The 144,179-nt window shown below is 39.7% G+C and overlaps 1 protein-coding gene and 1 non-coding gene across 7 annotated transcripts; both read left to right on the top strand.

The window, feature by feature from the left end:
- Nucleotides 1-42,343: 42,343 nt before the first annotated feature.
- HIPK3 (homeodomain interacting protein kinase 3) lies at nucleotides 42,344-136,354 on the top strand. 6 transcript variants are annotated; one of them, XM_075545922.1, is made up of 17 exons: nucleotides 42,344-42,474; nucleotides 78,912-80,007; nucleotides 117,688-117,811; nucleotides 120,844-120,963; nucleotides 121,961-122,047; nucleotides 122,512-122,696; nucleotides 123,725-123,884; nucleotides 124,314-124,437; nucleotides 128,664-128,785; nucleotides 129,073-129,200; nucleotides 129,306-129,467; nucleotides 129,623-129,685; nucleotides 129,989-130,285; nucleotides 130,575-130,715; nucleotides 132,191-132,426; nucleotides 132,701-132,828; nucleotides 133,663-136,354. In XM_075545922.1, the coding sequence occupies exons 2-17, from the start codon at nucleotides 78,914-78,916 to the stop codon at nucleotides 134,134-134,136; spliced, it is 3,645 nt and encodes a 1,214-aa protein (XP_075402037.1). In that variant the 5' UTR covers nucleotides 42,344-42,474; nucleotides 78,912-78,913; the 3' UTR covers nucleotides 134,137-136,354. The 6 variants fall into 6 exon arrangements, with proteins under 6 accessions (XP_075402037.1, XP_075402038.1, XP_075402034.1 ...); XM_075545923.1 differs by lacking the exon at nucleotides 42,344-42,474 and adding an exon at nucleotides 43,370-43,932 and having other exon boundaries at nucleotides 129,076-129,200; XM_075545919.1 differs by lacking the exon at nucleotides 42,344-42,474 and adding an exon at nucleotides 43,370-43,932.
- Nucleotides 107,930-108,063, top strand: LOC142447735 (U11 spliceosomal RNA). The gene has a single exon (XR_012784393.1). It is a non-coding gene; the product is annotated as a U11 spliceosomal RNA (small nuclear RNA).
- Nucleotides 136,355-144,179: the final 7,825 nt, after the last annotated feature.

Raw genomic sequence — 144,179 nt, 5'->3', positions numbered from 1 at the left:
CAGCAAAGATGTTAATGTGGTGGTGGAATGATGGAGAAATTAGTAGATGAGGTCAGAAGAGTGAGGGGGGAGGCACAGATGACATAGAACATTTCTTAGCCATTGTCAGGCCCTCAATGTTTCTTCGGAGTGTGGTGATGAGCCACTAAAAGTTTTCAGCAGTGGAGAGACATGATCTGACTTAGTTTTAAAAAGATCTCTTTAGATTCCGTATCAGAATAGACTTGAAGAGAGGCAGAGGTAGAAATAGAGTGATCAGTTAGGTGGCATTTGTAGTCTTGACAGATGACAAGACAAGATGGTCTGCACCAAATTGTTAGCATTGGAGAGGCTGAGAGGTACTCAACATTTATACATATTTTGAAAGTAAGATCGACAGAGTATTCTGATAGATTGAATAAAACCAAGCCCATCTCACTGTCATCGACTCTATTCTGACTCACAGTGACCCCATGGGATAGAGTAGAATGGCTCTTTGAGGTTTCTGAGACTGTAAATGTTTACAGAAGCAGAGTCTCATCTTTCATCTACAGAGTAGCTGGTGGGTTTGAACTGCCAACCTTGAGGTTAGCTGCCCAATGCTTAACCCACTGCATCAGGAAGTTTCCTTTTGATAGACTGAATGTTTGGTGTGATAGATTGTCATGGATGACTCCAAGAACTTTGGCCTGAGCAGTTGACAGGATGGTATTGCCGTCAGCTGAGATGAGTGAACAAGACTGTGGGAAGGGCAGGCTTAGGGAGGTGGGTCAGTAAGAAGTTCCATTTTGGATAACTAAGTTCAATATGATTATAACACACCCATCCTTACCTGCCTTTGTCATACTCTGTTGTATGATATACACTGTATCATATGTATACCACATGGTTTGTCGTACCATGGTGGTTTATATGTTGCTATGATGCTGGAAGTTAAGCTACTGGCATTTCAAATACCAGCAGGGTTACCCATGGTGAATAGGCTTTAATGGAGCTTCTAGACAAAGGCCTAAAAATATGCTTCTGAAAATTTGCCCATAAAAAATTTATGGATTGAGAAGCTGATGCCAGGGGCTTAAGTGGAGAGCAAATGTTTTGAGAATGATGAGGGTAATGAATATGTATGGATTGTGTTAAGAGTTGTATTAGCCCCCAATAAAATGATTAAAAAAAGAAAAAAATGTTATGGCTTATAACAGAAATTTGCATAATATAATGCTTCAGTGTGGCACAGGGCCACTGTTACACATAAGTTTGCCATGAATTATAGCCCATTTGACAGCAACTAACAACTTAAGAAGAGATGTTGATACATGATTCTACAGTTTTATAGACAGATCTTGAGTAGGTTTATCAGTTGCTTATAAAAGTACTTAATTCAGTGCCTGAAAATTGAATAGCGGTCAATAAAGTTAACAGCAATTGTAATGATGAGGATGATGACAATGATGACTTTCGTGCCTCTTTGAGGAAACTGACTCCCAATTTAGCCGTCCCTAGCCTGCTAAAACAAAACTGGGTTTTGCACCACTCTATCTTGATTTGTATGGATAGCACAAATAATTGTAGAACATTAGCGCAAATTTTAAAAAGAAGTGAAAGCACCATAGTCTTATTTATCATCTAACTGTACTGTTTTAACTGTTTCTTAAAATCACTTCATTGGGGCTCATACAACTCTTATCACAATCCATACATCCATCCATTGTGTAAAGCACATTTGTACATTCGTTAGCCTCATCATTCTCAAAATATTTTCTCTCCACGTAAGCCCCTGGCATCCACTCCTCATTTTCCCCCTCCCTCGCTGTTCCCTCTCCCTCATGAACCCTTGATAATTTATAAATTATTATTTTGTCATATCTTACACCATCCAACATCTCCTTTCACCCACTTTTCTGTTGTCCATCTCCTAGGGAGGAGGTTATATGTAAATCCCTGTAATTGATTCCCACTTACCACCCTTCCCTCCCTCAGCCCTCCTAATATCGCCACTCTCACCACTGGTCCTGAAGGGATCATCCACCCTGGATTCCCTGTGTTTCCAGTTCCTATCTGTACCAGTGTACATTCTCTGGTCTTGCCAGACTTGTAAGGTAGAATTGGGATCATGATAGTGGGGAGTTGGTAGGTGGGGTCGGGTAGGAAGCATTTAGGAATGAGAGGAAAGTCGTATGTTTCATTGTTGCTACACTGCACACTGACTGGCTCTTCTGCATGCAACCCTTCTGTAAGGGGATGTCCAGTTGCCTGCAGATGGGCTTTGGGTCTCCACTCCCACACTCCCCCTCATTCACAATGATATGATTTTTTGTTCTTTGATGCCTGATACCTCATCCCTTCAACACCTTGTGATCACACCGACTGGTGTGCTTCTTCCATGTGGGCTTTGTTGCTTCTGAGCTAGATGGCCACTTGTTTACCTTCAAGCCTTTAAGACCCCAGACACTATATCTTTTGATAGCCAGGCACCATCAGCTTTCCTCACCGCATTTGCTTATTCACCCACTTGTCTTCAGCGATCGTATCTGGGAGATGAGCAGACAATGATTTGATTTTTTGTTTTTTGATGCCTGATAACTGATCCCTTCGGCACCTCGCAATCACTCGGGCTGGTGTGCCTCTTCCATGTGGGCTTAGTTGCTTCTCAGCTACATGGCCACTTGTTTACCTGTTTTACATTTTTATCTGTTCCCTTTGATTCTGTTTTTAAAAGACCATTCAAAGTAGTTGAATTATGGTGTATGTATACGTATGTAAGCTGGCTACTCTGAGGAATATTATCTCATAAGGTATTTTAAAAGTTAGCTACATAATTTCTCTATTTGTCATTTTTAGTAATTGTACAATAATTCCTGTGTACGTGTTCCTTTTGCTATTGTTGGTCATTTAGAGTATTTTTCTAACCTCTCACTGTTATAGCTGGGACTGTAGTGTTAGGTATTTACAGCCCTCCCCACCCCCAGGATATATTGCCAAGAGCAGGATTACTGGGTGAAAGGGTATGGACATTTTTATGACTCTCAATATGTAATGCACAATTATGAAGAGTTGTACCCGTTTGCAATGCCAAAGACTGTTTTTGCCCCACAATAAAGAATAAAGTGAAATGTATGAAAATAGTAATTTATAGAGTCCATTTTCACAAAACCACCTTTCATGTGTTTATCTTCATTGCGCAGCGCCAGCACCTTTTCCCAGCCTACTTGAAACCTACGCTACAGGACCATGTTACCCTCAATTAGATTCATGACTTGTTTGCTGCTAGGCATGGTGACATTCTGACATAATCTTTTTGCTACTTGTGAAAAATATAGATTAAAAATAATTTATAACTTAAGAACTCATATTTCATCTTTATATAATTGCTTACTTACCCACATTTTCTAGTTTTATGTCTGACTCTCGTACTTTTAATGCACCAGGGGGTGGTCAACGATTGAGCCTGTCCTTATTCTCACTTGTCTGGCCTTGGTTAGTTATTTAAATATATTTAAAAGGTGGAATTCATGCACGTTGGTGAGAAACTCTAATTCTCTTGCTCTTTAAGGGTAAAGGCAGATGGGGGAGGGGCAGGTTCAAGAATGAAAAAGCAGCTCGCTGCTATCAACTCAATGCTGAGTTGTGACCACCCCCTGTGGGCTTCCGAGACTGTACTGTTTACGGGAGTAGAAAGCACCCTACGTGTAACCACTATAGAAAGTCAATTTTTTAAAAATCATGTCATTGGGGGCTATGTGTTAGTCTGGGTTGACTAGAGAAACAAATTCAGAGACACTCATATATGTATAAGAAAGAGCTTTATCTGATGGTGCCTGGCTATCAAAAGATATAGTGTGTGGTGTCTTAAAGGTTTGAAGGTAAACAAGCAACCATATAGCTCAGAAGCAACAAAGCCCACATGGAAGAAGCACACCAGACTGTGTGATCATGTGATGTTGAAGAGATCAGGTATCAGGCATCAAAGAACAAAAAATCAAATCAGTGTGAATGAGGGACTACGCAGAGTGGGGACCCAAAGCCCATCTGTAGACAACTGGACATTCCCTTACAGAAGGGTCGCGGGGAGGAGACAAGCCAGTCAGGGTGCAGTTTAGTAACAATGAAACATATAACTTTCCTCTAGTTCTTAAATGTTTCCTCACCCGGCTACCCCCATCATGATCCCAGTTCTACCTTACAAATCTGGATAGACCAGAGGATGCACACTGATACAGGTAGGAACTGAAAACACAGAGAATCCAGGACAGATGACCCCTTGAGGACTAGTGGTGAGAGTGGCGATAACTGGAGGGTGGAGAGAGGGTGGGGTGGAAAGGGGGAACCAATTGCAAGTATCTGCATGTTATCTCCTCTCTGGGGAGTAGACAACAGAAAAGTGGGTGACGGGAGATGTCAGACGGTGTTGGATATGACAAAATAAAAATAATTTATAAATTACCAAGGGCTCATGAGGGAAGGCGGAGCGGGGAGGGAGAGGGAAAAAATGAGGTGCTGATATCAAGGGCTCAAGTGGAAAGCAAATGTTTTGACAATGATGATGGCAACAAATGTACAAATGTGCTTGATACAGTGGGTGTATGTATGGATTGTGATAAGAGTTGTACGAGCCCCCAGTAAAATGATTTTAAAAATAATAATTAAAAAATAGTTTTAACAGGGTAATCGTATATTAAGAAACAACCCAGCCCAGTCCAGATTAAGTCCAATATTTGCCTATATGTCTGATACTAATCCATAAATTTCTCTTCAGACTCACGCAACATATGCAATGACACTGCATGCAAGATTACAGGCCGGTGGGTGGAAAGTCTTGTGGATTCAGTGGTGGTGGTGTGGGTCTCCACGTGACTCCTTCAGCTCCAGGTCTCTGGCTCTATCAGCATAGTTCCCTGTGGCTTGTCAACAGGAATGTCTCCCAGGAAGAGTGTGTTTGTGTCGCCTCCAGTGAGCTATTTATCTCCTTAGCACCTCCAAATGAGGTCATTGGGCTGCGACCTGATTGGGCTGCGACCTGATTGGGCTGCGACCTATACTCTACCCCTTCACTCTTAATAGCCTCAAGTTGACTACAGATTATGTAACTACCACAGGTTCTTATAGCTCTTACGTGTCAAGCACATTTTTACATATGTAGGCATCATCTTTTCCCAAACATTTTCTTTCTACTTGAGCCCTTGGTATCAGCTCCTCATTTTTTTCCTCCCTTCCTCCCCCATCCCCCACCTTTGAATCCAGCCGGAACCTCTGGCAGGTCCCTGTCAATGAACTTCTTATTAAGTGGGGCTAAACAAGTTAGGCATCTATGCCAGACTTAGTTATTGATGACTGGTATAGATGGCAGGCATCTATTCCTTCTAAAGAGGCCAAAGGCAGGCACTGGGACCTGAGGAAAAGAAATTGCTTGGAATGTGGTCAGAATCTGAACAGGGCAAGAGAGCATCTATGTGAGGGAGGGATGGTGGCAGGCAAAATAGCAGATTGATAACACTCTTACAGAGGGACTGTTAAAATAATAGATAATGGGAGAATGATTTTTAAAAAATACATTAAAAGTGTGAATTAGGTGGGGATTTACATATCAGATGATCAATTTTGTATTCATCAACTTAAACTATTTATCAAACCCCTTAATAGCTTGTCTGGATCCCCAACCCCCACCACAGCCATACGACTTTGATTTATCTTCTCTCTCTTGTGGAATGCTATGATTCCCCAGTAATTCCACTCTGAGGTATCTATCTGAAAGAATTGAAAGTAGGTACACAAACTGATAATTTACCCCAGTGATCATTGCAGAATAATTTTCAATAGTCAAAAGGTGGAAACAATCTAAGTATCCACCAGCAGATGAATGGCTAACCAACATGTGGTATATATAGCCATACAAAGGAACTTCTGAGACATATAGCAAGATAGATATAATTTGGCCATATTATACTAAATGAAATAAACCAGACACAAAAAGACGAGTCTTAGATGATCTCAATTATCTGAGGCATCTAAAACAGGCAAATCCAGAGAGATTAAAAATAGAAATAGGTTAGACGTTACCAAGGGTGAGTTATTGCTTAATAGTTATTCTGTTTGGGGTGATAAAAAAAGATAGTAGTGATGGTTATAAAATGTTGTAAATATATTTAGCACCACTGAATTATACATTCAAAAGTAGTTAGAGTGGTAAATTTTATGGATATTTTAACACACATGTACACACACACACAAATTCCAAGAAAGCCAAAGGAATGGTCCAGGCTAAAAGAGACTAAAGAAACAACAAAGGAAGGCAGAGAGTGGGGCCGGGGGAGCCAACAAACCCAGGGACAAGGGAACAACAGAGAACTAAAATTGATGGTGAGGTGGGTGTAGAATTCCTGGTGGCGTTTGATCAAGTGCAATGTAGCCGAGAGGAGTTACTGAGCTGAATGAAGGTCGAACATGATAGTGGGACAGGAGGAAAGTAAAAGGAAATAGATGAAAGAACTATGAGAGAAAAGATATTTATAGAGGTATAAATATAGGCTTGTATACATGTAATGATATTAATATATAATGATAGAGATATACCATATATACTCATGTATAAGCCGAGTTTTCTAGCACATTTTTATGCTGAAAAAGCCCCCCTTGGGTTATACTTGAGTGAGGGCCCCATTTACCTGTTCTCCGGTGCAGTGTGGGTGTTCTCTGGTCTCTCCCGCTCACCTGCGGCACCTGCAGCCTCTGTGGGTGGTCTGATGATTGCTGATATCACCGCTCTTCTTTTCTCCTGCACTCCAGCAGCCTCTGTGTTGTCCATGCCATACAGGGCAAGAACCTGCCTGCTTCTGTGTGCTGGTACCTGCGGTGCACCACATCCTTGTCAGGTCAGTGTCGGTTGCAGCCTCTCTTTTCTCCTGCTCTTCTCCAGGGCTGTGACCAATGATGTAGCCTTTACAGTCTTACCTGTGCTTGGTCATGCCCCCTTGCCCCGCCCAAGCATTGCTGAATACAAGTACCAGTATATCTCTGGTCTTGGATATACAGTACGTTCATTTACAGTACTTAGTCTGCTATATTTTATTTTATTATTAACCCCTACCTGGACCCAGTGTTGACTATGCTTGCACAGAGCAGCCTGTGTTAGGGCTCATTATATACACACTGCATTGTGTACGCACTGCGTTACTGCATGTGTTGTGTTAGTATTTCCCATATATATGCGGTAACGCTGTGTATGCAGTAACACAGTGCACACACAACCCACATGTATATTTTGAGCTAACACAGCCTATTCTATGTAAACAGTCATGTCATCACATTCTGAAATATCATCAGCCTGCATTAGGCCTCAAACTGTACAAGCTGTGTTGTGTACATGTGGTAAGGCAGCCCATGTGGTAATGCAGCGCATGCAGTAACAGCGTGTTTAGTTAATTATTGATACCATATTGTTTTTGTCGGCCCTCTTTTCCACTTACAGAACTAGTTTACTGTTTTTCTTTGAAATAAATATTCAAAAACATTTAACCTATTGATGACTCACTTAATGTAATTTAATTGGTATCTATTTTTATTTTGAAATTTCCAGTAGCTGCTGCATTTCCCACCCTTGGCTTATACTTGAGTCAATAAGTTTTCCCAGTTTTTGTGCTAAAATTAGGTCCCTCAGCTTATATTCGGGTCGACTGATACCCAATATATACGGTAAGTCTATGTACATATATTCATATGTCAAGGTAACAGACAGACATTGGGCCTCTACTCAAGTCCTCCCTCAATGCAAGAACACTTTGTTTAATAACCTGGCATTCTGTGATCCTCATCTTCCCAATATCATCGCTGAAGTCAAAATGGGTGCATAAGCAAATGTGGTGAAGAAAGCTGATGGTGCTGAGCTATTAGATGATTTGGCACCTGGAGTCTTAAACAAGCAATCATCTAGCAGGGAAGCAACAAAGCCCACATGGAAGAAACACACCAGCCTGTGTGATCACAAGTGTAGAAGGGATCAGGTATCAGGCATCAGAAGACCCAAAACAAACAATCATATTGAAACAAACAAGGGGCAGGGCAGAGTGGAGACCCAAAGCCCATCTGTAGACAATTGGGCATCCCCTCAAAGAAGGGTCTCAATGAAGGGAAGAGCCAGCCAGGGTACAGTATAGCACTGACAAGACACTTAATATTCCTCTAGTTCTTTAATGTTCCTCCCCCCATTATTATGACCCCCGTTCTACCTTATATATCTGGCTAGACTAAATCATGTACACTGGTACAGATAAGAGCTCTTGACACACAGAATCTAGGACAGATAAACCCCTCAGGAACAGTAATGTGAGTAGCGATACCATGAAGGTAGGGAGAAGGTGGGGGCAGAAGGGGAGAAGGGGAACCGATCACAATGATCTATGAATTACACCCCCTCCCTTTCCCTTCCAGGGGTAGGAACAACAGAAATGTGAGTTAAGGGAGAGAGCAGATGGTGTAGCATATGAAAATAATATAATAATCTATAATTTATCAAGGGTTTACCATGGTGAGAAGGTGGAGGGAGGGAGGAGGAAAAAAGGAGCTGATACCAAAGGCTCAAGTAGAAAGAACATGATGATGGCAACATACATATGTATAAATGTGCTGATACAACTGATGTATGGATTGCTATAAGAGCTGTAAGAGCCCCCAATAAAAATGTTAAAAACAGTTATCCAATCACCTAAAGAAGATAAAAAGAAACAACAAAAAATAACACATGACGGAACTGGATCATTGGGCCATACAGGTCATTATTAGGACAACTGATAGGACTTGACCAGGGTTTAAGAATGAGTTGGTGGTCACAAAATTTCCAGTGTTTTATTGTGATTATTATGTTGCAATTATAGAGGAGAATGTCCTTATTTCTAAGAAATACACACGTTTCCTATGATACTTACCTTCCCAACACAATCGCTGAAGACAAAGCGGGTGAATAAACATATGTAGTGAAGAAAGCTGATGGTGCCTGGCTACGAAAGGATATAGTGTCTGGGATCTTAAAGGCTTGAAGGTAAACAAGCGGTCATCTAGCTCAGAAGCAACAAAGTCCACATGGAAGTACACAAGCCTGTGCAATAACAAGGTTTTGAAGGGATCAGGCATCATCAGAACAAAAAATCATATAATTGGAAAGACTGGGGAAGTGTAGAGTGGAGACCCAAAGCCCATTTGTAGGCAGGCCACTGGACATCCCCTTACAGAAGGGTCTCCGGGAGGAGACGAGCCAGTCAGGGTGCAATGTAGCAATGATGAAACATACAACTTTCCTCTAGTTCCTAAATGCTTCCTCCCCCACCCCAATATCATGATCCAAATTCTACCTTACAAATATGGCTAGATCAGAGGATGTACACTGGTACAAATAGGAACTGGAAACATAGGGAATCCAGGGCAGATGATCCCTTCAAGATCAGTGGTTTGAGTGGCGATACTGGGAGGGTGGAGAGAGGGTGGGTTGGAAAGTGGGAACTGATGACAAGAATCTACATATAATTTCCTCCCTGGGGAACGGACAACAGAAAAGTGGGTGGAGGGAAATGTCAAGATATGGAAAAATAATAATTTGGAAATTATCAAGGGTTCATGAGTGAGTGGGGAGTAGGGAGGGAGGGGAAAAATGAGGAACTGATGCCAGGGGCTTAGGTGGAGAGCGAATGTTTTGAGAATGATGAGGGCAATGAATGTACAAATGTGCTTTACACAATGGATGTATGAATGGATTGTGATGAGTTGTATGAGCCCCTAATAAAATGATTTAAAAAAAAGAAATACACACATTTCTGGGGAAGGAAATATAGTGAATGTTTTGTTAACACTTTCCTAATAACTCAGGGGAAAAAGTTTTATTCTGTTTTTGCAAGTTTCCTGTGAATTTTAAAATGTTTATAAATAAAATAATGCAAAGGAAAAGGAAGCGAGTTATAAAAAGAATATGTGCAATGCATACGATGTTGAAAAAAACCTCTACCGATTTGTAGCAAACTGTTATTGGTAGTTACTTTTGAGTCCTCAACTGCTAGCTGCCAGTTCAAATCCACTCAGAAGTATCCCACAAGAGAGGGCTGGCAATTTGTTTCCAAAAGATCACAGCCTTGAAAACTCAGAAGGGGTTGTGGTACATGTTAATGACTTGTCAGCAACTAAAAACAACTTTTGAGGCCAGAATTAGGAAGGAAGGTAGGAGTAAAAAGGGACCTTAAGTTAAGGTTCCTCTATTAACGTCTGTATTTTTTAAACCTTTGTGGGGGAAAGTGTCAAACTGAATCTTAACAGAGAGATGACCTAATTCTTAAGCACCTACCTTTCAAATTCTGCTAGCTATGAACAATGCTTCCCGTGCTTTGATGTTCCCAGATTGATGATTTTAAAATATTTTATGGATAATTTTTCATATACCTCACCATAGTTTACTTATATTTTGTAATATTGCTAACAGAAATTAACAAGTTTGTTTGGAATGTGCCAGCCAGCCTGATCATAGCTAAGTTCAACTACCAATTTGCTCTTCCTCTGTTTATTTACTTTCTGTATCCATTGCTTCATAGATATTGAGGAAGTTTTAAGTATTTGATAAAACAGAACTGACTTACTTGTATTGTGTTCTATAATTGGTATAAAAAATGGACAAATATTTAACCAAGAAACAAAAATGACTGTGTACATTATCGGAAGGGTTTGCATTTTGCAAACATTATATTTAAATAAAAGTCTGAACTTTTCACACTATGCCAGTTGATTTCGTAACTGCGCTTGACATTCTGGCAGGTTAGATTTCAAGTTTCCTTTCGTCTTACCGAGCAGTCGTTGCAAATGTAAAGGAAGAAAAGCAGAAAAGAGAATTTTAAAACTACACAACAGTGGATTGTGTCAAACCACAAATTGTGCAATTACTTTTTTTGAGCACAGAGCGATGACAGGACTCAAAGACAGTACTCAGGCAGTGGCACTTGAGGCTGTTAGTCACAGTGGAACTTGTTCTCTGAAGTCTCTTAAAGTCATGTGATCTAAATATTTAAATCTGAAAAGAAAACACCTCTCAGGTGGTCCTTTATGCTACGCAGATTCACAGTATTCTGAGAAACCCCAATGCCTGATTCTCTGGCTGCATTTGTCCTTAGTTTGTTGTGGCAGCTACATAACGCTACATCTACTTCGCACTGAGCATTAATAAGCACAGCAACAAGCTTATGCCTTGAAGGAAATCCTACAACCGATTGAAAGAGAGAGAGAACTTAAAATTGGGAGAAAGATCAAGATCAAGTTTCGACAATTTTTCTTTTTTTCCTTCATACAAGATTGGGTTGTAGGTTTCTCTGACAGTGCCCCAAATGCCTTCTGGAGTGCTTGGCTCACAAAAGACTCAGTAAATCCTGTTGAGTTGGAGAAATGTTACTGTGATCCGCGTCCTTAGAGACATAGTTCCGGGTCCTGATTCCCTGAGGCTCAAATAAAAATAGCGCAAGACGAAAACTGCATTGCAGAAACAAACTTCTGAAAATATGAAACACAGGGCCATGGTTTTATTTATTTATTTAGTACCCTTTCCACCAGTCACCACAGCAACCACGGACACGGAATTGCCATTTCACCTGAATTCACATCTTCACCAAAGCTCAGGAATCAAAGTTCAGTTAGCCTTTTAATTTTACAATGTTTAAACATAGGAGATATTTCTCTCTCATTTGCTAGTGTTTTCTTGCGGACAGATGCTCCGTTTAGGCCAGGAGTTGACTTTTAATCTCTCCTCTCTTGAACGAATACATGCTTTCAAAAGACTTATTTAGAGGCAGCTTTATATATTCTCTCATTAATACGTTTCTATGAGGCAATGGTGCCCTGATTTGGAGGATATTTTATTTGCATTTGTATGCATACTTAAAAAGTCTGGCTCATTAAAGGTTGCGGGTTTGAGCAGGCATACCTTACATTCAGAACAAAGCAGAGCACACTCCTCTGTCTCTTCCAGCTACCAGGATGTATCGCTCTAGAGCACTGTGGTGAAGGCACTGGGCTCTGGGCTCAGACTGAGTTGTTTCAAGCCTCGATTTCGCCCTTGCTCACTGAATTTGCCTCCTTGGACCCCAATTTCCTTATTTCTAATAAAGGCTATCTATCCTCATAGACCTCATGGTTGTGAGGATCACATCACACAACGCTTACCACAATGACCTTGACACAAGAAAAATGTTATCAAAATGTGTCCAACCATGGATTAAACCTCTACTGAGTTACTAGGTGAAAATGGTTCTAGGTTTTCAAAGATTGGAGATCGTGAATCAATCAACTTGCACTGTATGATAACTAAGTACAAAGCTAAGCCGTAGCATCTCTGAGTTCAGAAGGAGTTCCGAGTAGGGGAACGTTTTCCAACCGAAATCTTTAGAAGGGATTTTATGAGGGAATAGAAACTCCACAGTGTTTTTGGAGAATGAGTGATTATAGTAACTTAGAATCTTTTATGCAAATAGAAGTAATTCTGACTAAGCAGTCTTTTGTTTGAGGATTTTGGGAGTGGTCATTCATATGTAATTCTCATCGTTATTTGTTTACATAAAATATTTATATTTGTTTAAAGTTCACTTAATTTCTTTATTAATGGTAACATTATTAACCTACTTAGAGAAAAATTCAATTAAATGCAAAGTGCTTAATTATGGTTCCTTCAAAGCAGAACAGCCTAATTTACTAGCTATTAATGACTTCTCAGCCTGGATATGCCTTTCTTCAATTATCTTTCTGGAAAGCTTGTATCTGTTACCTGACTGAGGAAAGGATAATTTAGCAGCTAGTACCAGACTTCCTATCAGAATTACAGGTGTTCAAACTCAATGAAGATATTATCCAAAAGTTCTGCACAGGGTTCGGAAGGCAGCAACATAATTGCAAGTGGAGCTATAGGCACTCAAAGCTGTGACAGACCTCTCAAAACCATTGGGCTGACTTCTGTCCTCTTTGTGATTAAAGAAGGAACGGAAGTCAGATTCTCCCAGAGACTTAAATGGTACAGGGGGCACATTACTTCCTCCAGTGTCCCCTGTGTCCTGCCTGACGGGGCTGTCTTCTTAATCACCAGAGCCCCCGCAAAGTGAGCAAATAATATGCACTGCTTATTAAAGATGCATGTCCTTAAATATGACAATTAGGTCTACAGCCATTGAGAAATAGAGAGTGCGTATTTCCACAGCCTATGTCCAACAGAGCCAGCCTTCAGTAAGCACACTTTGCTCTATTTGTGTTCCTCAGAGAGCTCATAGGGCCTCCAGAACGCTCCCCACCAATGGCCGCCCCCCCCCCCCCCCGCTCTGAGCATTCTACCACATAGCTGTGCCTTCACCAGGCACCAGTTGCCTAATCTAATAAAATAACCACACCCAAGAATCTACAACTGTTCTGCTTCCGTATTTTACTGCAAAGGCTGCTGCTTGTTGTTGTACAGTGTGCACGTTGTCGTGGACAGGTTTCCTAGGCTGACCTCTGTCCAGGAAGGAGCGTGGGGGGCGGGCACAGTGGCTTAGCATATGGCTGCTAATTGAAAGGTTGGCAGCTAGGACATATCAGCCACTCTGCAGAAGAGAAGCATGTTTTGTTTCTGTAACGATTTACAGCCTTGGAAACTCTGGGGCAGTTCTCCTTTGTTGGATACAGTTGGAATAGACTCCAGGGCAATGGGTTAATCTTCATGGGAGTAGATTACGAGGCCTCTTCTCCAAAAAGAGCAGTCACTGGGTTCAAGCAGCCTACTCACTTGGCATCTGAGCACTTTGACCATTGTGCCACCAGGGCTCCTTATTGCTAGTTGTTGTTAGAGTCAGTCCCAACCCATGGTGATCTTATTATGCACAATAGAACAAACCACTGCCCAGTCCTGCGCCATCCTCACCCTTGTTCCTATAATGGATCCCATTGTTGTAGCCACTGTGGCAATCCATCTCATTGGCAGCCTTTCCTTATTGCATGGCATATTCAACACACAGAAAACCACGAACACCAGTTGTCCCTGAAGAACTCTTCCAAATCTCACTCACTGCCATTGAGTCAATTCTGACTCATAGGGGACCTGTCGATCAAATTAAAACTGCCCCTGTGAGTTTCCTGAAGATCTATAAGGGAGCAGAAAGCCTCATTTTTCTCTTTCAGAGCAGCTGGTGGGCTTGAACTGCTGACTTGTAGTTAGCAGCCCACATGTAACCCACTGTGCCACCAGGACTCCCTTTCCAAACCTTGGCTCTGATAAATTCTTTTTACTCCAGTTCTGATAGGTGTGAACAATCACTTCTACAAAGCATCTATAATAAGATGGAAAGTCAGAACAACCAAGGCAAATTTTAGATTGGTTAAAATATATTCATGGCTTAGAAGTCTATTGTTAACTTGTACAACATGTTCTGATGGCAGGATGACTTCCCAAATTTCAACTCAAGGGTTGACCCGGAGAGAAGCAATCTGACACCTCTGTTGCAACCTGCCTATTTTCATCAGCCAGAAAAACGAACTCAAATAAAACTTATCTCTAGTCTTTGTTAGGGGATAACTGAAAGCATGATGTCACTCTTTTCTCGGTTTTTTAAAGTTCTCTGAGGCCATTTTTCTGGAAGGCATATTCCTTAGTTGTAATGAATACGCAGGCAGTGCGACCTCATAGGGATGGCCCCAGGTCCGAAAACTTGCAGCTTCTGATCAGAGCTGAGCATTTCAAATTTTAGTGGAGGCAGGGTGAGCATTTCTGATAACTGTTTATAAAATTAGTCTAATAGCTGGATGATTTTCAAATTCTGCTTTTGAATTGAATCTCAAGTATTTGACAGTTGTAGAATGTGAAGTCCACAATCTACAACTTAAAAGACCCACTGCCAATATCTTCATTGTACAAAGCATCAATCAACATTTTTCATTTACAGTAATCACTGTTTCAACAAATTGGGCTGCTGCTTCAAGTAGGAAGCTTTTTGCTAATTGGATATTATGCTCGTTGAGATTTTGTGTCTGTATATGGACCAAGATTCTCAGTGGTTTGACAGGTAACAAACAAGCTCAAAACAAAAAATCTCATTGCCATCAAGTTAATCCCAACCCATAGAGATCTTACTGTACAGAATAAAACTGCCTCTTTGGGTTTCTGAGGCTATAACTCTTCATCTTTTTCCCTTGGAGCAAGTGGTAAATTCAAACAGCTAATCTTCCTGTTAATCAACAAAGCATAACCAACTATGCCATCAGGGCTAAGACCCCGTTATCCCCCATGATGAGATCTCAGATATGTCCTCTGCTTTCAGTATAAGTTGATGGTGTGGAAAAGTGTATTTGCTTTTTTCTGGGTCTGGATCCTGCATCTGTCTTGTTGACTTCTAGTATAGGGACTTGCGCCAATGGTCTGCAGTATCATCTGCCAAACCTGGAACTTGCCGGTGGCTTGCTATCCTGAATCCATTCACTTCTGCAACCACAAGCCTACTGTCTTCCTGCCAATCTTGGGTTCGTCAGTCACACCAGTTACTGAGTCACGGGAAGCTTCTAGCCTAACATCTGACTCATGGACTTAGAACTTGCTCAGACTTAGACTTGCCCCCTTCTACAACTATGTGAATCATTAAAAAAATATGAACTTCTCTATATATGTACATTTGTAAGTTCCATTGGTTTGCTTCTTTAGAAAACCCGGCCTAAGACAGGTATCTTGCTTTATTGTTTTTTTTAATGAAAAATTATGTGCTTGCACAATGGATGGATGTATGGATTGTGATAAGAGCTGTAAGAGCCCCAAATAAAATGATTTAAAAAAAGAAGAAGAAAGAAAACTTATATACTATTTTAAGTATCTCTTACCAAGAAAATATTACCACCTAATGGAGACCTAAGGAGCCCTGGTGGCATGGTGGTTATGCTTTGGGCTGAAATCCTTAAGGTCCAGAGTTTGAAACTATCAGCTGCTCCTTTGGAGAAAGGTGAGGCTTTCTGCTCCCAGAGAGTTACAGTCTCAGAAACTCCCCTGGCCGGGCCCGGGGCTGTACTATCCTGCCCTTTAGGGCTGCTAATGCTTTGGCATTGACGTAAAACAGTGGGTCTGGTTTTGAAATGCTAAAATGGCCTGGATGATTTAGGAAATGATTCTTCAGGTTGATAATGCCTATAAAGTAGCCATCCTTTAAAGAGATCAAATGGCAAAAAAAAGCAACATACATATCATCGTGACTGTATCCGGTATCTTAATTGCAAGGGCCAAACAAGAAGGGAAAAAAAAGGAGAGAGAGATGCAATTTGCTTGAGTGAAATTAATATAAAGGTAGCATACGTGTTGTGTATGGTGTCATGTATATCATGCCTTCTTGGGAAACAGATACCAAGAAGGAATTAAGAGAATATGGCAATGATTGCCCATTACAATTGCTGTGATGGGCAAAATGGCCAGGGCCTAGTCCCCAAGTCACACTCAGTCACGGCTGTGGAGAATGTGCTCTCGATTGGAACGTTGCAGCTGGGGGTGGTCAGCTACCTGCAATCTTCAAGTTCTCACTTGAAGAGATAGCTGAGCAGTGCAGCTTCATGGGTGCTACAAAGGCATATACGTCCAGCATGATGAAGAAAGGGGAATTCCACCTGGATCAGACGTCTTCTCTTCTTGCCTAATTAAAAAACAAACAACCACATATCCATGGCCTGGAGGAGTCAATTCCATCTCACAGCAACCCTTCCGACTAGGGCCATGGGTTCCCACGGCTTCCATCCTCGTTAGGTCATTGGTTTCTACTTCTTCGTTTCTCTAAAAGGCTGCTAGGTTTGGACCAAAGGCTTTCTGGTTAGCAGCTGAGCTGTGCAGTTAACCTCTGCACCCCCTGGGTCGCTTCTTGCCATTACTGACATTATTTTGCTAAATTGGCAATTTTTCTTTTTCAAAAGATTGTGATTTATAAATCAATATTCTAATCTTTGATTCAGATGAATTTTTCATGCTACTTGGCTAATTTTTTTTATTTGCTTTGGATGAAAATGTATTTGTAATACAGAGCAACATTGGCCATGTCATAATAATGTCTTATTATGGATAGATCCCATGCTTATTTTAAGTTTTGAGTTTTTCCAGTCTGGCTTTTAGACAATAAAACAATTGTTATACATTATTAGTGATGCCATTTTGAAACAAACTACTTTTTACCAAAAAAAACCCACCAAAAAACCCAAACTCACTGCCATCGAGTCGATTCCTATTCATAGTGACCCTATAGGACAAAGTAGAACTATCCCTTTGGGTTTCTGAGACTGTAAATCTTTATAGGAGCAAGTAGCATCACCTTACTCCCGTGGAGTGACTAGTGGGTTTGAACTGCTGACCTCAAGGTTACCAGCACAATGTGTACCCCATAGCTCTGCCAGGGCTCCTTTCTTATTACAAAACTTATCATGTTTATGAAGTATTTTAATTAAAAAGCAACCTAGAGTTTCAAGGCGCAGTGTTAAAAAAAAATGAAGTATTTCTTATAATCACATAGTTATGTGATGAGTATTGTCCTTCCATACAACTGAACCAAAGTATAAAAATTAATTGGAGGGTAGAAGTGTACATGAGGACAATGATAAAACACTCTTGATTTATTAAAACATTTGTCAAAATAGGTCCCATCACTTTCCCAAAATAGGTCCCACTTACTTTCAATAAGTAAATATTTTAATTTTGATAGGTTTATAAAATAAATGTGTGTAGGAAAAAGACAAATAGATTCGACTGGAAACTAGGCTTTGTCATTTGAAATTGTAGAAAAACCCCTCTTTCAATCTCTAAAACTAAACTTCAACCACACCCCAAGGAATATACAGAGGAAAACATTCCTTGGGGTGGGATAGAAGTAGACAGTGTTCTTTACTTAAAAATAAAACACCAGAAAGCAAAAGGAGAGCTCTCCAAATAGGTGGCAGGGAATGAAAAAGGCTCTTGAGACTTGCCGTGTTGACTGCCAAGCCATCCGCAGCTGGTCTGTCCCAGTCTGGAAAGGCAACGGGATTGTCATTTGAGTAGGAATTGCAGCTGGCCATCTCCTACACAATCCTCAAATCGATGCTACAATCCTATACTGTGGGGAACATCAAATGAACACTCTTGTGAGCAATTGTTTCAAAAGGCCAGAAGGAACAGGGTGATGAGCAAGTCTCCCTGCCCCCACTGCCCCACTTAAAAAAACCGTTGTGGGTGTCAATTCCGACCCCATATGACAAGGTAGAACTGTGTTCCGAAGGCTTTGCAATGGCTGATTTAAAAAATAATATATATTAAAAGACAATTTCATTGGGGATGCTTACAACTCTTATTGCAAGATATACACTGATTGTACCAGGCATGTTTGTACATATGTTACCTTCACTCATTGCTAGACATTTACTTTCTATTGAACTGCTATTGCTGATTTTTCATCTCTCTCCCGAGGAGCGGTTGGTTGGTGGTTTCAGACTGCTGGCTTTGTGGTTCCCAGTCCAACTGCATAACCACTATGCCACGAGGGCTCCTCAACAATGGCTGAGTTTTTAAAGAAGCCTATTGCCAGTCTTTTTGCCACGGTGCCCCTGAGTAGACTCAGCATTTCAGTTAGCAGCTGAGCATATTACCATTATACAATCAGGGATTCTGTGCTTGGGGAAAAAAATCACTTTTTGGGGCCTCTTACTGTTCTTGTAACAATCCACACATCAATTGTATCAAGCACATTTGTACATACATTACCATCATCATTTCCAAAACATTTCTTTCTACTTGATTGAGTCCTTGGTATCAGCTCCTCTTTTACCCCCTGCTTCCCCACCCTCATGAACCCTTGATAATTTTTAGATTATTTTTATTTTCATATTTTACACAATATATTGTCTCCGTTCACCCACATTTCTGTTGTTCATCCCCTGGTGGTGATGGTTGTGAGGGATTATTGTACTTCAATCATTGTGATCGTTTTCCCCATTTTTCCCCTTCGTCCCCCACCTTCCCCCTACCCTCATGGTATCACTACTCCCATTACTGTTCTTGGAAGATTTGTCTATCCAGGATTCTGTGTTGAGAGCACTTATCTATACCAGTGTACATGCGCTGGTCTAGCCAGATTTGTAATGTAGAACTGGAGTCATAATAGTGGAGGAGAGGACGCATTAAAGAACTGGAGGGATGCTTATGTTTCGTCAGTGCTATACTGAACCCTGGTTGGCTCATCCCTTCCTTGTGACCCTTCTGTGAGGGGATGTCCAATTGTCTACAGATGGGCTTTGGGTCTCCATTCTGACCCCCCCTGGTTCACATCAGAATGGATGCTTGTTTTGAGTCTTCTGATTCCTGATATCTGAAGGGACTCTGCTCTTTACTCTGTAAGGGAAATCAGCCCCTAGCACATCATCACAGCTCCAGGAGGCACAATTGTACATCGATAATAAGTAAAGAGTATAGTAAAGTCATAGAGAGCATGAGAGATAGAAGAGAGATTGAAATAATGGAGTCAGACACATTTCATGATAGCATGCTCACCTCAGCCTCACTTGGTGGTACATGGAGAGAGAGAGAGAGAGAGAGAGAGAGAGAGAGAGAGAGAGAGAGAGAGAGAGAGAGAGAGAGAGATCTTTATTGTAACCAAGGCTTTTATATTCTTTGGGTGTGTGCAAGCCCCCTAATTACAGGTGAAGACAAACGTCACAATAAAGGGTTGTGCTTTAGGTAATACAGCAATGAGAGGGGGACAATCTAGGGATAAACACGCAATCAGAAGGGGAGGGATTGGGGACATGCATGTGACAAGAAGGGCGGATCCTAGATTCAGGATGGCAGCCTAACTTTGGATGTCCCTGAGCTGGTTTGACCTCTTCTCTGGCTCACTATAGAAACCATTATCAGTGGGGTGTAAACAGGGACCAGGCTAATGGTTGCAAGTTGAGTTAGTTAGTTTATTGTGCCAACCTGGCAAGATGAGTTAGTTAGTTTATTGTGCCAACCTGGTTGATAAACACATGTGGGAATAATTGAAGGGCGGAGAGATAAATGGCTCAGTGAGTCTTGCCTTTCTAGTTCTGGCTCTCTTGCTTTGTGATGGTTGGACCAGGGTGAAGCTGCCTTAGCGAGTTCCCTGCTGGCAAGGCAGACTTCCTTCAAGACATTCCCCAAGGAGAAGCCACATGGACCTACCCCGATGCAGCCCTGGGTGCTGGAGCAGCTGTATGGAGACTCCTGCCAGCGCTGAAATGTTTACACATTCACTGACTCAGCTTTCCTCCTGCAGTTGGCATCATTGGGTCTGTTTTGTGAGATGGAGGAGGACTTTGTGGATTGGTGTTGGACATAAGGGTTAATGGGTTAATGTTGGACTTGTGGGCTTAGGCAGCACTGGGTTGAGATATTTTTTTGATGTGCACTTAACCTTTGTATAAAACTCTCTCTTATACATGAGTTTCTGTGGATTTGTTTCTCTGAAGTACCCCGACTAACACACAAGCCTTTAGGGAGAAGTAGCCCATTGTCCTTAACAGCAGGGAGTGGGCCCTACTTGTGGTAGGACCAGATAGTAGTCTGGCAGCTGACTGCCTTCTGGGAGGTAACTTGACAATCATTTACCATTAACTGCAGTGTCCTAAGTCTAACATATATTTGGGGAAGACTACTTGGGAGAAATCTTTCTGTTTCCCAAGTCATTTTTTTTTGAGGGAATAAAGATCCTAATTTCTTGGATCATATAATTTTAAAGAGATATTATATGTATTTGCAGATTTAATGCATGTTCTTATGCTCCACTGATCGCATACTGTCCACATAATTCTAAACCTGCCTATATCACAGTATTCCTTGATGATTTTCCCATGTTAGTCAATAGCTGTTTCATTTTAATGACTGCTTAGTATTCCGTTGTATAGCTATGTTATAATTTATTTAACCATCTTCTCATTGATGGATCTCTATCTATCTATATGGTTTCTAATCACATGCTATTGTGAACAATGATACAGGAAATATTCTTATATATATACTATTTCATAAATCTGTGACCATATCTGTTTTTGTATCAAGTTGAAGTTTTTATTGATTTGTATGAATTACATATTCATATTAGGGAAATTAATCTTTTAGATAGGAGTCTCTTGTTTTTAAGAGTTCATGATAAAAAAAGTTCATGATCAGAAATAGATCTATGTACATATATTTATTTGTTAAGTATTAAGGCAGCAAACAGACATTGGGCCTCCACTCACGTACTCCCTAAAACATTTTGTTCCAGTAACCTGGCATTGTGTGATGCTCACCTTCCCTGACATGATCACTGAAGACAAAATGGGTGCATAAGCAAATGTTGTGAAGAAAGCTAGTGGTGCCCAGCTAATATAAGATATAGCATCTGGGGTCTTAAAGGGTTAAAGATAAACAAGCAGCCATCTAGCTGAGAAGCAACAAAGCTCACATGCAAGAAGCACACCAGCCTGTGTGATCACGAGGTGTCGATGGGATCAGCTATCAGGCATCAAAGACCCAAAAGAAAAAAATCATATAGAGTGGAAACACAAAGCTCATCTGTGGACAATTAGACATCCCCTTACAGCAGGGTCACAAGGAAGGGATGAGTCAGTCAGGGAGCAGTATAGCACTGATGAAACTTACAACTTTTCTCTAGTTCTTCTTATAATCTTTTCACTTTATTTATTTATTGATGTCTCTTATTCCAATCCATGCATCTTTTTCAAAATATTTTATTTCTACTTGAGCCCCTGGCATTAGCTCCTCATTTTCCCCTCCCCCCTTCCTGCCCCCGTCCCCTTGATACTTTCTAAATTATTCTTTTTTTCTTTTCATGTATTACACTGACTGCTGTCTCATTTCAACCCCTTTTCTGCTGTCTGTCCCCCTGTGAGGGGGCCATGTGTTGATTATTGTGATCGATTCCCCCTTACTCACCCCACTCCCACCCTAACCCTCCTAATATCCCTGCTCCCCTATTGTTCCTGAGGGGTTTATCTGTTGTGAATTCCCTGTGTTGTGAGCTCTTATCTGTACCAGTGTACATGCTCTGGTCTAGGCAGATTTGTAAGATAGAATTGAGGTCATGGTAGCGGGGGGATGGGTGAAGCATTAAAGAACTAGAGGAAAGTTGTGTGTTTTGGCTGTGCTGCACTGCACCCTGATTGACTCTTCTATTCCTGTGGCCCTTTTGATAAGGGGTGTCCATTTGACTACTGATGGGTTTTGGGTCCACTCTGTCTTCCCCCTCATTCCCATTGATTAATGGCTTGAAGAAAAACAAGTGGCCATCTAGCTGCGAAGCTTTCAAAGCTCACGTGGACGAAGCACACCAGCCTGTGTGATCATGGGGTGTCAGTGGGATCAATTATCAGGTATCAGAGACTCAAAACAAAGCAAACAAACAAACAAAACCCCTTTAGTTCTTTAATGTTCCCCACTCCCTCTATCATGACCCCAATTCTACCTTACAAATCCGCTAGACCAGATCATGTACACTGGAATCCAGGACAGATATACCCCTCAGGACCAAAAATGAGAGTAGCAATACCAGGTGGGGGGAGAGAGGGGAGATTGATCACAATAAAACCCCCTCCCAGAGGGACAGACAACAGAAAAGTGGGTGAAGGGAGACAGTGATGAGTGTAAGACATAAACAAAACATAACAAAACAAAAACTTGTAAGTTATCAAAGGATCATGAGGGAGGGAGGGGAGGGGTGTAAAAGAGCTGACACCAAGGGCTCAAGAAGAAAGAAAATGTTTTGAAAACACCGATGGCAACATATGTGCAAATGTGCTTTACACATGGATGTATATATGGATTGTGATAAAGCCGTAAGAGCCCCCAATAAAATGCTTCAGGAAAAAGTTCATGTTTGGATTCTTTCTGTATTAAGTTTTCAATGTTTTATTATGAGTATACATTACATGAAAGATGTAGATATTATTTTAAAATTATCAGCTGAAGTTCCTTTATTATGCTTTCCTTTATAGTATAGTGGATTACTATCTGTAAAGATATATTAAAAGTTTTTCAGTGACAGGCCTATGAAATAATTTTTGAAAATATTTGTTCACTACATGAACAAGCTGCTCTTGTACTTGACACATCATTTTCAGTGATGTGGCTTTTTCCTGAATACAGGCCTGTAACAGCTTGTTACATTGAGAACTAGAAAACACAGAAACAAAGTGAAATGCAAATAAAATTGGGGCTTTTTAAACATAATTTCCAAAGACAGTGGTAAAGCTGTAATGCAACCCACAATTTCAGGTCCAAGTAGAAGTGCTCTGTAACATTGACACAAAGTTAAACTGTGTGGAACTGTAGATACTTTGTTACTGTTACAGCAGGTCCGAGTTGCAAAACCTTAAAGCAAACTTTTGCTTTAGGAAGTGAATTAATACCTCTGAAATGACGTAATTTTGATCTTGGGATGAATTAAAAACAAAACCTACGGTCAATGTTTGCACATTCATTTCCTTTATTTTCCTATATTTCTATAAGGAATAGAAAAATGTAGCATAATAAGTGGTACCATTTTCCTATGATGACAATTTTGGAGAATACTAATCTGTAAAATGATGTTTATACCCACTTACAAGGAATATAACCACCAGGAAACTTTCTAACCGATTCCCTAATTTTTAATGGAATTTTAATAAAATTTCTGTATTTGTACAAGCACTCACACTTGATTAGTCATAATTCTTCTTTAGAAAAGCCTCGTTCTAAAGAGAAGCACAATGAAAGTGATATCTTTGGAACCTGTAAATATCTGATCTAGGATTTCCTTAAGCTTGTCATCTGTTTCCTCATTTCAAAAGATGAAACAGTGTTAGGCTGTGTTTTAAAACTGTTGGATTTGTTTTGCAAATGCAGGAAATGCACCACTTCCTAATTTGCCTGGATTAGTACCCATATAATTTAGAATTGTATCAGCTCTAGAGCAGCACTGACACAGCAATGGGAATGAACTGTGTGTATGTGTGGGCATGTACATGGATGCCTATGTGTGTGCCTGCAGTGTGAGGGTGTATAGGCAATGGGATGGCAATTAAAAAATTTTTATTTGGGCTCATACAGCTCTTATCACAATCCATCCATCCATCCATTGTGTCGAGCACATTTGTACGTTTGTTACCATGATCGTTTTCAAAACATTTTCTTTTTACTTGAGCCCTTGATATCGGCTTCTCATTTTCCCCCTCCCTCATGAACCCTTGATAATTTATAATTACTTTTCATGTCTTACACTGGCCAATATCTCCTTTCACCCACTTTTCTGTCGTCCATCCCCCCGGGGAGTGGGTTATATGTAGCTCATTGTGATCAGTTCCCCCTTTCTCCTCCCACCTACTCCTTCCCCTCCTGGTATGGCTACTCTCATTATTGGTCCTGAGGGGTTACCTGTCCTGGATTCCCTGTGTTTCCAGCTCTTATCTATACCTATGTAGATGTTCTGGTCTAGCCAGATTTGTAAGGTAGAATTGGGGTCATGGGGGGGTGGGGAAGCCTTAAAGAACTAGAAGAAAGTTGTATGTTTCATTGGTGCTATACTGCACCCTGTTTCATTGGTGCTATACTGCACCCTGACTAGCTCATCTTTTCCTTGTGACTCTTCTGTAAGGGGATGTCCAATTATCTACAGATGAGCTTTGGGTCTCCACTCTGCACTCCCCTTCATTCACATTGATATGATTTTTTGTTATGGGTTTTTGATGCCTGATACCTGATCCCATCGAAGCCTCATGATCACAGAAACTGGTGTGCTTCTTCCATGAGGACTTTTTTTACTTCTCAGCTAGATGGCCGCTTGTTTATCTTCAAACCTTTAAGAGCCCAGATGCTCTATCTTTTGATAGCCCAGCACCATCAGTTTTCTTCACCACATTTGCTTATGTATCCATTTTGCTTCAGTGATTATGTCCAGAAGCTAAGCATCACGGAATGCCAGGTCATTAGAACAAAGTGTTCTTGCATTGAGGGAGTACTTGAGTAGAGGCCCCCAATGGGATGGCATTTTTTTAATGAAAATCATTTTCAAAGTCAGCTCATTCTTTAACAGTGTGAAAAAAGAGAGACTAAACCACACTGAAAACATCTGGTTCTACTAAGCATATTACCTCTTTTTGATCATTGATTAACTTATTCCCCTAATTAAAAAAAAGTTAAAATGACTTTAAAAAATCATTTTATTGGGGGCTTGTACCACTCATCAGAATTCATACATACATCCAATGTGTCAAACACATTTGTACCTTTGTTAACATCATCATTCTCAAAACATTTTCTTTCTTCTTGAGCCCTTTAAAACATCTTTTAAATAGGATAATTCATTATTATTTTTATAGCAGCATGGCGCTTCCTACAAAAGATAGACTACACAATAGTATATTTAAAAATATTTGCTTATTATTTCTATCATAATTGTGCTAAAAATTTGGGAGGACTAGAAATCTACCTCAAATTTCTATTTTATGTCAGGACGTTCCTTGTAATATCTGTGATAAGTGGATAATGAGTGTTTATTGCTTTTATTTAAGAGAATTTGTGTGAAAACACTCACTACTATTTCTGGTATAATTAACTTTTTTGCTTATAAACAATTTTTAAATGAAGAAATTTTGCCTGTGGGTAATAAAATATTTTCAAAGATTTACCATAAGGTTCCTTTTTTTCCTGATTATATTTATATTTTACTGATTATGTGAGTGAAATGTATTTATTTTTAGAAATTCAAACAGAAAAAAGAAAGAGAGCACTATAATCCCACTTCCAATTAATAATTACTATCAACCATTAGGTGTGTATGCTGCCAATTTTTTTTGAGGACTAAAAAATGTTAGTGGAATCTTCATGGTATAGTGATTAAAGTGCTTGGCTAGTAGCCAAAAAGGTCACTGGTCCAAAGCAGTCAGCTTCAGTAAAGACTTAAAGCATTGGAAATCCTATGGTGCAGGGTTGTTATGCGGTGACATCAATTCATCTGAGGAATCATGAATAGACTTACTACTTTTATTTTATAAAATAAACTATTTGCTCTATTCTTTTATCTTTTTTAAAGGTCTTAGTGCTTTAAGGTCGACCTTTTAATTTATTCTTTCAATTTTTTAACCAACACCTGTTGCTACATCTATTTACCAGGTTCGATGCCAATACTTAGAAGTGGAAACATGAATATTTTAAGAGTTTATACAACAACTCAACCCTTCTCCATTTTGATCAAGGCCAGACTTGGCATTATCTTCTCCTGGTTCTTAACCTTAGTCTTTCCCTTACCATGGTGCTTTCTGGAATTTTAAAAAAATTAAATACTTTTATTGGGGGTACTTACATCTCTTATCAAAATCCATACATTCATTCATTGTGTCAAGCACATTTGTACATATGGTGCCATTATCATTTTCAAAGCATTCTCTTCCCACTTGAACCCCTGATATAAGCTCCCCATTTCTTCTCCCTCCCTACCCTGCCTGCCCTCCCTCACGAACCCCTGATAAGTTATAGATTATTATTATTTTCATATCTTACATCATCCTCTGTCACCCCTCACCCACTTTTCTGTTGTTCATCTCCCTGGAGGGGGTTATAGATTGATCTTTATGATTGTTTCCCCCTTTCTCTTCCAACCCTCCCCTAATCCTCCCCTAATCTCTACTCTCAGTGTTAGCCCTGAGGAGTTTATCTCTCCTGGATTCCTGGTGTTGCAGCTCTTATCTGTAGCAGTGTGCATGCTCTGGTCTACTCTGATTTGTAAGGTAGATTTGAGGTCACGATAGTGGGGGAAGGAAGCACCAAAGAACTAGAGGAAAGTTGTGTATTTCATCAGCGCTATACTGCACACTGACTGCCTCATCTCTTCCTTGTGACCCCTCTGTGATGGGATGTCCAATTGTCTACAGATGGGCATCGGGTCTCTTTTCCATGCTCCCCACCCCCATTCACATTGGGTGTGATTTTGTTTTGGGTCTTAGATGCCCGATACCTGATTCCATCGACACCTCATGATAACAGAGGCTGGTGAGCTTCTTCCATATGGGCTTTATTGCTTCTCAGCTAGATGGCTGCTTGTTTAACTTCAAGCCTTCAAGAGCCCAGGTGCTATATCTTTTGATAGCCCAGCACCATCAGCTTTCTTCACTACATTTGCTTATGCATCCATTTTGTCTTCAGTGATCATGTCAGGAAGGTGAGCATCACAGAATGCCAGATTATTAGAACAAAGTGTTCTTGTGTTGAGGGAGTACTTGAGTCAAGGTCCAATCTCCATCTGCAACCTTAATTCTTAACATATAGATATGAGTACATAGTTCTATTCCCCTGTCATTATATATATTTACATATATACATGCCTGTATTTAGACTTTTATAAATGTCCTTTGCCTCCTGGCTCTTTCCTCTATTTCCTTTTACTTTCCTCTTGTCCCACCATCATGTTTGGCCTTCATTCGGGTTTAGTATTTCCTCACTGCTACACTGCCCTTGATTAAGCCCCACTAGGCATCCTATACCCTTCTCTCCGTTGATTTTAGTTTACTTGTTGTTCCTTTGTCCCTGGGTTGGTTCCTCCCCACTTCCTTTCTCCCACCACCCCTTCTTCCCTATGCCCCACCCCCGGAACCATTGGTTCAGTTTTTTTCATCTCCAAATTGTTTATCCCGCCTATCTTATCTAGATAGATATGCAGAGACATTAATAAGCTCAAAAACCAGGTAGAGCCAAAGAAAACAACCGAGGAAGTAAAGACCAACAGAACAATAACAAAAAACCAAAACAACAACAACAAAAAAGGCCAGTGACAAAAATGTAATAGCCTATAAATAGTTCAAGGTCTGTTGACCTTTACGAGTGTTTTTCAGTTGAGTCTGATGGGTCCCACACTCTGCCTTCAAAGTCTGTTTTTGGTATTCCTCGGGGATTTCATCACTTTGCTCCCCTTGCTGCTCTGTTGCATGCCCTTAGTGGTGAACTGCTAGCCATAGATTGGCATTTTGAAACCATCGCATTATCCATGGTTGGCAGCATTCCTTAGATTCTCTTGGCTACAGCATTTCTCAGGCTTCTCTTGTTTTTCATGAACTTACAAGTTTTGAATAGTACTGGTTCAGGGTTTTGTAGGATGCCTCTTACTGGAATTTGTCTGTTTATTTTCCTCATGAGTAAGTGGATGCTATGAATTTTGAAGAGGAAAAACCATAGCAGTAAAGTGTCACTTTATATCATATTATGGGTTCATCATATCAACATGATATATCACTGTTGATGTTGACCTTGATCACTGACCAAGTTTGTGTTTTTAGTTTTTTTCATTGTACAGGTATACTCTACTGCTCCCTTCTTTTCATACTGGTAGTCTTTGGAAGGAAGCCATGATCTGTAGCCCCCAATTATCAAGAAGAAATTTCTGAACTCCCTCTTTGAGGTGGCATATCCACATAAGTGATAGAATTCTACTGTACAGTAGATTTTTGTCTTTACCTCTATTTATATATTCAGTTGTTCTATGAGTATGAACTCACATATATTTTATACTTTGAGTTGTAAGCCCAAACTACCTCTTGTTTGGCTGAAGTTATTCCACCTTAGGTTGCGCCTTCTGTTGGATCTGTGTCCTCTTGACATATCTCCATGAAATTATTGTTGGTTGGTTTGTTTTTTCTTTGCTTTTGAGAAATTTTCTTACTTCCAGGCATTAAGTGAACTTTTATAATTCTTAACTCACTGCCATCGAGTCAACTCTGATGATGTCCTATGGTGACCCCATAGGACAAGGTAGACATGTCCCTGTGAGTTTCTGAGACTGTAACTCTTTCTAGAGGTAGAAAGCCCTGTCTTTCTCCCAAGGAGCTGCTGGTGGTTTTGAAGTGCTGACCTTGCAATTAGCAACCCAAAGCATAACCACTCCACTGCCAGAACTACTTAAGGAAAGCATTATCTTCATAATCACAGGCGAAGAAATAAATGACTTATGAGATGAAATAGCTTGACCAAGGTCTCCAAGAGGTATGTGATAGGAACTTAATCTTTCTCTGTCTGGAAGCTTTTAATACATAAACTATACTGATATTTTGAACTTTAACAAATCACATATATTTTTAAAGAAAAAGAATTCTGTAATCATAATCTGGTAGATACACACATTTTCCCCTTATTTAGGACTGAAGACAAAAATACATCTGCCTGGAGCCAAACATATTAGTTTTGGAATTCTATAAGCCCCTGAGTGAGTGAGTGAGTGAGTGAGTGAGTGAGTGAGTGAGTGAGTAAGTGAGTGAGTGAGTGAGTGACTGGGTGGGTGGAACAATCAGGATGAGTCCAGATTAGTGTCCACCCAAACTGCCCGAGTTCTACTTAGCTACAGCTCAGGGCTCAGTCATCCTCCTAATAGAGTTGATTGGCTCTGTTGTGCTGTTGTTATTATGAGCTCGTTATTACAGTATGTCAGTATGAAATTTTGTTCCCAGTTTCTTAAACCAAGGTATTTCTTTCATGCATTTAATGAGAATCTACTTCTGTTTGGACAAACATACACCAATAGGAAGAGACAAAAGAAGCAAGAATGTAAACAAATGAACAAGATATTTTTGAAAGTTAATAAAGGCTAGCTGGAGGCCAAGGTGACTAGTAGGCAGCATTGAAGAGTAGGTAGTATGGTAGGCGCTGAAGTCTGACATTACACACAATCTGTTGGATAACCATTGGGATCATAAAACCACCTTGAGCAGCCATCTAAGGTGTAGCTATTGGTCTGTCTCTATCCAGAGGAGAGAAGAGTGATGGAAATTAGACACATGGAAACAGACCAATAGACTAACATGCTAGGAATGGTTCCAAGTGTGTACAGTTATTAACCCATTTAAGCCTCAGAACTCTATGGGATATCTATAATTCTATGGTCTTTTAAAAAATCATTTTATTAGGGGCTCATACAACTCATCGCAAGCCATATATACATCATTATATAAAGCACATTTGTACATTCATTGCCCTTATCATTCTCAAATATTTGCTCTCCACTTAAGCTCCTGGAATCAGCTCATTTTCCCCCTTCCTCCCCGCTCCCCCCTCTGTCATGAACCCTTGATAAATTATAAATTATTTTTTCATATCTTGCACTGTCCGATGTCTCCCTTCACCCACTTTTCTGTTGTCCGTCTCCCAGGGAGGAGCTTATATGTAGATCCTTGTAATCGGTTCCCCCTTTTGGACCCACCTTCCCTCCACCCTCCTGGTATCGCCACTCTCACCACTGGTCCAGAAGGGATCACCTGCCCTGGATTCCCTGTGTTTCTAGTTCCTATCTGTACCTGTGTACATCTTCTGGTCTAGCCAGACTTGCAAGGCAGAATTGGGATCATGATAGCGGGGTGGGAAGAAGCATTTAGGAACTAGAGGAAAGTCGTATGTCTCATTGTTGCTACATTGCACTCTGATCGGCTCGTCTCCTCCCTGGGATCATTCTGTAAGGGGACGTCTATTGCCAAGAGATGGGCTTTGGGTCTCCACTCCGCACTCCCCTTCATTCACAATGATGTGACTTTTTGTTCTTTGATGCCTAATAACTGATCGCTTCGACACCTCGTGATCACGCAGTCTGGTGTGCTTCTTCCATGTGGTCTTTGTTGCTTCCGAGCTAGGCGGTCGCTTGTTCACCATCTATGGCCTTCTTTTAGAGCTGAGGAGAGGAACAGTCTACACTGAAGATGCGACAATGGTCATCAGCTCACACTAGGGATTTTCACATTTGTTCAAGTTCTCTAATTTGCGATGCCAGTTTATCAACCCCCTTAGCACAAGGTATGACTCAGAATTGGTTGAGACGCATATCATAGACATACAAGAAAACAGTATACTCAGAATTGCATACAGTAGATTTTTTGCTACCAGTGATATTAGAGTATTTCTGAGTCTAGCTGCTATTTTTTCTATAACAGAAATACTTGTGATGATTAGCATGACACTGTAGAATTAAACTTCTTTTAAATGTCTTATGACAAGAAACAACACTTTACAAGCAAACACAGATACTTATGAGATTATTTATCTTTTTGCCAATTTTATAAACAAATTTATTTGGGGTTTTCAGATATTTGAATAAGTCTAACTACAGCATCAGGATTTACAATTGCCAAGCAACGCAATCATTCTTTATTTCTTAATCTAGATAATATATGAAACAAATATTATTTTCCTAGTACCAACCTCTACTGTTGTTATAGGTAGGTGCTATTGAGTCGGTTTTAGTTTGTAGCAATTCTGTATGACAGGCCAAAGGACTGCCTGATCCTGTGTCATTTGCACAATCATATAGGTGGTACTGTGGTAATCCATCTCACTGAGGGTCTATTTTTTTACTGACCTTTTATTTACCAAGTATGTTCTCCTTCATGGACTGTCCCTTCTTTTTTTTAGTTCAAGGATCATTTGTTGACCTTTAGGAGTGTTTTCCTGCCCAGTCTGTTGGGGCACCACGCCCTGGCCCCAAAGTCCACCTTCAGCATTCCCTGGGGACTACGCCGCTCCATTCCCTTGCTGTTCTGTTGCACCACCTTAGTGTTTTGCCTCGGTGTGGCGGGATCAGATCGGGTGCAATTCTCACACTGTGTCTCTGGTGCTATCCTCTGTAGGGCCATGGGTAAGTGAGGGGTGTCATGTCTCATAGTGGGGCTGGCCATGTGGTCCTCTCTGTGGACTGGCTGCTCTAATTGGGATCATCGTCCTCAAGGTAGACTGTCCCTTCTGACAACATGTCCAAAGTATGTAAGTTAAAGTGTCAACATCCTGGCTTCTAAAGAGCATTATTGGTGAAATTCTTCCAAAACAGACTTATTCATTCTTGTGGTAGTCCATTGGAGAGTACAATTTTTGCCAACATCAAATGTCGCAGGCATCAGTTCTTCAGTCTTCTTTATCTACCGTTCAGTTTTTGCACACATACAAGGCCATTGGAAATTTCAGAGTGGGCCAAGCATACCTTAGTCCTCCAAGTGACATTTTTGCTTTTTAACACCTTCAATAGCTCATCTACAGTAGGTTGGCCCAATGCAATACATTATTTGATTTTTTCCTTTTCTGTTTTTTTTTAACAATTTATTAGGGGCTCATACAACTCTTATCACAGTTCATACATATACATACATCAATTGTATAAAGCACATCTGTACTTTCTTTGCCCTAATCATTTTTTTCTCCTCTTTTCTTTTTTTACATTTTATTAGGGACTCATACAACTCTTATCACAATCCATACATATACATACATCAATTGTATAAAGCACATCCATACATTCCCTGCCCCAATCATTCTCAAAGCATTTGTTCTCCACTTAAGCCCTTTGCTTCAGGTCCTCTTTTTTTTTTCCCCACCCTCCCCGCTCTCCCCTCCCTCATGTGCCCTTGGTAATTTATACATCGTTATTTTGTCATATCTTGCCCTATCCGGAGTCTCTGGGACAGCAGAGAAGGGGGAAAGGGAGACTCCTTTTCTGTTTTATTGGTTTTTTTTTTACTTGATTCCTTCCGTGGGTCTAGGTTGTAGATCCTTGACAATTGTTTCTTCTCTGGTCATGATATTGCTTATTGGTCCATTACGAGCATTTTTGTGTACTTTGTGTCGAAGTATACGTATGAAGGTGTAAATACGGAACCTTGTCATCTTTGATCTTCTTCTGCAAGTGTTTCAAGCCCTCTTCACTTTCAGGAAGCGAGATGTGTCATCTGCATACGACAGGTTATTAATTCAATCAGGATGCTAAATTCTTCCTCATGTAGTCCAGCTTCTGAAATTACTTCCTTAGCATACAGACAGAATATATATAGTGATATGATAAAACTGATCCACATCTTTCTTGATTTTAAACCACACAACATCTCCTTTGTGATGGTTAGGTTTTATGTCAATTTAGTTGGGGCTGTGTTCTCAGTGGTTTTTCAGTTCAGGCCTAGTAATCCTCCTTTATTTAACCTAACATCATGCGATCAATTCCACGATGGGCTCTGCTACGAGCAACCAAGCAATTGTCAAACTAGGGTGGAATGCAACCCCTTTACTCAGAGAACAGCCCTGATGCAATTGAAAGGTTTCCTCGAGTGTGTGACCTATTTCCTATATAAATAGATGCTCAGGAGAGCTCGTTTGATTTTTGCTGGGTCTGGATCAGGAATCTGGCTCATTGACTTTGGACTTGAGCTAATTTCCTGCCATATTGCCTTCTGATTCTGGGAGCTATCAGTGCCTTGCCACCTGACCCTGGATACAACAGCCTCTGCAGCTTGTGGTATTGCTGCTGTTCTTGATTTCATCAGTCCCTGAAACTACAAAAGTCAGGAGAGATCCCCAGTTTAATATCTGACCCATGGACTTGAAATTGGTCTGGACTTTTGCCAACTTTTGAAACTGTGTGAGCTATTTATAATGAAAAACCTTTATATAATATATATAAAATACAAAACTATTATATCTAGAGAACCCAGCCTAACACTCTTGCCCTGTTCAAATACCTGCCTCTTAGTTTATATGCAGATTTTGCATGAGCACAATTGTTTTTTCACATTATCTGTAATTTGTTATGACCCACGCAGTTGAATGAATTTGTGTAGTCAATAAAACACAGGTAGACCTCTTCATGGTCTTCTCTGCTTTTAGCCCAAATCCATGACAGACCAATTTATTATATTATCAATTACTATAATTATCAACAATTACATTATTTTAGCTTATTATATTATTTGTATTTTAAATAACCTATGTAGGAACGAATTAGATTTTTTCTTTGCACAGTTTTGAAATATTATGATTATCAGAAAATAATGAATTGTCTATATTTTAAATGAAAATTTGTACAGTAGTCTAATTGCAGACCAAAAATGACCATTATACTACAATTCCCACTATGCTGATTAAAAATGGATGCTTATCTGGTTTTCTTGTACATTTCATTTCATTTTATTGCAGTGTGAGCTAATTGTACTCTAAGTAGGAAAATATATCACTTTTATTCTTTGCTTTCATATGTGAATGTTTCTTCCATAATCTCATAAGCTCTTTAATGATGCTCTTTTTTTGAGAGGGCAGGGACAGTTTTTCTTTCCAGAAATGTATCTATTTTTCCTACTGGAAAGAAATGCAATGGTGTACTATTCCTAATAACCATCTGAGGGATAATGTGTTCTATGTTTTTAAAAAAATGTGAGCACCGTGTGGCATAAAAAACAAACTATGAAGACTGAAAATACATAAATAGGATTTGGTGCTATAGGTACTAAAGAAGAAGCACAACAGCATTAATCTGATGCATACTTAATAATGCATACTTAATAATTGGGTCACATACTTAACTATACTTAGTTATTGAAGGCAAATAAGGTACTTAGGTGATCAGCCGAGGAGGGGGGAACGGTCAACTTGGTCTATGTTGACATTTCTGTTGATATTTGATTATTAACTGAGAGGAACCCAAATAGTTTGGACTCCACATTTTCTTGTTGGGAGATACTTCCAGGCTAGATTTTGGGTGGGACAGTCCTCTTCTCTCTGGACCAGTTGTTTCCTTTCAAAAGGAAACTTTGGGGGGAAAAAATAAAAGATGATGCAGACCCAAGACCCAACAGTAAAGGTGAAGAAAGAGGACTAGCTTGACAATGACCTCCCTCTACTAGAAGGAAGGTGACAAGGGAGGGAGGATGAGAGCAACAAAGAGAAATCTTGAGGGGAAGGCAAGCATTTCCTTTTGTTGCCCAAGGCTTCCCCTTTCCTACCACCATCAACTTTGATCTCAAAAGGAACATAGATTGAGCAATGAGACCTCAAATAGCTTCTCTACTTAGCTTGACATTTTACTAATTGTTTTTGCGACCTTATGAAACACGGCCCTGTCCTGCGCCATCCTCACCCTTGTTCCCATGCTTGAGCCCCTTCTTCCAGCTACAGTGTCAATCTATCCCCTTGAGAGGGTATTCCTCTTTTTTACTGCCTCTCTACATTACCAGGATGTCCTTCTCCAGGGTCTAGTCGCTCCTGACAACATGCCCAAAGTACATAAGCCAAGGTCTCGTCGTCCTTGCCTCTAAGAAGCATTCAGGATGTACGTCGTCCAAGACAGACCGATTTGTCCTTTTAACAGTCCATGGTACTTTCAGCACTCTTCTCCAGCACTATAGTTCTCCCTTAATCAGTCCCCCTTATTCAATGTCCAACCTTAACATGACTATAAGGTCATTGAAAACACCATGGCTTGGGTCTGGTGCACCTTAAAGTAACATCCTTGCTCTTCAATACTCTGAAGAGGCCTTGTGTAGCAAACTTACCATGCAACTTGTTTTCTGACCTCTAAAATGCTGCTTCTATGAACATTAATTGTTGATCTGAGCAAGACAAAAATCCTTGACAACTTTACTAATTAGATATTCTCTAATATTTAAAGTAACAAACTTATAATTTGCCTGTAGATCAGGTTTGTATGTGCTTTCTCGTTTACACCTTCACTTCTTTTTTTATTAATTATTTTACTGGGGTATTATACAACACTTATCACAATCCATACACCCATCTATTGTGTCAAGCACATATGTACATTTGTTACCATCATCATTCTCAAAATATTTTCTTTCTACTTGAGTCCTTGGTATCAGCTCCTCATTTTCCCCTCTCTCCCTGCACCCCCTCACAAACCCTTGATTTTTCATAAATTATTATTTTGTCATGTCTTATACTGTCCAACGTCACCCTTCACCCACTTTTCTGCTGTCTGTCCCCCAGGGTGGGGATTGTATATAGATCCTTGTGATCAGTTCCCACTTTCTACCCCACTTTCCCTCCATCCTCCCAGTATTTCCACTGTCACCACTGGTCCTGAGGGGTTCATCTGTCCTGGTTTCCCTGTGTTTCCAGTTCCTATCTGTACCAGTGTATACCCTCTGATCTAGCTAGATTTGTAAGGTAGAATGGGATCATGATAGTGGGGGGGAGGAGAAGCATTAAAGAACTAGAGGAAAGTTGTATGTTTCATTGTTGCTACACTGCACCATGACTGGCTTGTCTCCTCCCCTAGACCCTTCTGTAAGGGGATGTCCTGCTGCCTACAGATGGGCTTTGGGTTTCCACTCCACACTCCCCCTCATTCACAATGATGTGATTTTTTTTGTTCTTTGATGCCTGATATCTGATCCCTTCGACACCTCATGGTCACATAGGTTGGTATGCTTCTTCCATGTGGGTTTTGTTGCCTCTCGGTTAGATGGCTGCTTGTTTACCTTCATACCTTTAAGATCCCAGACACAATATCTTTTGATAACTGGGCACTATCAGCTTTCTTCATCACATTTGCTATGCACCCATTTTGTCTTCAGTGATCGTGTCAGGAAGGTGAGCATCATGGAATGCCAGTTTAATAGAACAAAGTGTTCTTGCATTGAGGGAGTACTTGAGTGGAGTGCCTCTACTTTTTTTTACAAAGTTAATATTATCATATTAAATTCAATGATGAGGGGAAAACATTAGGAGACTATAAAATGTGTCCAAAGTTATGTAAGTATTTGTGGAGTCCTAGTACAGTCTTTTTCTGCCACTTCCTCATAGGGTCCAAGTGCAAGACAAAACAACAAAACAAAGCCACTTGCTGTCTGACTCAGGGTGACTCCATGTGTGGCACAGTACAACTGTATTTCACAGGTTTTCAATGACTGGTTTCTCAGAGTAGGTTAAGTTTTTCTTCGGAGGTGCCTCCGAGTAAAGTTGAATTTCCAACCCTTCCTTAGCAGCCCAGTGGCTAGCTCAGCAGGGTATTATCCACATGGTAGCCACCACTGATTTGTACGCTTTCTATGACACCTTCCTGACATATGGGTGTTGTTTCAACAAGTGTAGACTACTAAGACCATTTCTGAAAGATGGAAACAAAGAATCATGAGAAGGAATGAATTTTTTGAATTCCAACAAAGGCTTTATCTGGGCTAGTGGCTGCCTTAGCTATTTAAAATGATAAAAGTTTGTTCATTTTTAATAATTTCTCTTTAAAAAAACCCAACTTTTTATTGTGAATGAGGTAAAGTTTTACGGAGCAGATCATCGATTTTCATTCAAAACCACATGCACATACTCCAACTCATCCCCTGCGGTGCCTTCAGAGTATCGTCCTCTAGTCTACATCTCCATGGGCCTGCTGTTTCTCTCCCTCCTTCTTCCTTAACTTTCTGAACTTCGTTCTTGGGGAAGTGCTGCACCTCTCATCTGAAGTAGTTGAGTATTCTGTCACAGGAGTGGGTCCAGTTTCTGACCTACAGGGTGACTTAGGGTCATAATCTCGGGGTTCCACTTGTCACTCTCCCAACAGCAAACCTGTCCTCTTTTATAAAATATTTTGAGTTTTGTTCCAAATTTTCCCCCCACTCTCTTCCAGACCTTCAAATGTGATCTTTAAGAAGTTAATTTTCCTGTAAGACCCTTGACAGGATAGGCGGGAGCAGGAGGACCATTGTTGGTAGGGGTCATCCAGAGGGTCTGACGCATAGTGACCTCGTGTGCAACAGAACAAAATGACGCCTGCTTCTGTGCCAACCTCACAATTGTGCCTCTGTTTGAGCCCAGTGTTGTAGCCACTATGCTAATCCATTTTATCAAAGGACTTCCTCTTTTTCTTTTCACTGCCTCTTCACTTCATCTAGCATGATGCCCTTCTCTAGGGACTAGTCTCTCCTGACATGTCTAAAGTACATGCGATAAAGCCTTGTCACCCTTTGCCTGACAGAACTTCTTACAAGCCAGATTTGTTTGTTCTTTTGGCAGTTCAGTTCATGGTACTTTCAATGTTCTTCTCCAGTACTGTAATTCAAATGCATCCATTTTTCTTTGGTCTTTCTTATCCAATGTCCACAATTCACATGCATATGAACCAATTAAAAATATTCTGGCTTGGGTCAAGCATACGTTTCAATACTTTAAAGAGGTCTCATGTAGCAGATTTACCCAACGCAGTGCATTGTTTGATTTCTTGACTGCAGCTTCCCATGAGCACTGATTGTGGATTCAAGCAAGAAGGAATCCTTGACAGCTTCAATCTTTTCTCCAAGCATGTCAGTGACATCACTTTTAGCAGACAGGACACAATATGAAACATTTTGAAGGAATCTTGAGAAAGGAGGGGAAAGACCCGAACATGTAGGAGAAATGTAACATTAAGGGGCACCACAAGCAGGCAGGAAGATGCAAACCCACATCTCTACCAATTTAATCAAAGCCCCCTCTTTTCATTTTGAAAGTCTCAATGGTACAGCTAAACTGATTCTCAGGCCTTTCCCTGGCGTCACTCACTCTAGATCACTGGAAGCAGCTTACCCATAACCTGTCCTGTCAGGGGAAGCCAGCCCCTAACACATCATTATGCGTCCGGTAGGCGCAATTGTACAGCGATTATAAGTAAAGATCATATAGTAAAGTTATAGCGAGCATGAGAGACAGAAATCTTTAAATAAATGGATTCAGACACAATTCATGGTAGCATGCTCACCTCAGCCCCGCTTGGTGGTCCATATGGAGGTCCACGTGGAGAGAGAGAGTTTAATGCTAGCCCAGGCTTTTTATATTCTCTGGGGACATGCAAGCCACCTAATTACAGGTGAGGACATATGTCACAGGAAGGGGTTGTGCTATAGGTAATACAGTAATGAGGGGGTGGTCTAGGGAAATATAAACAATAGGAAGAGGAGGGATTGGGGGTATACATGTGACAAGATGGGCGGATCCTAGATTTAGGATGGCAGCTTAACTTTGATCTGTTCTCTGGGTCTCCATAGGAACCATTATCAGTAGGGTGAGAACCTTGGTCACAGGCCTCAGGGAGAACTAGTTTATTGTCCCCCACAGCAGGGAGGGAGCGGGGCCTACCCTGTGGTCTGGTGACTAACTGCCCTCAGGGAGGATGTCTGTAAGCGTCTGACCTCCCCCCACACTATCCTCAAATGCTTTTCCTTAGGTGCTGACATTTCAGAGGAATCTATGTTAGCTGGCATAGTTTTGTTCTAGTTATACTCAGAGGTAGATGTTATATGTGAGCTTTTTGTTAGGTTAGCACAGCTTCTCCTGGATGATCCTTCCTGACACTTTACTTTGGCACAGAAGAAAGAATGGGTGATAACTACCTGGAGTCAGGTAGTCAATATTGAATATAGGTGGCTGCGCTATTAGCTCAGGTGTGAAGGAGGGAAGAGGGAAGTTAGTAATAAATCAGGGGTTCCTTTTTGGGGAATGTAATCATCTCGATCTATTAAATGGAATGACTGAGGCAAGAGTACTGGACCTATAGTCTTGGATTAGCAATGTTACCTGCCTGAACCTGTTTTCACGTCATGGAGTCTCTGTTCCCTCATTGTGAAAGGCGAAGATGGGGCCCGATGAGCTTGGATGGCTCCTCTCCAGGGATCGTTTGGTTGTTTTATTAGGTGCTATCTGTGGATCCCTGTGCCATGGAAGAGAGTAACGGCAGACAACATTGCCTGGCCCTGCCCCATCCTCACAATCATTCTATAGTGTAGTTCAGTGTTGCAGCTATTGTGTCAACCCATTTACTTAAGATCCTTCCTCTTTTTCACTGAGCACCTACTTGACCAAGCATGATGTGCTTGCCCAGGAGTTGGTCCCGCTGATAATGTAATCAGGAAGTGAAATAAAATCTCACCATTCTTGTATTTAAGGACTATTTGCACTAAGATGTATTGGCCTCTTTTTTGGGTAGTCCTTGGTGCAGTGCAATGGTGTCAGTCTCTCAATCATGGTCTTTTGTCTGATTCTTAGACTCGCCTCCATTAGTGATGAGTTGACGTGCCATCAATGGTTTTATTTTGTCATATGTCCCACACTTTGGATTATGGGACTCCATTTGGCTTCTGTAATGCGTGCATGTTATTTCCCTCATTATGATTGTCTTTGTTTTATCTTTGTCCTTTGTGTTGCCTTTGAAGGCTTAATAAAAGGGTCTCCATAGAACATGTTCGAATCTGTTTCCACTCCCAACTCCAAGCAAAAATCCTACTGGCTATTTTTGTTTTCCCTACATGGCTTTTGCTTGTATCTTTCCTTCTGCCTCAAATGTTCTTTCTCCTCTTTGTTTGGGGCAATTCCTACATATCCTTCAGAACTCACTTTTCAGTCACTCTTTTTTTTTTTTTTCAGTCACTCTTTCAACAAATATCTATTGGTAGTGTCAGTTCCATGGTGGACAACTTGTGCACTTGCATAGGGCCTGGTGCTTAGAAGGATCCTGCACTTGGTCTGAGGCTCTGCTATCACCATCTGGGAATTTTTAACAACTTGGAAAACACAGTTGTGGTCGAATTGATTCCACTTCATAGAACCTCATTTGAACAAGGGTTCTCCATTTTTTCACTGAGACTCAATTCATGTAGGTGAATACCAAGACTCTCTGCTATCAAGTTGATTCCGACTTGCAGCAACCTCATAGGACAGAGAAGAAGCTGCCTTTGTGGGTTTCCCAGACTGTAACTCTTTACATGAAACATTCCACACCAATTTTATGAAGCATATTTGTACATGTTTCCATAATTTCCAAAACATTTTCTACTTGAGCCCTTGTTATAAGCTCCTCTTCCCCCCTCCCTCCTCTACTCTCCTAAATCCATTATTAATTAAAAATTGTTATTATTTTGTATCTTACACTATCCATGGTCCCCTCCTTCACCTACATTTCTGTAATTCATTCCCTTTGGGGGAGCAATATATCCAATCTTGTGATGGGTTCCCCCTTTCTTCCTCCTCCCTGACCATCTCCCCACCCTCATGATACTGCTATTCCCACTACTGTTTGTGAGGGGTTTATCTTTCCTGAATTCCATGTGTCGAGAGCGCTTATCTGTACCAGTGTGTGTTCTCCAGTATAGCCAGATTTGTAAGGTAGAACTGGGTCATGGTAGTGGTGGGGAGGAAGCATTCAGGAACTAGAGGAATGATGTGTTTTGTCGGTGCTATACGGCACCTTGGTTGAATCGTCCCTTCCTTATAACACCTCTATAGGGGTTAGGGGGTATCCATTTGTCTACAGATGGGTTTTGGGTCTCCACTCCAAACCCCTTCATTTGCTTCAATATAGTTGTTTGTTTTGGATCATTTGAAAACTGATCCCGTCAACACCTCATGATTGCACCGGCTGGTATGCTTCTTCTATGTGGCTTATTTCCTTTCCTGCTAGATGGCTGCTTGTTTGACTCCAAGCCTCTAAGACTCCAGACAGTATATCTTTTGACAGTTGGGCACCATCACTCTCTTCACCACATTTGCTTATGCACCCATTTTGGACTATAAATCTAATATGGAAGTAGAAAGCCTTGTTTTTTTTTTTTCAAGATGTAGGTGGATAAAAAGGAGGGAAAAATCCTCCCCCCACTTTCACTTCTTTCATAGTTGTAGCAATGGCACATGTATGGAGAATGGAAGTCTCTTATTAGATATAGCCTAGAGAAAATGTTTTGGTCATGCTATCCGGAGGGAGAAGTCCCTTCAGTAGGTCTTCATGCTTGGTAAATTAGAGGGCCAATGAACAGGAGGAAGACAGTCAAGGAGATGGATTGACATCTGACTGCCAACAAAGGGCTCACAGATAGAAACGGTTGTGAGGATGTTGCAGGGCTCGGCAGTGTTTCGCTCTGCTGTACACAGAGCTGCTATAACTTGGAACCAACTCAATGGCACCTAGCTTCAAGAGAGAAATAGTTTTAAGAATTCTGAATATTTTATGTTGTAGTGAACTATTTTCCTTCTCTGATAATTTTTGCCCTATTACTGTAACCTCCTTTGAGTAATTATTTTATCCTTTTTTGGTTCTTTTAGCTCTTTTGAAAATAAAATATAAATGTTATGTAAAAAATGCGTAGTATGCTGCTATCTCCCTGGAAGACAGTCATCCCCAACCCTCCTATTTTGGAAACTTTGCAACTGGTTTTGCTCTGTAACTTGAGGAAAACAACTGTCATTCAAAAATGTTATTTCCAACGATGTCCAGGCTTACCACCCTTTTCTCTTTCAAAGGCACAACCTAAAATGCTCTTCTAGTTTGAAAAGCAGTAGGAAAGAAAGCCGCAGTATTATATGCAACATTTTGCCGTTCTCTTTGCCCTGCCCCAGTTACTGCAATAAAATAACGGAGATAAGTACATACGTCGTAAATTCAACCCTCCGGGTAAAGATTGTGGAGGGAAGTTTGATGACTCGAGGAAGGTGCTCTGTTTACAAATTGCTAAAACACTGATTCAGCACAAAATGTTCTCAGGGAAATGAGAGGTTTTGTAAAAAATTTAAATTAACTCTGAATGATAGGTCCTTAAAAGGCAGTTGTTTCTTAGGGAGGACCCTTGGTGACATACTGAGTTGTCAGTTGGGCTGCTAATTGCAAGGTCAACAGTTTGAATCCATGAGCGGCTCCACTGGAGACAGATGTGACCTTCTACTCCTGTAAAGAGTTGCAGTCTTGGAAACTGAGGCAGTTCTACCGCGTCCAACAGGCAACTGTGAGTCCGAAGGGGTTCCAGGGTGGCGAGTTTGAGTTGCTTTCTTCTTTTGTTTTTCCCTCTCAAGGGAAAGGAGGAAAGCAAACAAGAAGTAGAGATCAAGGCATTGCTGTATATAGCTTTCACAATTCTTTGACCTCTCTTGTCCGTTAAAATTCAAGAGCTTGAGCCAGAGCTCTCCAAGGTTCTCCCAGATCTAAAATTCCATGGTTCTATGATTACGTGGTTTGAAATGGGCCATTCTGTTGACTTGTAGTCTCCAGGAGTGAGGAAACTAGTCTGGGGTGGGCTAACTTGATGGAGGATTACAGGTCCAGAGGTAGGTGAACCTCATTCAACAGAAACGGGGCTTGGGACTCAAGGAGCTACCTGCGTTCTTGAACCTGAATTTCAAAATGAACTTGCCTCTGGGGTGCGGGTCAGAGACCAGTCACTTCGCGTTTTTGGATGGTCAGGCAACCGACCGACCAACCAGTCGAGGATGACAGATCCTAGAGGGGTGGAAAGGGAGACATAGGGCTACAGCAGCCTCGCGAAAGGCACGTCAAATCCTGCTTCCGCCTTTTAATGCCTTTCTTTGAAGTTCGGGATCTACCTAGCTACACATTTATAAATCTTATTTGGGACGGGTGGGCTCGGGGCTCGGAGCAGAGCAGGAGCGGGGATGCACGCGTTCGTCCGAGGCAGAGGCGGCGGTGCCGGCGCCCGACCCGCACGGGGCTGCCCCGGGGGTCCGAGCCAGCGGGGCGCGGCTGCGCGCGGCGGGAGGGCGAGCGGGCGGGCCCGGGGAGGGGCTTCGCCGCGGCGCCGCGGAGGCCCCGGCGAACGGGGCGGCCGAGCTCGGCGCGCAGCGCGGCCGGGCGGGCGGTGGCGCTGCGGAGGCGGCGGCCGGGGCTGGCGGTGCGTAGGAGGGGCCCGAGGCTGGGCGGCGGGCGGCGGCTGCTGCCTGGGTGACGACTGCCGGCAGAGCGGCGACCCGAGGAGACCGAGCCGCGGGCCCCGCCGGCGCCGCCTCTCCCGCGGCCTGCCCTCCCCCCTCTCCGGACGCGGGCGTCAGGAATGGGCCGCCGCCGCCGCCCCGGTCCCGCGCCCTGAGCCGTCCGTAGGCCCAGCCCCCGGAGGCTGGCCGGGCGGCCTCTCGTCCCCCCTCGCCCCCTCCGAGCCGTCCCCACCCCGAGCCCTTGGGAAGGAAGATGAGGGAGACGGGCCCGGCGCTCGGCAGCCAGAGCAGCAGCAGCAGCAGCAGCAGCCGCAGCGGTCGGGGGCGGGTGTTTCGCCGTTTCCTCTCAGCCGCCAGGACAAGATGGCAGCGGCCGCGGAGAGGGGCTGAGCCCGGGCTGGGTGGTGCCGACTGCTGAAGCGCCTGGCTCCCTGTCCCCGGCACGGCCCCGCACCCCACCCCGGACATGCTCAGGGTTGCGGCCGCCCGAAGAGGGGAGAGCTCGGGCCTCTAGGAAGGTAAGCGCGCAGGGCGAGGGGCGCCCGCCCCCCGGGGCGGGGGCGCTGGCTCGGGCTCGGCGCGCCCAGCCTGCGGCGCGGCGGCCTTGGGGCCCACGGTCGCGGGGACCCGGGTCGGGCCTGACCTCGGCGCGCGGCCCGCGCCCTCCCCGCCCCCCAGCATCCTCAGCGCCGGCGCGCGCCCGGTTTCCTGCCCGGCCCCCGGCGCGCGGCCCGGCCCGGGCGGCTCCCCTGCGGCTGGCGGGGTGCCAGGCCCGAGGCCGCCCGGCTGGGAGGCCGCGCGCCGTGTCGCAGCCTCCGGGAAGCCACGCTGGGGCCGGGCCCGGCGGCCCCGGGCTCCCCCCGCCGGGTTGCGCAACGCCTCTTCCCAGCAACCGAAGTTTTGTTTGCGCCCCCCTCCCCCGCGGGGGGGCCTCGCTCCCCGCACCCCACCCGCGGGCCCGAACTCCCGACCCCGCGCCCCCACGCCGATGGCCGCGGCCCCGCCTCGGCGGCCCCGCCGGCGGCGTGGCGGAGCGTGCTGCCGGAGCGTGGCGACTCCGGGGACTGAGTGCGCGTGGCTGCGGGGAGGGAAATGTGATCCGCCGGCGGCGTCCCCCCGCCGGGCCGCGGGAAGGCGTGGCGGCCGCGCGGCGGGGCTGTGGCGGCGTCTCTCGTTACGGCGGCCGCCGCGCGCCCCTCGCGCCCGGGGAGAGCTCGCCGGGGCGCTGCGCGGAGGCTACGTCTGCTTTCCCGTCGGCAGGGAGACGGCGGCCCTGAAATGGTACGTGGCTGGGGCGAAGCCCGTGGTTGGGGGCGAAGCCCGTCGCCGCCCGGCGCTCGCTCTGCTGGAGGACTCGCGCCGAAGGGTTGCGGGGTGCACGCGGACATTCCCCGGGACCTGATACGGGGCGCTCGCCGCACGTTCAGGCCGCGAGCCCTGTTCTCACCGCCTCTTGCTGCCCTATTAGGGAATTTGTTTTTCCACCTGTCAGCTCGCGGTTTCTAATGATAAGGAACTCCGATTAGCAACAGCAAACATTTTTCCCCCCCAGGTTGACCACTTCTGTGGTTGGTTCTGCCGTCAACTTTGTTTTTTGGTGTCTCTGATACAAGGGACGGACAAGTGGCTGGTAAACCAGTCCGTGAGTGTGCTTCTGGGGACCAACCGCTCGTAGTTTGGCCAACCTACCCCGCCTCCCCTCTCCCCCTCCCCCGAAGTATTTGCTTGTTAGGCGTAGTTTCGGAAGTGCAAATGTTTTATATTCAGATCATTCCAGTTTATTTTATAGGCTTTGTTGCTGGGGGCTGTGACTTTTTTGAACGAAGTCTTGCTTTGATCACAGTTTAGATGAAAACTTTTGAGCAGCAGTCTCGGGTTTGCCCCTTCCACACCCTCCCTTAAAAATATTGTAATATCCTACATGGCCAGATTTAATTTTTCAGAAGCTGGGCACATCTCATGTTTGATAGGAGTAAAGTCTGCTTAGAGTTGCAAGTGCAGTGCTAATTTTATACCGTGAGCGAAGTGTTTGATAGGTCATGATTAAGCGTAGTATTTTAAGTAAACCAAACATGACTGACCCTTTTAAAAAAAGTTCTATTTCATTGCTTACTTTGCCTCTATGCCTAGTAAAAGTAATGAAAATGTAACCAAATAAGCTTTTTACAGCAACAAGATATTTCTTGTATTTGTGACGATTTATAAAGTAATGGTAACTCTTACGAAATATCATGCATAACCGGTTTGAGGTTGTTTTGGCTGTCTTTGATTTTGGAACTTGATTGTTTTCAATTTGTGCGAAGGTAGAAGTGTGCTAAGATTCTGAAGTTTTCATTTTTGTAGTTAATGGAACATCAACTAATATGATTTTAGTTGTTTGTTTCCTATGTGTGTACTTTTAGGAGAAAAGGTTTTATAAAGAATACACGTGTCTGTAGAGAACCTTAGATTAAAACTATGCTCTCAAAAAAGGTAAGATGAGCTTGAAATGTCGAACAAAACTGACCATTAAATGTCTCAAACTTATATTTGGACATTGCTGACTACAGTAGCTAAACATACATATTAGGCAAGCAGATCATAACATGTTGAGCCAGTCTTAGCTTATTATCATAATACCTTTTCCATTGAACTAGTCATTTTCTTTTTTATAAACCAGTCATTGGCTTCTGGGCATTGGGGTTTTAGAGTCATATTAAAGTGGATGGTTTCGATGAGATAATTCTTGTAAACATGTTTGATCACACTATTTTAATTTTTTTGATATTCTGTCATGGGGACCATAAAATAGGGTGCAGATTACAGAGGTAGGTTGCTATGACAGATTTGGCAGGGACATTTAGATATTTCTGCTTAATGCATGCAAGGCGTTGGAGACCTTTATACTTCTTGCCACTTTTAAAAAGATCCAAGGAGCACTGGTGGCGTAGTTGGGCTGTGATCCTCAAAACAGCAGTTTGAAAGCACCAACTCTGCCCTGCTCCCTGTCAAGAGTTCCAGTCTTGGAAAGGAACCTGGCCAGTTCTACCCTGCCCTGTAGGGTCTCCACGAGTCGGCATGGACTCGATGGCAGTGAGTTCAGCTTTGAGTTTGGTTTGTTTAAATAAACAAACAAAAACACAACAGCTATGAAATGAACTTTTTAATTTGAATTCTTTAAATATTTGATTTATGCTCACTTGAAGGCGTGTACATTTTAGAATGTTGGAATAATTTTTTCCAAACCCAAGTCACCTCTATTGGATTAGAATACTAACTAATTTGATTGTTATTTTCCATGTGAATTTTAGAACAGCTGTTGCTCAGGGAACGTTGGTAGTTCACATTAATCAGATAAGAGGAGTTAACTGTTAATGTTCTGTGCTCATTGCAGTAGTTTACTAAGAATGTGTTTGTAGCAGACACGAATTGCACTAGTGGAAGTTGATTTGAAGGAATAAAAATCTGGTTGCTTTGCAGCTTGATGCTTGAGTTTGGAGTTGAAAAGATGCCGTGGCGCTGTTTAGATTAAGGGTTTTCCAAGGGAACGTCTGTAGTTTCCCATAGTTCTCAGAAGTTGTTACGCTTGCTTGTCTCCTGTTTAGGGGATAGCTGTCTTTATTTCTTAATGTTTGAAGTTGAACATTCTCACATGCTTTGTTTAATTTAGAAGTTATTTCTGGTGCTTTGTTCAACTAGAGGAATTTGTCAGTGTCTTTTTTTTTTTAACTTCCTTCAACCTCCCTCAATTTCAATTGGGGAGTATTATTTCTTTATGTGGATTGCTTTTGGGTGGGCTTTCCTTTGGTCTCTGATACAGTTAGAAGGAATTATTTTAAATGTCCTATTGGTTCTGGAATCAGCTGCCTAAACAACGGTGTATCTTATAGAGTACACCTTTAAGTTGAGTAGGGATATAGGTTTGTGTTTCGAATCAGTGACCGTTTTTACTGTAGTCAGAGCACTTTATTTGACGGAAGTATAATCCACTTCTTTTGCTTATCTTGGTATAATTAAGAATGGTCTAATAAAATGGAGCTTGCGCAGGGGGAAAAAAAAGAATGATCTTGGGGAAAAAGCACTAATAGATTTGTCATCATTTTTCTCGTTTCTTAGTTGCTCTTAAGACCAGGGTAGAATAAATAGTTGGAGGACGTATGTAAATATATTTTACATATTAAACCTTGAGCTCTTTAGCAGACTTGGCTGCTCAGTTGGTTGATACTTCGGCCATATTTCACTACACAGAGGCAGCTCTGCCTTGATTCTCAGTCATACACTGTTAGGCTAGAGCAATGGTTCTCAACCTGTGGTTTGCAACCCCTTTCACAGGGGTCGCCCGATTTATAGCAGTAGCAAAATGACAGCTATGAAGTAGCAATGAAAATAATTTTTTGGTTGGGGGGTCACCATCACATGAGGAACTGTATGAAAGGGTCGCCGCCGCATTAGGAAAGTGGAGAACCACTAGGTTAGAGCCTCTAGGCTCTACTCTTATGACTTACATCAAAGTTATAAGGTTATAGGGGCATTGAAATCATTGTGATTTGTGGGTGCCATTTATGGTCTGGGAGTTCCTGGGTGGTGTAAGTGGTTAATACACCTTAGTTACTGACTGAAAAGTTGGAGGCTTGAGGCTACTCAATGGGGCCTTGGAAGAAAGGCCTGGTGTTCTACTTCTGAAAAACCTGCCATTGAAGTCTTCATGGAATTCAGTTTTCTACTCTTTTTTTTAAATAGTTGCTTTAGAATTCAAATTTTTTTTAGAGTAAAATATTTCAGATTTTAGTTTTCTACTCTTTACTATACCGGGAGCCACCATAAATTGGAACCCACTGGATGCCAACTGGTTTTATTTGTGGTCTGGCCTGGTTTGGGGATAGCTAAATCATTAAGCATATTTGCTTTGTCTTTTCTATGTAGTTAATGCCAAGGCAATACTTCCTCTTTTCCAACAAAGTCTTTGAAATGAAATAAACCAAGGCCAATCTTGTTTTTTTAACCTTAAATATATTTTGTTTACTTGCGCCAAGCCATTTCTTTAATTTTCTACAAGAACATGAATTGGGAGGCTGGGAGGAGGGTAGTGGGGTGGGGCAAGTCAAGGGAGCTGTAGTGGGAAGAGTTGGATTTGGGAGCAGAAGAAACTTGTTTTGATTTAAGTGCTCAAATGGCTAAAGACCAGAGTGCTTATAATTACAAAGTCAGTGAAAGACTGCAGTAGCTTGGGGAAAGATTAAAAGTAAGCTTGTGACAACTGCTAAATTAAAACATTTTTTGGGGGGTGGGGTGGGGAATCCTTCAAAACAAAACCAAGGGGCCAGAATATATGAACTTACATTTTGTAAACAGTGACTTCAAATACAAATCTGAGAGCTGTCACATAGTCTGTTTTGTCTTTTAAGATTGACATCTCTTTTGGAAAGGATTAGATGTCCAGATACACTTTTCACCATATATTTTCTTTTTTGCTAACTTCCCTTTGAAGCAAAAAGAAGTGAAGATAGAAAAAAAAGACATGAAGACCATTTATGGAGCATAGTAAAGGGAAATATGGAATTTTGCTCCTCTGAGCTGTACTTTTTTGCATTTTATTGGGGGTTTGTACAACTCTTATCACAGTCCATATATCCATCCAGTGTGTCAAGCACATTTGTACATTTGTTGCCATCATTCTCAAAACATTTTCTTTCTACTTGAGCCGTTGGTATCACCTCCTCATTTCCCCCTTCCCTCCCCATCCCTCTTCCTCATGAACCCTTGATAATTTATAAATTATTATTTTGTCATGTCATACACTATCTGATGTATCTCTTTACCTACTTCTCCGCTGTCCGTCCCCCAGGGAGGAGATTATATGTAGATCCTTGTAATCGGTTCCCCCTTTATACACCACCTTCCTTCCACCTTCCCAGTTTCGCCTCTCTGACCGCTGGTCCTCAGGGGTTCATCTGCCTTGGATTCTCTGTTTCCAGTTCCTATCTGTACCAGTGTACATCCTCTGGTCTAGCCAGATTTGTAAGGTAGAATTGGGATCATGATATTGGGGAGGACAAAGCATATAGGAACTAGAGGAAAGTTGTATGTTTCATCGTTGCTGCACTGCACCCTGACTGGCTCATCTGCTCCCTGCGACCCTTCTGTAAGGGGATGTTCTATTGCCTACAGATGGGCAATGATACGATTTTTTTGTTCTTTGATGCCTGATACCTGATCCCTACGGCCTTGTGATCACACAGGCTTTTTCCATGTGGGCTTTGTTGCTTCTGAGCTAGATGGCTGCTTGTTTATCTTCAAGGCTTTAAGACCCCAGACACTATATCTTTTGATAGCCGGGAACTATCAGCTTTCTTCACCACATTTGCTTATGCACCCATTTGTCTTCATTGATAGTGTTGGGGAAGTGAGCATCATGGAATGCCAGTTTAATAGAACAAAGTGTTTTTGCATTGAGGGAATACTTGAGTGGAGGCCCAATGTCCATCTGCTACCTTAATACTAAACCTATAAACATATGCACATAGATCTATTTCCCCATCATCATATATAAGTATATTTACATATGCACCTGCCTGTATTTAGACCTCTATAAATGCCCTTTGCCTCCTAGTTCTTTCCTCTATTTCCTTTTTCTTTCCTCTTGTCCCACTATCATGCTTAACCTTCATTTGGGTTTCAGTAATTCCTCTCGGTTACATTGCCCTTACCAGGCCTCTCATACCCTCTTTGCCACTAATTTTGAATCACTTGTTGTTTCCTTGTCCCTGGGTTGGTCAATACCAGCTCCTTACTCCCACCTCCCCCTCTCCCATGTCTCTCCACCCCCCGCCCCCCCCCCGAACCATCGTACCAGTTGTTTTCTCCTCCATACTGTTCATTCAGCCTATCTTATCTAGATAGATCTGCAGAGTTACTAATGTGCACCAAAAAAACAAGGCATAGCAAGACAAAGCAACAAAAGATATCATAGCGATGACAACAAAAAAGAAAACCAATGACCCGGAAAAGAATGAATTAAATAAAAGAAAAAGAAAAAAAAAGAAAGAAACCCCTGTAAATAGATCAAGGTCTGATATTTGACCTCTAGGTGTGCCCTCCAGTCAAGTCCGATGGGGTGCCATCCTCTGGCCCCAGAATTTGTCCTTTGGGAGTTACCTGCTCTGCTCCCCTCGTTGCTCTGCTGCACACCTTTAGTGTTTTGCTTGGGTGTCACAGAGTCTGTGTGGGCCAATCCCGACATGGAGTCTCCAGTGTTGCCCCATGTAGGGCCAGGGGTCAGCGAGAGACGTCGCATCTCATAGTGGGATCAGCCATATGGTCCAATCTGTGCATTGACTGGAGTGGGGATATCATCCTCGAAGGCTGGTGGGCCAGGATGTGCTCCACTCTCTCTTCCTCCCCATTCATTTGCTCCTGTGTGGGAGACTAATAATTTTAACACCACTCTTGGATACATTGGAAGGAAAGATCATTGTGGTTGGCCAGAGAAGTTTCCTTTGTATTTGTAATTGTTTCACTGGAACACCTTTTCTAATAGGGGGGCTTGGGGGCCGAGGGGAGAAAGTTTGATAGAATTTAAAATCAATAGATGCATGAAATATAATTAATTCCTCTTAAAATGTTGTAGTCATACTAGGCTACCTATGTGACGTACAAAGAACATTTTTGTAAGGTTTGATAGAAATTATAAGACTTGTCTCTTTGACATGCTAATGGGCACATTTTAGGAAAAAGCAAGTAATTGATTTGCTAAAAACTTTTAATTTCAACTTCTTTGAGTTCCTTTAATTTGTTTTACATTATTAATAAATTACAGAAAACATTTTTCAGTTTATAAAGAAAATAGTAAGCTTTGAAAAATTTGCAGAACTAACTTGCTTACAATGTTTCCTACCCAGTCCCTATGGAGCGTTGTGTAAAGCCCTAAATGTTTCCTTAGTGTCTATTCCAACTATGTGTTATTTGTTTACTAATACAAAAGAGCCTTGTAGGCTTTGTAATTTATATGACTTTGGGTACATACTGCTACTCTTTAAAATAGTTAATAGGTTAGATAGAATGATAACACATTGAAAAGTGAATCCAATTTTCTAGAGGCATTTCTTCTGAAGTATAATTTCAAACAATACTTTCTAGGGTTTTACATGTACAATTGATTACAACTTTTATTGAGATTAAATAGGGATGGTAACAAAGTCACAATGGAAATTACAGGTTATGCCATTGCATAGCCTAGAGCTATGATTCTATGCTTCACCATTCTTTACCTAAAACAAACAAAATTATATTGTGGGTCATCTTGTAATCAGAAAGCTTCCATGTAGCAGCACAGGAATCTTGGCTGTGTAATAAATTATATTTTTAATTTTAAGGGAAATAAGGATTATTGTTGGGTTAAAAAATTTTAATCTCTGTTTAGTTGTGCTTTAACTATTTTGTTGTAGTTGGACCAGACTCTGACCACAAATAAATGAAATCTTATTACAGCAGATAATGAAATGATAAAATATTTGTATGGCACCCCACCTCACACCCTGGAAGATATTTGAGTCAGTCATGTGCAAAGCACTGTGCTGTAAATGAGAAGAATAAGACATGATCTTTGTTTTGACCAAGTAGGAGGAAATTAAGTCCGGTGATTTTTTTTGTTTGACATTTGTATGTGTATACCTGAAAAGGAAGCATTGCCGTCTAAAATGGTTTATTCTTTTGTTTGTTGCACTGGAGTTGTGTTCAAATTCATGGTTTTTCTCCTAATGTTTAAGGCCCCCCAAATTACATTGAAATGTTTGAACAAAATTTGTATGAATTTTATTTTGGTAATGTTAGACCAAATAGTTTAAGCCAATAATCATCATATAGAAACATATTATATGTTATGATTACTGAGTTCATTTTAATTATAGAAAGACCTTGTTTCTCAAATATGGCTAGTAATCTAATTCTTATGATCTCATGTTTTTTCATCAAACCATCCACATTTTAGCATTGCCTGAGGAAATTCTGTTAGGTTATCTTTTCTGCTATATACCTTTTCTCCCAAATTAGGAATGTAGAATCCTCCAGACCCCTCGTTCTTGCCTGTGGGAAGAAAATAGGTGAAAGAAGGGTACAGGCAGAATCCCACTCTTTTTTCTTTCTTTCTTTTTTTGAAGATTTCCATGTTAAAGTTTTGAATTTTGAAAGTGCTAGCAATGATTTATGTATTTGAAATCATAGAGAAAAGGATATCATTTGTGTACTTATATAAATCAGAAGTATATTAAACTTAAATATACTTAAGGGGCTTATTAAAAAAGCAAAGGTATACCTAAGGATAAGATGATTATATGGCTCCTGTTGTGTTTAGTCCCTTGTTTGAGGAGACCTGTATTAACAGTGGTTAAAACACCTAGATGTGAGTGAAAGGGTTTGTGGTTCCCATCCCCTGCAGGAGAGAGGAGGTTGCCTGCTTCTGTCCGCATTTACAGCCTGGGAGCCCTGCTGGACAAGTCTTTGTTGCATTGGGTCATTATGAATTGGAATTGACTTGATGACTGGGTTGTGGTTTTTTTTTTTTAGCTAAAATTGCGATTTAATAACCTGTTGGTAAGTTATACATGTGTATGTAAATAGAATTCTGTATGGAAACTCACTTAGGATGTCTGGGAGTATAAAATAATTAATTTGCCAGTAGCTTTGAGTCAAAATAATTGGAGCGTTTGTCTTGTCATCACTACTGTGTCATTTCTGAAAGTATTTCTAGAACTCACTCTGTAACTTGTAATTTATTTTAAAAGTATTTCACATTGGAAAGTGTCTCCATCTTCAGATTATTTTCTATTATTCTGATAGAGAGGAAATGATACAAGGGACCTTTGAAAAGTTTCTGGAAAAATTCTTTATCTTTCAATTCCATTTTTCTGTGAACTTTTTGAAACCCTCCCGATTTCAATTTATAAATCCTTAGAGGTCAACTATGATATATTTTGGGGAAAAATAACATTTAAAAAGGTAAGACAACATTTGAACTATTCCTTCAGATCAGGGTGATGGCCCTGTAGGCCACGCACTAGACTACTAACTGCAAGGTTGGTGCTTCACAATAACCAGCCGCTCTGCAAGAGGAGGTTGAGAGTGCTTTCTGTTCTTGGAAAGATTTAGTCTTATAAACCCGATGTAAGTCACTAGGAGTCAAAATTGACTCACTAGCAGGGGCTCATTGTTGTTTTTGGTAAAATGCGTAGTCGGCATATGGACTCAAGTATTATTGTTACAGAAATATTGAAATCCAGACCTGCTACACTCACTCTTGTATGTATACATTAATCAAAGGAGAACAGCTTTACTGGGCAGCTTGCTGCGCCTCGTCAGATGTTTGTGAGTATGCTGCAAACGCATTTGACTTCTCAAAACCCTTCGCTACTTTCACATTCTTTATTTCGTGCAGATTTCCATCCCTCTACTTCAAAACTTGGGAGTCCTTGGGTCAGGCAAGCCCCTCAGGGCTCAACTGGTAGCCAATACATTGGTAGTTCAAACCCACCCAGAGGAGCTTCAGAAACCAGGCCTGATGATCTGCTTCGGAAAGGTCACAGCCATGACAACCCGTGGATCTCAGATCTGCCCTCATGGGGTCTCAGATCTGCCCTCATGGGGTTGCCCAGGAGCTGGGATCCACTTGAAGCTACCCGCTTCCCTGTCTCCAACTCTGTACTTAATTACTAGCAGCATACATGTTGCCTGCGTGTTTTCACTGTTCTCAAGGGAAGAAGCATTTCTCACTCTGAGAAAATCTTGACTGTCTATACCAGAACACAGACATCCTGAACGGAATTTTCCAACATTTTGAGTCCTTTCTGGAGCTTTAGGTTACCTTTTTGTTGTTGGTGCAAACATTTAACATGCCTAAGTTTGTAGGATCTTAAGGGGGCATTTCTTTAGTTGTGCCTCGCCTCCTATAGCCTGTGGCCAGATCTCTGTTTCTCTTTTGCTTTCACACCTAAAGATAATAGCAACAGTCATCTTTTTATATATATTGATGGAAATTTAAAACATCTTTCAGAAGAAATACATTTTTCCCATTGTAATTATAATTCATATACTTTATGACTATTTGTAATGACAGTATGACTTTTTAAATTAGTGTAAAAGATTCAGTTTTTTTGTGACTTGCAGTGGAAGAAGGAGATACGTGGTTGTGACCTTTGTTAGGTCCCTATAAATCTGTATAATTTTAGTGCATACCTTATCACAAGCAAACTGCTGATGTGTTCTTTAAAAAAGTTAATAATTAGAGGTGATTATAACTTTATTAGATTTCTAAGAATTCAATACCTTGTGTCTGAGGGTGCTGTTTTGAAAAGTTACTTTTTTTTTTTTAACTCTTTAGGTGTGTCACTTACATTGTTCATTAGCTTTCTCTGGCTTTCCTAAGGAAACTTCTTATAAATCTGTGCCCTGTCCCCTTCCTCAAATTTGCTGGAAGAATAAGAAAGACATCTTTGTTTTTCTTGACACATTCTCTCTGGGTTTTCTCCCAGCATTTCTGACTTAGCCTCTAGTCAGTGCTTTGCTCTGCTAACTAGAAAGTCCGATTGAAACCATCAGGTGCTTTGTGGGTGAGGCTTGTAAACCCATGGGGCACTTCTACCCTGTGATGGGGTCACCGTGAGTCAGAATCGACTAGCTGACAGTGAGTTTGTAAGGGTCTCTGAAACCATTGTGACTAGGCAGACTCAGTTGGTTCAGCTTTGAAAACTTAAAAAAAAAAAAAAAAAAAAAGTATTTCCACATTAAAAAGGTTTTAGAAGTTAACACACTAAATCACTGAAAAGGCCATTTGTATGGAGTGTCATGTCTGACAATCAACGCATGCGTAGGGAAAAGAACATGTTAAAAAAATAAACTTTGAGTTCAGCAGTGCAGGTCACATTTGGACCATATGTGATTTTAACCGAAGTACAACCAGTTGACATTTTTGGTAATCATTTATTTTTTCAAGCTTCAAAATAACTTGCAAAAAAGATCTTTCATAGCTAAAGTATTATAATGCAGTGTATGTAACTGTAAATATTTGCCTTTGAAGCCCCTCCAAATTCTAAACTCTCTGCGTATGTTGTTCTAATTTCACTGGATTTTAGGATTTCAATTTCTATGCTGTACATTACTCTGGAGTGAGACCCTTCTGGTGTGAATGTAGAACATGGTAGTGTTGGAAATACAAACTGAGAATCTTGTATTGACTCATTGTCATTCAAATTAGCCATATATGTCAAGGTTTTGTGCAACTTGACTTGATTCTGTAAATTTTTATTTAGAATATTAAATCATGATCTTAATTTGCCAGCAGTTTCTTTATTTTGCTGTGTCAGTAGTTGTAGTTGGCTTTTGATAAAATTGTTAACCTAGGGCTCGGCTTCATCTTTTTTTTTTTTTAAGCCAGTCATTAGCTTCATCTTTTTATTTGAATTGTTGTAGGGGTCGATTAGCTTTGGACAGTGGTTCTCAACTGTGGGTCACGACTGTTTGGGGGATGGTAGTGGCTGAACAACCCTTTCACAGGGGTCGCCTGATTCTTAACAGTAGCAAAATGACAGAAAGTAGCAACAGAAATAATTTTATGGTTGGGGGGGGGTGTCACCACAACATGAAGAATTGTATCAAAGGGTCGCCACAGTAGTAAGGTTGAGAAACCACTGGCTTAGGAGATCTTGTAAGGATCCTTAGCTCTTTTCTTTTAGGGTTTACCTGAAAGTTAGTTACATGAATTTTTATAGGAAGGAAATTTTATGGTAGTTTTTTGGGAACAGGTTTGTTTGTTTTGGTAAAGAAGCAAAGTGACTGCCTTTGCCTTTCTATGAAAGGTGTTGTCTGTAACCCAAACTTATAAAATTGTTTATCTTTTCTAATAGGCCATTGATAGCTATCTGTCATTATACGAAGAACTTAAATCAGAAACGTTTTTCATATTTTAAGTTTATAAACTATATTTGAATTGTTAATGTTAAACTTTAGTAATTTTATGTAGTTATAAAAAAGTCTAGAAAATTTCAAACTAGTGAGAGTGGGTTTTGCATCTTGTTTTTGGAAGAATTCATTTCTAGCCTTTCTAAATGTAAAGATGTTTACAGTAGGCCAGATGATAGACACGGCCAGATGATAGACACTGCCACTGTGTCAATTCCGACTCACAGTGACCCTATAGGGCAGGGTAGAGCTGCCCCTGTGGGTTTCTGAGACCGTCACTCATTACAGGAGTAGAAAACCCCATGCAGTTAGCAGTCCAGCACATAATCCACTACACTACCAGGACTCCTGAGTGATTTCTAGCAGCTTTGAAAATGACCAACAGGTTATTTTCTGTTCCAAAAGTTGGAACATTTTGCTAAGTCAGATGAAGCTTGTTATTTAGCATGCTTGATTCGTGTTATAGTCAACACATTCTCTAAATGCTTTGTTCGCAGTACTGCTGGAAAATACCTAGGACTTCAACATATTCAAATATTTTTGTAGGTACCTCGAACCGCAGGTTTAGTTTATGAAGCATTACAATGTGTGGTGGTTTAGTTATATAAAGATACTTATTTCTTAACCTGAAAATTTCGGTGTAAGTGATTTTTTTTTTTGGATAGAACTCTGGAAAAGAAACTACCAGTGATGAAGGTATTTAAAATACTGGAACCTAATCAGCCAATAGAAGTTAAACTTAATTTATACTAAATTTACTTATACGGAAATTTTTATACTTAAATACTTGCACTAAAATTTTATTTTCTAATGTATCCTATCTTTTATTTCTAAGAAGATAGGGTATTTTGTCTGTTATCGAATATGCCTTTAGACAAAGGAGTTGATAAATGAAACAGTTTGACAAAAATGATGTTTTATTGTCTGCATGTTATTGGTTTTGTAGTTCCACTTGCAGTAGTATTTTGGTTCTCTGTTATTTCAAGAATGAAGAATCTTTTTAATTATAGAAAAAATTACCGGATCACACAATGAAATTCAACTTTTCTGTATTGCTGAGGAAATTACAGTGATAAAAACTCCAAAAAACACTATAAACAAATAATTTAAATGAAAACATTTCCTTCACTGCTTAGGAATACTTTTCTTTTTTTTAATTAAAGCTAGGACTCATTGTGTGCCTGACAGTTTTAGATGTTAAGATCTCTGGGCCATGCCCAAGATAATCAACAGTTCATTGAGAAACGAGTGATCATGGCAGAACAACCTTGAACAAGAAATACCTGGTTTAATATGCATTATTAATGCATTTTTTTGCCCTCTAATTTTTCTTTTGACAGCAATGCAGGCTGTAAAAATTTGCAAGAGAAGTACGAGTAGGACAGGTGGTCCTGCATTTTTTTCACCTAGATGCTTTATTGTTAACATTTTACTCCATCTTCATGTTCCCTTCTGTCCTATAGCTTTTGTTAATACTTCTTTCTCCTTGGACTTTTGGAGAGTGAGTTGAATCCATGATGTCCATTCTCCCCTACTCAGTTCCTCAAAGCAAACATTGTTCAGCTCTCTGTGGTTTTCTGTAACCTGAAAAGCTCCTCAGTCTTGGTATTGTTTCTTGCCTGGCATTTTGAAACATACTGCCAGTTAGTTAGTAGAATGGCTGTTCATTTGGACTGGCACGTGTGCGCTTAGGTATATTACAGAGAGGTGTTCTGTTCTTCTTGATACATCATGTCAGGAAGAACATGAGGTCGATAGATCCCATTACAAGTGATTTAACTTTGATCACTTGATTAAGGTGGCATCTGCCAGGTTTCTTCCTTTTAATTAAATATATATCTTGTGGGGATGTATTTTGAAACTATGTAATTATCAAGAACTGGGAAAGGTCTTGCAAGCTAACAAGTTAGTCATGGGTGCTGGCAGAGGAGATAAAATTCCTGGGTCTGAGATAATGGATTTTCTTAGACATGGCAATAGAAGAAATCATTGTGTCAATATTTTCACTTGTTCATCCATGGCCTGTTATCATGTATATTTTTAACAAATAAAGAGATAACTCAACATAATGTAAAAATTGTGCTTTGAAAATTGTATGCTGTTTGTTTTGAACAACATCAAGCGGAGGAAAATGTTAAGTAAAACTAATATTTCTATTATACAATTCTAATAAGTTGTGGCTATATTTTCATTGATTGAAAAACAGAATATTTGTACTGGTCCCATTGGGTGAGGTGAGTAGGGCTAGTCCTGCGGGCACAAAAGGAGTTGCACTAAAGGAGAGACAGAACCCTAAATTTAGGAAACTCGCATCTTTTCTAATGGACAGCCACTCTTTCTGATCTGTGCTTTGGAGGGAGACATTCTCTCTATTTTGTTGGACATTAACAGCCTACTTTTCACTCAAGAGGGTACACTCTGTGTTCCAAGGCTGATTATTGTACAAATTCACCTTGAAAAGGAAGTCTAGAGCAGAGGTAGGCAATGCCCTCGCGCACGCAGAGCTATGAGAGACTCTCAGGGAGTTATCTCCTGACAGTGATACTTCTCAAACTTTCACCTAATATTGTCTGCATCAGTTCTTATTACGACAGTGCCCAAATGGTGAGTTTTTAACGTCATAGTGTCCTTAGTATTTATTCATTGTTTTTCCTTCTTTTTCCCATTCTTCTTTGCTGTTTCCTGGGATCCCATCCCAAGAAAGCTTTGCATAAAGGCCTTTTCTCACAGGCACTTACTTCATTGCAGGCCCCTCAAACTCAGTGTGCTTAAGATTGAATTGAGTTTTTTCTTTCAGCTCTTCTTTACCATTTACTCCCTATTAACATTTATCTCCGTTCTTCAAGCCTTGAGGCATGGTTGTATCAGTCCCTTTGTTTTTCCACTCAATGTCAAGATGTATGGTTCTATTCATTTATCTGTCTATTGATAATCAGATAATTTTAGATAAAATTGAGTTGATTTTAATTCATAGTGACCCTGTGTGAAACAGTAGGACAGCCCCATCAGGTGGTCATGGTTGTCATTTTTTTAAAAACATTTTATTAGGGACTCATACAACTCTTATCACAATCCATGCATATACATACATCAATTGTATAAAGCACATCTGTACATTCTTTGCCCTAATCATTTTCAAAGCATTTGCTCTCCATTTAAGCCCTTTGCATCAAGTCCTCTTTTGTCCCCCTCCCCACTCCCCCTCCTTCATGAGCCCTTGATAATTTATAAATTATTATTTTGTAATATCTTGCCCTATCCGGCCCTTCACCTCCTTCACCCGCTTTTCTGTTGTCCATCCCCCAGGGAGGAGGTCACATGTAGATCCTTGTAATCGGTTCCCTCTTTCCAACCCACTCACCCTCTACCCTCCCAGTATCGCCCCTCACACACCTGGTCCTGAAGGTATCATCACCCTGGATTCCCTGTGCCTCCAGCTCCTATTTGCACCAGTGTACAACCTCTGCTCTATCCAGACTTGCAAGGTAGAATTCGGATCATGGTAGTGGGGGGCGAGGGGAGGAGGAAGCATTTAGGATCTGGGGGAAAGCTGTGTTCTTCATCGGTGCTACGTCGCACCCTGATTGACTCATCTCCTCCCCTAGACCCCTCTGTGAGGGGATCTCCAGTGGCTGACAGATGGGCTTTTGGGTCTCCACTCTGCACTTACCCCTTCATTCACTATGGTAAGATTTTTTTTTTGATGGTGCCTTATACCTGGTCCCTTTGACACCTCGTGATCGCACAGGCTGGTGTGCTTCTTCCATGTGGGCTTTGTTGCTTCTGAGCTAGATGGCCGCTTGTTCACCGGTTGTCATTTTTATAGAAGTAGGTCTAACTCGGACAGAGCCATGGAGTGCTTTAGATTTTACTCTCTTAGCATGGTTTTTGTGTACCCCCTACCAGCCAGTAACGGTACTTTAAAAGATATGTAGCTTTCGTTTACCCTTCACAGATTTTCCTGAGCGACCTTTCAGAAACAAGTATGGTTCCATTGCTCTTCTGTTTAAAGGCTATTAGAGGTCCTCCATAGCTATAGCTCCCTGAGAAGGAGGACAAGGTTCTTCAAGATCTGCCCTTTTTTTACTTTTAGGGTTGCTTTTCTTTCCAAGGATTGTCTTTTATTTTTTCATCTTCCCCATTGGCACACATGTTCTAGCACAGGTGCTGGCAAGCATTTTCTCCAGAGGGCTACACCTGGTCTCTGTCACGTATTCTTTCTTTTGTTTGTTTTTGAAGCAACCTTTAAAAATATAAAAGCCATTCTTAGCTTGTGCAGCATACAAAATAGTCTGGGCCAGTTTTGGCCAATTGCAATTTGGGGGATTCAGTTCTAGTCAAATAAAACTTAGTATTTCATGTTTTCTAGTATTCTATGTGTAAAGGCGAACTGAAGCAGAGGATGAGTGAGAGGTAAACCGAGGCACAGGGAGACGGACAAAGATAACTGACAGGACAATGGGAGAGCAGAAACAGAAATAGCTTTATTACGGGAGAGCTCCAGGGCAAAGTCCCATGGTCTAGCAAGGAGCCCAGGGGAATTGCAGGTTTTGCGCCAGTCAGGAGTTTTTAAAGGAAAGCAGGGAGCGGGGGTCCATGCTGCCGAAGCAAAGTTTATGGCCCAGGATGCAGTTTATCACTTCTAGCAGGTAGGCTATCCTGTTATCGGGGACTCAGACATTCCAGGCTCCATTTCTTGGTCTCCTCATTCCAGGAGGCAACTGCTGACCTCCAGGGATGTGCAGGGAAGAGGGCCAGCCTACTTCAGCTGAGCCCGTTCACTTTGCTCTTGGCTCTTTGTTTTCACTACATGGAATGTCATCTTACTTCCACATAGCACACCTATTTTTCTCCTCAATGTCGTTTTTGAATCCTATGTAGTCCTGTTTCTTTGCTACTTGTGTGCTTGACATCATATAACTTTCTTGTACATGTGTTTGCCACTTGCTAGAAGGAGGTAGTCATTGAAAAATTGTAGTTATTGGATTTTCTGGTTCCTCTGATTTAATTTGATTAGGGCTGGTTAGATATAATAGTAAAATAAACTTAAAATGGTTTTATTTTTCTAACTTAAAATAGTTAAGGACATTATATCTAGTCTGGTGAATTTTCCTTTTCATTGTAAAAGTAACAAATTCAGGGCATGAAAGTACAGAGTACTTGAATCTATTCCTGTGTACCTCCATCCAGTTTTTCAAAATGCAACACTGCAGACAGTTGCAGTCCCTCTGAACCATCCCCCTTTCATCGATCATGGTTTGTTACTTTTACTGCATGTATGATATATCTAAGAACACAGTTTCACTCTTTCTGCTGCTAACTTTACAAAAGATACAAATTCTTCTACAGTTTCTCTTTAGTTCTACAGTTTTATTTTGAGGGTTATGCATGTTGATGCACGTAGTTCCTGTTTATTCCTTTTGCTGTACTTTATCAATTTTAATGTACTTTTTGGGGTCACATTTTTATATCTGGGACCCATCTCAGTATCTCTTAGTGATATCTTAAACTTACATTTGCTGTTTTTTTGGTACATAATTATATGATGATTGTGGTATGAACCATACTTGCATTGTGTGCATATTGTAATGGATGTACAAGGCAATTAGATTTTCTGAAATTTATGTTACTATAAACAGTGCTACAGTGAACATTTTTTTTACCTGTTTCTGTGTATTTAAGTGTAAGAGTTTCTTAAGCAGGGATTGTACCTAGAAGAATTGTTGAATTTATAGAGCACACCGTCTTCAGCTTTGCTTTCCAACATGGTGGTCTTGCCTACCATACTATGTCAGACTTCCTGTTGCTTTGCTCCTCTTTAAAACTAGATATTACCCTATTTCTTTTTGCAAGGCTGATGGCTCTAAAATGGCGTCATACCTTTAATTTGCATTTTTCTTAAGACCTCGAGGTTGAGAATCTTTTTATATCTTGGCTTTAGTGTTCTTTACTGTATGTTCCCTAGTTATGTCTTTTGTGCATTTTCCTATTGAGCTTTAAGTTCAGTATAATTTTGGCACCTCTTTTGTCAGTTATGGATTGAATTGTGTCCCCTCAAAATAATGTTGTAAAAGCCCCCCCCCACTTAGGTTGTTTTTGTTGTTACTGAGACTGACAGTGTATGAGATAGATTTTTAAGTCAGTCTCCTTTGAAATTTAAGAAGAGATTATATCAGCAAGGAAAGGAACAGAGATTAGGAAAGATGGACTCTAAACCACATGGCAATCCCCAGAACCCACCCACTGCCATCGAGACAATTCTAACTCATAGCTACAGGACAGAGCAGAACTGAGCCTGTGGGTGTCTGAGACTGTTAATCGTAGGTTTCCACACTTATTTGTCCTTCCACTTCCTTTTCAGGAAAAAAAAATATAAGCCAGAAATCCACTTCACAATGAAAAGCTTTGTACTATAGCTCATAATCTAGGATAAAGTTTAGATATCTGCTTTAGTAGCGTCCCTCCCTCCCCTACGTCATTCCACCCCTCCCCCCCTCCCCCGTGGTATCACCTAAGCACAGACACAAGCAGAGGTGGGGAGGATGGATGCCATCCATTCCACATGGAGATTTCCAAGGAACCAAGAAACAGCCAAAGAAACAAGAATTTTCTCCTAGAACCAGCACCTGGAAGGCCAACCTCCAGCTGCCTATGCTGTGAAAAAAAAAATTTCTGTTGAGAAGGAGCTAGGAGTCAGAGGGCATTTATGGAGGTATACACAAAGACATGTACATGTAAATATATATATGAGGATGGGGAAATAGATCTATGTGTCTATGTTTATAGGTTTAGTTTTAAGGTGGCGGAAGGACCTTGGGCCTCTACTCAAGCACTCCCTCAGTGCATGAATACTTTCTTTTATTAAATTGGCACTCTACGATGCTCACCCTCCTGACACAACTGCTGAAGCCAAAGCGGGTGATTAAGTAAATGTGGTGAAGAAAGCTGATGGTGCCCGGCTATCAAAAGAGATAGCGTCTGGGGTCTTAAAGGCTTGAAGATAAACAAGCGGCCATCTAGCTCAGAAGCAACAAAGCCCACATGGAAGAACACACCAGCCTGTGTGATCACGTGGTCCCGAAGGGATCAGTTATCAAGCATCAAAGAACAAAGAGTCATATCATTGGCTGCACACCTCCATGAAACAATCACCAAAGACAAACGGGTGCATAAGCAAATGTGGTGAAGAAAGCTGATGGTGCCTGGCTATCAAGAGAGATAGTGTCTGGGGTCTTAAAGGCTTGAAGGTGAACAAGCGGCCATCTAGCTCAGAAGCAACAAAGCCCACATGGAAGAAGCACACCAGCCTATGCGATCACAAGGTGCCAAAGGGACCAGGTATAAGGCATCATGCAAAAAATATATATATATATATGTATACACACCATAGTGAATGAAGGGGAAAGTGCAGAGTGGAGACCCAAAGCCCATTTGTCAGCCACTGGAGATCCCCTCACAGAGGGGTTTAGGAGAGGAGATGGGTCAGTCAGATGAAGAACACAGCTTTCCCCCAGATCCTGGATGCTTCCTCCCCCCAACTACCATGATCCGAATTCTACCTTGCAGGACTGGATAGGGCAGAGGTTGTACACTGGTGCATATGGGAGCTGGAGGCACAGGGAACCTAGGGTGGACGATACCTTCAGGACCAGGGGTGTGAGGGGCGATACTGGGAGAGTAGAGTAGGTTGGAAAGGGGGACCCGTTTACAAGGATCCACATGTGACCTTCTCCCTAGGAGACGGATGGCAGAGAAGGTGGGGGAGACTCCGAACAGAGAACGATATGACAAAATAACAATCTATAAATTATCAAGGGCTCATGAGGGAGCGTGGAGCGGGGAGGGAGGGGAAAAAAGAGGACTTGATGCAAAGGGCTTAAGTGGAGAACAAATGCTTTGAAAATGATTAGGGCAAAGAATGTATGGATGTGCTTTATACAATTGATGTATGTATATATATGGATTGTGATAAGAGTTGTATGAGCCCCTAATAAAATGTAAAAAAAAAACAACAAAAAAACTATTCACTTGCGGTATTTCTTTTAGTAGCAGCACTAGACAAACAAGATTGCCAGTCATATGCATGGCAAATAGCTTTTTCATATCTAGCTTGTACATATTTCTGTTATCTTTTGATGCTTGAAAGTTTTAAGTTATAATAAAGTCAAATTTGTCAATCTATTTCTTTCACATTTTGTGTTTTTTGCACCTTAAAGAAAAGGAATTTTTCTTAAAAAGTTGGTGGTTTGTTAAAAGTGTAACACTAATTTTGGACTAGAAAGACTGAAACTACAAATCTTCTGTATAGGCAGATCAGGGCATACGTTGTTAAAGGGACTTAGATTTTAGAGACTCGTTTTTCCCTATAATCTGCTCTAGAATGGAAAGATGAAACTATCTAATTGGTAATGTTTTTCCCTCCTTTTAAAAAATTTGTTCTCTTAAAGGAAATTCTAATTTCATTTGTAGAATAATTAGATCATGTGGGTGTGTTGAACTAAAATGAGGAACGAATATAACGCTATATACTTTATGTTAAATCTACAGGTACTTGTTACATGAATAAAATTTGGTGGAGGGGGGCAGAAAGGTGGTGATCCCAAGGGCTCAATAGAAAGTAAATGTCTAGAAAAGAACGATGACAATATATGTACTAATATGTTGGATACAATTGATGTAGAGTTTGTAACAGGAGTTGTAAGAGCCCCTAATAAAGTGATCTAAAAAAAACTGGGAAGCATAACCTTCAGATTTAAAAAAAATTAAAAAGCAACAAAGATTTCTCTTTTAGATGGTATAGAGCAGTGGTTCTCAACCTGTGGGTCACGAACCCTTTGGGGGACAAGCGACTCTTTCACAGGGGTCGCCCTAAGACCATCAGAAAACATGTAAATAATTCACAATATGTAATTACATATTGTTTTATGGTTAATCATTATGCTTTAATTGTCTTTAATTATGTTCAATTTGTAACAATGAAAATACATCCTGCATATCAGACATCTACATGACGATTCATAACAGTAGAAAAATTACAGTTCTGAAGTAGCAATGAAAATAATTTTAAGGTTGCGGATCAGCACCACATGAGGAACTGTATTGTAGGGTCGCAGCCTTAGAAAGGTTGAGAACTACTGGTGTAGAGGGAGGTGGGTAATCATGTTGAAAAGGTATAGTCCATGCGTTGTTGCTGTCAAATCAGCTTCTACTCATGGTGGTATTTGTAACAGAACCAAAAATGACTTGGTTTTGCATCCTCTTTATGTTTGTTGGTGTGTTTGAGTCAGTGTTGCAGCTATTGTGTAGTGCCTTCCAACCCAGGGGGCTCATCTTCCAGATGATTTCAGACAAATTACTCTTGTGATCCATAGCATTTTTATTTGGTTAATTAGAATGGATTGACAGACCTTTTTTCTTAGTGTGGACGTGGCACTGAAATCTGTCTAGCATAGATGGCAAAACTTCCAGCAATACACAAACCACAATAATATGACAGATTGACAAGTTATTGGTGGTGACTTGTCTGTATAAGATTTAAACCCCAAGCTCACTGCTATTGAATCAATTCTGTGACTCTAAAGGAGAGCCTATAGGACAGAGCAGAACTGTTTCATAGGGTTTCTGAGGCTGTAAGTCTTTATGGAAGCAGACTGCCTCATCTTTCTCCTGCAGAACTGCTTGTGGGCTTGAACTGCCAGCTCAACTCTTAACCCATTTCACAAATAGGCCTCCTTTCACAAGGTATACAGTAGTTTCACAAGGTATAAAATAAATTGCTTTAGCTTTGTGTTTGTACATGTTACAGGAAAAATAATGTAGGTGTGATTGAATTTTGGGTAATCTAACTTGGTTACTTGAAAATGTTATACACAGTTTTGAATTTACAGCAAGGATACAATTTATAAAATTGTTATCATTGAATTAAGTTAGCTATTCTTATACCTATCCCACACAATATGGTCTGTTTCTTTGATGCTGTCAGAAAAGATACTGATACACATTGAGAGGTATTTTGTCCCAAGTTAGAGTACCACTGAAGGAACTTATGCTTTATTTTCTTATCCCATAATTAACTGAACCTTTGAACGTCAAGCTTGTAACTGAGAAGTAGGCTAAGCATCTATCGTCAGAGACAGGTAGGATAGAAGTAGAATTAAAATAATATTGAGACATTATTTGACACTATTTTCCTTAAATGAAGATATGACAAGTAAAATGTGACTTTCATAAATCAATAGCTCATCATTTGAACAAGTTGGAAGATAGCAGTAATAGTTGCAATAGCAGTAATAGTTGTAAGCTTGCAGTTATTTAAACTCAAGTCCTAATAATAGAACTTTGGTCAGAGGTTTCCAATATGTGGTAGTACAACAACTGTTTCAGGAGCTGTTATACATTTCTTTTGAAATTGTTTATAATGTAAAAATATGCTTGATACAATCAATGTATGGATTGTTATAAGAGCTCTAAGAGGCCCCAATAACATGATCTTTTAATAAAAAATATGTTGAGTAGAAATCATGCAGGTGTAATAATCTTAAAATAATTTAGTAGATGGCCTTAATTAATCACTATGTAGTTAAATTGTAATTGTCGTAGATAATTGTCTATAACATTTGTCTCTGTATTTGATGCTTTAACCTTTCATTTAAAGTCTTAAAAAGAAAAAAAAAGTCATCTACCCCTCTATACAGTGTTGAAAAATAACCAGTTGAAATAGAAATGCAATTCAAATATTGACTATTAAATAGCTATCAAATTACAAATAGAAACATTTTTCTGTATGCTACTTTGTTGGTGTTTTTAAACTCTTTTCTACTGATCACAATTTAAAAGTGGAAAACCAAACCTTGTAAGGTAGATTTATCGGAGCCTCCAAAATTTTTTTCTAAGCAAAATTTTTAATGGTATGGATAAACCAAGTTAGAATAATCTATTGTTTACATGAACCTAGATTACAGACAATATTTTCATTATAAAGATGTCAGTTTATTTCCTCTGATTGCTTTCTTCTGACTTCTGAAACCAAGTCATAATCAGTGGAACAGAAATGCCTGAACATGGGGAACTGTAGACTACCTGAGGTTTAATTTATGAGCTTTCTGCTAGACTTTGTGAGGGATGCAAAAGTAAATTTAAGATCATAATTTTATTTTGGCTAGGTGATAGAAGCTGGCCATGTTCCTGTCAAATAGATCTGCTCGGTTTAGAGTATGGGCTATAAAATGTAGTTGGAGTCATATCTGCAAGATTGAAAGTTACCATGGTCTTGGTCAAACCTCTCCTCTGGGAACGATTAATCATTGATTTGCATGGAAAATACTTTTATGAAGATGACCTTTCCTAATGGCTTTACTTTTTAAAAAACAAAAAGCATTACATGAGTACTGCTAGAAACTTTCCTGAAATTTTTGTTCTTCAAAATTCATCATGCTCGAAATGTGTCAGGAGAAAGATTGAGAGCTACTGTATTCAAATACAGAATTTTTGAGTCTTTGACTGCTAAATCTTGATAAATACCTCTTGTTTTACATAAAAATGTCTGGATTTTGAATCGATTTACTAGAAGGAAAGGGGCTAGAATTTAGTATAGAATTTAGGAGTCTGTGTGATAGGTCAAAGGAAAAGATGGAAAACATTTTACAAACAGAAGGTGAAGTGCTGTGTTTTTGATATGGGTAGGTCTAATTGAGGCGAGGGAAGTACAGCGACAACTTTGAGAGATAACTGAATGTAAGACCAAAATAGGCATAACTTTAAAAAACAAGACAAAACACCCAAATTCATTGCCATTGGGTTGATTCTGATTTATAGTGACCCTGTAAGACAGGGTAGAACTGCCCTGGAGGGTTTTCTGAGACTTAAATCTTTTATGGAATGGCTTGTGATTTCGAACATCTGACCTTGTGGGTAATAGCCTAACTGCTGATCTTTTGGTTATCAACCATGTGTTTTTATAGTGTGGCACCAGGCCTTGGACTTGGCAATAGGTAGAAAAACAGTTGTTTGTATGTTTTCCCTTTGTTTAGCATGCTCAATGTGATTTTAATACACTGTCAGCTCTCTTTGCCTCGAACTGATCACAGCATAATAAAGGACACCTATACTAAAGGGCACTTATAGTTAGATGCTACTGCTAGGTCCTGTTGAGTTGGTTCCAGTTCAAGCTGATGCATGTACGACAGAATGAACCACCACCTGGCCCTGTGCCCTCCTCACAACTGTTGGTATGTTTGAGCTCATTGATAGAACCATGGTGTCAATCCATCTTGTCAAAGATTTTCCTCTTTTTTGCTCCTTGCTACTTTACCAAGCTTGATGTCCTCGAGGGACTGGTACCCTAAAGGAGTCCTGGTAGCATGGTATGTTACATGTGGGTTGCTAACCGCAAGGCCAGCAGTTTGAATCCAGGAGCTGAACTGCAAGAGAAAGACGAGCCTTTCTGCTCCCATATATTATAGGAAACCCAACAGAGCAGTTCTAGTCTAGCCTATAGTGAATCTGCATCAGCTCAATGGTAGTGGATATAGGTATTCTAAGGAAACCTTGTGACATAGTGGGTTACATGTTGGTCTCTTAACTTTAAGGTTGGTAGTTCAAACTCACCAGCAGGAAGAAGGATGAGCCTGTCTGCTTCTCAGAAAGCCTATATTGAGTCACTATGAATTAGAATTGAGATCACAAAAATGGATTTATTTATTATTTATAGTCTATGATGTATGTGTATAATTTGACTAACAACACATTAATTTGGTGACCCCCTAAACTGTATATAGCATAGGATATTATTACTGATTTTACATAAAATAGTAATCTAATTCTATTAGCTCTGAGATGACCAGATATAAGGTACATCAGTACATTTGGGAGTCCAGGTGGTGCTGTAGGGTAGGCGTTGAACGGAGAATAACTGGGAATGTGTAGTGAATACGGGTTTCTGTACAGCCCAGTTTAATATTCTTCATTAGAAGCTCAAATGAAAGAAGAGCAAGCTTACTTGTTCTGGCTACAGGTGACATCAAGTTCTAGGGGTTAGTTCAGCCTGTGTCGATAAAGAATTAGATTTTAAAATGAAAATTGTAAACAGCTAGAAGAAATTTGAAGAAAACAAGACACATTTGTCTTTTAAAGAACAAAACAATAACAACAACATTTCATTAAATGTATTTGAAATGCTAGAGAACATTTCAAAGATGAACCTAATTACATACTAATTTGGCAGAAAATGTCTTACTTCAAATTTTTATATTAAAATTTTTTATATTGACTGATGAAGTTAGTAAGGCATTTCTCAGTTCCCTCCCTTTTTAAGAAGACTTTCTATTATTTTAATAAAAAAAGGAAATCCATAGCTATGGTTGTCACTTTGGTTTTATTACTGGTATGACACTTAAAAGGATGTTAGGAATTTGGATAGAGTTCAGATTATCTTAACTTTGATTAGGGGATTGGGAAAATAAGGACTACTCATCAAGGTTTTAAAGTACCTGGGATTATTAAGCCCAAGGAATGAAAGCTTAGTAGTTGCTCTCATAGGAATCTTCCATCCTCTGAGTAATATTTTATTGCCAGCCCCAGCCTACAAAGGGTTAGTGTTTCAAAACTTTGTTTCTTAGTCAGTTGATAAAGAATAAATGACAGGTGAACAAGTAAATGTGGTGAAGAAAGCTGATGGTGCCCGGCTATCAAAAGAGATAGTGACTGGGGTCTTAAAGGCTTGAAGATAAATAAGCGGCCATCTAGCTCAGAAGCAACAAAGCCCACATGGAAGAACACATCTGCCTGTGTGATCACGTGGTTCCGAAGGGATCAGTTTTATCAGGCATCAAAGAACAAAGATTCATATCATTGGGTGCACACCTCCATGATATGATCGCTGAGGACAAACGGGTGCATAAGCAAATGTGGCGAAGAAAGCTGATGGTGCCCGGCTATCAAAAGAGATAGTGTCTGGGGTCTTAAAAGCTTGAAGGTGAGCAAGCAGCCATCGAGCTCAGAAGCAACAAAGCCCACATGGAAGAAGCACACCAGCCTGTGCGATCATGAGGTGTCAAAGGGATCAGGTATAAGGCATCATCAAAAAAAAAAAAAAACCTTATAGTGAATGAAGGGGGAAGTGCAGAGTGGAGACCCAAAGCCCATCTGTCAGCCACTGGAGATCCCCTCACAGAGGGGTCTAGGGGAGGAGATGAGTCAATCAGGGTGCGACGTAGCACCGATGAAGAACACAGCTTTCCCCCAGATCCTAAATGCTTCCTCCTCCCCTCGCCCCCCACTACCATGATCCGAATTCTACCTTGCAAGTCTGGATAGAGCAGAGGTTGTACACTGGTGCAGATAGGAGCTGGAAGCACAGGGAATCCAGGGTGGATGATACCTACAGAACCAGGGGTGTGAGGGGCGATACTGGGAGGGTAGAGGATGAGTGGGTTGGAAAGAGGAACCCGATTACAAGGATCTACCTGTGACCTCCTCCCTGGGGGACAGACAACAGAAAAGGGAGTGAAGGGGGTGAAGGGCCGCATAGGACAAGATATGACAAAATAATAATTTATGAATTATCAAGGGCTCATGAGGGAGGGAGGAGCTGGAAGGGAGGGGAAAAAAAAGGACTTGATGGAAAGGGCTTAAGTGGAGAGCAAATGCTTTGAAAATGATTAGGGCAAAGAATGTACAGCTGTGCTTTATACAATTGATGTTTGTATATGCATGGATTGTGATAAAAGTTGTATGAGTCCCTAATAAAATGTTTTAAAAAAAAGAGTAAATGACAGTCATGAATAATGTAGCGGAAGCAGTAGTGTATATAATAATGCCATGAAAAAGTAAAATGTTTTTCACCCAAATAATATTTTAGGGTCTGTAGACTTCTGGAGCTCCTGGGGCTTCGTAAAATTATAAATCTATAATTTAAAATTTATAGATATATATTTAGGACATGGTAAAATTATAAACAACGGGTATAAGATACTCTTACCAGGTTGTGTGTTTATCTTATGAAGGGTGGGAGACAGAAAAAACTTAGTCCCTGGACATGGCAAGGTGTCACAACAGTCAGGTTAATTAGTAACTTAGTGCTTTTTTCTAATAATATAGTATAACTATATATCTTTAGTGTCCCCCACTACCTCTTTTTCTGATGTATTATGCTTTTTATGATATTCCCTTCTGTCTTTCATTTTCTAAAGTCTCTGTGAAAATTGCTCTCCTCCCCCCACCACTCCCCCCTCCAAAAAGAGAAATTGCTTCCCGCAAATGCACTGTTACTGGGTTAATTCTACTCATGTTGTTGTTATTAGATGGCATTGAGTCAGTTCCAACTCGTAGCAATCCTTTGTGCAAGAGAACAAAATGCCGCCCGGTCCTGCACCGTCTTCACAATTATTCTTGTGTTTTGGCCAATTGTTGCAGCCACTGTGTCATTCTATCTTGCCAGAGCTTTCATTTTTGGCTTCCTCTCTAGCAAGCACGATGCCTTTCTCCAGGGACTGGTCTCTCCTCATAACATGTCCAAAGTACCTGAGACCACCTCTTGCCATCTTGCTTCCAAGGAGCGTTCTGGCTATACTTCTTTCAAGACATATCTACTTGGTTTTTTGGCAGTCCGTGATACTTTCACTTATCTTTGCCAGTACCACAATTCAAATACATCAATTCCCCTTCAGTCTTTCTTATTCAGTGTCCAACTTGCATATATAAATGATGAAATGGACAATACCATGGCTTTGGATCAGGTGTACATTAGTCCTCAAAGTAACATCCTTGCTTTTCAATGCTTTAAAGAGGTTTTGTGCAGCAGATTTGCCCAATGCAATGAGTCATTTGATCTCATTTTTGATTGTAGCTTCCATGAGCATTGGTTCTGGATCCAAGCTAGACAAAATCCCTGGCAACTTCAACTTTCCTCTGTTCAACACGATGTTACCAAGTGGTTTAGTGATAATCCATAGTGAAGGCTGCAGTCTTTGATTTTCGTCAGTAAGTGCTTTAAGTCCTCTTCACTTTGTAGCAAATAAGATTGTGTCATGTGCATATCACAGGTTGTTAATAAGCTTTCCTCCAATCTTGATGCCACGTTCTTCATGTAATCCAGTTTCTCTGATTATTTTTTCAGCATACCGATTGAAAAGTATGGTGATAACCACCTTTCCTGATTTTAAACCATGTGTATTTCCTTGTTGTGTTTGCATAACTATCTCTTGATCCATGTACAAGTTCCACATGAGCACAACGATGTGTTAGGGAATTCCCAATCTTAAGACTATTCATAGTTTCTTAGGATCCACACAGTTGAATGCTTTGGCATAGTCAATTAAACACAACTAAGCAACTTTGTGGCATTCTCTGCGTTTAGGTAAGATCCATCTGACATAAGCAATGATATCCCTTGTTCAATATATTCTTCTGAATCCTACCTGAACCTCTGGGAACTTCCTGTCAGTATACTGCTACAACTGTTGTTGGATGATCTTCAGCAACATTTTACTTACACGTGATATTAATGATATTGTATAATATGCCCATTCTGTTGGGTCACCTTGCATTGAAGTGGATCACTTGGATCCAATGGAATGGAGATGGCTCTCTTCTGTCATACATGAATAAATCCTTCCGGTGCTTCATCAGCTTGTTGAAACATTTCATTTGGTATTCCACTGATTCCGGGAGCCTTGTTTTTGACTAATTCTTTCAGTGCATCTTGAACTTCATTTATTATCATTGGTGCTTGCTCATACGCTACCTCCTAAAATGGTAAAGACCTAGAGTTAACCAAAAAGGGAGAATACGTGCAGCTTATATTAAACAGGAAGAACCAATGAAGAAATTCATGTCTTTATTTGCAGTATTGAAAAATTCTGTGGGCAAAATATCGAATGACGCAGGAAGCATTAAAATAAGATGGAAGGAATACACAGAGCCACTGAAGCAAAAAGAACTGGTCAGCATTCCACCATTTCAACTCTGTTATTACAAGAAATATGGCTTTATTTTAGGACACATGTGGAAACATTGAGTTTTTCTATTTTTTTATACAGTGATTGAGCTGTGACTCTGAAGCTCTTAGGTCATCTCTTTTCTTTACTCTTCTGCCTGTTATAAAATAGTATACTTCTTATCCTGACAGGTTTTCAGAAAGTATCAAGCACATAATCCACTAGAGCAGCAGTTCTCAACCTGTGGGTTGCAACCCCTTTGGGGGTCAAACGACCCTTTACAAGGGTTGCCCGATTCATAACAGTAGCAAAATTACAGTTATGAAGTAGCAGTGAAAATAATTTTATGGTTGGGGATCATCACAACTGGGTCATGGCATTAGGAAGGTTGAGAACCACTGCACTAGAGTCTCCCTCCCCTTCATTAGTGAAATTTGGGGTATTAATATTGATAACTTACCCCGTAGATTAACAGTGCTGTCTTTACTAATGAGGTAGCTATTGAGACCTAGAAAACTAGTCAGATTTAAGGACCAATTTAGAAAACACATGATTTTGTTTCTTTATACCTTATTCTTGGTACCAAGTGTCTTAGACTGGGTTCTCTAGAGAAGCAATGCTAATGGAGCTAGTTTTCTATCAAGAAAAATGACTCACAGTGGATACGTTTCATTCTGTTAGTCCATTGTTAGGCTGGTGGCTTTACCTGAGTCATGCATTTGTAGGGACTGATGAACTTACGAATGGTGGGAAGGTGAGTTAATTCAAGGTTGGCCGGACAGGCTTGTGGCTGCCAAATCAAGTGAATCCAAGATCAGCATTTCAGGCTTGTGGCTGCAGAAGTGAATGAATCTAAGGTCAGCAGGTAAGATAGTAGGCTGATAATGACTCCTAGGATTGACAGGTAATATGGCAGCCCTTTGAAGTCTAAAGAACTGGACATTGATAAGCCAGAAACAGGATCCAGTCCTGCATAAAGTCAGCAAGTTTTCCCACAACTTCCACTTAAATTAGTTGCAGGCCTCATCTCTGAGATCTCAACATGGCCAATTACTATGTTTTTAACTGTCAAACCTCTGAGAATCCTGGCCCAACCAAATTGACACAAAACCCTAACTATCACAGAGATCCTAGCTGGCACAAATATCTTGTCTCAATGAACTTCAGTGTTCTAAACTGCAAATTGGAAAAATAATGCTATGAATAAGTGACATAACTAAAACATATTTGATCCTGGTGCATCATTAGTGCTTAGAGGGTAGAGGTGCTGCTATCAAGTTTGCCCCTGATTCCTGGTGTCTCCGTGTCAAATGTAATGAAATGCTTTCGTTCTGTGTCATCCCTATGATAAGTTGCAGACTGATTTTTGTAATCTGTAGGGTTTCATTGGCTGGTTTTCAGAAGTAGATTGTCAGGCTTTTCTTCCTAGTTCATCTTTGTCTAGAAAAACCATTGAAATCTGCTCTGTGGCTTAGAACACACCAAGGCTCCTTTGACAGATAGGTGGCAGCTGTTTATGAGATATATTGGCCGTGAGTTGAACCCAGGCATCCAGCATGGAAAGCAAGAATTCTAACAATGAATTACCAATGACCCTTAGTAGGTGGTAGCTCCTGTTATTTTTATTACTAATGTACTTCAGTAGTGTGATGACAATCTGTTTCTTAGTTAATGAATTGATGTTTATGCTTAATTTATGCTTTATTGTTGGTTAGGTGTGTTAGGATCCTCTAGCGAAACAAAACCAGGACACTTAGGATTTTTAATATATATATATGGATAGATAAATACAGAACAAAAGAATATAACAGCTAATTAACCTACATAGCAGTACAGAGGGCTCAGTTCAACTGACTTCTGTGGAACAGTTAATATACTGGAAGTCCTTCAACTCATGAGGGCTTCTGGGTCCAAGGTCAAGGAAGCAGACAGTTGAGTCTTCCATAGGGCAATGCAGGCAGTCCAGCCACAGGCAGCAAACAGCAGGGCGGGTTACCAACAGTCAGCAAGACAACAAGGTCCAATAGTCCCAAGCTCAAGTGATGTATACACTAGCAGCGTGGTGAAGCATATCTCGAAAGAACCTCAAGCTCTAGCACCAGGATCCACAGGTTGGATATCCCACAGGCAGTGTGGCTCACGCACGAGTTGAAGCAGAGAACTAGCAGCTGCATGCTGGTCTGATCACTAGAGAGCAAGAGGGTGGGGGACTTTGCCAAGCCATTTATCTCTTTGCCCTCCAATCACACTGTGACCTGATTAATCCCACATGTTCCTATTGGTCAGGATGGCACAGTAAACCTCCACCTATCACATTAGGTGTCTTCAAATCAGTTCTGACTCAGTGACCCTATGTATGTACAAAAGACCAAAACATTACCTGGTCCTGTGTCATCCTTACAATCATTGAAATATTTTAAGGAGTCTTTGATGTTTGGAGAATCAAGTGTTTTGAAATTAAATCTACCAACCAACATTTATTGAATACTATTTATATTCTAGTAAGCTCTGGTGACATAGTTATTAAAGTATTCAGCTGCCAACCAAAGGATCCAGCAGTTCAAATTCACCAGCTGCGGGAAGGAGAAAGATGTGGCAGTCTGTGTTGGGAAAGATTGCAGCTTTAGAAGCCCTGTGGGGCAAGTCTACGCAGTTGTTAGAAGTCAGAATTGACTTTTGGGGTTTAGCTATGTCCTAGGCACTTTGTTTCAAATCTATTGGGAAATACAATTGATTACACAGACAATTATGTAATGTGATATAATGGATGCTAATTAGAAGAATACAGGATCTGCCCAATTCTGTTAGAAGGGTGAGCAGTGAGTGAGTGTCTTAGGAAAAATTTTACCAAGAAAGTATTAACATTGCTTTCACATTGGTATAGGTAGTAGACATCATGCAGAGAACTTGGATTCTGAAAATTACAGTTGGTCATTGGAATAAGGATTTCATTATGACCAAGATTCCAAGATAATTTTGTGTACTTATATAGTGTTATTTCAAGGGATAGTCCATCAAGTGGTTCGTTGTTTTGACTTAATTTTTAGTAGATTGAAAACCCATTTCCTGATGTGCTACTCAGGTTTTCTGGTGGTTGTGCTTGCTTGTTTTAAAAAAATTGAGTTTCTATACATGAGTCAGAACTGACTCGATGACACCTAATATACATAAGTTATAGTGACCCTTTGTGACAGAATAGAGTTGCCTTGAAGGGCTTTTTTTTTTTACTGTATTCTTCACAGAGTTAGCTCTCCAGGTGAAGAAATGGCATGGATTCCATGTCTGACTTCCTCTGGCCACAGACAAGAGTAAGCACATCCAATTCCACATCTGTTTGCTCCAGGATGATTCCTAGGAGGCAGAGGTCAGACTCCATCCTTCAGCTTTGTCTATTCTAATAACAGCTGTCCGTCCTACGATATTATACTTTTTTTTAAATGACACCCCCTAATACTTGGCTTTATTGAATTTAAGTCGCAATTTATCTGTGTGTTTTTTTTAATCATTTTATTGGGGCTCGTACGACATACTTTTCTGCTGGGTTCGATAATACATTGCAGTGGCCACACAGAACTCACTGACAATTATGAGGGTGATATAGGGAAGTTAACAGGTTATTACAAGTCAGAGTTAGAAAGCATTACAAGGATACAATCCTTTTGTCAGTCACAGTGCCTTTTCTCTGTACAGGCAGGCCTGTCTTTCTGGTCCTCAGCCTCTCGGCCACGCAGTCCCTTGGTCTTTGCCCTGTTCTGCCAAGTGTGTGTTACAAAGCTCCGTTAGCACTGGAAAATGCCCACAGGGCACTCTGCTCTGCAAACCAGGTTTCGATCTGAGAGCACGCCGTTTTACTTATGTCGTGTGGCTTCTGGTACCTCTGCTGCCTCTACCACTTCAGCCAGGGATCTACCAAGTGTTTCACTTGTGGCTCTTCTTTCTTAATTGTCGTGGGATTCCTGTGGTTCTTCTGCCTAACTTTTATAACCACTGGAATGGCAAAATGGAACAGTCCCTGAGTTAGAGTCCTCTACATCTTATTTGCATATTCCCATCCAGTTACTGTGTAGAGGCTACAAAGACTCGATAGAAGAGCCATACCAAGTAATTGTATTTCCCCACATTGGTTCTTTCTCCTGTGGGCCATTGGGTGAGATCATGTTACCAACCGTTTGATTAGCAGCTGTTGCCCCACCAGAGTTCTCTGTGCTAGGATTAGAGTTTAGGGAGTTGGTTTTGTAATCCCATGCTGATTAGATTTACATTATGGTGGACTTAACCGTGTAACTAATGAGGTTGTCCCCATTAGTCAAAAATCAACTCAGTAGCATCCAACAAGACACATGTCAACATTTGCTGGATTGATTTTCACTGCATATGAATTCTAAGTTGGTAATGCTGAATTATGTTTGTAGGGAAGAACATCAAGGATTCTGGTATGCCAGTATAATGTGTTAGATCTTTATTCAAAGATGGGTCAAATCAGAATTAGAGTTCAGTATTATTTACAAAATCATTTTGCATTTAATGGTTGTGTATATAGAGTGGTTGAAATTTTGTTTACAATAACTGTATGCTATCTTTGGATACAGGAGTAAAAGACAACTAAGTAGAATGCAAACTCAGTCAAGTACCTTTTGCCTTGGCTTTTAATAATCTAGTTTTCAAATATAAATGTACTAATAACTGCTAGGAGTTACTGAGTGGCACTAGTAATTGAAAGGTTGGTAGTTCAAATTTACCCAGGGGCTCCTTGGATGACCGTCTGGTGATGAGCTTCAAGAGGTCACAGCCTTGAATACACGATGGATTAAGTCTACTCCGCAATGAGTTTTCATCAACTGGATGGCAGCAAACAACAAGGATTATTATTTGGAGGGAATTCAAATGAGTATCCATATTATAAAATACATATTGAGAACAGAAGCAAGCAACAATGTTACTGGATAGAAAATGTCTCTTTTTTAAAAAAAACCATTTTATTATGAGCTCTTACAGATATTATTATAACCATAGTTTCATTGGACCAAACATAATTGTACAATTGTGCCCTCCTCATTTTTGATACATTTTCTTTAGAAAATGACTCTTTTAATATATTGAAGCACAATAACAGTGAATGGAATGTAGGAATAGATTTTCATGATATGTGCATCCTCATTTTCTAAAATCTTTGTCAATATATTATTAAAATATTTTTTTTATACAGGCATAGATTTTCCCCCCCCTCAGCTCTTAAGTTTAAGGACCGTACCTGTAAACTATACCTGGGTAATGTGTGTGTTCTTGCTTTAGTTTGGTGATAGGATGGGGCTATGTTTGAATTATATGTACCGTTAAAGCTCTCTTGGTGGGGTTGTTTGCACAGTTTTAGGTATTTCTTGACCTCTGGAGCTGCTCAGTAATTGATTAAAATGCCCTATGAACTCTTTATTCTTGACCTTTTATGTAATAACAAAAATGGTTGAAACACCAAACAAAAATTGAGATATTAGAAGTGTTTACTTTTCTCAAAGGGGAAAACCTCATCATGGAATTTAATTATTTTTATAGATTATAGACTTAGGACCTTAAGGTTTCTTCATTGAGATTTTAATATTAAAAATATTTTTGTTAATAGTTCCCCTTTTCTCTTTCAGGTATGGCCTCACAAGTCTTGGTCTACCCACCATATGTTTATCAAACCCAGTCAAGTGCCTTTTGCAGTGTGAAGAAACTCAAAGTAGAGCCAAGCAGTTGTGTATTCCAGGAAAGAAACTATCCACGGACCTATGTGAATGGTAGAAACTTTGGAAACTCTCATCCTCCCACAAAGGGTAGTGCTTTTCAGACAAAGATACCATTTAACAGACCTCGAGGACACAACTTTTCACTGAAGACAAGTGCTGTTGTTTTAAAAAATACGGCAGGTGCTACAAAGGTCGCAGCTCAGGCGCAGCCCGTTCAGGTGGAGGCGCCTCAGTTTGGGGCTTGGCGAGACAGGTTCCACATACTAGAAGGCCCCCAGCGATGTGGATTGAAGCGCAAAAGTGAGGAGTTGGATAATCATAGTAGCGCAATGCAGATTATTGATGAATTATCCATACTTCCTGCAATGTTGCAAACAAACATGGGAAATCCAGTGACAGTTGTGACAGCAACCACAGGATCCAAACAGAATTGCACCACTGGAGAAGGGGACTACCAGTTAGTCCAGCATGAAGTCTTGTGCTCCATGAAAAATACTTACGAAGTTCTTGATTTTCTTGGTCGAGGCACTTTTGGCCAGGTAGTTAAATGCTGGAAAAGAGGGACAAATGAAATAGTGGCAATCAAAATTTTGAAGAATCATCCTTCTTATGCACGTCAAGGTCAAATAGAAGTCAGCATATTAGCAAGACTCAGTACTGAAAATGCTGATGAATATAACTTTGTACGAGCTTATGAATGCTTTCAGCACCGAAACCATACTTGTTTAGTCTTTGAGATGTTGGAACAAAATTTGTATGATTTTCTGAAACAAAATAAATTCAGTCCCTTGCCACTAAAAGTAATTCGGCCCATCCTTCAACAAGTGGCCACCGCACTGAAAAAATTGAAAAGTCTTGGTTTAATTCATGCTGACCTCAAACCAGAAAATATTATGTTGGTGGATCCTGTCCGGCAGCCATACAGGGTTAAAGTGATCGACTTTGGGTCTGCCAGTCATGTGTCAAAGACTGTCTGTTCAACATATCTACAATCTCGGTACTACAGGTAGGTAACAACTGATTTTGACTTAAACAGGTTGAATTTCTGCTAGTTGTTTTGTGTGTGTGTATGTGATGAAAGAGAATGCTTTAGTTACAAATGTAGGTTTGAAGTTTTAAAACAATTTTTAAAATCTAAGTATATAATATGCCCCAACAAAATAGAAATCTCCACCATAAAGTTCCATGCCAAAGACGTCTGATTGTTTTTATTGTTACTAGAAGACTTGAAAGAATACTAGATGATGAATGATCAAACAAAATTCTTTGAATGTAGGAAGAGGTTCATATGGTTCAAACCAAATGGATTGGAGCAGCAGCTCTTGCTTAATGTTCCATGTAGTTAGGTTATCTGACTAGTTCATGTGGAAACAGAATTTTAGAATCCTGCTTTTACTGGATCTTCTGTGCATTCCCACAGATATTTTCTCTGTTTAATAAAAATAGATTAGCTTTTAGATAGTTTTATTCAGAGAAAAAGTTATTTTATAATCTCATTTAACAGGCAGTGAAAAAGTAAAAGTTTTTTTCCTTATACTCTGTGGATTTTATCTTTCAGTAGTTTTCAGTATTTTCTAGCATATTATATAAACCCCTATCTCAAGCTACTTGGGCTCTATATTTAGTTCACTTGTAAATGACTTCAGTTTATTTGGGTCTGTTATTATTCTACATATCAGATTCAACTCATGGTGATACCTAAACTTGCTCTCTTTTTAAAAACTAAAATCATTTTTTTCTTTTTGTGGTAAATATAGGTAACAAAACATTTATGATTTTTAGCAGTTTTTACAGGTACAATTCAGTAGTATTAAGTATTTTCATTGTGTTGTTATCTCCATCATGTTGTTTCAACCGTTGTGTTGCTCCAGATTTGAAATATTTTGGATGAAAGTAAAAAATCTTGACTTTTTTTTTTAACATCTGGGAATATTCATTAGTTTAATGTTTCAAGAGAATAAAGGAAGTCCTGTGTAAAGCACTAAAAAATATTATGTTTAAAAATATAAAGTCTAAAATATTTTACAGGTCTAAAATATTTTATATAATATTTTATAATAGTTCCAATCAGTATACATTTTCTTTTTTTTTTAATTTGTTTTTTTTAAAACAATTTATTAGGGGCTCATACAACTCTTATCACAGTCCATACATATACATACATCAATTGTAGAAAGCACATCTGTACATTCTTTGCTCTCTAATCATTTTCTTTTTTTTCTCCTCTTTTTTTACATTTTATTAGGGACTCATACAACTCTTATCACAATCCATACATATACATACATACATCAATTGTATAAAGCACATCCATACATTCCCTGCCCCAATCATTCTCAAAGCATTTGCTTTCCACTTAAGCCCCTTGCATCAGGTCCTCTTTTTTTCCCCTCCCTCCCCTTTCCCCCCTCCCTCATGTGCCCTTGGTAATTTATACATCATTATTTTGTCATACCTTGCCCTATCCGGAGTCTCCCTTCCCCCCCTTCTCTGCTGTCCCTCTCCCAGGGAGGAGGTCACATGTGGATCCTTGTAATCAGTTCCCCTTTTCCAACCCACTCACCCTCCACTCTCCCAGCATCACCCCTCACACCCTTGGTCCTGAAGGTATCATCCACCCTGGATTCCCTGTACCTCCAGCCCTCATATGTACCAGTGTACAGCCTCTGCCCTGTCCAGCCCTGCAAGGTGTAATTCGGATCATGGTAGCTGGGGGGAGGAAGCATCCAGGATCTGGGGGAAAGCTGTGTTCTTCATCGGTACTACCTCGTACCCTAATTAACCCATCTCCTCTCCTAAACCCCTCTATGAGGGGATCTCCATTGGTCGACACTAGGGCCTTGGGTCTCCACTCTGCACTTCCCCCTTCATTCCATACGGTGTATATATATATACATACATATATATACACACATACATACACACACATATATATCTTTTTTTTTTTTTTTTGCATGATGCCTTATACCTGGTCCCTTTGGTACCTCGTGATCACACTGGCCATGTGGGCTTTTATGCTTCTGAGCTAGATGGCCGCTTGTTCACCTTCAAGCCTTTAAGACCCCAGACACTATCTCTTTTGATAGCCGGGCACCATCAGCTTTCTTCACCACATTTGTTTATGCACCCATTTGTCTTCAGCGATCCTATCATGGAGGTGTGCAGTCAATGATAGGATTTTTTGTTCTTTGATGCCTGATAACTGCTCCCTTCGGGACCACGTGATCACACAGGCTGGTGTGTTCTTCCATGTGGACTTTGTTGCTTCTGAGCTAGATGGCCGCTTGTTTATCTTCAAGCCTTTAAGACCCCAGTCACTATCTCTTTTGATAGCCGGGCACCATCAGCTTTCTTCACCACATTTACTTGTTCACCCACTTTGGCTCCAGCCGTTGTGTCGGGAGAGTGAGCATCATAGAGTTCCAATTTAATAAAAGAAGGTATTCATGCATTGAGGGAGTGTTTGGTTTGAGTAGAGGCCCAAGGTCCTTCTGCCACCTTAATACTTAACCTATAAATATAGACACATAGCTCTATTTCCCCATCCTCATATATATATTTGCATGTACATGTCTTTGTGTAGACCTCCATAAATGCCCTTTGACTCCTAGCTCTTTCCTCCATCTCCCTTGACTTTCCTCCTGCCCTACTACCATGCTTTGTCGCCACCTGGGCTAGAGTATACCTCTTCTCTAAGCAACCTTACCCTTGATCATTTCCCACCAGGCCTGCCACTCCCCCCTCTCTACCATTTGGGGTCCCATGTTGTTTCCTTGTCCCTGTGTTTGTTAACACCACTTCCTTACCCCCCATACCCCCCCACCCCAAGTCCCCCCCGGAACTGTGGGTCCCGTTGTTTTTCCTCCAGATAGTTCATCCAGCCTGTCCTATTCAGACAGACCTGTGGAGACACTAACATGCACGAAAACAAGACAGAGGAAAACAAAGCAACAGTATACAACCAGACAACAAAACAACAAAAACACACCACTGACAGAACAGAACAAAACAGTTCACAAGAGAAAAGCTTGTAGTTAGTTTAGGGATCGTTTGCTGGCCCTTAGGAGCGTTTTCCAGCCCAGTCTGCTGGGGCACCACTCCCTGGCCCCAAAGTCCACTTTCAGCATTCCCTGGGGACCTTGCCACTCCATTCCCTTGCTGTTCCGCTGCACTCCCCCAGTGCTTTGCCTCGGTGTGGTGGGATCAGGTCAGGTGCAATTCCCACACTGTGTCTCCGGTGCTGTCCCCTGTATCGCCCTTAGTCACAAAGGTGTTTGTGTTGACAATTTAAAAAACAAACACGCGAATAATTCTTCAGTACAATTTGAGGTCTTTCATATGTGTTTACATAAATATTAGGTAAATAATTTACCTGGCTTTCAGAATCTATGCAATTGCTATGTTAAATTACTGGTGCTATGTTAAAGTAAAAAGGAAGTTCTTAGTAATAAACAAAGACCAGTGCTAGCATTTTTGCTGATATTGACTGTAAACAATTTTTTTTAAACAACAGACTTTATGTCAATTAGATTTAGGACTTAGTAAATATTTAGCTTTGTGAAAAGGTATAGTATGTAATTCCTGAATAACATACTATTATAATACATAGTATAATTTTGCATGAAAATGACAGGTAACCATTATTTTTCAATGTTATTTGTGTTTTATATTTGGAGCGTTGACAATTCTGGCTTAGCTTTATGGCTAGGTTACTTATAAATCTGATTAGGTAGTAACCAACATGTCTCATACGAGATTTTCCCCACTGTCTGTTAAAAATACACTGTCTTTAAAAAATGTAAACGGAAATGGAAACTTGCCAAATTAAGTATTGTTCAGCTAAGCACAGTAGGAACACACATAGCCCAAATTCCAGAGTAAATGATTTGTTTTAAGCATGGATCCATGTGTTGCTCTGTTTCTTTGAACTGAGCTACACAGAATTGTAGTAGGGATGTCTTAAAATAGATGGGGACAGTGGCCAGAAATTGTTGCCTACTATAGATGGTGAGGCTGTCTGCTGCTGCAGTGACATAAGCCAGAAGTACATGCTAAGGGCACTGATTTGCTCAAGGTCAGCATGTTCTAATTTCAGCTGCTTGAGCATGGCTTCTGTCTGGAGCACACCGGCTTCTTGCGTGCATACACGGTTTTTGCAGCAAAAGGTGCCGTGTTTATGAGGTGTGGTGGCAGCCTTTGGGTCATGGGTGTCTGGTTGTTTTTTTTCTTACTGTGTTTTTTGTTTTGTTTTTTAAATATAGACAGTAGTCTGTGGTTCTGAGTCATTTCAAAACAGAGACAGGAACATGGACTGTGAACTAACCCATACCAATTATTTATATTCTCTGCTATTTTCCTGAGCAGCTTACCATCAGTTCTTATAGAAATAAACACATACATGGAATAATTGACAGAAAAATATTTTATGGTCTGTAATTTGGACTTGTCATTCTTGTTTCGGCTATTTCTACAACTCATGCCACATAAGACCCTGGATTATCAAAGAAAAAGGTCCCTGTAACAATCTTGCCGTTCGATGCTGCTGGGGCCTGCGCTGTCCTTGCAGGAGCAGTTGCTGTGCTTTGGCCCTTCATTGCACCTGCGGTCTCAGGCCATCTTCATGAGGGTCTTCCTTACTGTTGACCCTTTGGACCAACCACAGTGTTTTTTTTTCCCCCCCAGGGATTGACCATAACAAGATTAAGGAAAACTGATGAACAATAACTAATAGAACACTGTGTGTGTGTGCTACATTCATTTTTTGACATGCTTTTATGCGTGTTTTCTAGATGGTTTCTCATAATCACCCCTGTGAGTCTGTTAAGACAAATGGTGGAATTCTGTTTCCTAATCATGACTTGAAGGCCGTTTTTTATTTCCCAGAGTTTGGCAGATGTACAAATAAAGTCAGACAGGTGTAAATTCATACTGCAAGTTTAGCATGACTGTTGTTGTTTTTTAAGTCGTTTTAGTGTCCTGGCACTTTGTTAGGTGCTAGGGATTCAGAAGTGATTAATACAGGTATTTCCCATTTAAAAAAAATTCACTGTATACTACTTTGGTTTTACCAAAAAAATCTACATTACTGCTTGCTTTCGAAAGGAAGAAGTTTGAAGATTTTTACTTTTATGAATCAAGGTGTGAAGTGGAACTAGCATTCAACATTTGTTGTGAAAGTAAGCCGCGCCCACCCCAGAATCACGTGCGTCACACATTACTTCCGCCTCACACAGGCTGTGGGCTTGTCATGCCGTGCTCGTGTTGATGAGAAGTCAGTGCTGCTTTAGGTTCTAAGAGTTATTTGGTCGGATCTGGTAGGTTATTTTTTTGGTCTGGGAATGCTGGAAGTGTTAGTGGTAACCGCTTATTTGAATTGTGTGTTTTCAGTTTTACGAAAGATTTCATAGGGGCACTCGGCTTTCAAGTAGAGGGGAAACCTGCACATCATGTCATCTCTGCTGGAGGAGAAAAGGGAACTGTTGCCGCAGGGGTGTGGGCAGGGTGCCCGGGCAACTTCAAGGAGGGCACTTAGCCTTATCAGAGGCTTCCGAGAAGGCTTCCGGGGAGGAGTGACCTAAATGCTCCTGGGGGGAGGAGAGCAGGAACCAGGTCTGACTCCTCTGGAGAGCATCATTCTCTCATCACCCACCCTTCCTTAAGGGCTTAGTACTGCTCGGGGAAAACAAACTGCTAGTATTGATAGGAAATCTTTGTTTTAACAAATATAAAGTTAACAGGTTTTCCTTGTAACAGAGGTTTTTGATAGTTTGTAATGCGGTCGCTTTCAGTGCCACCTACTGTGGTTGCAGAAACAGACAGTGGTTGTTAGGTGCTTGTCAAGATGGCCCGTAGCCAGCGCCCCCCTGTGGAACAGAACGAAACAGTACTCAGCCTTGCACCGGCTTCTTGGGAGTATGTTTGGGCCTCTTATTGCATAGTCTGTTGATTCATCTCGTTGAAGGTCTTTCTTTAATTTTGCTAACCTTTCATAAGACCTGATGCCCTCTTCCAGGATTCGGCCCCTCCTGATAATGAATCCAGAGTAAGACCACAGATGACTACCTTCATCAGTCCTTCAAACCAAAACCGTGGCAGAGCTCTTAGTTGTTGGTGTTGTTGTTTTTAAGGTAGCATCATTGAGATCTATAACTCATACTATAGAATACACTTTTAGAGTGTATAGTTCAATGACTTTCAGTACACGAAACCTGCAGGAGCTGGAACGTTGTGGGGGCTGCCTGTTTTTCCAGGTCTCACAAGTGTTTCACCGTTGACAAGGGTGTATTCTTAACACTTTCTATCTCTCCTTTTAGTGGAAAATATTTGAGTTTTCCTTCCCTGGAAAGCTTCTGTCTTATACAGGTTCTGATTTCCACAGAGTTTATTGCATATTTACAGAGTTGTACAACTATCACCATAATTGATTTTAGAACCATTTGTCACCTCAAAAAAAAACCAAAAACCTCATACTTTTTTAGCTATTATTCCCTGCTGCAAAAAGCCATTCCCTCAGGTATACCCCTCAGGTATACCCTGAGCTTATACTCCTCAGGTATAAGCAGCTGCTAATCAGCTTTCTGTCTCTGTAACCAAAGAAACACAAGAAACGCACTGCCACCTAATGGATTCCAGCTCCCAGTGACCGTATGGAATAGGTTAGAACTGCCCCTGCCGGTTGCTGAGACTAACTCTTGATGGGTGTACAAAGTCGTGTCTTTCTTCTGTCTAACTGCAGATCTGGCTGTTCTGGACTTTGCATATAAATTTACTCATAGTATATGGTCCTCTCTGACTACTCTCATGTAGTGTTATTTTTCCAGGGTTCATCCATGTTGTATAGCATATGTCGGCACTACTTTTTGGTTGTTGAATAATAGTCCATTGTATAGATCTGTCACATCATAGGTGTCCATCCTCAGACCCTGGGTAAGGACATCGTGCTTGGTAACACAGAAAGAGGGGCAGCAACAAAGGAGAAGGCTCTTGATAAGATGGGCTAACCCAGTGCCTGCAACCACATGCTCAAACCTCAGCGCACTCGTGGGGATGCCGCAGGACCTGGCAGTGTTTTGTTTGGTTGCACATAGGTTTGTCATGAGTTGCAGCAGACTCGATGACACCTCACAACACGAACAATTCATCAGTTGGTGGAGACTTCTAAAAATTTTTATCAGCGAGTAGAAAAGTAAGTAGAGAAAAGTAATATTGTCAGTAATTAAGTCTTTCATTAAAAATATCTGCTTATGTCTTTAAAACATGGGTACAAGCTGGATGGTGGTTATTTATTGAAGAGCAAATGGCACAGATGGTCCCATACTTTCAATGTCTTCGAGTTATAATAAATGTCCTTAATGTCCTTTAAAAGATTATTAGTAGTAATATGTACTCCATAAAGTGCTGGAATACATAATGTTATATCTTTGTATCTCTGAGTGTGTTGACATGTTTCCAACCCCTAATTCAAATAAGTGTTGGAATTCTAAAGATACTGATAATAAAAAGGCAATAATAATAGAAATAGGGAAAAAAGAAGAGGAGGTATTTGAATTACATCAGGGCCAACTTACATGGAATTAACAGAACCTTACCCCATCATAAGTTAAGGACTGCTTATTGTCTCTACCTGCATGGATAGACAAAACAAAAAAATAACGGAGGGAGGGAGGGAGGTAAAAAAGGATACCAAGGGCTCAAATAGAAAGTAAGTGTTTAGAAAATGATGATGGCAACACATGTACAAATATGCTTGATATAATTGATGTATGGAATGTAAAGAGCCCCCAATAAAATGATTTAAAATACTCCCCCCCAAAAAAAAATCCTGATGGAAAAGGAGAAGGTATTCTAAAAGAGAATTATAGGAGAACCTTACTTTCAATTTGAATAATTATAACCCAAACCAAATGTACCGGCATTGTCAATTTCAGCTCATAACAGCCCTTTAGGGCAAGGTAAAACTGCCCCTGTGGGTTTCTAAGACTCTTTATATAAGTAGAAAACCTTGAGTTTCTCCCTAAAATAATTAAAGACATACAAAAAGTTATGAAAACAGTGTAACGTTATATATTCCTCACCCAGATTCCCCATATATTTTAAATACAATAACATACAATACAACTCATGAAAGACAAAATTTGTATTGAAGTAGAAACCTTCCAGAGAAGGAAAGCACAAATCTTGTCCATTCAAATGAGTGATGGAAAAGTGGTGAGCCTGCATACACCTCGCCAAAGGCAGGAAAATGAGGTAATCCTATTAATATAGGTCTCACTCTATGTGGATGCTGAATAATAGCACAGGACCAAACAGCTTGAGAATCCTGGAGACAAGCAGAATTTGTGTAAGAAATATAGTAATGTCAGCTAGTCAGAGACTGTCATTTTGGATCGCGGTGAATGACTGCATTCTAGAATAATATATACATCTTAAATAGTTATTCTTAGGTTACAAAGAAAGCTTTCAGGTTAAATTTTTTATTGTGCTGATTAAAAGCCTATTAATTTAGAAGGTTATCAAGCTAATTCAAAAGTTTTATTTTTCTTGTGTCCAATAGCCTTGTTCTTAAAGGGAGCAGACATAGTCTCGGGAATGTGCTGTGACAATAGAATGCAGTGACATCACAGATTAGATAGCAGTCTCGGCCTTACATACCTCAAAATGTGTGTACCTATTTATCTCTGAGGCTTGAGCTTTGTCCCAAGAATGGAATTCAGCACCCTGGATGCTATTAACCGGGCAAGTGCGGCTACGCAATAGTACCAGTTCAATGGCCAGTGAATAATTTAGGCACCAGCTGCTGTGCACAGATTGTATTACTTAGGAGACAGAATCTAATATGTGCTAAGCGTTTGACATTAAAGGTACAAAAGTTGCTTTTGTGAGAAAACACTGAATTATAAAGAATTTTGACAATATTTATCTAAAAATCAGTGTGTTAAATTAAAAATAAATGCACCCATCTTTAAATTACAAAACTAACATATGCTCATTGTCAAAATAAAAGTTCAATGATAGAGAAGGGTATGAAGTCAACAAGGCCTATTGTCCCCTTTATATTGTGGCTCTACTTTATAAGATGTGTTTTAGGTTTTATTTAATGAGCCCTATTTAGGTTGTTTCCTAGTCTTGTCACCACTAACCTTTTTGTGTGGCCTTTGTTCACTGTAGGCATATTTTCATAACAAATGTCTAGAAGGAGAATTGTTGATTCAGTCAAAAGATGTGTACATTTTGTTGATGAGTAATGCCAGATTTCTTTCCAGAAGTGTTTGCTGTTCCATTTTCTAATTGCACCACGAATGCCTGGGATCCCCTTCCTCTTTTCCCTCTACTTGTCACCACTAGGGTACCATTGAGTCGGCAAAAAACAAAATCGTTTGTTTTCATTTTCTCATTACACTGCATAATTATATTAAAAAATGTATCCCTGCCTTTATGTTACACTGGCAAATTTTTGTGGGGGGTGGTGGTTGGGGCAAGGGTGATGAGATTGAAAAAGGAAACATAGTTCATGTAATAATCAATAACACTTCATATTTTTGTAACTCTCTTTGGTGGTTTCCTGCCCACTGTACTCCCAGGTTCTTCTTTTTCTTCTTTGCCACATTTTCTTGTGATTCCCTGAGTGCCATCTCTGAGTTCTTTTCTCTTTAAAATAACTTCTCCTTAGAAACCTTATAAGGGCCCCAATAAAATGATTATTTAATTAAAAAAAAGAAAAGAAATCTTTTCTCTCTCTCTCTTCTTTTCCCCAGAACACGGCAACTTTCAAATACTTGCTTGTAGTGGTAGCATAGCGGTTCACCCGTTGGGCTGCTAACTGCAAGGCCAGCAGTTGAGGCATTCCACTCTTGCAAAGAGTGACAGTCTCAGAAACCCATAGGGGCGGTTCTGCCCTGTCCTACAGGGGCACTTTGAGTTGGAATTGACAAGATGGCAGTGAGTTCAGTCTGAGTCCTGAGATCTCCTTGAACATCTAGTTTTTTCTTTTTTATTGTCTTCTTGGTTTTCTTTGGGTATCACTAACTCATGTTGAAACAATTCACCTTACCTTCAAAGTCTTCTCATCCTCCCATATCACAGATTAAGATTACAAAATTACTATTTTCCAAGTATTATATTGGAAACTCAGCTCTTCAGTATGTCTTTTCCTCTTATATCTAATCAAATGACCACATTTTACTAATTTTAACCTATGAAATATTCACACATGAGATTTGCCAATTTTTTTCACTGCCCCATCTGATTTGAAGTTTGCACTCGATTATGAATTCATTTTTGAGCCCACTGTCTCTATCTTGTTCAGTGTATTCGTGCAGTGTTAGAGATATGTTTTGGAATTGTAAAGAGACCACAAAAGTGTGCATGTACTTATACACTGTGCTAGTCCGGGTTGACTAGAAAAATCCATAAAAACACATTGTGTATAAGAAAGAGCTTTATATACGAGAGCAATTGAATATTGAGAAAACATCCCAGCCCAGTCCAGATCAAGTCCATAAGTCCGATATTAGCCCATGTGTCCTATACCAATCTATAAAGTTCTCTTCAGACTCATGAAACACATGCAATGATGCCGAATGCAGGAAGATCACAGACCAGTGGGTGGGAAGTCTTATGTTTCCAGTGGCGTTGTGAGCATCTCAGCACTGGCAGGGCTCTCCACGTGGCTTCTCCGGCTTCAGAGGTCTGATTCCATCAGCCTCTCTCCATGTGTCTTCACCACAGAGATGTCTCGCAGGGAGTGAGAGACAGACAGACAGACAGACACACTCCCTCAGGAGAAGGCCATGCCCACACAGATCGACTATATCCTGCTTGACAGGCTAGACTCCACCCCTACACTCTTAATCTTCAAATTGACACCAGAATATGTAACTACCACACACACACACACACACACACACACACACACACACGTACTTCACAATTCACACCCTTTAAGGATAGACAACAGACTTCTGAGTCCTTGAATTGAGAATGCAACCCCATCGCTTCTCGGCCTTTTGACTAAGATCTAGTGAGAATGCAATCCATTCTTTTTCCATCATCGTTCTCAAAGAACCCATTTGGCACAATGGAAAATTTCTGGTGATGTTTCACAGCATTGTGAATGAACCTAATATCATGGGATTGGACATTTAAATAAGCTCTAAAGTGCTAATAAAAATCATTTTATTGGGAGCTCTTACTGATATAACAATCCATAATTCAATTACATCAAGCGTACTTGTACAATTCCTGCCACCATCAATTTCAGAATGTTTTCTTTCTTTCTCAAACTCTTTGATATCAGTTCCCCTTTATCCCCTCCCTCCTCCACCCTACCTCCCAGGTACCTTTATTATTATATTATATATATATATATTATATATATTTTTTGCCATAGCTCACATCATCCAGTATATCTGTTCACCTATAATTGTGTTACTCGTTCCCCTTGAGTGTGGTTATAGTCATCATTGTGCTCCGTTCCCCTTTCCCACTCATCCCCCCGTCACCTTTAAAGTGGTAAAGATCTTTAAGTATTTTACTCCAAACAGAATTAAAAACAATAGCAACAATTTAGAACTGGAGTAGAGACCATCATGGGTTGAGAGGGAGGGAGTGCAGTCAGCGTCATCACCAATACCTATATCTCTTACTTTCCAGGCCTCTTGAAGGCTCGTTTTCATGCAACGAGCCAATGTCTCTGATAGCAATATAGTTCACATAGAAAAAAACTACTTACTTGCCTAGAATTTATTAAAATAGAGATGTAGTTATGTTTATTTTTTATTTGCTTACTTCCTCGGGTGATATCCATTATTAAAGTATCTCCACAGATATTTCCAATCTACTAGAGTTTTACCCTCTATTATCTACCCACTTCTTTCAGTCCAACACTGCCATTCTTTTACTGTAGATACTCGTATATAAGCCAAGTTTTTCAGCCACATTTCCCCCTGTATTTTCTTTTTTTAAAAAATAATTTTATTGGGGGGGTCATACAATTCTTATCACAATCCCGACATATCTACATTGTGTCAAGCACATATGAACATCTGTTGCCGTCATTATTCTCAAAACATTTGCCTTCTACTTGAGCCCTTAATATTGGCTGCTCATTTTTCCCTTTCCTCCCCACTCCCCCCCTCCCTCATGAACCCTTCATAATTCATAAATTATTATTTTGTCATATATTACACTGTCCGACGTCTCCCCCCACCCTCTTCCCTGCTGTCCATCCCCCAGGGAGGAGGTTATACATTATACATAGATTCTTATAGTCGGTTCCCCCCCACATTCTCTCTGCTCTCCAGGCAACTCCACTCTCACCACTGATCTCAAAGGGGTCATCTGTCCTAGATTCCCTGTGTTTCCAGCTGCTATCTGTACCAGTGTACATCCTTTCATCCAGCCAGATTTGCAAGGTAGAATTGGGATAATGATAGTGGGGGGGGGGGGGAAGAAGCATTCAAGAACTAGAGGAAAGTTATGTTTCATTGTTGCTACTCTGCACCCAGACTGACTCATCTCCCCACAACCCTTCACTAAGGGGGTGTCCAGTTGCCTACCGATGGTCAGCCACATGTTTAATATAGTTTTTTTATGCTAAAGTTCGGTGTCTTGGCTGATATTCGGGTCAGCTAATACACAAGTATATACAGTATATTATTGGATTCTATTGTTGTATGCCACTGAGTTGATTTTGATGCATAGTGGTCTTTTGGACAGTAAAACTGCCCTGTAGGGTTTCCTAGGAGTTGCTGGTTGGTTTGAACTACCAACATGGTGGTTAGCAGCCAAGTGCTACTGTAGTGTGCCTCTGAGATAATTTACATTTCAGTAATGGGGTAAAGATTTGTAGCATGATAGAAGTGTGTGCTTGAATTTATTAAATATTTTATAGGCTGTAAATGATATTTCATTACCACATAACTCCTTTAGAAAGAGTGTCATTGGATTAGCAATATTCTAAACACTTACAATTTGAAATATATCAATATTCACCTTAAGGGGTCAAAAGAAACATACTTTGCAGTGGTTCAAGTGAATACTACATTTAATGCTACATTAAATACTACATTTGTTTTCAAAGAATATAACTTAAAAACAAAACAGCATATATATGTATGTATATATATGTCTCGTGTCATGCTAAATGTCAAGTATCTAATTATGTGTGTGTACATACAATGAAACCTGTGTGTAAATATAGGGTATATACTAGAGATGCTTGTCAGCTAAGAAAGCCCCACCCAGAATCAGAATTATGAACCTGTGAGTAACCTCTATTTACATACAGGTTTGTAATTCTGGTTCTGGGTGGGGCTATCTTAACTGACAAGCATCTTGAATGTTGACTTTGCCTTCCCCATCCCAGACCCCAACAGATTGTCAATGAGCTGTAGAACTGATTGTCTTAACTCTTCATTTACTGCACTGTCTGGTTAAGACAGACATGTAAATATAAGTTTGTTTACTCATTAGTACTCACCTATCAGTGAGTTGTACAGTGCTGTTTGTGTGTTGCTGTGATGCTGGAAGGCATGCCGCCAATCTTTCAAATAGCTGTAGTCATCCAGGGTAGACAGGTTCCAGCAGTGTCCAGACTAAGACTTAGAAAGGAAGAATCTTCTTCCTTTTTAATTCTCCTTTCTCATTCTAAAATAACTCACTGATGAAACCCTTTTTAGTAAGGCCAGAAAGAGTCCACCTTACTCACACAGGTGGAACAGAGGGTCTGGGACCTTCCTTTGTTGAGATAGCCTGACTCAGAATGAGAAGGAACCGCCGCCAACATCCATCAATAAACACAACATGGACTGTATGAAACACGAGCATAAGAAAAGAGAAGTTAGGAAATTCAAATGGAATGCTTAAAGATTAACATCGTCGTCATTTGTGAGTTGAAGTGGAAGGCTATTGGCCAATTTGAATCAGTATAATGCTAGGAATAACAAACTGAAGAGAAATGACATCATATTCATTGTTTAAAAATATTTCAAAATCTGTTTTGCAGTGTACAGCACTGCCAATAGGTAGACTAGTTAATACATCTGTTATCCAAATTTGTGAATCACCCACTAATACCCAAATGGATGAAACAGATTTAAAAAATCATTTTATTAGGGGCTCATACAACTCTTATCACAATCCATACATCCATCCATGTGTGAAGCACATTTGTACATTCATTGCCCTCATCATTCTCAAAACATTTGCTCTCCACCTAAGTCCCTGGCATCAGCTCCTCATTTTTCGCCCACCTTCCCCGCTCCCCCACCTCATGAACCCTTGATAATTTATAAATTATTATTTTGTCATATCTTGCACTGTCCGATGTCTCCCATCACCCACTTTTCTGTTGTCTGCCCCCCAGGGAGGAGGTTATATGTAGATTCTTGTAATTGGTTCCCCCTTGCCAATCCACCCTCTCTCTACCCTCCCAGTATCGCCACTCACACCACTGATCCTGAGGAGATCTTCCACCCTGGATTCCCAGTTCCTATCTGTACCAGTGTACATCCTCTGGTCTAGCCATATTTGTAAGGTAGAATTGGGATCATGATAATGGGAGAGGGGGGAAGCCATTTAAGAACTAGAGGAAAATTGTATGATTTATCGTTGCTATATCGCACCGTGACTGGCTCGTCCCCTCTCAGAGACCCTTCTGTAAGGGATGTCCAGTGGCCTACAAATGGGCTTTGGGTCTCCACTCTGCACTGGCCCCCTCATTCACAATGATAAGATTTTTTGTTCTGATGATGTCTGATACCTGATCCCTTCAACACGTGATCGCGCTGGCTGGTATCCTTCTTCCATGTGGGCTTTGTTGCTTCTGAGCTAGATGGCTACTTGTTTACCGAAACAGAGTTTTACAGTCTGAAATTGATCAAACAATCAAGATGCATTGATAATCACTGGTGATTGAAATGCAAAAATTAAAAACAAAGACAAATCAGTAGTTGCAAAATAAGACCTTGGTGATAGAATTTTTCAAGAATAGTGACCTATGCCTTTGAAAGATGTACCTTCTTTAGCACCCTACATAGTGACTATATAAGTGGACCTTGCGGGAAGGAACACACAGCAATCAAATAGACTACATCTTTGGAAAGAGATATGAGAAAAGCTCAAAATCACTATCCACAACAAGGCCAGGTATTGACTGCTGAACGGACCATCTCTTGCAAGTTCAAGTTAAAGCTGAAGAAAATGACAACATGCTTGTGAGACCAAACTACAATCTTGAATATATCCCATCTGAACCTAGAGACCATCTCAAGAATAGATTTGATACACTGAATATAATGATCAAAGACCAAATGAGCTGTGGGGTGTTGTCAAAGGTGAAGAAGATGAAGAAAGCAATGGTTATAGAAAGGAAAGAAAGGAAAGGTCAAAGTAGATGTCAGAAGAGACTTTGAAATTTGCTCTTGATTGTAGAGTAGCTAAAGCAAAGGGAAGAAATAAAAGAGGTTAACAGAAGATTACAAAGAGTTGGAGAAGATAAATATTATAATGAAATAGGAAAGACCTCAAGAAAATTTTCAAGCCTCGATTTGAAAATTGGATTTTATGGACGAAATCAACAGAAAGCTGAGACTTTTTGCTCTCAGAAAAATGTACAGCCTCAGAAGCTGACGGGCAGCTTTACTCTGTCCTATAGGATCGCTGTGAGTCTGAATCGACTCAATAGCAGTGAGTGAATTCATAGACAAAGTATTGAATCAATACAGGAAGCATCAAAAGAAGGTGGATGGAATACACAGAGTTACTGTACCGAAAAGCATTGCTTGTTACTTAGCCAGTGGTACTGATAACATTGGCAAAAAACAAGGTGCTAGGAATTGATGGCACACTAAAGAAGTTTCAACATAGGCATGCAACACTGAACACACTCACTTGTCTATGGCATGACATCTAGAAGGCCAAGGGATTTGTAAGACTGCAGGTTGCGTGGGTTAAAATCAAGAAAGGTGTGCTCTCGGGTTGTATCTTTTACTATACTTACTCAGTGTGAACGTTGAGCTAGTAATCCGAGAAACAGGACTCTATGAGAAAGAGTGTGGTATCAGGATTGGAGGAAGACTCATTAACAACCTGTGATACACAGAGATGCAACCTGAATGCTGAAAGTGAAGAGAGCTTGAAGCACTAACTGAAGAGCACAGCACAGCCTATAGCCTTCAGGGTGGGTTACAACTCAACATAAAGAAAACAAACATATCCTCCAATCAAGATTTTCACAAAAGGACCTTTTAAACAACAGGATAAACAGAGTGATGTTATCAAGGATTGAATTTTATTTGTATCCATAAGCAATGCCCATGGAAGCAGTAGTTAAAAAAAGAATTACACTGGTAATCTGCTGTGAAGACCTCTTTACAGTGTCTGAAAGCAAAGATATCAACCTGAGGACTCAGGTGTACCTGACCAAGCTTTGGTCTTTTTCAGTGGCCTCAGATGCATACAAAAGTTGGATAATAAGCAACTTCTGAGTTATGGTGTTGGCAACGAATATTGAGTATATGTTAGCCTGCCAGAACAATAAGGAGTGTAGTAGCTTACAAAATGTCAGCTGTTCCAGTCCACTAGCCGTTCCCATAGTCTCAGAAACCCAAAGGGGCAGTTCTACCCTGACTTATAGGGTCACCATGAGTCAGAATCAACCCATTGGCATTGGTAGTGGTATGTCCAGAATCAACAAATCCATCTTGGAAAAAGTACAGTTCAAACACTCCCTTCACAGTGAGGATGAAGAGACTTTATCCCACACATTTGAAGAGGTTATCAGGAGAGACCAGTCCTTGGAGAAGGAGGTCACCAGCAAAGAAGAGCCTCTTGAGATGGATTGATAGTGGTTGCTATAGCCAATGGGCTCAACCCAGGCAGTATTTTGGTCTGTACATAGGGTTGATATGAGCCCAACCAATGGGTGACATCTAACAACAAACAGTAGCCTCGCCATTCTCAGGTCCATGATCTTGATTTTGCTACTTGAGCAAAATTCTAACCTCTTTGGGCCTCAGTTTGCTCACCTGTAAAATAATGATGAAATAGGTACTTCAATGGCTGTTAAGAAGGCTTTATTCCATAATGCACATAAAGCATTTATGCGCTGCTTGGGATATTATATAAGCTTTATAAACAGGAGCTATTAAAGGGTAACGAGTGGCATATTTACAGGAAAAGCATACAGCAATGATATGTTGATAGGGAGTCTCCCATGGTTGTTCCTTCTGACCTGCTTTTGACTTTGTGCTGCTGCTGTTCACAGAGCAGCAAGCTTATAAAAGTAATAGAATGTATGTGAATAGAGAGAATGTATGTGAATACTTTTTTTGGTAAGCTCCTTTTTAAAGGTGTAGTTTACATAGTATGAATTACATAGATATAATAAAACTTGAACTTTTTAAGAGTTAGGAACATTGTTATGTAAATGTTACACAATATGGAATAATGGTAAGATTAAAAAATTTTTTGTTTGAAATGAACTTGTATATCACTTAAGACTCCAAGTCCAGTTCCATTTTGTTTTGCCTCCTCTGTTAGGCACTCAGACCAATCTTTAGAACGGAGGGCTAAGGACTGGAGGGGCTTTTGTTTTGTTTTTATTGAGTAATTCTTATTTATGTGTCTGTCTGTCTATCGCCTATTAAACCTTCCATTTTCTAGCCTTCAGATCCCTCTCCTCTCTCTTTTCCCACCCCTTTTTCTGGCCTCCTTGTAGTTATTGAAGTCTTGTCTTTTGATGTATCAATCACGTTTCTTCTTAGTTTTTTGCGTATAACAATGATCATTTTAAATCTAGGTAAGATTTAAAGCATTGACCATGTATTATTGTTATTGTTTAGCATTGCCCACACTGCGAAATCTCCATGAACCCTTTCCCATTCATTCTCTTCCACAAGTCAACCTGACCTCTGTTTACATAGATTGGTTTTGCCTGTTTTAGAACGTGATAAAAGTAGAATTGTACAGTAGATACCTATTTGTGTCTGGCTCATTTTGCTCAGTCCTGTGCTTTTGTAAATCATCCATATTGTTGCATGTAACAGTAGTTGGGTTTTTTCATTGCATTTTGAGATTTCATCATGTACCTTTACCACAGTTTATTTACTGTATATATCATGTTAATAAAATATTAATAGGATAATAATAGATTATGTGAGCAATTCCCTCTTTATTTTTTCTCTTAGTATTACAAAGAATGTTATAAGTAAATATATGACTATATTTCTGTTTGGTATATACCTGAGAGTAGACTTCCTGGGTCATATAAGATGTGTAGGCTTAGCATTAGGAGATACTGTTCATTTCCCAAGTGGTTGTACCAAGTGTTACATCAGCAGTGTCGATGCTCTACAATCTCACCTATGCTTGATATTTTCTTTATTTTTATTTTTTGGCCATCTATTATTGCATATTGGCATTCTCTGACCAATGGTATTTTTTTTTGGAAAGTTTATTGACTATTTGGATGTTCTATTTTGTGCCTTTTACTTTTTAAAAAATTGCTTGATTGTCTTTTTAGTTTTGATTTATGGGAGTAATACATGCACACATGGTATGAATTTTTTTTCAGGTTATATCTTTTAGCTCATCTTTTCACCTTTGAAAGCTGCCTTCAATACAGCTTATTTTTCAGCATTGTCTTTGTGATTAGTCCAGTTTATGTCCTGTTTGACAACTCTTCATGCCCTTCAAAGTTACTAGAGATGTTTGCATTTCAAAAAACTCAGTTCCAGGTAAATGTACCATCTATTTGTGTATGGTATGAGATAAAGGTGAAGATAACTGAACACCATTTATAATTCCAATGCATAGCCGTGATAACTGCACCTTAAATGAGACGACCTCTTATATCTGTGGGTCTGTTCCTGGACTCTCTTCTCTTCTTTTTTTTTAAATTGTTTTATTAGGGGCTCAGACAACTCTTATCACAATCCATACATACATCAATTGTGTAAAGCACATTTGTACATTCATTGCCCTCATCATTCTCAAAACATTTGCTCTCCACATCAGGTCCTCATTTTTTCACCTCCCTCTCCACTGCCCCCTCCCTTATGAACCCTTGATAATTTATAAGTTATTATTTTGTCATATCTTGCCCTGTCTGACGTCTCCCTTCACCCACTTTTCTGTTGTCCGTCCCCCAGAGAGGAGGTCACATGTAGATCTTTGTAATTGGTTCCCCGTTTCCAACCCACCCTCTGTCTACCCTCCCAGTATCGCCACTCACACCACTGGTCCTGAAAGGATCACCTGCCCTGGATTCTCTGTGTTCCCATTCCTATCTGTACCAGTGTACATCCTCTGGTCTAGCCAGACTTGCAAGGTGGAATTGAGATCATGATAGTGTGTGTGTGTTTGATGGGTCTCTTCTGTTCTTTTGTGCATTTTGTTTATTGTTATGCTCATATGATATAGTATCTAAGTAGCTATGGTAAAGGAGTGCTTAAGCAGTTGGCTGCAGTTCAAATCCACCAGCTGTTCCATGGAAGAAAGACGTGGCAATCTACTCTCATAAAGATTACCATCTAGGGACCATGTGGAGCAGTTCTGCTTTGTCCTATAGGGGTCACTGTGAGAAGGAATTGAGTTGGTGGCAGCAGTTTTTCTTTTCTTTATTTAAATGAGAGTATTGTATTTACCATAATAATATAAGATCTTCTTGTTTTTCTTCAAGGAGGATTGTGTGTGGTCCTTTGCATTTCTTTTTATTTTTAAAAATCATTTTATTGGGGACGTGTCAAGCACATTCGTACATTTGTTGCCATCATCATTCTCAAAACATTTTCTTTCTATTTGAGCCCTTGATATTGGTTCCTAATTTTTTACCCCTCCCTCCCTGCTCCCCCTCCCCTATGAACCCTTGATAATTTATAAATTATTAATATTTTGTCATATGTTACACTGTCCAATGTCTTCTTTCACCCACTTTTCTGTGGTTCATCCCCCAGGGAGGGGTTATATGTAGATCATTGTGATCGGTTGCCCCTATCTTCCCCCCCACCTTCTCCTGACCCTCCTGGTGTCACTACTCTCATTATTGGTCCTGAGGGGTTTATCTGTTCTGGATTTCATTAGGATCCATTCATTTCTGCGAATGCAAAACAAAACTATAAATCAAACCCAGGAAACAAAACAACTGGTCAAAAAACTCTTCACTTTTTAGTTACAGCTGCCTTCATTATATATGAGAGTTATTTACTTTCTAAGTTTTAAAGATATCCTATTTTATTCTGGTTGCTATAATTTATACAGAAAATTGATTTCCTTTGCTTGTGATGTGTCCTTTATCTCCTCTGGCTGCACTTAAGATTTTTTCCCCCTGATTTTAGTTATTAGTTATTGATGTAGGTATGTTGGGGCATACAGAGTTTTTCCAATCTCTGAACTAATATCTTTGCTAGTTTTTAGAAAATTATCAGGTAGTGTCTCTTTTATTATTAATATTAAACCCATTCTCTTTCTCATTTTCCTTGGGATTCAAATTATATATACCATATATATTCGTGTATAAAAGCAGAATTTTTCAGCACATTTTTAAAAAACATTTTATTAGGGGCTCATACAACTCTTATCACAGTCCATACATATACATACATCAGTTGTATAAAGCACATCTGTACATTCTTTGCCCTAATCATTTTCTTTTTCTTTTTTTACATTTTATTAGGGGCTCATACAACTCTTATCACAATCCACACATATACATACATCAATTGTATAAAGCACATTCATACATTCTTTGCCCTAATCACTCTCAAAGCATTTGGTTTCCACTTAAGCCCTCTGTATCAGATCCTCTTTTTTTTCCCTCTCCCTCCCCGCTTCCCTCTCCCTCATGAGCCCTTGATAATCCACAGGTTGTTATTTTGTCATATCTTGCCCTATCCGGAGTCTCCTTTCCCCCCCTTCTCTGCCGTCCATCTCCCAGGGAGGAGGTCTCATGTGGATCCTTGTAATCAGTTCCCCCTTTCCAACTCACCCTCCACTCTCCCAGCATCGCCCCTCACACCCCTGGTCCTGAAGGTATCTTCCACCCTGGATTCCCTGTTCAGCACATTTTTAATGCAGTTTTTGTGATAGAATTAGGTGCTTCAGCTGATATTCGGGTTGGCTTATATGCGAGTATGTATATATCTCCAAAATTAATGTCCTACGTGTTCCTGGTATTTTTAAATTTTTCTTCTCCTGTCCCCTTTGCATTTGGCCTCTTGTTCTGTACTTCAGTCTGGATATTTCCAGGCTGTACTTTTTATGTTTTTTAAAATCCCTATTTTATTATGAGATGTTCAAATTTATGTTAAAAGGACTGTACAGTGAACATCTGCATGGTCCCCACCTGGATTCCCCAAGGAACCTTTTTTTACCTTTGCTTGACCTAATATATTTCTCTATCCCTCCATCAGCCCATCTTAATTTTTTTGCTGCAATTAAAGTAAGTTGTACACTTTAACACTTCATTATTGGTAGCATAAAATAAAGTTTAATGTTTTTGAGGTCCATTTTATATGCAGTGAAATACATGCATCTTAAGTGAGTTTTTAAAAATAATTCATTTTATTGGGGGCTCTTATAACAATCCACATATCAATTGTATCAAGCACATTTGTACATATGTTGCCATCATTTCCAGAACGTTTTCTTTCTACTTGAGCCCTTTGTATCAGTTCCTCTTTTTTCCCCTTCCTTCCCCACCCTCCAACCCTCAAGAACCCTTCCTTGACAATTTATAAATTATTTTTATTTTGATTTTTTACACTGTCTACTGTCTCCCTTTACCCACGTTTCTGTTGTTCATCCCCCTTGGGGTGGGGGTGGGGTTTGTATGTTGATCTTTGCAATGACTTCCTCCTTTCTCCCCCTTCTTCCCCCACCCCTTCCCCTGACCCTCATGGTATTGCTACTGTCATTATTGGTCCTGAGGGATTTATCTGTTCTGTATTTTTTGTTGAGAGCGCTCATCTCTAGTAGTGTATGTGCTCCAGTCTAGCTAGATTTGTAAGGTAGAACTGGGATAATGATAGTGGGGGAAGGGGGAAGCATTAAAGAACTAGAGGAAGGTTGTATATTTTGTCGGTGCTATACTGCACTCTGGCTGGCATGTCCCTTCCTTGTGACCCTTCTGTGAGGGAATGTGCAGTTCTCTACAGATGGGCTTTGGGTCCCCACTCCCACCTCCCTCGTTCACATCAAAATGGTTGTTTTGGGTCTTCTGATGCCTGATACCTGATCCATTCAACACCTTGTGATCACACTGGTTGGTGTGCTTTTTCCATGTGGGCTTTGTTGCTTCACTGCTAGATGGCTGTTGTTTAATTAACTTCAACCCTTTAAGACGCCAGTCACATAGTGAGTTTTGATAGATGTGTGTGCCTGTGTAGTCCAAATTCCTGTCAAGATTTGTGCATTAACATCCCCTCTAGAATATTGCCTTATGCCCCTTCCTAAACAACCACTTCTTATTGCCCCACCCTCGCTCATAACTATTGATCTTTCTCTTTTTAATCACCAATTAATTTTTCCTTTTCTAGAACTTCATGTAAGTGGAATAATAACAGCACTTACTTTTTTGCCTAAGAGTTGTTTCCCTTAACATAGTGGGTTTGAATGAGTATTTTGCTTATGTTGTACATGTGTTTAGAAATAAAGGTCTGGCACCTATCCATTGAATTCTTAATTTTAGGTACTGTGCTTTTTTAATTCTGCTATTTCTATTTGGTTTCCAGAAGGTTTATTCTAGTTTCTAGTTAATTGCTCTTTGATTTCATTAATTTTGTTGAAAATGTTTGTAATTGTTATTTTATCCTTGTTATGTTAAGTTCCTATTTATAACTAAAATAACTAGATAACTGTGGGGCTGCTCCTGTTGAGTCCCCCACCCCACCCCACCCCACCCCCGATCCCCACCTTGGTGTTTGGCTATATTAATATACTTCCTGTTAGACTGGTAGCTCTTTCTTTTTTGATTTTTATTGTTTTCCTTTGAGCACTGGACTTGTTATGATTACTCTTGTGCGCCTCAATATAGTAGCCACTAATCAATGGTGGCTATTTTTAAAAAGATAAAAATTGATAGCACTGAAAATTCATTTCCCCACACATTTCAAGTGCTAAGTAACTACTGTTGCTAGTGTAAATGAGAATATTTTCTTTATTCCACAAACTTCTGTGTAACAGTGCCCTTATTGGGAAGCTTGATGATATGGTCAACCCCTGAGAGAATTGGATCATACAGTAGATAGCAGGTAAAGACGGCAGATCACAGTCTTGAAGCCAGACTGGCCGGTGTGTTCCATTTTGCCATTATTCCTAGCTATTCTGTTTTGTGAGTTCAGTTGAAAACCTGGGATAATTGCCAAGGGACCTTTTCCTTGGCAGTTCTGAATTCCAAGTTTTGTTTTCCAAGCCAATGGAACAGCCGCAGGCCCTAAATCACTGCTTCTATTCAGTTTCTATGTTCTGTGCTATGAATTGGCAGCTACCTCAAGTAAATGCAAGGATCACTGCAAAATAATTTCCCTTTGTTCTGAAATTTTGTCCTTTCAAGCCCTGGCTGTCATGTGTGTTCTGGGGAGACTTTGCCCAGCTATTTATTTATTTATTTATTGTGTGTGTGTGTGTGTGTGTGTGTGTGTGTGTGTAGCTTTTATAGTTGTTCTCTTTGGAGATACTAATCTGTGCCACCTACCAAGCATCCCATCTGTGTTTCTGTATTAAACAGAACACAATCCAATCAATATATTTGGTAGCTTCTCCGTGTTCCTTGAATTCTTTAGAAAATTGTTATTTGTTGAGACCACAGTTTTTGGTAAGCTCTTAGGCACGGTATATGGAAGAAAATGTATGTGTGTGAATTTTATATTTTCATATTCCTACAAATCCTATTGCTCTAGGTAAAGAGATTGCTTATTCTTGTTGACAGTATTGAAGTTCATCATATGATAATTTAATTCAAATAATGCATTAGAAAGGAAAATGTTGTGGACGCATTGCGTTGAAATGATTGTTTTATGCTCATTGAATACATCTTTATTGAGTAACGTATATTAGTAAAATACTCTGCCTGGGGCCATATTTGGATATAAAGCCGTGTGAGAAGCAGCTCCTGATCTTATGGACAATACCAAAACCAATTCAAATTCATAGCCATTGAGTGAATTCTGATTCATGGTAACCACATAGGCCAAAGTAGAAATGCCCCTGTGAATTCTTTAGACTTTAACTCTTTACAGGGATAAAAAGCTCCGCCTTTCTCCCTCAGAACAACTGGTGGTTTTGAACCACTGATCTTGCAGGTAGCATCTCAAAGCATAATCAGCACACCACTGGGGGTCCTAAAGAGACACTATCAGGATTATCAGGGCATTTTATAAAAGGCATGTTTTATTTCTTTGTATCTTAACAAGATTATAGGTTAACCTTAATTTTTGTCTTTGCATGTCTATTCATTAACCCTGGAATCTTGGGACAATAGCTCTTATACACTTACTTCAAAAGCTTCTTAGTGAAAGGGAAATTGAGCATGTGCTTATCTGGATTTCATTGTTGGAGTAATATGGAAAGACAGATAGAGAGTCCTCACTTTGAAAGGAATACACAGAGGCTACAGTTATGCCTGCGTTTTGTAGTGACTGTCAGAGCTGAGATGTGCATTCAGTTCTGGGTTCCAAAGTTTCTATTTATTTGATTATAACAACATCTCACAATCTGTTCTGAGAAGCACAGGAAGTACTCCTTGAAAAACATTGATGGTAGAAGTGTTTTCAAACATGTGCTTCTAAAAATTACATTGTAAGATAGCATCCCTCCTTTTATATTCCTGCCAAAAAGAAATATCTGAATAATCGGTGAGAAAATGTGAAATAAATAAAAATTGAAGGACATTCTACAGAATAATGGGTTTGTACTCTAGAAATGTCAATATCCAGATACAAATAATTGTTAAGGAGCTACTCCAGATTAAATGGAAATAAAGTGACGTGAATTCAGGGTTTATTATTTGCTATAAAGGGAAATTGGACAGGCAATTGGAAACATCTGATTAATAGTGTTGCTACAATATTTCCTAAGTTTGAAAAATATACTGTTATCATGTAAGAGACTATCCTTGTTAGGAAGTACACACTAAATGAAGTATTTTTGGTTAAAGGGACATAACACTTGGAACTGAAGTCATAGATGGTTGAAAAAAATTACACTCATGTGTATGTAAAAGAGAGAAGATTCTACAAGTGTGGTAAAATTTTTAACATTTAGGGAATCTGTTTGAAAGGTATACAAGACTTCTTTGTACAATATTTGAAACTTTTGCTTAAGTCTGAAATTTAAGAAATTAAAAGGGAAATATATATATATATGAGAAAAAGATAATTTACAAAAATAGCTCCCACAAGGAGGGAGGAGTTGGCATACTGATATTTAATAAAACAACACAATTAGAAGATTGTGTGTTATTTATGTATAAAGTTACAGAAAAGTGTAGCTATTTATAGATATACAACTATATTGGTTTTAGGATGTAAATTATGTATTTGGCATGCTGGTAATGAACATTACATCTTTACTATCTCCTTTTCTCTTCTCCCCAGGTTTAAAACTTAGTAGGTTTTGGAAATTTTGACTGTTTCTTTTTGTACTTTGAAAATGGCATTTGGATCTAGATCATTGTCCAGCATACTTAAAAGCTTTAGTGGCCTTGAAATAGGGATATTTTTAATTGTGATATTTTTAGCTCAGGACTAAGTTACATTTGAATGAGTGTCTATTTTAAGAACCTTACTTTGATTACATTTCCAAAATGTTATGTATTAACTAGTTGCAGCTGTACTCATGGAAACATTGTTTTGGTGTCAGATATGCTGTCATGTTAATACTACAAGCAACAACTTTCTTATATGGAAAAACCTCTAGAGAAAACAAACTTGACCAGGGATGAAGGAGGAGGAGTTTTTGGTTGGGGGTATGGGGTGTGGCATGAAGTTTATGTTAATTGTGGTGGAATCATTTGGAAAAGGATATCAATGGTTGTACAACATGAAGAGTAAATCACTGGAACTCAATTATATAGGTAGAAGTTGTTGAATTGGAGGATGTTTTGTTGTGTATATTTTGCCACAATAAAAAATCACAGGAATAAGAATGAGTACAAGGAAGTAGAAAATGTTCTATAATTGATTGTTATGATTATACAGCCCTTTTTTTGGTGGGGGCGGTGGAGTTTCCCAATTTCTCCTTTTAGCTATTTCAGAGTTGAGTCCTGACCCCACAAGTTAACATACAGGAAAGAGGTGTTTGGGTTTTTTAAAAAATGGTTATAGGTGATTAGCAGGTTTTTGTTTTTCATTTGCATATTTTAAAGTCGTTTTATTGGGGGCTCGTACAGCTCTTATAATCCATACATACATCCATTGTGTCAAGCATATTTGTGATTGTACAACTCTTCTTGATATGATTGAATTATTAAATTTTATGACTTGTGGGTAAAGTGCCAATAAAATGGGTTTTTTTAAAAAAAACTCTAAATGAAAAGCTTATTTTCTACAAGTGATTTATGACTTGTTTTGAAATCTGTTTGCTTTTCTAAGAGTGGCAAAGTTTTGTTGGCTGGTTTCTTTTTAAGCACCTTCTGGAAATAACCTTATTTCTGATATTTTAGTAGTCATTCTTTTGTTAAAGCACCATTTATATTAATATTATTTCATATTTTCTTAAATATTATGATTTAGAAGGATTCTCCATTGTAAGTTCTTGTGTTCTTAGAAGTGTCTCCTTTGTGGTATCTCTAAGGAACTTCTTCATTCTTGAGGGATTTTCCCATCCCGAACCAGCACATTGCCACTTCCCATACTCTACTAGAAAATTCTTGCTCGCAATTAATGGAAATTTAGAAATTTCACCGAACACTGACTGTGCAGTGTTTCTGGGTGGCATAAATAGTTTTGAGCTGAGCTACTTACTAAAAGTTTGGTGGTTTGTACTCTTATTTGACAATATGAACAATATAAGAAAATGTGAAATTTCTATAAAACATGTGACTGAAATGTATTAACATTTTTTCTAATATAGAATTCCATACTTTAGAAACAGTCAACAGTTATAGAAATTATACCTTTTCCTCTTTGCCATCTTGATTCCTCAGAGGTAACTGCTCATAAAACTCGGGTGTATATATTTCCTTAGAGTTGCTGTGTTTGTAATGTGTATATCAGATCTCTTTTCAAACAGCACTGGTGGGAATGGTGATGATAAGATTCCACAGTATAATTATTATAATTTCATAGTTGAGATTTAGGGAGCTACAGGGTCCTGATTTGTTTCTATCCCAAAGTTTCCATAGGAAACACAATCAAGTGTGAGTCATATGAATTTCCTATTAGTTGTTTATTGGTGGTCTAATATTTCATGCCATGTTAGAGAGATTTGACTGGAAAAAAGACGCTTAGAATCTAAAGAACTTGCCAGGGTTACTCAAAAGAAGTGAGGGAAATGAAAAGAGCCGCTGTCATAAAGCATGATACTAGTTTAAGAATCGACAGATAGATCAGTGGAGTAGAATTGAGGTCAGAAGCTAACCCTCACATTTGTGGTGAGTTGACATTTGACAAGGAAACCTTTTGACAAGACGACCCAGTGTGGGGACAGAATAGTATTTTCAACAAATGGTCCAGGAACAGCTGGATCTCTACATGCAAAGGAATGGATTTGAACCCTAGCTCACATAAAAACAAAGTTAACTGAAAATGAATCCAAGATACCTAACTGTAAGAGCTAAATCTATAAAACTCTGATAAGGAAACATAGGTATAGATCTTGAAAACCTTGGATTAGCTCATGGTGTCTTAGATTTAATGTAACACAAGCAACATATGGGGGGGGGGAGATGAATTGGATATCATTAAAATTAATTTTTAAAAAAATTTAGGAGAAAAAAGGGCTTCTGTCGTTAAGTGGCACACGTACGACATCTCTATTGCTCTACGTGCGGAATCGACATCAAGAGATCTCGGAAGCGTAATTTTTGCTACCTGGGCTGCTAGTGATTATTGGTCCTGGCCCCCCCCCCCCCCCACACACACAAAATTTAGGAGAGATCATTAAGAAAGTGAAAAGATAATCCACAGAATTAGAAAATTTTTTTGCAATGAAGAAATGTTGGTTAGCCTTTGGACCTACTAACCCAAAGGTCTACAGTTCACATCTACTGGCTGCCCTCAGGAAGAAAGATGAGACTGCTTTTGTAAAGATTGTAATCTTGGGACCCTTTTTTTATAGATGTGTAATCTTGGGTTCCTGTGAGGTGACTGTAGGTTTGGTTGATGTATGGAATATAAAGAGCCCTTAAAACTCATTAATCCACTTGAAAAATAGGTTTTAAATAGACATTTCTCCAAAGATGATACACAAATGACCAATAAACACATTTAAAGATGCTCTATATCATTCACTATTAGGGAAATGTGAACCACAACTATGAGAAGATTTTTTGCGAAATGGAATTAAAAGATAATGAAGTTTTCCCATGCACCTTTGAAGCATCCTTATCCCTTCCATGATGGCGAAAGTAAAAACGACATGGTAGCACGTGTTGGCAAAGATGTGGAGCAATTGGAACTATCTTATATCGCTAGTGGGACTATAAAATGATATAGCTATGTTGGCAGAAGATCAAATATAGACTTTGCAGTTCTACTCCAAAATAAGAAAATATTTTCACAACAACCATATATATGAATGTTTTGTTAAAGTCAAAGAGACAAGCGAAAATTTCTCATAACTTTTTTTCAATAACAAGCTTACTGTGACATAATCATATATCACCTAGTCAGTGTTGGACTGCTAACTTCAAGGTCAACAGTTCAAACCCACCAGCCACTCTGGGAGAAAGATGAAGCTGTCTGCTCCCATAAAGATTTATGGCTGCAGAAGAAACCTTCTACAGGGTTGCTTTGAAGTTGTTTGCTTGTGTAATTCAACGGTGTTTTAGTCCGCACACGAGCCATGCAGCCATGTTTACCATCATTTGGAGAGCATTTTCATCGCCTCACGAAGAAATCCTGTCTTTTACCCTACACATCCCATTGTTTCTCCATTACCCTCTGAACCTGAGCAACCACTCAGCTATTTTCTGTCCCTAGAGTTCTCTACTCTGGACATTGCCTATAAGTGGAATCATATAATTTGTGATCTTTTGTGACTGGCTTCTTTAACCTACCATGCTATTTTCAAGGTTCATACATGTGGCAATTATGAGTACTTCATTCCTTTTTATTGCTAAATAATACCTCATTGGGTAGCTGTAACAGATTTGGTTTTCTGATCACTTTTGATGATTAGGAATATGTTGCTATAAATAAATTCATGTATAAAGAAATAATTTATAACTGGGTGGATGTGCATTTTATTTTTCTTGGTTTTATATTTAGGAGTAGACAATTAAAATTTTGGAAAATATTTTATATGAAAGTTTTATACAAATTTGATACTTAAAATTCTCCAGATTTTAAATTTTTATGTATGTAGTATAAAGATGATTTTTAAATCAAGTACAAGGTAGATGTTGCCCCCTTTTGTCCAGTTTACATTGCTATATAGTAAAATGTTACCGTTTTCTTTTTGTGTGTGAAATGACGAAGTTGGAAACAACTATTGTTTATAAGCTGCCAGCTCAGACTCATTCTTGGCATTGAATTTTGTTTCAATCCAAGCTTTCTAGATTTTGTATCCTTTGTAAACTGAAATGTGGATGCCCTTCCCACTTTGGTTTTGCACTTTACTGTCTCCCAGACATGAGTGCCCAAGAATCACTTGCTTTTGCCTTGAATCTGTTTTTCAAATGCTTATCTCAAGCCTAACCTCTCAACACAGGTGAGAACCCTTCCACCTTCCTCCTTCACAAACCTGATAAACACTCTGTACTCTTAGGGAGATTTTGATTGATTTGATTTGCAAGTATTTAAAACACTGTAATTGAGTTGCCCTTTGCGATTGCTTAGCTAGAGTGACCCTATCTCGTACGTGCATTTTCAGAGCACTTGAGGTCTTTGCTGTCTTTGGGACAAGTATAGGGAGGGCTTTTTGAGTGTATGAGGCTGAATCCGTGTTTATGAGTAATCACATTTTCTGACTAGTAGGTTACAAGCCCTGTGAGCTCATTTCCTAACAGCGTCTGTACAAGGATACTACAGTCATTGCTGGGATCATAGTCGCTCCCCAAATACAGAGCCTTCTTTAACTAAGAGAAGACGTCTATATATGTAATGTGAGACATTGTTTATGGTTGAGATGAGTAAATGCTTAAAGATCAAAGAAAGGATTTAGTTAAGTGTCAACTTGAGCTCTCTTAATATATTTATACTCTTATTTCCTGGCTAGTCAAAATCAAAGGTTACAGTCAAAGGCTTAGAGAGAGAGAAGAGAAGAACCACTGGTCTCAGAATAGCATATTACCAGTAGGACTTTCAATAAACTAAAACATTGATAGCTTTCATAATCTTGGGGGATTATGTATTAAAAATGTGCATTCTGTAAGCATAAAACATAGATTTGAGCCCCAGCTCTATTTACTAGCTGTGTGGGCTTTAGACAAGTTACGTAATTCCTTTTGTGTTGGTTTCCTCATCTTTTAAATGGGTTGTTTTGAATACTAAATGAATTAATGTATAGAAAACCCATAGAATATTGCCAGACTCCGAGTGCTCTGTGCCAGTGGATGTTTGCACTGCTACTGTGTGTGTGTATGTGTGTGCGTATCTAAATCATTTTATTGGGGGCTCTTACAGATCTTATAACAATTCATACATCAATTGCATCAAGCACATTTGTATATATGTTACCTCCATCATTAAAAAAATCATTTTATTTGGGGCTACTGTATATTTTTACAAGGATTCACACAGAATGAAAAGTTGGTTTGAAACCATGAGAGCAAAATTGTCCTTTTCTTTTGATTGTCTTGGAAAACTAACAACCATTTTGAAAAGGCTTGCATCAACTGAATGTCATGGTTGTTTTTCTTTCTCCTCTTTTAAAAAAATTTGGTTTCTTACACTATGGAACATAGAATATAGATCAGTTAGTTATATAAGTATATAGCTTTGTAAACTTTTGTGCCCATTACTTTTTTTTAAATCTCTTTCTTAGGGGCTCATTCAATTCTTATCACAATCCATACATACATCAATTATGTAAGGCACATTTGTACATTCATTGCCCTCATCATTCTCATAACATTTGCTCTCCATTTAAGCCCCTGGCATCAGCTCCTCATTTTTGCCCCGCCTCGCCCCCCCCTCTCAGGAAGCTTAATTATTTCTAAATTATTATTATTTTGTCATATCTTGCCCTGTCTGACATCTCCCTTTACCCACTTTCTGTTGCCCATCCCCCAGGAAGGAGGTTACATGTAGATCCTTGTAATTAGTCCCCCCTTTCTATCCCACCTTCCCTCCACCCTACCAGTATTGCTACTCTTACCACTGGTCCTGAAGGGATCATCCACCCTGGATTCCCTGTATTTCAGTTCCTATCTGTACCAGTGTACATCCTCTGGTCTAGCCAGACTTGCTAGGTAGAATTGGGATCATGATAGTGGGGGGGGGGGGGGGAGGAAGCATTTAGGAACTAGAGGAAAGTTGTATTTTTCGTCGTTGCTACATGGTACCCTGACTGGCTCTTCTCCCCGAGACCCTTCTGTAAGGGGATGTCCAGTGGCCTACAAATGGGCTATGGGTCTCCACTCCGCACTACCCCCCTTATCCACTATGATAAAATTTTTTGTTTTGATGATGCCTTATCCCTGATACCTTCGACTCCTCGTGATTGCACAGGCTGATGTGCTTCTTCCATGTGGGCTTTGTTGCTTCTGAGCTAGATGTTTTCTCCTCCAGATTGTTCATCCAGCCTATCTTATTTAGACAGACCTGTGCCCATTACTTTTGATACCCAAAGTAGTTTGATGGCGTAGTTCCCACCCACCAGCCACTCTGGGGAAGATAGATGAGACTTTCTACTCCTATGAAGATTTACGTCTCAGAAACCCAAAGGGACAGTTCTACTCTACTATTCGGTTGCCAAGAGTGGGAATTTACTTGCTGGCAGTGAGTTTTAGTTTGTCTTTCTTACTTTAAGTTTAGTTTCATTCTTCAAGGCCTGCTTTTAAACTTAAACTTTTCTCTGATAGCTCCTTAAAGTGACCTCGTGTGAGTCGGCATGATTTGTTTGAGAAATGTTTTGTTGTGTTTGTAGGATGAAACACTATCTGGCCTTGAGTCATCCTCACAATTGCTGCTATGATTTGAGTTCATTGCTGAAGTTACAGTGCAAATCCATCTTGTTGAGTTGTGGATTTTAGAGGTCCTCGAGTTGATTCCAATCCATAGTAACCCTGGGTGAAATTGCCTGGTCTAGGGTTCTCCTCGGAGTTGTTGCTGTTTGAGTCCCGCCAGTTCATGTCAATCTTATTTTTCACTGACCTACTTTATGAAGCATGGTGAGGTTCTCCAGGGATTGGTCTTTCATGGTAGCATATCCAAAGGTTCTCCGTCCTTGTTTCTATGGAGCATTCAGCTGTAAGGAGCATTCCAAGACAGATTGGTCTGTTTTTGACAGTCACGGAATAGTCATCATTTGTCACCAACACCAAAGGAGCCCTGGTGATATAGTGGTTGCATGTTGAATTGCTACCCGCAAGATCAGCAGTTCGAAACCACCACTGATTCCTTGGGAGAAAGATGAGGCTTTCTTCTACACTACGAGTTAGTTTCAGAAACCCACAGGAGCAATTCTATAGAGTTGCCATGAGTCACTTTGGTGTGGGGCATTTTTGCAACACCATAGTCCAAAGGCATCGTTTCTTCAGGCACCCCTAGTCATTGTTTATCTTCTGGGTTTATATGAGGCGATTAAAAATACCAAGTCCCCAAGGTGACATTTGAAAGAGGTTTAACATTTGAAAGAGAGTTCCCCCACCCCTGCAGATTTGTTCCTATCTCCCATTGTAATGTTACTTGTTTTCTTGACTGTTAGTTCCAGGAGTGTTGAACTAAAGTGAAATCCTTGACAATTTCAATGTTTTCATTTATCATGATGTTTATTGGTCTAGTTGTGAGGATTTTTTGTTTTCTTTATGCAGAGAAATCCACAGTGAAGCAAAAATCCTTGATCTTATTGGTAAATGCTTCAAGTCCACTTCACTTTTCCCAAAGAAAATTTTCACTATCTATATACTGCAGACAGTTGAGTCTTCTTCCAATCCTGATGCCATGTTGCTCTTCATAGAGACCTGCTTCTCAAGATTATTTCCTTAGCATACAAGTGAATGAATTATGATGAAATTATCCAACACTGACATAAACTTTCAATGCTTTTGACCATGTTCTATTGAGCATTTCACCATTTGATTCACCCAAGGACTCCCGAGGAAGGGTCTAGTGGTCTTACGTATTAATTTCAATAGAGAGGGCCAGGAGTAGATGAGCAACTAAGTTTTGAACTTTATCCTGGTAGGAAGAGCTATAAAGTATGGGATCCTTTTCTCAGTGGATTTAAATTTTGGGGTCTAGGACACTAGTCCTTATTTTGGGTGTCTATTGCAGTGACCAAGAAGAATTAAAAAATTGCTGAAGCCTAAATTCTGTCCTAGGGTTTTTGATAGAAGTGGTCTGGGGCCTGGTGGCCCTGTGGTTAAAGCAGTCAGCTGCTAACCAGAAAGTTTGCAGTTCAAACTCCCCAGCTTCTTGGTAGGAAAACGATGTCACAGTCCGCTTTCATAAAGTTGCACACCCGTGGAAGCCCTGGGGGGCAGTTCTACTCTCTCCTAGAGGGTCACGCACTGTGAATTGGAATCGATTTAATGACAGTGAGCTTGTTTTTTGGGGGGAGGTGGGGTGTGTATGTGCCTAAAACCAAGCAACTGCAATGTGCAGCCAAGATTGGGAAGTACTACTTTAGGAGTTATTTGCAATCAGCTACCACCGTGAAAGTCTTTAGCAAAAGGCGGAATCTTTTTAACTAGCTCAAAAAAGCAGTATTATAAATATCTTGTTTCTAAGAGGGAAGTCATCTTGGGTAGATTTCTGCTTTCTGCCATGTTGCTTTCCTCATGTGGTCTGAGAACTGCTTACATCATAATCTCAGCTGGTGTACGTGTTGAAAAGCAGTTCCACTCCAGATCTGTTTTTGTTTTCTCTCTAAATTTTATTTATTTTGTCATTATTGTTGCATATACATAAGAACACACCAACACAATAGGTTTTGCATGTACAACGTAGTGGTGACATTGATTACATTCTTCTAATTGTGCAACCGGTCTCACGCTTCGTTATTGCGTCGTTCCTTTCTCACTAGCATAGACTCACTGCCCCCCAAAGGGTCCTGGCTCATGTTTTGAATTGTGATTGTCCATTTGATCTCATATGCCCACTGCCATCTAGTTCATTACAACTCATCATCTACCCTGTAGGACAGCGTAGAACTGTTCCAGGCGGTTTCCAAGACCATGAATTTAGTCATGTAAACTATTGTTTGGTTTTCGGAAGACTTTAGGGAATATTTTTGGTTTAAGCTTTAAAGGTATCCTGCTGTGACTCCAGAAAGTCTAGAGCCTCCTTCTTTCTCTGGTCTTCTTGTTGAGGGGTTGGTCAGCAAATGTGGCTCTAGAACCGTATGCGGCTCTCATGGTACATATACGAGGCTCTGAAGTGAAAGAAAATAAGACTTAGTTGCAGTTATTAATTTTAAAGGATATTATTCAGATAATGGTGATTTCATTTGTTTATAAAAATATGTTTATGGCTCTCAGATAATTTTTAAATTGTCCAGAGGGCATGAATGGTTCTTTCATCTCAAAAGTTTATCTACCCCTGCTCTAGCGGAATACAATCCAATTATTTTGCCTTGGATGGCTGCTTGCAAGCTTTTAAGATCCCAAGAACTATCCAAAGAACTAGGAGCTAGAACAGTAGCCCTAAACATATTAGGCCAATTAAATGAGTTTGTCCCATGAAATCACGAGTTGTTCCATGAAATCATGACCTTAAGGTCCAGAAGAAGGAAGCAAATCCCACGAGTGTTTCCTTGTACAGAGTAGCTGCAGCAGCTCTTCTTTTGTTTTGTTGTTGTTGTAAGTGCATCTGTCGCCTAACTTTGACCAATTCAACTTTTTACAGGTTTACAACTTATTGACAGCACTTAAAATAATTGACTGTCCAAACCTACCCTCAATCAATGTGATTTTTCCATCGCAGTTAACTCCCCTTTTCTCCTTCACTCTTGCCTCTAGTTATTAGCCACCAGTTAACCTAGGTCTCTACATTGTCCTTTTCTTGTCTTTTTATGTAAGTAAAGTCATATAGTATTTGCCCTTCTGTGATTGGCTTATTTCACTCAACATAATGTCTTCAAGCTTCATTCACACTATAACATTTAAGACTTCATTTTTCCTACTTGCTGAGTAGTGTTCCATTGTATGTGTTCGTACTACATTGTGTTCATCCATTCATTTATTTAGTTGATGTGCACAAGTTTGTACCTTGTGGCTGTGAACAATGCTGCAGTGAACATTGGTGTACACATTCTTTTCTGCGTCTCTGCTCTCAGGTCTTTTGTGTACATATGCACAGACGTGGACTTGCCAGGCTCTATGGAAGTTCTCGTAGTTTCTGGGGGAACTGTCACACTGGTTTCCTAAATAGCTACCATTTTGCATTCCCACCAGTAATGAGTAAAGGTTCCATTGTCTTTTAATTCCATTTTCCCATAACTTTTTAGAACCCCTTGGCCTTCGACAGTCTTTTCATTAAGCCTTCTTTAATATCTTTCATCAGCGTTTTATAGTTCTCAGTGTGTAAGTTCTTCATGTCTTTAGTTAGATGTAGTCGTAGGTATTTGATTTTGATTGTATAAGATACTATTATAAATTGAATTGTTTCCTTAATATTCCTTTCAGATTTCTTATTGTTAAAATTCCAAAAATGAAACTCACTGCTATAGAGTTGATTCTTATTCATAGCAACCCTATTAGATAGAGTAGAACTGCCCTTGTGAGTTTCCCAGACTATAAATCTTTGTGAAACTGACAATGTCATTATTTTTCCTCAGAGTGGCTGCTGGGTCCAAACTGTTGACCTTGCTGTTCACAGCCCAATGTATAACCCACTATGACATCAAGGCTCCTTGTTATCATTTAGACATTTATATATAAATATTTTGTATATAGATAGATAAGTAATTGAATGTATGCATAAATGTATTGTATATAATCATTCATGTAATATGCCTAGCACACATACACTCTGCGAAGCCTGGGTACATGATGTCCCAGGAGTAGTGAAACTGTTTCCGATTCGTGGTTTCACCTATGGCTCGGAGACATGAATGGCATCCTCTGCACTCATATATATCTGTATATGGAGGCTCTTTTTTTTTTAATTATAAGCTCAGGGTTTATTACCTTAATGACATTCAATAAATGGTAATTATAATTTTCATTACACAAATTATTGTAAGGAACTGATCACCTCAGAATGTGGGTCATCCAGTTACTCCATCTTTGAGTACAGATATTTCTTTTTTTTTTCAAACATTTTATTAGGGACTCATACAACTCTTGTCACAGTCCATACATACATCAGTTGTATAAAGCACATCTGTACATTCTTTGCCCTAATCACTTTCAAAGCATTTGCTCTCCACTTAAGCCCTTTGCATCAAGTCCTCTTTTTCCCCCTCCCTCCCTCATGGGCCCTTGATAAATTATTATTATTTTTTCTCATGGGAAAGCAATAAGAAGAGCAACAGAATTTATCTGGGAATGAATTTTATTGGCACCATTTTCCAAATAAACCTTCCCTCTACCAAAATATTTAAAAAGTATTTTGATGTCTATTCTTTTTTTCCTATTTAAACAAAATTTGTTTTCTTTCTTGGATGACTAAGGTCTCACTTTGTGAATACTCACCGTTTGGGTGCTAAAGGACTGTGTGGGCCTAGATCTACTTTTAGCTGTTTGGAATTTATGTTTTTGGTGTTAGCCCTGAACATCTTATTTTCAATTCTGTTGATGCTATACCCTTTCAAAACCAAACCCCGCCATGGAGAGATTCTGACTCACAGCAACCCTGTGTAGGGGTCCGCGCTGTACGTCTGCATGGGAGCTCACTCAGGAAGACTGGTGGGTGCACACTCCTAACTGTGTTGTCAACAGCCCAGTGCCCAATCCACAGCACCACCAGGACGGCTTCATCAATCCCATAGTGCCTATGTTTAACACTGTGCAAGTTGGCCCTTTCTAGTGTGCTACAGCCTTATGGACCACGGGGCTATTCTGACACATTCGGGATGCCGTGAGTTGGAGTCGTTTGAGGCAATTAACTATAGTCTCAATGAGTTCTATGTTTCTTTGTTTTATAACATTTTTTATGTTATGTATTATAACTTTCCTTAAGGATGAGGATTAAGAGGTAGAGACTTTATCATATCAATAGGGTAGCACATATGACCCCTTTCTGTTTAATTCAGGACTGTGGCTAGATTTCAAAGAAATCTTTTTTTTAAAAAAAGGAAAGTTACTAGAAATAAAAGTTCGTTTTTCTGTCATTTTACTTTCCATCCTTAGAATCTCAGATGAAATAATTCATGAGGTTTTAAAGGAAAACTACCCTTACCTTTTTTTTTTTTTTAATTCCAGAGCTCCAGAGATTATATTGGGGTTGCCGTTTTGTGAAGCCATAGACATGTGGTCGTTGGGATGTGTGATTGCAGAATTATTCCTTGGATGGCCACTCTACCCAGGAGCCTTGGAGTATGACCAGGTAATGGATCTCTCTTGATAATCTAGTAAAAGTCGTCAGAAATAAGACTAATAATAGATTTTAGGAATACAAGATACTAGGTATACACTACATGTGAACATTTTTTAAAGTTTTCAAAGTTGGTATATAAAATTTAAATCCAAGTTCTCAGGCTAATCTTTGATTAATAAAATGATACTGAAGTAAGGTTTCATAAGCAAAATTACAATTTAAAGGTCCCCAAACCAATTTGTTTGTTTTTATTTGTTAGAAAGAGTTTTATATCAAAGAGCAATTATATATTGAGAAAACATCCCAGCCCAGTCCAGATCAAGTCCATAAGTCTGATATTAGTTCCTATGTCCGATACTAGTCCATAAATTCCTCTTCAGATTCACGCAGCGCATGCAATGATGGTGAGTGGAGGAAGATCACAGGCCTTTAGGTGGGCAGTCTGTGGCTCCAGTGGTGGTGGAAGCAATTCCAGGGCTCTGGCTGCCATCAGCGTGGCTCTGTGTGGCTTGTCAACAGGAATGTCTAGCAGAGAGTGTGTGTCCCGCCTCCCGGGAGGAAGACCAGAGTTCCCAGAATCCCAGGAGAAGACCAGGCCCACACAGAGCCTCACTGGCTTTGACCTGATTGACAGGCCAGACTCCACCACTTTGCCTATGTTGAGAAGAGATGTAACTGCCACAAGTTTTCCTTGCTCTTCCTCATCCTTTCTAAAGTTCTGTATATTAGAAACTCCTTATGACCGTGTGCCAAACAAAGGGCTTCCATCTAAATAAAATATCTTTGCCTTCCTCTTAACATATTTAAGACTATAGCAAATGTTTGCTTTAAAAATGCACGTTAATCATAATAAATAGTGCGATGTGAGAATAAATCTGACAGTGATAATGAGAGAGTAACTAGCTGTGGTGGTTAAAGTTCTGTGCCAATGTCAACTTAGTTGGCCAAAAGCCAGTTTTATAAAACTCTTAGGAGAAGCTTTTGTATCTGAATTGTATCTCGTTATGTAATTGTGCTTTGCTCTGGTGACAACTTTTACTTAACTGTTTGTCCCTCCCAATAAAGAAGTGCTCTCCAAGGCGTCATCAAAGACTTTTGGTTTTAAACCAACAACCATTGTTGGCCTTAAATACCTCAGTCACTGGAACCCTTTCTGCTGTTTTCATTTGTTTTTGAATGGTACGTTAAGCCTAGTTCAGCACAATTTAAATAATTTTAGTAGAATTTAGAAAGGTACTTCATTAAAATCATTATTGTAGTTTCTCTAGTATTTGTGCTAAAGGTATAAACACTTGCTTGTCATCTTACTCCTTCTTTGAAAGAGACTTGTTATTAAATAGTTTTTTTAACTTAAAAGAGATTCATAGTAATCTTTTTAAACAAATACACATCTAACATATTTTAGTGGAAATGCTAGTATTTAAATTAACTTTCTCTTTATGAAATTTATGTATAGTGGGCTATTTTTAAAAGATAATAATACACTAACATTTAAGCTAGAAATTATAATTAGAGAAATTTAAATTACACATGGTACAATAAGTTGTACCTTAACTAATTTTCGGTACTTAGTTTTCGATATTAAAAGTGATATGAGAGGCAATTAATTTGGATGAATTAAATGTTCCTGAGGTAATCTCAACATCATTTAATATTTATTTACATTATAACTGTCTTTTGAAATGACTTTGCACTCTTATTTTTTATACCACATTTTCTATCTTCCTTTCCCGGCCCTTGTATTTAAGATGCCTCTTGAAAGACAGTTTCCAGAAAGATTTCCTTTCTTCCTGGTTTCCTTCAGTGAACCTCACTGCTTTTTACCCAGAGACTAACTTCTTTTTTTTTTTTGAGACTAACTTCTTGATACAGATGCTAAACTATCTCTAGCTCTGGAAGAATCGATCATCTAGCAAAAGAGTCACCTGATTGATCCCTTAAGTGCTAGAGAAGAAATGAGATGTCAGTCAAATACTAGAAAGGCATCTCTGGCTTTGCAAATGACAATTTATGCCATGCATGGTACTCTGGGACAGGACACCATCTAGTGGCAATTTCAAACTGGTCTTTACAATTCTAATCTTCAATTACTGACGTTAATATTGAAAGAGACCCAAAGAGATTATTAGTTATTAGTTAATTCCAAAGGACTGTTGTGATTGTAAAAGGTTATTAGCATATAGCCTCAGTAATTGGGAGGAAGAGATGGATGTAAACAGGCCTCTAGAACAACATCATTTATGTAAGTTTTAAACTACATGGATATACAAACACTATGGGTTTCATAAAGATAATCGGAGAAGAAGCCCCAAACTCTAAACAGACCTATTGCTGATGAGTCAGTCCTGACTCGTAGCGACCTGTGGCAGAGTTGAACTGCCCCACACTGTTTCCAAGGCTGTACCTCTTTACAGAAGTAGACTGTCTGCCTCATCTTTTTCTCTCTCAATCCAGGTTACTTTCATTTCTCCTCTGGCCTCATTCCCTCATCATAGTTATATATCATTTAAAAAATGTACACTTTCAATTTCCTGCTGAAATTTCTTTAGCAGATTTCCATTTGCCAGTGTAGGAAAGCCCAAACTTTTTACTGATAAAGCTCCTCTCCTGTTTTCACTTCAGTTCCATCTCTTGCCATTGCTTCTAGACTTTTAACTTCAGGGTGGGTGGATTAGTATCACTTTAATTTTCTATATTTAAACATATTTTAACCCTTAGCCAGATTGAGTTCTTCCCACTTCCCCCCAGGGGTAACTCTTATTTTTGTCCTTAAAACCCAGTTTGGACATTATCTCTTCTGGCACCTTTTCTGGCTGTAGTTTCAGGTACTGCTTCTCTGTCTTTCCCTAGTGCATACCATTCAAAGACCTAAGACACTAATTGGTAACTTGTATGTTCCCCACTAAACTTTAAATAAAGAACCTTGGCTGTCTTTTCATTTGTGTTCTAATATCTAGCTTAGTGTTTTTGATATACAGTAAGTGTTCAATTAATGTCTGTTAAATGGAAAAATAAAGTCTGCATTCTAAATTGTTTTTCAGATTCGATACATTTCTCAGACTCAAGGTTTACCAGGAGAACAGTTATTAAATGTGGGTACGAAGTCCACAAGATTTTTTTGCAGAGAAACAGATATTTCTCATTCTGGTTGGAGATTAAAGGTAATTTACAAACACACATATACACGTTCTTTTCAAGATGCCGCATATGTATGGATAAGAACCTTACTTATTTTATTACTTTTCTTTAGAATTTTCATTTTTATCCTGTCTTTAAGAGGAAAGACCTCTTAAGAATAATTAGCATAATCTCTAACCTAGGAAGATAATTTTAACTCATTTTTTGTGCTTCTTAATCTTTTATAAGTATAATATCATTTGTGTGTGTATTTCAGCTTCTCTATCCAATTCTACATTAATAAGGTTGATAGAGCAAGGGCTGAATGTGACCACTTATCTGAAGTGCTTACTTTATTGTTTAGATTTTTTCCAGGGATCAATAAGTCTCAGTGGCTAACGGGATAGTTAATTAACAAATTTGATTCTCTCTATAAAAGCTTTCTTGGGTTGGAATTCACTCATTGACAGTGTGCTTGGTCCTTTGGCCAGACCAAGTTCTTCTGGTTGTTTTTTTTTGTATTTAAAAAAAATACACTTTTGATAGTTATTTCTTAGGAACTTAAACAACAACAAGAACACTTTATTTTGAATTATATGAAAGTTTACAGAGCAGATCGTCCATTTTACATTCACTAATATACACGTTTTATTTCAGCTCATCTATTGTAGTCCCCTCAATGGACTGCCACTTAGTTCATCTCTTCTTCTGTTTCCTGTGTCTGCTCCTCCTCCTTACCTAATCCTCTGAACTCTGTCTTGGATAAATGTTGCCTTCTTCATCTTAATTGATTGATTTACTGAGGGGGGGCTCCATTCTAGACCTGAGTGGTGACTAAGGACCATAGCCTTGGGAGTCCCACCTGTCTCCATCTCTCCAATAAGCTTGGTCTCTTTTATGATTTTGAATTCTGTTTCCTTTGGAGCTTTGATTACGTTAGAATATTCAATGTATTAGACTATATGTTAGATTAAAGAAATAAACATTTAACAAGTGGTGGTTAACAATGTATTATCTTTCCTCTTTGATATATTCAATAAGACTCTAGAAGAGCATGAGGCAGAGACAGGAATGAAGTCTAAAGAAGCCAGAAAATACATATTCAACAGCTTGGATGATATAGTGCATGTGAGTATCATAGTCAAATCTGGCAACTCTTGTAGCCTGGAAGGCCACGGATGCCAAAACAAGTCAACAATTTCCTAACGAGTGGAAGTGTTTGCTGACTTTTCAAATGAAACAGATTCTGAGCGTTCAGGTGTGAAATTGCATTTGTCTTGATCAGATTTTTAATTTATACTCTCCTATTCTTTAGTTAAAAGTACTTTCTTTTAAAAGGAAAATCCCAAACAATTTTCTTTTCCTTACATCCCATTGTCAAAAGATACTTGTTTCTTTAAAACAATTTTGTTATCCTACTTGAAATCTCAATATCGCAAAACATTTTGAGCATTTGTTAGGCTTAATTGTTCTGTCTTGCTTTTAGATAATTGTCGTTCCTTGTTCTTCCCTTTTAAAATGTGAAGCTTTAACATGCATTATACTCTATGGTTTATTTTTTGTTTAGTGACTTGAAATATTGATTTTTTTAGGTGAACACGGTGATGGATTTGGAAGGAAGTGATCTTTTGGCCGAGAAAGCTGATAGAAGAGAATTTGTTAGCCTTTTGAAGAAAATGTTGCTGATTGATGCAGATTTAAGAATTACTCCCATGGAAACTTTGAACCATCCTTTTGTTAATATGAAACATCTTCTAGATTTCCCTCATAGCAACCAGTATGTTATTTTCACAATTATTTAAAGTAATTTTGGAAAAATAAGAATACTAGGTCTGTAGAAAATCAGTGTGTTAGAAAAGTGACTTTATTTTTTCATTGAATTTAAGTGAACTGAGCCAAAGAGGGTAAGCGAGCCAGGTTCACACAGAGTTGCGAGTGGCTGAAGAGAACGAGAATACAAGTCTGAATTGCAGGCATCGCCTTGCTCCAAAGCACCAGACTGAAAATAAACGTGGTCTTATTTTTAACCCCCAGCCTAGTACATAAGGATATGTTAACAGTTTTCTCTCATAAGACATATTTCAGTTTTCATAGGCCTTAGGTTTCTATTCTGTTTTGAGTCTCTTCAGATCACTTGCTTTCTTTCTCCCTCCTTTTGTTCTTCTTCAGTGTGGAAGGGAAGGAGATAGTTTTAGTGTTTGTAGAGAAGAAAACATGTTCAAGTTCAGAAGGCCTTATCAGGATTACTTTGGACAGAATTTTTGAATTTTTCAGTCCCCATGCTATTTGTGTTTGGGATGAAAGGATTAAAATAAATGCCATAACATTGCTTTTACAAAATAATTTTGAAAGACTGAATAAAGTAGACATAGGATAGACCAGTGTCTACTATACTGAAGTGTCTTTAAAACTAATATTTCTGTACAGCCCAGCTACATTTTCTTCCAAACATTAAAAAATATCTTCCTGTGATAACCACATAACTTATTTTAAAGGAGAATTAATTTAAAGAAATTTGGTAAATATTTAGGATAAGGATCATAAAATGATTATTTGTTTATAACCCCAAGCTGCTTATTATTTTGTTATCTTCAGAAATAATTCAGATTTAAGATATACTATTACTTGATATGAAATCCTATCCTTTGTTGTAAGATTTAATGGTTAAAATTTGGGAAACAATCCAAGTAACACATGATAGAATTTGTTTAAGAACGATTTTTAAATTCTGTGAATACACATTAATTTTATACCAACTCTAAGCATTTGAAACAATATAATTACCCATCATATCTTCTTTTGCAGTGTAAAATCCTGTTTTCATATTATGGATATTTGTAAGTCTCATCTAAATTCATGTGACACAAATAATCACAGTAAAGCATCGCTTTTAAGACCCGTTGCTTCAGGCAGTGCTGCTAATCTGACGGCAAATTTTACTAAAATTGGCACACTTAGAAGCCAGGTAAGCATGTACAGTGTTTAATCATTTACATTCCTCTTTTCTTAGCAGTCTTCATTTTGCTTTGGCACTGTACCGTGCTCCATGTGGGCAGGTAGGATTTAGAGTGCTGAGGAGCTCTGACCTTGTCTGCCCAGGTCAACAAGGGGGAGGTAGCTAGTTGAACTGAGCTTCTTTATTTTGGTGATTTTGTGCTCTTCAGTATCTTTCATCTGCCCTTCTGTGCTACAATGCTTCCAGGAAATAGGATTTTCTTAGTCAGTTGGATTAGTTTCAAAGCTTCAGTTTGGTCAGTTTCCTTTGGTGCTGATTTCTAGGCCCATTTATATCACAGCATTGTGATTTTGAAGACGTGTGTGTGAGTGCCATAATGCATATTGTGTAGCGATGAGAAGACGGCCTGTGTAACACAGTGCTCACTGCTCTTTGCAGGCATTACCCACGTCCACGCATCCCGCTGTGCACCACGGAGTGCCTCTGCAGGCGGGGCCTGCGCAGTTTGCTTGTGCTGACGCTTTCCAGCAGACACTGATCATCTGTCCGCCACCGATTCCAGGTACTCTTCGTGGACATTGGAGTCCGAATTTAGGCCTTTATTATTTTAGAGCACATTTATCCATTAAATATGCTGCATACTTTTTGCTGCATTTAGTGCTACATTTGGATTTCATTTAAGTTATTCAGAAGTCTCTAGGCCAGTGAGACTGTTTTCATGAAGTTAGCATTGACCAATGGGTGGTTGGCAGTTCCATGCACTGTACAATCCACGTGCCCACATTGAAATTAGTGAGCTTGGGAAACTACAGGCTTCCCCTTTACCCACTGCCATGGCGTCAGTTCTGACTCGTGGTGACCCTGTGTAGGGTTTCTGTCTAGGGTGTCCGAAACTGTCCATCTTTCCAGGAGCAGATCGCCTCAGCTTTCTCCTGCAAAGTCACCAGTGGGTGTGAATGCCCAACACTGAGGTTAGCAGTCCAACACTTTATATTCGGTGGTGTCCTTTGTTCGTGTACAGTAGCAAGTGGAATGTTCCAGTGGGGTGGATGCCGAGCACTTTGGGGCAGGCAGACAGTCTCAGACTGGGAAGTCTTTAGAGGTCAGTAACAACAAGCTCTGCCTCGAGATCCACTGAATGTGTTTTCTTGCTAGGTTTTCCCCTCAACTTGCTGCTTGCCAGGTATATTACAAATGGAGCCCTCAATGCCTGGTTCAACTTGGGGGTCACACTGTATGCTGTAAAAGCAAGTCCCCCGGGGAAAAAATAATAAAACCCTAAAAAAACAAACAAACAACCCACTGCCATTGAGCTAGTTCTGACTCAGCAACCTTATATTGTAGATTGACTCCCTACAGTTTCCGATACTGTTAAATATTTATAGGAACAAGCAGCCTCATCTTTCTCCCAAGGAGCAACTGACTGGTTTGAACTACTGACCTTGCAGTTGAATCAGGATACCTGGGACCTCATTCTGTTCCTGCTATTAACTGTTGTGTCATTACAGACCAGTATCTTAATCTTAGTAACATGAAGCAGGTTGAGTTGATGATATTGTAGTCATTTTTAGCTCTATTATTTCTAGATTATTATTTTAAATTATTGGTAGTCTTCAGACTTTTCAATTTTTATATCTGCTGCTGCATTGCCTAATAAAAAGCCAAGAACATGTTTATTGACTTGATTGGCTGCTAAGGAGATGTGAAATAAGTCCATTAAAAACAAACAAAAACATATTTTTTGTGTGTGAATTGGGTGAAGGTTTACAAGCAGAATCTTCAATCTTATATTCAGTAAGTAATAGACACCTTGTTCTTTCTTATTCATTACAACCCCCTCAATGTATTATCACTTATCCAACTCTCTCCCTGTGTTTCCTCTTTTTATTCCTCTGTCTTTTCTAACCTTTCTGAGCTTTGTCCTTGAGGAAGAGCTACTTTTTAAAAATCTCAAATGGTTGATTATTGTAAAATGTGCACACCTCACTAGTGTGATTCTTCCATTATCAACCTGTCTATTGTTTAGCTGAGAATGGAGCCCCAGGGGCGACTGTGGCTCCAGACCTGATGGGTGATCACAGGAGGGCTGTAGGCATGGGGCTCGAACGATCAGTCTCTAACCAACCCACGAGTCTGGTTTTTATATTTTTAGTTTGTGCCACATTTTTCCTGCCCACTCTACCCGGGCCTTTCACATTCTCTCAGGGGATGGCTGGTGGTTGCAGAGTGCTGACTCTAGTTAGCAGCCCAACAGGAACAACTACGCTGCCAGGCCTCCTCCTTCTAGGCGTGCTTATGTTCCATTTGTTGGTGAGTTAGCTGACTAAGACATGCTTTTTGGAAGGGATTAAGATCAGTTAAAATATTTTCATAAATTTGATTCTTACGTAGTATCTTAGGACGGTGGAACTCCAAATAAAAACCAAATGCATAGTCATCAAGTCGATTCAGACTCAGAAATCTTATTGAGCGATGAACACTGCCCCTTGTGGGCTTCTGAGGCCGTACATCTTTATGGGAGCAGAAAGCCTCATCCTTCCTACAGATCAGCTGGTGGGTTCGAACTGCTGACCTTGAGATTAGCAGCCCAACTCGCCACCAGTTCTCCCAAGTGAAGCTCAGAGGATAGGAAAATACCCTCACAGGAAGATAAAATCTTCTTTGAAGAAATTAAACAAAACAGAGTTGACATTATTCTCCATAGGATAAGCACTTAAAGTATGTTTTTGCAATAAAAAAATTAAGGTTACTTTTCAATTAAAAGAGAAATTGTTTTTCTCTTATGGTTAACATATGGAACCTCAAGATAATTTTAATCTAAAAATTGATTATGTTATACTTAAATAATCTGCCAGCCCATATTGAAAGAAACTGTTACAATATACTAGAGGTAGGAAGTAGTGTATTTTTCTGGTCATTGGGCCTAACTTCAATTGGGGGGCATTTCTAAAATCTTGCTGTTCCAGGTTGAATGTTGGGGTGCTACTATGTTACTGTGTCACAAAATAATATGAGCCATCAAGATGCAACTAATGGTCTCCATGTGTTTGGAACAAATGAGGAAAGAGGAAACCAGAGAATAAAAAATGAGACTAGTCTGTAGGACAAATGGTCAACATGAATCGCAGCCGCATCTCCTCAAGAGAACTGAAAGATGCCTGTTACCACTACCACCCATGCTGAACAGGGATGCAAGAGATGGGCCATGACAAATGTGCAACAAAACCTAAATTCTTGGTAACTAGAGCAGTGGTTCTCAACCTTCCTAATGCTGCAATCCTTTAATACAGTTCCTCGTGTTGTGGTGAAACATACCCCCCACCAACCATAAAATTATTGCTACTTCATAACTGTAATTTTGCTACTGTTATGAATTGGGCGACCCCTGTGAAAGAGTCATTAAACCCTCAAAGGGGTCGCGACTCACAGGTTGAGAACTGCTGGACCAGAGGAATACTCAAGACTATTGCCCTGAGAGACCCTTTAAGCTTTGCACTGAGTCTATTCTGGGAGGTCACTTTTCAGTAAATAACAGATTAGCTTATAAAATAAACAATACCACCTGTGAGTACTGTGCTTCTTTTAAAAAAACATCTATACATAACTAAACAGTCGACAGTTACTCCAGTGCCAAGATGCAGTGGGGGGGGGGATGGGCAGGGAAACTAGATTAATGGAAATGAGCAACTAGAACAGAAATGAGAATGTTATGAAACATGTAACCATTGCCACTGAACAATTTGCATAGAAATTGTTCATTGGAACCTTAATTTACTATGTAAATATGTTGACACATACGCCTCCGAATTATTATTTGAAATTTAATGTCATAAATCAGTATTTACGTGGTGCTTTGTAATGCATGAAATACAAATGTTAGAATTAACAAGATTGACATGGTTGATAATCTTGCTTGCATATTTTTCTAGGGTGTTAATGATAACATATTTATCTTATTATCTCTGTACTGGGAATAGGAGCAGGTTAAGTCACAGAAGCAAAATTCAGTTGTCTCCTCTAACCAAAAATCAGAGCCTGCCATCAAGTCCACTCTGCTCATGCAAGCCTAGAGGACAGGGTAGATTTGCTCCTGGATTTTCAAGGCTGTAACTCTTTATTGAAGTAAAAAGCCTCATCTTTCTCCCAAAGAGCAACTGGTGGTTTCAAACTGCTGACCTTGAGAGTAGCAGCCCAACATGTAACCACTATGCCACAAGGACTTCTCTATATGCTCAAAGGAGGGAGAAACATTTCAACTTTGGATTTTCTTTGGAGTTTGAAATGAGTGCTCGATCTCTCATCAGTGTGAGCTTGTAATGTAGTCCTTGTTGGTGACAAGTTTCTGTTATAAATATCCTAACACAGTTATAAAGAAGACGGTACTAAGCAACCTGGAGCGGGGTGAGGGGGTTGGGGGAAGGGTGTGCGCGTGCGCGGTTATGTGATTATGTACACTCCTTGGTGATCTGAATGCTAAGCTAGATGTTACCTTTCTGCATCCTGTGGCAGAACTATTTGAAAAAGAAAATAAGGCTACAGCAGTAAAATTTTTAAAATGAGTTTCAGGGAAAAAAATGCTGTGGCTTTGTTGAATGCATTTCCCAAGAGCAGCCAGATTAGCTGCACACAGGTTTTTGTGGTGGTGTGCTGCAAGAAAGCACCTCACTTCCTAACAATGCATTGTGAGTTTTGTCAGAATTTCAGCAAGTCTTTAAATTTAAAATAATTTTATAAGTTAAATCCTAGGACTGCCTTGTCTTTAAGACTTGCTCTTGTCTGTTTCTGTAGGTATTCCTGCAACTCACGGTAAACCCACTAGTTACTCAATAAGGGTAGATAACACAGTTCCCCTTGTGACTCAGGCCCCAGCTGTGCAGCCGCTGCAGATCCGACCAGGGGTTCTTTCTCAGGTTGGTAACAGTTTGTCACTTTACCACATGTGCCCTCCTCCTCCTCCCATGAATGTAGAGGTCCAGGTCGAGTGGAAGATATCAGCCCATCTTGTTGGGGAAAATGAAAAGGACCTAGATGGGCATATGGCCCGTTGTAGTTTACTGACTTGATTATTTAAGAATTATCAGTTGTTTGTTACCTTGATCAATTTTTTTTGGTTGAGATATAGTAAAGATTAAGTCTGTCACAAGTAAAGACAAGTATGTCACTTACTAGTGTTTTGTCTTGTTTGGTTTGGATGCAGCAGGCGTGGTCTGGTAGAACACAGCAGATGCTGGTACCTGCCTGGCAACAGATAGCACCCATGGCTCCTGCTACAACTACACTAACTTCTGAGGGTGTGGCTGCTTCACAAAGGCTTGGAGACTGGGGGTAAATTTTAAACATATATCTATTTTAACAGTACTTCTTGGTGAGTAGTTACTAAAATAGATCTTGATATAGAAAGGATTCAACGTCTCTAAATTTTCTCCCTAGGAAAATTATCTCACATAGCAACCATTATAACTCAGTGATGCCACAGCCTCTGCTCACCAACCAGATAACCCTCTCTGCCCCTCAGCCCATAAGTGTGGGCATTGCACACGTTGTCTGGCCACAGCCTGCCACTACCAAGAAGAACAAGCTCTGCCACAACAGGTCAGTCCTGCTGCGTTTCCTTTACACTTTGAGAATTGATCTTTAAAATAAGCTTTTGCATGGACACTAAAGGGTCACTCTGTTATAGTCAAAATGACCTCTTTGCTGTAGCCTTGCTTACAAACACTAAGCCAGCTCCCTTCTCAATTTCTCAGAGGTGTTTTGGTAAAACTAATGGAATGGGAGCCAGGAAGAGAGGAAATAAATGCTTTCAGTTGGTAAGATTGTCTTTATTGCCCTTCTGATTTGTTATCTACTTAAACTGTAGTGATTTTAGACATCAGATAGCACATTTACTTCCTGTAAAAAATGACCATGTGAATGTATATAAATGCAGTTTACATCGGTATTTCCAGAAATAATTCTGTTTCCTATCTCACAAAAACTAAAGCTTTTTATGCCATTGTGTTACATATACAGTTTTGAACACGTGAAGGTTCATGTCCGATTTAACAAATCTGAGAAAAATGTCATGTATGTGTTTTGATTATAGCCATGACCTATTGTTCCTTTGGTTGTAGGAGTAATTCATTGCAGAATACCAATATTCCCCATTCAGCATTTATTTCTCCAAAGATGGTAAATGGGAAAGATGTCGAGGAAGTAAGTTGTATCGAAACACAGGACAATCATGACTCAGAAGTTGAGGCAAGAAATGGTTGTGACGCGCCTGGGAGGCAGGCCTCGGACTCCTCGGGCTCAGACAAACAGCGGCAAACCATCGTCATCGCCGACTCCCCGAGTCCCGCCGTGAGCGTCATCACCATCAGCAGTGACACAGATGAGGAGGAGCCGTCGCAGAGGCGTTCACTCCGAGAGTGAGTTGCCCAGTGGCCTGTGGCTGCCCTGGCGCCCTCGGGGTGGTGGGAATGCACTTGAGTGGTTTGTTTCTCGTGAGTCAGGCTCCGTCAGGCTCCTTAAAGGCAGGGAGCTTTCAGAACAGTCTTTAGACCATGATTATAGAAGCTTTCCACATTTCACGCTTTAGATTTTTGTCTGTGGAAGGTCGTTCTGAAATGCTTCTTGTCTTTGATTGAGTAATACACATTTTGGCTATTTGTGCAGCCTTCTCAGTTTTGATACATTTCCCCCTTTCTTCTCCATTAGATGTAAAGGGAATCTGGATTGTGAAGCTTGTCAGAGCACCTTGAATATTGACCGGATGTGCTCGTTAAGCAGCCCTGACAGCCCTTTGAGCACCAGCTCCTCCGGGCAGTTCAGCCCATCCCCTTGCAAGAGACCCGGCAGGTAAAGGAATGGGAAGAGCAGTGCATAGATACTTTGACATCACACCTACTAAGAAGTCTATGATTTATTTTTGTTGCTGTTTAAAATAATATTTGCCTGCTAGTTTACCATAGTGCTTTCTTTTCTGAACCTACGTTTTGAACAAGTCTACTTTTTAAAAATATAGGATTTTTCAGTTTTTGTAATGTTTCAGAATAACTCTAAATGTGGAATTGGAGAGCTAATTTTGTAACAGTCATCTGTTTTTAAGAGGGTAAAAACCACATCTGACCCACTTGGGCTTTGCAGGCTATCGCTGTACTTAATCTTAAAATTAAAATATATACCTTAGCAAAAAAAAAAAAGGAACTGCTTTGCATGGTGCTCTACAGAGTCACTCGTTGATAGGAGAGCAGCTGCTATAATTTTTTCTCCCGCTGGTGATTGAGTTGCATGGTTTCACCTCTATCTCCTGTCACTTTGTTGGTCAAGGACCTTGCACAGTTGTCAAAGCAGCAAGCGTCTCCTCACCTACTGTAAGCTAACTGAAGTCACAAAAACGTTTCAATGAAGTACCTTTGAGTTTTTTTAAGTTGCTTTATTAATCTTAATTTTATACATTTGATTTTTCTTTCCTAGTCAGGAAAACCAAACAAAACTCACCACAATTGAGTCAATTCTGATACATGGCGACCCTATAGGGAGGGCATGGTAGAACTGCCTCTGAAGGTTTCTGAGACTGAAACTCTTTACAGAAGTAGAAAGCTTCAACTTTCTCCTGAGGAGTGGCTGGTGGTTTTGAACTGCTGACCTTGCAGTTCAGTCCGATGTGTAACCACTATGCTACCAGGGCTTCTCAGGAAATAGAGTATCAAATACTCAAACTAATCTGTTGAAGATGCAAAGAAGTTTAACACGCTTACTTCTTACAAGTTCCTATAATATTATTTGGAAGATAATATAGCCATATTAAAAGAGATTGCATATTAAAACAGTACATGTGGTACAAATCCCAAGGGGAGAGACAGGGCCTGAGCAGGTCAGAAGAGATGAGAGAGGGGAAGAAGACCTTGCAAATAACTAGCTAAAGAAGTCAGGTACCCACTCCTGGCACATTAGAATTTAATCTGGGTGTGCTTCTCATTCAAATTATCCCAAACAATGCTTCTGCAATAGTATCTTGGTGAAATTATCCAGAATGTATAAAGGGGCCATTTTATGAACTATTACTAAGATCAAATAGAAGGGAGAAAGTGGAGAAAATTCAGGGTCAAAAGGGGGTTCCTGAACAAGGCAGAATTAGGGTGAGCAATCTGAAGAAAGAAATGCTTATGAGGGTTTAGAAAGTCTATGAAAAACATGTTATTGGACAAGGAAACGTGTGATTAGATACAAAACTGATGAAGAGCCTTAGCAGGTTTCTTGAGCCTGGATGCCATTTAACTGTAGATGTAATGTTGGGAAACATTGTTCATAAAAATGCTTTCCTGATGTAGTATGTCAGACGAAGAGCAAGAAAGTGGCTGTGATACTGTGGACGGCTCTCCAACGTCAGAGTCTTCCGGGCACGGCAGTCCGTTTGCAGAGAACAGTTTTGTGGAGAACACTCATCCGAACACAGACCTGGTGACCTCTGCTGACACGAAAACCAAGCCAGCTGTTTGCACTGTGGGGGTGCCGCCACCCGGGCTAGAAAACGGATTAAATGCCGATGCGCTTATGGCAAACACAGGTAGGTGGAATCCTCTGTTTCCCTCGTTGTTGTTGAAAGGGTCTTGATTTATGAATATCAAAAGCCGCCTCTCAGTTTCCCCCGTGACCCTACCATGCTTGTCATCCAGAAGAAATCGCATGATCCAGCCCTTGGGAGCATGAGCTCGCTTTTCTTTTTATTTAAAGTTCTGCACTTACTCTCGTGTAAGATAGCTACCGTCCATTTGAATGTTTTTGTGTTTGTTTCAGAGCAGAGAAAGCTGTCAGCTCGCTAACCTTTTGTTTGTTGCCAGACTCTCCATGCCGGCCGTTCATAAAGGGACGGCCTGCTCCTGGAAGGCCCCACCAGCCTTCTGCAGTGGGTAGTCGCCAGCAACAATTGACATCAGCATTCCAGCAGCAGCATTTGAACTTCAGTCAGGTTTGTCTGTGTAGTGTCTTGGAATTCAGATGTAATGTTTTCTCTCACTTGGAGACAAAGGGATTCTGGAACTCTGTAGTCTTGAAATCAGTTTTTCTCTGATCTGAAGTAACTAAAGAGTTGATAGGCCCAATAAAAGATAATTAAGCAGATTACTTAAAGCATTTCTTCAGAAAAAGTAGGTTTCTAGATCGCCATAGGGCTTTCTTGAGTGTGTTTGTTGTTTTAGAGATGTTAGTCAGCATGTACAGTGATGCACTGATGGTGGTATTTTTTGTGTGATATGGTGGGGTCATTCACTTTATCAATTACTTTTCATTGAATCAGCCCCATGGTTGGCAGTTTGTGTTTTAGTTGGGGAAACAAAAATCCGTAAACATTAGAGTCAGACTTTGGAATCCAATTCTGATTTTATCAAATGCTGATTCTAATAGGGTCTTGGCCATGTCTCTTCACAATAAACCTGGGCATCATTTAATGGGAATAATAGCCACATCATGAGGCTGTTTAAAATGGAATAAAGCTGTGTAGGTAAAGGAAGTTTCTTACCTTGACATATATTAAGTGCTCCATAAGTGGTAGTTTTCAGTTGTGCCGGAGATGGTAACAGCGCAGCAGGAGAATGGCAATGTCAATGTTGTTATAGGATGGAGTAGTAAATATGAAAAAATGATAGCACTAGTACATGTAAAATGGATTTTTTTTTTCGTACTTAGTACAATCTCGTTCTGAAAAGATCCACTCTTGGTTATCAGTCATAACAGACTAAAGTAATTTCCTTTTCTTTTCAATTTTATGAAATATGTAATTCAGTTGTTTTTTCTTTGTGGATAGATTCAACACTTTGGATCTGGACATCAAGAGTGGAATGGAAACTTTGGCCATCGACGACAAGCTTATATCCCTACTAGTGTTACCAGTAATCCATTCACTCTTTCTCATGGAAGTCCCAGTCACACAGCAGTGCATGCCCATCTGGCTGGAAGTGCTCACCTTGGAGGACAGCCCACTCTACTTCCATACCCTTCATCAGCTGCCCTCGGTAGTGCTGCACCAGTGGCCCACCTCTTAGCTTCTCCATGTACCTCAAGACCTATGTTACAGCATCCAACCTATAGTATCTCCCATCCCAGTGGCATAGTTCACCAAGTCCCAGTGGGCATAAATCCCCGTCTGTTACCATCCCCAACCATTCATCAGACTCCGTACAAACCAATCTTCCCACCGCATTCTTACATTGCAGCATCACCTGCATATACTGGATTTCCATTGAGTCCAACAAAACTCAGCCAGTATCCATATATGTGAAAACTAAAAACAGTATATTGAGGAAGCTCAATGATATAACCATTTGATTAAAAATAAAAACATGGTATTTAATAAATATTAGCCATGGCACAAGAAAATTATTTTTGAATCATGTAGACTTGGGTGCAATTTAAACAACTTGAGCTTTAAAAAAACTCACTTTTAATGTGTTTTGCACATTTGGTATAACTTGTCTTTGGTCATGTAATCTTCTTATGTAGTAACTCTAGACAGGTGACTTATGGGAGCAGAAGTCCAGTTTTGCTCCTGCTATTTTTTATAAAATTGCCTTCTAACTAGTGCAAGACACGTCCACATTTGGGAAGCCATTCTGTGTACAGACTTAGAGCAACAGATGCACATGTGTCAGAATTACAGCATACAAGTGCATTGTATTGTCTCTGTCTCAGTGTGTAAATGTGGGGTCACTTACCTAAGAAGTTGAGCTATTGTTCTTGACATTTGCATGTGTCTTTTGCATGGGCAAAATGTTGCCTAGACTTTGCTCTTCAGTGTCGTTCTAATAATCTCAGCTGCATTGTGAAACGTTCCCACACATAGTGCCTTAAATATTTGAGGTTGTTAATGTTATTGCCTATTATCAATGCTGAGGACTGCAGCACTTACAATCCAGACCTACTCCTTTCTTTTGAGAGAGTAATGTTCTTTTTGGGTTCTGTGTGGTATGATTTTGGGTAGTAGCTGTTTTTTCCTTATTAAGAGGGCAGCATGTTTGCTATAGCTAAATTCTGCTGTCTGATTTTTCAGAATGATCTAGCTTCAAGAACAGCAAGCAGTTAGTAATGCTTAAGAAAAATTAATTCAGTATCTAATGGAAAGTTGATAACTGTCACAACACGGCATTTTATATACTGTTCAGTGAAACTGCAATACAATCTAGGTTTATTTTGGGAGTGTTTGCTGTATAATTGGATTTAATAATAAAATGTTTAGAGATATGCAGTAGGCATGACTTTGAATAGATAATGAAAGAAAATACAAAATGCTCATTGATTCATGATGTGGTTTCATCTTAGCTTGGGCAAACCATGCAGTATTTAATAAATAGTAGCAGAATATTTACTATTGAAGCTTGAAAAGATGTGAGTTCTTTGTGTGCAATTTTTCATTTATGCATGTGAGAGGGTTTTAAAAAAAATATTTTTACCTTGTATTTGTTTTGCTTGTTGGTGGTGTTTGCTTATTTAATACATTCCGTCAGGGACAAAAATTACATGCTTTTTTTTTTCTTTCCCCTAGGAAGTGTGTCTTGGGTTTTATCCTTTATTGAATTCATTTCTTTCTTTCTTTTTTTGTGGTGGTGGTTATGTTTAAATGAAGTTGCTTTTACAGCACCAAAGACTTTATCATCCATTTCCTATATAAAAGGTAGCTACTTTTTGCATAGACCTCAAGTATATTGTAGTGTAGAGATGGAATTTAAGAAAGGTATTAAACTGAGGCTGTGTTTTAGCTTACGGGCAAGTAATAAATTGTATCATTTATCTTGAATGTATCATAGATAAGCTGCTATATAACGATTGCCACTTCAGATAGCTGTGAAATTAGGTGATTAACTAGTTGTTATTTAGCCTTCTAATTTCTGTATAAGTCTAATTACATGAAATAGAATTTGGGGTTTTGGTTTTTGTTGTTTTTGTTTTTTCGACTTTGCTTTCTGTTTGGAGTGTCATTGTAACTACTGTATTGTAAATGATGGAAAATAATTGCATATGTTATTTTGGAGTGTGTGTTATTTGCATCAGTATTTTATCTCTATTAATGTTTGTGCTCATCACTGCATATAAAAACAACTTGGATGTATCAATGTAACTTGATTTTTTATTTTCATACTGGTATTGTAGACACTTGATTGAGAAAGCTGTATCTTGCAGGCTTGACTTAACTTTTTTCCTTAAAAATCTGGAATGTAATCTTAACAGCATTTACTGGAATACAGAGTACAAAACAGTTGGGTGTAGACCTCTCCAAATGTTTTGAACTTAAACAGCATTTCTTTGATGAATGAGTTGCATACCACTAGTACAGCGCTGACAATAAGCTAGTAATGGACAAACTTTTCTTTATTCCATTAACACAAGCAGTGTTTTATTTAATAATCATCAATGAAATGTGCCTGAAATTGGTTTTAAAAATTACAGTATTAGATCATAAGATGAAAACCAGCAGTACATTTTTAGTCACACTGAAAATGAAGGACTTAATTTTCCCCACAAGTTTCAGTGTTTTTAGTAATCAATTCTATGCATTTTATATAAATATAAATATATAGCTATATATAGTACACATAAGGAAGGAGTGGCCTGATTAATTTAAAAGATTATATACAGATGACAAATTTCTGGAGTCACTGTTTAACCCTTTCATGGCCTGTGGGACATATATCACCCACCAACATTTTCAAGCTCTCAGCTTTCTTGGGAACCGGCTTGCCCAGTTGTACATAGTCTGTGCCTGGCGGGGACTTGTGTAACTGTGTGTGAACCTAAAGAAGTAGGCCTTACCCATCCAATCCTACCACAAGAGTCCACCTGGGACCTTTGTGCCCTATATAATTGTATCAAAGCCCATATTACCTCAGACCAGTTTTTTTTATGTCTTATTTTCAGCATGCCTTTCATTACTGAAAATACTTGTTATCAAAATAAAGATCAAAGCAGAAAATGATTCAGTCATGAAAGGGTTAAGCAATCTTGCCGCTCTCCATAGCCTTTTTCTTTGTTTCACACATCCTGGAGATGCTGGCATTCGCTCCCTTCTTGGAAATGAAATCAGTGCTGGGAGTGGATATTTCAGAAACAGCAAGTACAAGTACAAAACTGGCTCAGTTTGATTTTTTTTCAGGGTCAAATTCAAATGTTCCCTGAAATGTCTTATTTTTTGTATTTAAGTTTCAAGACTGAGATTGTTTCGCTAAATGGACAATAAATGGTAAAATTCAACATTTTCATAACACAATCATAATGTTTGATAACCCCAATTAAGTACACTGTTCTTAATTGCTTATAATCATGGACTTTTTAATGTATCTAAAAGAAAACAATTTTTAAATTCTACTAATCTGAACTTAACTTACTGACAAAAAGAATCTGGGTAAAACTGTCTTTAAAACCATTTTTACCAGTTTTCTTGGTTTTAATTGCCTTTTTAAATAAAACACTGCATGACTTCCCATTTACATATTTGCATACTATTTTAATTCACAGATTATTTTAAATAAAATATCCTGATTTAGTTTGTTTTCCCTTTGGGGTGTTTAATTAAAGATGCTACTGTAATAGCAAAATCATTTTCGTTTTTAAAATCTACTAATTTTAAACTTAGTGTTAAGTAAAAGTTAAATCATACACTGCAAGGTGTAGAGGATTTGTTTTCATGAACCCAATGATATATATTTGATTACTAAGTTTGAATTGTTGACTGTCTAACAGTTGTAGACTGTGGCTTTCTTCTTGGGTTTGTTTGTTTTTGCTTTGACTTCTGTGCTACACTCGTTTGCCATGTAGCAATTGCACTGTGCAATATTACAATAAGGACTGGGAAAATTTTATGGATGTAATGTCTATTACGGTTTGCGATAGTATTTCTCTCTAGTTCTCAGTGATTTAAATGTGACCAAGCCTTCTGTACTTTGTCACAAAAAGCGGGTTTTCCAGGTGACTCTTTTGGTGAGTGTCAAAATAAGAATTTATGGTGTATTACTGTCGATTCACTTTGAATTAAAATATATATATTGCAGCAAACAGCTTGTTGACTTTTTTCTATCCCAGAGTATTTCTTACAGGGTAGGGAAGGGAAAAGGTTAATGACATGAGCACCTACCCAACTAATGTCATCTCATTTGCTTTTCACAACCACTCTGTGAGCTCATTATAGAGACGAGGGGATAGCTCAAAAAGCCTAGGCAACTGACCTAGGTCCCACGGCTCAGGGATGGTTCATCTGAGATATGAACCAGGCTATCCGTCTGCAACTGTTCTGCTTTCCACCAGTCCTTTCTTTTAAACTGAAGCTTGAGGCCGTGTGCCAGAAGTACCTGCAAGCAGAGAAGAGTCAGGACTCACCTGCCATCACTGTTAAGTTTTCTCAAGCATTTGGGGGTGGAAATGTTTTTTTTTCTGTACACGTGGGTGAAGAATATGGAGTTCACGTGATTTCTTTTCCCCTGATATATGAAACACAAGACTTCAAAAGAATGTGATTGTAGTAGTAGGCCTGTTATCCTCAAATGCCAGCTACACTTGAAGGTTCTCGCTGTAGATGGACACATGCGTAGAAAAGCTTTGGGTGGGTGGGTCCCTTCACCGGAGCATACCGGCGAGTACATGTGCGCGACCTGCCCTTCAATAAATTTAAACTGAATAATTTAGATGCATTCTTTTGTGTTTAGCTTCTTCCAATATTTTATTTGTAAGATACATTTGTGTTAGGTGTGTTTGTGGTTTATTCCTTTGTCTGCATACACCATTATTTATTGCAGGACATTTTAGCAACCGCTAAGGTTTTTGGCAATTGGGATTACAAATAATGCTTCTGTGAACATGTTAGTCCATATTGTTTGGTGCACATCTGTATCTATATATTTTTTGGGGGGGGGCCTAGGCATAGAATTCTCAGGTCATGGGTTATGCACATGTTTCACTTTAGTGGATGCTGTTAAACAGTGCAAAGTGGCCCAGTGCATTTACACCTGCTGGTCATGCACATTAATGAGAGTTGCAGTTGCCTGATGCCCTCCCTAAGACATTATATTGTGTAGTTTCTTTCAATGAGGTCGTTTTTTGAGTTGGTGTGACTCGTCCAAAATAATATGAACATTTTAAATTTAGCCAACAGCACACTGATGTTACGTACACATGAATCCCATTTTTTTAATGTCCTTGAAAGTAAATTGGGCTCTTGAGAATACTAAATGTTCAGTTATTTAAATGAATCTAGGAATGTATTTAAAGGAGTAATAAGGTGAGAAAGATATGGAGCAACAAATTATTTGCCAAAAAGTGCCTGGCACAGAGCAGGTGTTCTTGAGCCATTGACATGTTTATATCCTTCATGTTCAGGCTTAGGAACTTTGTCTCTAGAAGATTTTGGTTATGCCTGAGAAGTTTCTGTGACTGTGGCCCTGTGTGCTCTGTTGTCTATATTAACATACTTATAATAATTATATGCCTTTACCATTATTCATGTGTCTTCCACCTGGTTAGTAATTTTCCCTCTCTTCTCTCCTATCACTAACCAACAAATTCCCCAACCCCCTTGTGTAAATCTTTTTTTTTTGTTGGTGGTGGTCTTAAACATTTGTCCTTTTGTGATTGACTTATTTCATGTAGCATAATATCCTCCAGATTTGTGTGTTCTTTATCTGAGTGAGATAATTTTTTTCTGATTCATCATCATTTTTCACAGTTAAGTTGTATGAGGGGGTACCCCCCAACCCCGATATTTTAAAAGTTATGTATATAAATTTTTTTTTACAAAACACCTTCAAAAGTACTCTCTATTATATTTAATACTTGTCAAATCTGTGATTCCATTCTTGGAAAGATTTTTCAAACTCGATGGCTGACTACTACTCTCGTTTTTTTCTTCACCTCTTCTACGTCATCAAATCGCTGTCCTTTCTTGTCCCTCTTCATTTGCAGAAGCAAAAAAGTCGCACAGAGTGAGATCAGGTGAGTAAGGTACATGGGGCAAGAGAGGCATACTGTTTTTTGCCAAACACTGTGTGAGCAGGTGCATTGTCATGGTGGCAAAACCAGACAATTCAGGTCTTTTTGGTCATACACTGTTACACAGTCTTTTCAGAACCCCTAAATAGAAAGCTTGATTAACAGTCTGACCTGTTGGAACGAACTCCAAATGCACCATGAATCAACATTTTCTTCCAGGAAGTTGACTGATGGCCAGAACAAGGTTTGTCATTAATCCACATTTCACTTTTTTTGAAACTTGAGTTTTTCCCATAGTGCTGTCCTTGTAAACTGTGTTCAACATCACAACAGTTTCTGTAACATTTTTCCAAAGCAGAAATCAAAATTTTACAGCCGCACTGCTGTTCTCTTAAATTGGTCATCATAAACAATGAAGTTCAAGCAAAACTTCTTTTATGAAAAAATTCACTGTGAACCTCCCAAGCGATGCCACTGGGTGCACTAACTCAGAGCAAGTTGCTTAATGCTTGCCTATGAGGAAAAATGTACTGTGAAAACTCTACTCGGCCAGCGCAATCCCGTTTATTTGCGGGGGGAGGGCTACCCCCTCATTCCACTGTATGTGTATGTGCCATAGTTTAGCCATTCATTTTTTCATTGGCACGTAAGTTACCATCTTTTTGCTGTGATGAATGCTGCAATGCACATGTCTGTGTCACGGTGCTTATGCATGTATTCAGAGTACATACTTAGGAGTGAGATTAATAGTATTTCTGTCTAGCTTTTTTATATTTTAGAGAGTACACAGTCAAATGTCTATTTTCTTTTTAATATAGAGAACATGCTTTAAACGGGACAAGACAACTGCAGAGACATCATCTGGATGAGGGAGACTAATAGGAAGTCATAATGGTATCTAAAGTATATCTGGCTTTTTAAGGCAGCGCCTTGCCATTTTTCCACAGGAGAAAGGCTTTCTACTTCCATGAAGAATTGCAGTCCAGAAACACAGGGGCAGTTCTACTCTGTTCTAAAGGGGGTCTCAGAGTTGGCAGCGACTTGATGGCAGTGACATGAGATGCCAGTTTCCACAGGGGTAGTACTATTTTACGTTGGCAGCAGCAACACATAATAAAGAGTTCCAATCTTTCCACAATCTCATCAACATTGTTATGTTCTGTTATTTTGGTTTATTGTCTATGAAATCTTTTTGTTAATCCTTTAGATATCTACTTGCTGTTTTGTTCTTACATCTTTGTACTGTTTTCCTGAATTCTATTGCTCTGTATTTTCCTTGCTTTCGTGGGTTACCATATATATTAGTCTTTTGAATTATTTATCAGGTAGTTCCATTACTATTCCTCTGGAAGGCTTTCTAGTTCTTTATTTTGGTGACTTTCAGCTTTTATCCAGCTTCTATGTGTGATTTGCTAGTCTTTTGTCTTAGAGATATTGTATATTTATTTATTGTGCTTAATTGCTGCATTATTAGTTTCATCTTGATAATCTCAAAGTTGATGGTGTGTGTGTGCTTTGCTGGTCTCTCTCTGACACATGGGATTTTTCACTACTTGTCTTCTGGAAGGTGGAGCAGCAGTGGGGTGTGTGAGCCCCTGCATCTACTCATTACTCTTTGAGTTGACTGAAGATGTAGCTGGCATTGCTGGTGAGGTGGTTTGCCTGTCCAACCAGTCACATGGGTACTGGTTGGTGTGCGTGTGTGTGTGTGTATGTAATATCAGTTATTGGATGATCAGGGAAAGGCCACTGGGTGAATGGTTCAGTATCGGTAACTGTCCCAGGTGAGCAGGGCTGCACAGGAGAGTCAGAACCACACAAGTCTGTAGTTGTGGGGAGCCAAGATATTGAGGACGCTGCCCGTCCATGGTCCCTGGGTGATTAGTGGGCGGGTGTGCACCTGTGTGCTAGAGCACAACAGGGCTCTTGTGCTGCCAGTCCTCGGGTCTCCAGCACAAGTGGCTGGAGAGAAAAAGAGGCATCGATGCAGGTGACTGCGTGCAGGAGCTGGTGATGCTGCTTGCTTTGTCTCAGGGTGGCTGTGCTGTGCAGGTTTGGTTGAAGGGCGCTAGCAATGCAGACTTCTTTGCCTACTCTTTGTTTAGTCTTTCTACTTGGTACCCAATCCAGTCCTTCAGCTTTGTCTTTGATGCTTAGGGCTCCAAAGCTGTCACCTGTTTCTGACGCACTTGTTTTCCTGGGTCCTTATGATAAGAGCGATTTTATGAGCATCTGCTTGTACCACCTCTTGGACTACCTCTCTTCTCATTTTCTTAATTTGATATTTGGGCGTGCAACGTTTGAATTTCAGTAGAGTCTAATTTTTTCAGTTCTTTTGTAGTTTATAATTTTTATGTCCTAAGCAATTTTTGTTCCAAGTTGCAAAAGTTACACTTAGCATTAGATTTTACATTTATATTTATAGTTTTAACTTTTGTACTTAAGCCTATGATCCATCTCAAGTTAATATTTAGGTCAACCTTTTATTTTAGTGATGTCATTTTACCTTCAGAATGTATACAGAGGCATAGTTAGAAGTATGGATATTTTAAATAGAAGACTAAGATGATTACAGAGTGATTGGGGAAAACATTAAAACTCATACGAATACAAGTTTTCAGATAATAACCAAATAATAAATCTACAATTTGTCATCCCTGATATTTTCTACTCCAACATATATCAATTTGCATATTTTACAACTTTCAGAAATAGTTTGAATGCCAACATAGTCATTTGAAAAGTGACCAGTTTTACTCTAATTATGATTTCCTTGGTGACGATAGATAATCAAAAGCCCACCTTTATTATATAGACTTTTTTAGGCATAACCATTTTTCTTAATTAAAAAATTAACAGAAAAAGTAGAGTTCACTGAACACACATGCAATAGGCTTGCTCTAAAGGGGCAGGAGGCGTGGTAGTGTGTGTTAGACGGAGATAGGTAAGGGCAGCAACTGAGAACCAGCAGCCTTGTGAGAGAGAGAGAGAGCGAGACGGGGCTTCCTACTGCTGTACAGTGGCAGTCTCAGAAACCCACAGAGGCAGTTCAGTCCTGCCTTACAGGGTCCCTCTGCATCGGCATCAACTTGTTGGCAGTGAGCTGAGTTCTCGTTCGATACATGATTTTTCAATTTGACAGTTCGTACGTAATCATGACATTATGCTCCAAAATGCATTTTATAAGAGTAATGCCATTCTAATCACACAGAACTTACATCGTCCAGCCAAACCAGTAATTCTATAACATCCAATTGCTGTCCGGGTCCTCCCTCATGTTACATTTTGAAGAATTAATACCCATGTTCTGGATTTGTCTTTCTTCAGGCTTATTCTGTACAAGAAGGCTTCATCAAGTTCAAGGAAAAGTGGGATTAAGAGATAATGGAACTTTTCCACAAACTTTTTGAACCCTTGCAGTGTTCGTTCTAAAGTTAAATCCAGTGGCTTGATTAGATTTGTTCTGGCAAGAATATTTATTTTAATTTACTTTAATTAAAAATCATTTTATTGAGGGTTCTTACTGCTCTTATAGCAATCCATGCATACATCAATTTTGTCAAGCACTGGCAAGAATACTTCTAGGGGTTGCTTTGGACTTAATTGCACCAAGTCAGGAGGCACATAATGTCAGGGTGTATTCTAGTGGCGACACTTAGCTAATGTGGAGACTAGTAAATCTCGCCACTGTCATTTGGCAGCTGATGCTTTAGCAGTATCGTTAACTTTTTAGCCAGCAGTGTTAGCATCCATTGAACATTACATCAAGGTGGTGGGTGATGTTTGGTGCCATCAAATCTGTTGCGATTCATAGTGACCCTATGTGCAACAGAACGAAGCTGCCCAGGCCTCCAGCAGGCTCACGGTCATTGCTGTTTGAGCCTTTCGTCGCAGTGTTATGCATCTCCTGTCCTGCTGGAACCGCTTTGTGAAGTATTTGTGTTAGGGTTCCTACAGAAACAAAACCAGAATGCTAATAACTTTATGTATATGCATACAGATAACATAAGAAATACATAGTTAATTAAATTATAAAGCAGTACAAATGGCTCAGTGCAACTCACAGAGTATCTATGAAGCCACTGAGAGTTGTGAGACACTGGCAGACTTGAGAGCCGCCGGGTAGTAGAGCAATTCAGGCTCTCCGGGCACAGGTAGCAAACAGCAAGGCAGGTCACCAACAGCCAGATGACAGGGCCCAACAGTCCCCAGCTCAAGCAATATAAATTCCAATGGTGTGGCGAAGCAGGTCTTGACGGAACCTCAAATCACAGTGATAGGTGTCCCACAGGTAGTGTAGCTTGCAAATTGAGGCAAAGAACAAGCAAGGCAGCTGCACACTGGTCCAATGAT

This window comes from Tenrec ecaudatus, chromosome 4 (assembly GCF_050624435.1).
Source record: "Tenrec ecaudatus isolate mTenEca1 chromosome 4, mTenEca1.hap1, whole genome shotgun sequence".
In the NCBI taxonomy this organism is placed as follows: domain Eukaryota; kingdom Metazoa; phylum Chordata; class Mammalia; order Afrosoricida; family Tenrecidae; genus Tenrec; species Tenrec ecaudatus.
The sequence above is the reverse complement of the archived record's forward strand: the minus strand, read 5'-3'. Positions and strand labels throughout refer to the sequence as shown.

What these genes read in the sequence shown, in the direction of transcription:
- HIPK3 (XM_075545922.1), top strand. Translation starts at nt 78,914, where the DNA reads ATGGCCTCACAAGTCTTGGTCTACCCACCATATGTTTATCAAACCCAG. An exon ending in CCTTGCAAGAGACCCGGCAG is followed by an intron (nt 130,716 to 132,190) that starts GTAAAGGAATGG and finishes TTCCTGATGTAG; the next exon opens with TATGTCAGACGAAGAGCAAG. An exon ending in AGCATTTGAACTTCAGTCAG is followed by an intron (nt 132,829 to 133,662) that starts GTTTGTCTGTGT and finishes CTTTGTGGATAG; the next exon opens with ATTCAACACTTTGGATCTGG.